We start from the raw sequence: 144,179 nt of genomic DNA on the forward strand, positions 1-144,179 counted from the left end.
TCTGGCTTACTCCAATGTCTATCTCTCATTTCTATTCCAGCTTGGGAAAGTAAGAAAGTAGCATTATTTATTCATTTTTTAAACTTTCAATAAACAGGTAGCTCCACTTTCACATCTGAAAAATGGAGTTAATAATATTATTAAGTGAGTTAATATGTAGAAGGTGTTCAGAACTTTGCCTGGCAAATAATAAGCAGTTAATAAATATTAGTTACTGTTATTTGTGTTAAATTACTGCATGCCAGAACTGGGCTAAATCCTTTACACTACATCTTCTTGTATAACATTCTGAAGAAATCTCTAAGGTAGACACTAGGATTACTCTTAGGTTACAGAGGAGGAAGCTGAAACTTGGGGAAGTTAAGTCATCTTGTTGAAGGCTGAAAGTCGCACACTTTGTAAGGTCTAACTTCAAAGTGCATAGCTGTCTTTTGCAAACACAAGCCATTGGTGATAAGAGGGAGAAGTAAGAGAGAGAAAACCGTTTGTGACAAATTTGTCACTATTACTGGAGAAGAAATTTAGAGTTGCAGTTCCTACTGATGATTAGCCGACTAACAGCATCAAGTCCTGAGAAAAGGACAGTTAGTTTCTCATGATCTTTAGAAGGACCCAGTTGAACAAGAGTTAAATCCAAATTGATGTTACATATTCATGGATCATCAAGCATGCCCAAGAGTATTCATGAACAATTTAAATATCACACCATTACAAGTGAAAAGACTAGGGTCTTTTCTAAATGTTTGGAGCTCCAATTCCAGTTCTTTTGGTGTTTTATCTCCTTCATGAGAAAATCTGAAGGAATCCTATCCCTCAGCATTCCAGTGCAGCTTAAGTTACACTGCTCCACTCTTAAAAATCATTTCAAAATCACTTAGCCTTTTCTCTTCTCTTCAGTACTCTGGGCTAACCAATACCTTTCTTTTCAGTATTAACAGTCTTGCAGTCAGGCTTACCGCACATGCTTCTCCTAATCATTCCTGAAAAGGATAAGAAAAGATCTTTTAGGAAAGAATATATGCTATTTGAAGCAGATCTTGGATCAGTGCTTGGTGGAGAAAACATTCAGAGAAAAACATACAGGTCCCTCAAGCAGATCTGGATCTTGCTAACATTCACGCAGGTGTTTGGAAAACCACGTATCTTTACAACCTGAATCTGAGCCAGGAGTTAAAGAAAGAGATATGTTTCTTACACTTTTGTGAGAAGATATATGTGATGGGAGACTTTCAAGAACTACAGTCATTTCTGGAGCCAAAATTTTATAACACTGAGAAGGGGGCTGTGCATTAAATTTCAAAGTGTTATTCAAATCAAGCCAAGCTGTCCAAATATCTGGAGTTAATGAATTAACAAATATTCAGAACATGTGAACAAAATCAGACACACTTTGAAGTTTTTTTAAAAATATGTATCATATTTGTGTGAAGTCTAGTTTTTATTATCTGGTTTATTATGTCTTTGGGCAAATACAAATAGATTCTCAGGGACCTCAGTTTCCCTATCTACAATTAGGACTAAATAAAGCACGTTGGCACATAAAGAGGCTTCTTAGATAATGCCTATATTTCACTCCGACTTTCTTGGATATAGCAGCTATAAAACCACGAATATCTGAGCCAGATTTTCCTTATGTCTGAACGACTCCCCCAAGGAATAAGTAAAGCACTTTTCAAAAGTACCATTAGCTCTTCTGAATTGCTGCTTTCTTGGATTGTATGGTACCCAGGTGGCTTTTAAGTGTTAACCCAACTTCCTGAAAACTGTCTCCCTGGTTTCCAAAGATTAACTAAGGCAATTGGAAGGTAAGATCTGCTCATTATTTTAACATTTTCTATATTTTCTTTATAGGGCATATTCAGCTAGCCCACCCCAGAGTTTCCATTTCATAAAAATGCTCTTTCCTAACAAAGAAGAATATTTATGAAGCTTTTTCTGACATCTCCAAAATCAAAGTAATAAAAAATTGTTTAAATTGCTAATCTGAAACTAATGTTAAACTATGACAAGCAATAAGGTATAATTGCATGAGAGACAAAAAATATTTCTACCGTATTATACACTTGTAACTACTAAGTTCTAAGCTTCAGAAAGAGAAAAAGAGATAGTGTGTTAAATTGTAGGATTCACGAATCATAAAAAGGATGGTATCTGCCCAAACTTCACATAAATAAAATCTATGTGAAAAGTGTCAAGGGGTTTTGATGGAGACACAAATTTTACTCACACATTTTACTCTTGAGGATTTATCATGTTTCCAGGATCACAGTTGAAATTATAGCTTTGAAATGTCCAGAAATGTACTCTTGGTTCGTAGGTAAATTATATATGAAAATGTGCTTTAAGTATTCAAACAAATTATAGTTGCTTTAAACGGTATTGAATCCAAGAGTCTTTGGGTCTCAAAATGGAGGAAAAAAACACTGCTGATTTAAACAATAACATTTCCTTTTTCTTAAAACATTTCCCTTTTCTTATCTGCATTGCAGAATATTTAGGAATTGCATATAAGCACAAAGAGAAAAAAATCATGTATAATTCTAGCATTTAGGAATCAAGATCATTGTACTGTTATTACATATTTTTTTCTCCATCATTTATAATGACCATGTGGTATAACATTTTATGGATATACCATAATTTATCCAACCAACTCCTTATTGTTAGAAATTTAGATTTTCTGTTTTTGTTGTTGTTGTTGTTGTTTGTTTGTTTGCCAAAATACACAAAATGACAATGGGTATCGCCGTAGGTAAATATCTGTACAGATCAATTGGGTCATCTTTAATTAACTTTGGGCAGAGACAGAACTTACAAGTGGAGAAAATGTAAAAGGTAGGGAAGCAAAGAAGCCTTGTTTTCTAAGAAGTCTGCTCTGGCGTCCAAGGTCATCTAGGCTGGAGTCAGTCTCCTGCTGCTCCTGGAGCTTTGAGAGGCAGCCTCCTCCTTCAAAGACTGCTCCGCACAGCTTCATGGTTAGAGATCTTTAAGATTCTAGGAACACCTCATCTTCCAGTTGCTAGGAGGAGGGATGGCTCCGCGAATAATAGTTGTGACCAAGTTGGAGAAGGTTACAAACAGAATTGTAGGCATGAGGGGGAGTCAATAAAGGGGGACGGGGTGGAAAAGTTCTCTCAACATATGTCCTATTGATGCATTGCTTCATTCACTGTCATGCTCCTGACAGGACTTCCCCGTATATGCTGTGAGCCCTCAGGTGGGTGCAGACTGACAAGAACAAGCTACTGCCTTGGTTTTGCCCTGGCAGGGACGGGCCTCACTCGCTGCTCTCATTGTCAGTGATGTCTTAGAACCCACTGTGTCCGGACTTGGTTCCTTGAGATGTGTCCGGAGTTTCCTCCTTCTAGTGGGTTCTTGGTCTCACTAACTTCAAGAGAAGCCGCGGACCTCGCCGTGTGTGTTAGAACTTTTAAAAGGTGGTGCGTCCCGAGTTGTTTGTTCCTCCTGGTGGGTTCGGGGTCTTGCTGACTTCAGGAATGAAGCCGCAGACCCTCTCGGTGAGTGTTACAGCTCTTAAAGTTGATGCAGACCCAAAGAGTGAGCAGCAACAAGATTTATTAGGAAGAGTGAAAGAACAAGCTTCCACATGCCTGAAGAGGACCTCAGAGAGCGTTGCCTCTGTGGGCTGGTGTGGCCAACTTTTATTCCCTTATTTGCCCCCGCCCGCGTCCTGCTGATTGGTCCATTTTACAGAGTGCTGATTGGTCCATTGTTTACAGAGTGCTGATTGATGCGTTTTACAGAGTGCTGATTGGTGCATTTACAATCCTCTAGCTAGACAGAAAAGTTCTCCAAGCCTCCACCCCACCCAGAAGCCCAGCTGGCTTAACCTCTCACGTGCAGCGTGATGTAGCCTGATGTATAAATAACTCCTCTGAGCTCCATCCTCATCTCCAGACTCATCAAAGCAGAGTCAGGCCTCAATACCCTTGGCACCCCTAGCTTGAATATCTTTCCTCACTTCCAGAGTCTCTCTCTATCTATAAAATACGGGACAACCTTTATTTCCTCAGTAGAACCTCCTCCACGATTGCAGGCAGAATTTATTTCTCCTTACTCTTTTTCCAGTAGCAATGACACTATCAGGCTGGTTGCCTACACGTTGCCTCACACAGCGGGCTGTGAATCTTTTGATGGTGAAGATGAAGGGCTCTGCACGAATATCTCTTGGTGCTAAGAACAGAGTCTGACATATGCAAAGCACAGTTTTTACTTCTTCTCTAATGAATGAGTTTAACTATTTGAGACCACTAACTCAGTGATTTACATGTCAGCGTTTCTAAACAGCACTCATTATACAACAGCCACTTTTATAATTCAATCATTCATGCAACTCATCTGACCTGGTTTTTAAAATGGAAAGAAAATTCACAAAACAATAAAAAAATTGCTTTTCATTATATGTTCTTCTTAAAAGGAAAATAAAAAGAAACAAAACCACAGAAAAGCTGTAGCATCATGCTCTACTGTTAAGAAGTATCTCTCTCTCATTTGCCTTGGTTCACTTCAATATTCACAGAATCTCAGAATTTATGTTAAACAAAGAACTGAGTCCCAACGTATGTTCTTATTGGAAGGCTTAGTGTAGTACGGCCTCAGTACCTTTAAAGCAACTAGGAAATATATATAAAGATGGAAGTTCTTATCATATAAGTATAAATCAGTAATAGAAACATACAATAAGTGCTTCAAAAGTAAATATAAACTAATACACAACTTTACATGGTCTTTAGTTTTCTCTCCCTTAGTTCCTAGAAAAGACCACCAAAATTGATGGTGTGCAAATGGCCAGAAAATTTTACGGTGTTGTGGTCATTTTAAAGAAATAATATCACAGTTTAAAAAGTATGCTTCCAAAACTTGAACTTTATTTTGATGATAAGAATTTGGTAAAAAGAGAGTTTATCTTGTATACCATCCTAAGAAATGAGGCTAATCTAATACTACATATAAGGTGTGCTTACCTGCAAAAGATGTCACAGTGCAGAATCAAAGAACAGTCAGGGAACCCCAATCACAAAGTAAGATGCACGCCTATTCATTTTGGGGTAGGCATCACTTCCTTTGAGTGTCAATAATCTGGGGATGAGAAGTCTGTGCATTGTGTATGAAGGGATAGCAAAGACCCTGAGCAGAAGGGAGGAAGGGAATAACATTGTGTCCGAAGGGGTTTCCAAAGGACTGTCACCTTGGAGAATTATGTAAAATGAGATTTTCCAAAGGAAAAGAAGCCTGAACTTTACCTACAATATTTCTGTGCTTGCATTCACATTGTATTAAAATGCAAAAGTTGTTAACATTTTGCAGTTTTCTTTCACTTGAAAATCATTTAAATGATAACCTAGATAATGTATTCTCTGGGAGCATGCTTGAGAAGCACTCAAGATGTGTTGCTTCTGGGGAGAATCTTAGGAAATTGTGGGTTAGCATACATATGCTTAAAAAAGCACAGTTCTTAAAAAGCATAGAGGCATCTCATATAAAATATAAGACCACCATCAGAGGAAATAAATTTAGAAACTGTTGACAGTTTGTGCCTCTGGGTAATGGGAGTAGAGGAAGATTTAAACTTCTTATTTTGGCTCTACTGTCTGGATCTTCAAAAAATTTTTATGATGTGCATGCCCTGCTTGGAATGAAGAAAAAAAACTTAAAATAAGTATAAAGGATATACCCTTTAAAAATAAACAGCTTAGAACTTAGGTCCTCAGGCTACGAGTCTGATTCTTTTAAAGAAGCAGATGCTACACACTGATTCTTTTAAAGAAGCAGGTATGCATCATCATGCCTGGCCAATTTTTAAATGTTGTGTAGAGACAGGGTCTTGCTTTGCTGCCCAGGCTGGTCTAGAACTCCTAGCTTCAAGCAATCCTCCCAGCTTGACTTCCCAAAGTGCTGGGATTACAGGCTTGAGCCACTATGCCCAGCTAAATTTAATTTTATTAAACAAACAAAAAAATTGAATGAGGAGACCTGTTCCTCCTTCTTGGAACTGTTTTCTCTTGAGTTCTCCATTACCTCCTGGTTTTCTTTGTACCTATCTCAGACTCCTTCACTGAGCTTATCTACTACTTAAAATGTGTTTCACTCTGGAGTTTCAGCCTAGGCCTTTTCTAATGTTTAACCCTTTCTCTTTGGGAAACCCCATTTGTTCCATATCTTTGCGTAACACCTGTAGGTATGATCCATATATCCAGTGGGGATATGAAGCTACTGTATCTTCAGTTTGCATATTTTATCTGACCTTCATATTTATGTTTCCAACTAGACCTGGTTATTGGAGAGATCTGTTTACCCCATGGCGATGGGGTGGCCAAAGCACTATTTTCATACCACACCTCACCAAGGTTTGCCTGCAGACATCAGTTTTCAATCACTGCCATCAAACACATTAGCAGATATGTATGAAGAAGCTACCTCTATTGGAGGAGTATGTGTATCAAAAATTATACTTACCACACTTTGTCTTAAGGAGAGTACCATGTAAGATGGTAATGTTTGTGATGTGATGGGTAATAGCTGGCAGGCTAAACTACATTCTTGGAGGATGGATTATTTAATTCTAGGCTTTTGATTTGCTGATTGGGGAGTGCAATTTTGGGTGAAGAGCCAGACTGTTCAGAATAATACAGGAAGGCTGAGAACCTTCCTTTGTTTCTCTAACTTTCCCCACACTGTACTTGCTGCCTCCTCTAAATAAACAAACAAACAAACAACAGCAACAACAAAAAACTTCAGTAAAGTTTCAGGATACAAAAGGTACAAAAATTAGTAGTATCTCTAGACACCAATAACATTCAAGCTAAGAGCCAAATAAAGAATGCAATTCCATTGAAAACAGCCAGAAGAAAAATAAAATACCTAGGAATACACACAACCGAGGAAGTGAAAGATCTCCACAAAGAGAACTATAAAACACTGCTAAAAGAAGTTGCAGATGATGAAAACACATTCCATGTTCATGAACTGTAAGACTTGATATTCTTAAAATGGCCATACTGTTCAAAGCAATCTACAGATTCAGTGCTTTTCCATCAAACTATCAATGCCATTTTTTCACAGAACTAGAGTAAACTATTCTAAAATCCATATGGAACCAAAAAAGAACCCAAATAGCCAAAGCAATCCTAACCAAAAGAACAAAACCAGAAGCATCACATTACCCGACTTCAAAGTATACTGTAAGGCTACAGTAACCAAAACAGCATGGTACTGGTACAAAAAACAGACACGTAGAGTAATGGAACAGAATAGAGGCCCCTAAAATGAAGCTGCACACCTACAACCACTTGATCTTTGACAAAACAAGCAATGAGGAAAAGACTTGCTATTCAGTAAATGGTGCTGGAATAATTGGCTAGCCACACACAGAAGAATGAAACTGGGCCCCTATCTTTCACCATCACCATATAAAAAAATTAACTTGGCCGGGCGCAGTGGCTCAAGCCTGTAATCCCAGCACTTTGGGAGGCCGAGACGGGCGGATCACGAGGTCAGGAGATCGAGACCATCCTGGCTAACACGGTGAAACCCCGTCTCTGCTAAAAAAATACAAAAGATTAGCCGGGCGAGATGGCGGGCGCCTGTAGTCCCAGCTACTCGGGAGGCTGAGGCGAGAGAATGGCATAAACCCAGGAGGCGGAGCTTGCATTGAGCTGAGATCCGGCCACTGCACTCCAGCCTGGGTGACAGAGCGAGACTCCGTCTCAACAAAAAAAAAAAAAAAAAAAAAAAAAAAAAATTAACTCAACATGGATTAAGATTTTAAATGTAAGACCTACAACTATAAAACTCCTAGAAGAAAACCTAGTAAATACCATTCTGGACATGAGCATTGGCAAGTAATTCTTGACTAAGTTTTCAACTGCAACAAAATCAAAAATGGACAAATGGAACCTAATTAAACTAAAGAACTTCTGCACAGCAAAAGAAACTATCAACAGACTAAACAGACAACCTACGGAATGGGAGAAAATATTCAGAAACTATGCATCCAACAAAGGTCCACTATCCAGAATCTACAAACAATTTAAGTCTTTTAACAAGCAAAAACCAAATAACCCAATTACAAAAAATGACAAAAGGACATGAACAGACATTTCTCAAAAGGAGACATACAAGTGACCAAAAAACACATGAAAAAATGCTCCACATCACTAAGCATCAGAAAAATGCAAATCAAAACCACAATGAGATACCATCTCACACCAGTCAGAATGTCTATTATTAAAACATTGAAAAAATACAGATGCTGACGAGGCTGTGGAGAAAAGGGAATGCTTACACACTGTTGTTAGAATGTAAATTTGTTCAGCCACTGTGTAAAGCAGTTTGGAGATTTCTCAAAGAACTTAGAACTACCATTTGACCTAACAATCCCATTACTGGGTATATATCCACAACACAACAAATTATTCTACTAAAAAGACACATGCACTTGCATGTGCATCATAGCCCTAATGCAATAGCAAAGACATAGACTCAACCTAGGTACCCATCAACAGTGGATTGGGTTAAAAAATATGGTACATATGCACCACGGATTACTACACAGCCATAAAAGGAAGGAAATCATGTCCTTTGCAGCAACATGGATGCTATTGGAGGCCATTATCCTATTATCCTAAGTGGATTAACACGGAAACAGAAAACAAAATACCTCATGTTCTCACTTACAAGTGGGAACATTCCGTGCTCATGGATATAAAGATGGCAACAGTAGACACTGGGAACTACAAAACAAACAAACAAACCAACAAAAACCAAGAAGCTGCCTTGGTAGACTGTCACACTAAATTGTTACTGTTGCCTCAATTTAACATCTGTTAACGATAACAAAATGGTTTACAAAACAAAAAATCAGACATCATTTGTAGCAATTTCTTTACTATTTAAACATCAGTGGAAGATAGGGAAAATAATACGGGCTTAAAACAGAATCTTCTCTCTTTTTCCCACAAATCACCATGTTTTCTGTGTTCTCAAACAAAACCATCTAATGCCATGAAGCTAAATATTTTCAACTGAAATATAAGAGTAAGTCTATAATATTGTCAAATAAGGGTAGTTTTTAAATAATGTACTAAAAGAATCACTGGTGTTTGAATTCTATTTCATGAAAATCTAATTTTCTTCTTAATTCTGCAGTCCTGGTGAAATTATATTGAGTCTTAACAAAGCATTTTGTTTATTGTTTTTTGTTCTCTTGTTACAATGCTATTTATTAATGGGGACCAATGAGACCTTTTAAATAAAATGTAGTTCAATAGAATTAGTTTGAAAATAAATACAGCACATGTAGTTAGCTTTGCTTTTGAAATTAACCTATCAGGTGCTGATCTCTGTAATTAAAGAATCCTAATTCATAATTCTCTGAATCACTGCATTTGGCAGGCAAATGCCAGTAATTTTCATTTCACAACACAGTGCCTCAGACAGTAATAAGCCAGAACAAAACACATGCAGGTTTAATCAGGTAACAAAGCATGTCAAATACTTATCCTGAAATAAGGGAGTCTGGCGCATGAAGTGTGAACCTCTGAAAAGTGCCTTAGGGGAAGTTATAGTCTCTGATCTGTACCTTTTCACAGCTTCTGCTTACACCTTTAAGAGAAAAAAAAGTCTCACCAGCACAAGCATCAGTATTCAAAGCAAATCACTCTCAACGGGACTTCTGGGAGCCAAAGGTACAAACACACACACGTGTGTGCACTTCTGTACCACAGTGCACAGGTGCTCACAGGCACAAACATGTGTATAAACACAAATAGAGACGCAGACTGAATAAAGAGTACTTGAAGAGTAGTCTTTGTTTATGCTCATGTAATTTTGGTTCAAATACCTGAAGAAAAAATATGCTGTGTTTTTATCTTTTAGGAAAAGGCTCTGTGTCTCTGTCAACCTCAGTCTATAGGGTTCCCAACCAGCTGTTGTAGTCAGAAAAAAGCCATCAAGGACTGGGCGTGGTGTCTCATGCCTGTAATTCCAGCACTTTGCGAGGCTGAGACAGGCAGATAACTTGAGACCAGGAGTTCAAGAACAGCCTGGCCAACGTGGTGAAACCCTGTCTCTACTAAAAATACAAAAATTAGCCAGGTGTGGTGGCACACGCCTATAATCCCAGCTACTTGGGAGGCTGAGGCACGAGAATCGCTTGACCCCAGGAGGCGCAGGTTGCAGTGAGCCAAGATAGCGCCACTGCACTCCAGCCTAGGTGACAAAGCAAGACTCTGTCTCAAACAAACAAAAAAAAGAAGTAAGCCATCAAGTATCAAGTTCTCCCTCTCATACGGAGAATCAAGTGGCTGGAAGATTTTCGATGGCTTTTTTTTTTTTTTTAATTATACTTTAAGTTCTAGGGTACATGTGCATGACTTTTATATCATGTATAACTCCCCAATGCAATCCCTCCCCCCTCCCCACTCCCCATGATAGGCCCCAGTGTGTGATGTTCCCCTTCCCGAGTCCAAGTGATCTCATTGTTCAGTTCCCACCTATGAGTGAGAACATGCGGTGTTTGGTTTCTCTTCTTGTGATAGTTTGCTAAGAATGATGGTTTCCAGCTGCATCCATGTCCCTACAAAGGACGCAAACTCATCCTTTTTGATGGCTGCATAGTATTCCATGGTGTATATGTGCCACATTTTCTTAATCCAGTCTGTCACAGATGGACATTTGGGTTGATTCCAAGTCTTTGCTATTGTGAATAGTGCCGCAATAAACATACGTGTGCATGTGTCTTTGTAGTAGAGTAATTTATAATCCTTTGGGTATATACCCAGTAGTGGGATGGCTGGGTCATATAGTACATCTAGTTCTAGATCCTTGAGGAATCGCCATACTGTTTTCCATAATGGTTGAACTAGTTTACAATCCCACCAACAGTGTAAAAGTGTTCCTATTTCTCCACATCCTCTCCAACACCTGTTGTTTCCTGACTTCTTAATGATTGCCATTCTAACTGGTGTGAGATGGTATCTCATTGTAGTTTTGATTTGCATTTCTCTGATGGCGAGTGATGATGAGCATTTTTTCATGTGTCTGTTGGCTGTATGGATGTCTTCTTTTGAGAAATGTCTGTTCATATCCTTTCCCCACTTTTTGATGGGGTTGTTTGTTTTTTTCTTGTATATTTGTTTGAGTTCTTTGTAGATTCTGGATATTAGCCCTTTGTCAGATGAGTAGGTTGCAAAAATTTTTTCCCATTCTGTAGGTTGCCTGTTCACTCTGATGGTAGTTTCTTTAGCTGTGCAAAAGCTCTTTAGTTTAATTAGATCCCATGTGTCAATTTTTGCTTTTGCTGCCGTTGCTTTTGGTGTTTTAGACATGAAGTCCTTGCCCATGCCTATGTCCTGAATGGTACTACCTAGATTTTCTTCTAGGGTTTTTATGGTATTAGGTCTAACATTTAAGTCTCTAATCCATCTTGAATTAATTTTCGTATAAGGGGTAAGGAAAGGATCCAGTTTCAGCTTTCTACTTATGGCTAGCCAATTTTCCCAGCACCATTTATTAATAGGGAATCCTTTCCCCATTTCTTGTTTCTCTCAGGTTTGTCAAAGATCAGATGGCTGTAGATGTGTGGTATTATTTCTGAGGACTCTGTTCTGTTCCATTGGTCTATATCTCTGTTGTGGTACCAGTACCATGCTGTTTTGGTTACTGTAGCCTTGTAGTATAGTTTGAAGTCAGGTAGCGTGACGCCTCCAGCTTTGTCCTTTTGACTTAGGATTGTCTTGGCAATGCGGGCTCTTTTTTGGTTCCATATGAACTTTAAAGCAGTTTTTTCCAATTCTGTGAAGAAAGTCATTGGTAGCTTGATGGGGATGGCATTGAATCTATAAATCACCTTGGGCAGTATGTCCATTTTCACGATATTGATTCTTCCTATCCATGAGCATGGTATGTTCTTCCATTTGTTTGTGTCCTCTTTGATTTCACTGAGCAGTGGTTTGTAGTTCTCCTTGAAGAGGTCCTTGACATCCCTTGTAAGCTGGATTCCTAGGTATTTTATTCTCTTTGAAGCAATTGTGAATGGAAGTTCATTCCTGATTTGGCTCTCTGCTTGTCTGTTACTGGTGTATAAGAATGCTTGTGATTTTTGCACATTAATTTTGTATCCTGAGACTTTGCTGAAGTTGCTTATCAGCTTAAGGAGATTTTGGGCTGAGACAATGGGGTTTTCTAAATATACAATCATGTCATCTGCAAACAGGGACAATTTGACTTCTTCTTTTCCTAACTGGATACCCTTGATTTCTTTCTCTTGCCTGATTGCCCTAGCCAGAACTTCCAACACTATGTTGAATAGGAGTGGTGAGAGAGGGCATCCCTGTCTTGTGCCAGTTTTCCAAGGGAATTTTTCCAGTTTTTGCCCATTCAGTATGATATTGGCTGTGGGTTTGTCATAAATAGCTCTTATTATTTTGAGGTACGTTCCATAATACCAAATTTATTGAGCGTTTTTAGCATAAAGGGCTGTTGAATTTTGTCAAAAGCCTTTTCTGCATCTATTGAGATAATTATGTGGTTCTTGTCTTTGGTTCTGTTTATATGCTGGATTACGTTTATTGATTTGCGAATGTTGAACCAGCCTTGCATCCCAGGGATGAAGCCCACTTGATCATGGTGGATAAGCTTTTTGATGTGCTGCTGAATCCGGTTTGCCAGTATTTTATTGAGGATTTTTGCATCGATGTTCATCAGGGATATTGGTCTAAAATTCTCTTTTTTTGTTGTGTCTCTGCCAGGCTTTGGTATCAGGATGATGTTGGCCTCATAAAAGAGTTAGGGAGGATTCCCTCTTTTTCTATTGATTGAAATAGTTTCAGAAGGAATGGTACCAGCTCCTCCTTGTACCTCTGGTAGAATTCAGCTGTGAATCCATCTGGTCCTGGACTTTTTTTGGTGGGTAGGCTATTAATTGTTGCCTCAATTTCAGAGCCTGCTATTGGTCTATTCAGGGATTCAACTTCTTCCTGGTTTAGTCTTGGAGAGTGTAAGTGTCCAGGAAATTATCCATTTCTTCTAGATTTTCTAGTTGATTTGCGTAGAGGCGTTTATAGTATTCTCTGATGGTTGTTTGTATTTCTGTGGGGTCGGTGGTGATATCCCCTTTATCATTTTTTATTGCGTCTATTTGATTCTTCTCTCTTTTCTTCTTTATTAGTCTAGCTAGCGGTCTGTCAATTTTGTTTATCTTTTCAAAAAACCAACTCCTGGATTCATTGATTTTTTGGAGGGTTTTTTGTGTCTCTATCTCCTTCAGTTCTGCTCTGATCTTAGTTATTTCTTGCCTTCTGCTAGCTTTTGAATGTGTTTGCTCTTGCCTCTCTAGTTCTTTTAATTGTGATGTTAGAGTGTCAATTTTAGATCTCTCCTGCTTTCTCTTGTGGGCATTTAGTGCTATAAATTTCCCTCTACACACTGCTTTAAATGTGTCCCAGAGATTCTGGTATGTTGTATCTTTGTTCTCATTGGTTTCAAAGAACATCTTTATTTCTGCTTTCATTTCGTTATGTACCCAGTAGTCATTCAGGAGCAGGTTGTTCAGTTTCCATGGAGTTGAGCGGTTTTGATTCAGTTTCTTAGTCCTGAGTTCTAGTTTGATTGCACTGTGGTCTGAGAGACAGTTTGTTATAATTTCAGTTCTTGTACATTTGCTGAGGAGTGCTTTACTTCCAATTATGTGGTCAATTTTGGAATAAGTGCGATGTGGTGCTGAGAAGAATGTATATTCTGTTGATTTGGGGTGGAGAGTTCTATAGATGTCTATTAGGTCCGCTTGGTGCAGAGATGAGTTCAATTCCTGGATATCCTTGTTAACTTTCTGTCTCGTTGATCTGTCTAATGTTGACAGTGGAGTGTTGAAGTCTCCCATTATTATTGTATGGGAGTCTAAGTCTCTTTGTAGGTCTCTAAGGACTTGCTTTATGAATCTGGGTGCTCCTGTATTGGGTGCATATATATTTAGGAGAGTTAGCTCTTCCTGTTGAATTGATCCCTTTACCATTATGTAATGGCCTTCTTTGTCTCTTTTGATCTTTGATGGTTTAAAGTCTGTTTTATCAGAGACTAGGATTGCAACCCCTGCTTTTTTTTGTTCTCCATTTGCTTGGTAGATCTTCCTCCATCCCTTTATTTTGAGCCTATGTATGTCTCTGCATGTGAGATGGGTCTCCTGAATACAGCAGACTGATGGGTCTTGACTCTTGATCCAGTTTGCCAGTCTGTGTCTTTTAATTGGAGCATTTAGTCCATTGACATTAAGGTTAATATTGTTATGTGTGAACTTGATCCTGTCATTATGATATTAACTGGTTATTTTGCTCGTTAGTTGATGCAGTTTCTTCCTAGCCTCGATGGTCTTTACATTTTGGCATGTTTTTGCAATGGCTGGTACCGGTTGTTCCTTTCCATGTTTAGGGCTTCCTTCAGGGTCTCTTGTAAGGCAGGCCTGGTGGTGACAAAATCTCTAAGCATTTGCTTATCTGTAAAGGATTTTATTTCTCCTTCACTGATGAAGCTTAGTTTGGCTGGATATGAAATTCTGGGTTGAAAATTCTTTTCTTTAAGAACGTTGAATATTGGCCCCCACTCTCTTCTGGCTTGTAGAGTTTCTGCCGAGACGTCTGCTGTTAGTCTGATGGGCTTCCCTTTGTGGGTAACCCGACCTTTCTCTCTGGCTGCCCTTAAGATTTTTTCTTCATTTCAACTTTGGTGAATCTGGCAATGATGTGACTTGGAGTTGCTCTTCTGGAGGAGTATCTTTGTGGCGTTCTCTGTATTTCCTGAATTTGAATGTTGGCCTGCCCTACTAGGTTGGGGAAGTTCTCCTGGATGATATCCTGAAGAGTGTTTTCCAACTTGGTTCCATTTTCCCCCTCACTTTCAGGCACCCCAATCAGACGTAGATTTGGTCTTTTTACATAATCCCATACTTCTTGCAGGCTTTGTTCATTTCTTTTTCTTCTTTTTTCTTTTGGTTTCTCTTCTCGCTTCATTTCATTCATTTGATCCTCAATCGCTGATACTCTTTCCTCCAGTTGATCGAGTCGGTTACCGAAGCTTGTGCATTTGTCACGTATTTCTCGTGTCATGGTTTTCATCTCTGTCATTTCGTTTATGATCTTCTCTGCATTAATTAGTCTAGCTGTCAATTCTTCCACTTTTTTTTCAAGATTTTTAGTTTCTTTGCGCTGGGTACGTAATTCCTCCTTTAGCTCTGAGAGGTTTGATGGACTGAAGCCTTCTTCTCTCATCTCGTCAAAGTCATTCTCTGACCAGCTTTGATCCGTTGCTGGCGATGGGCTGCGCTCCTTTGCAGGGGGAGATGCGCTCTTATTTTTTGAATTTCCAGCTTTTCTGCCCTGCTTCTTCCCCATCTTTGTGGTTTTATCTGTCTCTGGACTTTGATGATGGTGACGTACTGATGGGGTTTTGGTATAGGTGTCCTTCCTGTTTGATAGTTTTCCGTCTGACAGTCAGAAGGACTGTCTGTTGGTCTGTTAGAGATTGCTTGAGGTCCACTCCAGACCCTGTTTGCCTGGGTATCAGCAGCAGAGGTTGCCGAAGATAGAATATTGCTGAACAGCGAGTGTACCTGTCTGATTCTTTCTTTGGAAGTTTCCTCTCAGGGGTGACGCCACCCTGTGAGGTGTGGGGTATCAGACTGCCCCTAGTGGGGGATGTCTCCCAGCTAGGCTACTCAGGGGTCAGGGACCCACCTGAGCAGGCAGTCTGTCCGTTCTCAGATCTCAACCTCCGCGTTAGGAGATCCACGGCTCTCCCCAAAGCTGTCAGACAGAGTCGTTCGGGTCTGCAGCGGCCCGCTCTTTCCCCTAATGGACTGCAGCTGTGCGCTGTCCGCAGCGGTAGAGTCTACAGAGACAGGCAGGCTTCCTTGAGCTGCTGTGAGCTCCACCCAGTTCGAGCTTCCCAGCGGCTTTGTTTACCTACTTAAGCCTCAGCAATGGCGGGCGCCCCTCCCCCAGCCTCGCTGCTGCCTTGCGGATAGATCGCCGCAGACGGCTGTGTTAGCAGTGAGGGAGGCTCCGTGGGCGTGGGACCCTCCCGGCCAGGTGTGGGATATATTCTCCTGGTGTGCCTGTTTCCTTAAAGCGCAGTATTGGGGTGGGAGTTACCCGATTTTCCAGGTGTTGTGTGTCTCAGTTCCCCTGGCTAGGAAAAGGGATTTCCTTCCCCCTTGCGCTTCCAGGTGAGGCGATGCCTCGCCCTGCTTCAGCTCTCGCTGGTCAGGCTGCAGCAGCTGACCCGCACCGATTGTCCGGCACTCCCTAGAGAGATGACCCCAGTACCTCAGTTGAAAATGCAGAAATCACCGGTCTTCTGTGTCGCTCGCGCTGGGAGTTGGAGACTGGAGCTGTTCCTATTCGGCCATCTTGCCTCGATGGCTTTCTTATGGCAGTTCCTGGGATCCTGTGTAAGTAACTCAATGCCTAAGATCCATGACATAGGAGCAGGTAACAAAAAAATTTTGCAAAATATTAATCTACCATGCACAACCCGCATTTCAAAACTAATCGTCCACCAGTGAACATGCGTTGCCCACGATAGTAACTCCTTCAGGCCTAGATGACCAGGTTTGCCGGCCTCTTCTACAGTGTGAAGAAGCTATAGAGTCAAGAGAAGTGCTTGACTCAAGCCCTGCCCACCGCCCCAGGATTCCCCAGCCTGACAGCCGTGAGCCTATTTTTAAGGTCTTCTCTGGCTTTTTCCAAGGTCAGTCCTCCTGAGGGCAGCCTTTGTTGCTGAGGTTCACACTGCAGGCCTGAGAGGTGGCCCAGGGCTGTCTCTTGGGGTGACTATGGCATGCACCTGTGGGCTGGGGTACCCATAGGTATGTGCTCAATGCCTTTGATGGGTCAGGCAAGGCCTAAAGGGGAAGAAAATGGGAACTAGCCCTGAGCAGATGGGAATGGGCTTATTTGTTCACCTTCCCCAGGCCCCACATACAAGAAAAAAAGAACTTGGCCACGTTTCTGCAGAGAAAACTTACCTAGGCTACCATGAGGTTTCAGCGCCCCAGAAGGATGACTTGCTAAGCGTCCTTTCATTTTCCTGACTAGTTATGACCAAGAGCCTCTCCTCTGTCACTTTCAGTGGGTATTTGACATACAATGACAAAATAAAAATGCTTGGTAAAGAAATACAGTGAAGTTTTTTTTTTTTTTTCTTGGCCATATAGAGCCAGTCAAAATAAGTGTAACATTTTATAGTACAAGAAAGGAATCAAGCTGTGGACTAAAATTTTTTTTTTTAACTTTTTTTGTTTTTTTAATTATACTTTAAGTTCTAGGGTACATGTGCATAACGTGCAGATTTGTTACATATGTATACTTGTGCCATGTTGGTGTGCTGCACCCATCAATTCATCATTTATATCAGGTATAACTCCCAGTGCAATCCCTCCCCCCTCCCCCCTGCCCATGATAGGCCCCAATGTGTGATGTTCCCCTTCCCGAGTCCAAGTGATGTCATTGTTCAGTTCCCACCTATGAGTGAACACATGTGGTGTTTGGTTTTCTGTTCTTGTGATAGTTTGCTAAGAATGATGGTTTCCAGCTGCATCCATGTCCCTACAAAGGACGCAAACTCATCCTTTTTTTAATGGCTGCATAATATTCCATGGTGTATATGTGCCACATTTTCTTAATCCAGTCTGTCACAGATGGACATTTGGGTTGATTCCAAGTCTTTGCTATTGTGAATAGTGCCGCAATAAACATACGTGTGCATGTGTCTTTATAGCAGCATGATTTATAATCCTTTGGGTATATACCCAGTAGTGGGATGGCTGGGTCATATGGTACATTTAGTTCTACATCCTTGAGGAATTGCCATACTGTTTTCCATAATGGTTGAACTAGTTTACAATCCCACCAACAATGTAAAAGTGTTCCTATTTCTCCACATCCTCTCCAGCACCTGTTGTTTCCTGACTTTTTAATGATTGCCATTCTAACTGGTGTGAGATGGTATCTCATTGTGGTTTTGATTTGCATCTCTCTGATGGCCAGTGATGATGAGCATTTTTTCATGTGTCTGTTGGCTGTATGAATGTCTTCTTTTGAGAAATGTCTGTTCATATCCTTTGCCCACTTTTTGATGGGGTTGTTTTTTTCTTGTAAATTTGTTTGAGTTCTTTGTAGATTCTGGATATTAGCCCTTTGTCAGATGAGTAGATTGCAAAAATTTTCTCCTGTTCTGTAGGCTGCCTGTTCACTCTGATGGTAGTTTCTTTTGCTGTGCAGAAGCTCTTTAGTTTAATGAGATCCCATTTGTCAATTTTGGCTTTTGTTGCCAAAATTGCTTTTGGTGTTTTAGACATGAAGTCCTTGCCCATGCCTATGTCCTGAATGGTACTACCTAGGTTTCCTTCTACGGTTTTTATGGTATTAGGTCTAACATTTAAGTCTCTAATCCATCTTGAATTAATTTTGTATAAGGAGTAAGGAAAGGATCCAGTTTCAGCTTTCTACTTACGGCTAGCCAATTTTCCCAGCACCATTTATTAAATAGGGAATCCTTTCCCCATTTCTTGTTTCTCTCAGGTTTGTCAAAGATCAGATGGCTGTAGATGTGTGGTATTATTTCTGAGGACTCTGTTCTGTTCCATTGGTCTATATCTCTGTTTTGGTACCAGTACCATGCTGTTTTGGTTACTGTAGCCTTGTAGTATAGTTTGAAGTCAGGTAGTGTGATGCCTCCAGCTTTGTTCTTATGACTTAGGATTGTCTTGGCAATGCGGGCTCTTTTTTGGTTCCATATGAACTTTAAAGCAGTTTTTTCCAATTCTGTGAAGAAACTCATTGGTAGCTTGATGGGGATGGCATTGAATCTATAAATAACCTTGGGCAGTATGGCCATTTTCACGACATTGATTCTTCCTATCCATGAGCATGGTATGTTCTTCCATTTGTTTGTGTCCTCTTTGATTTCACTGAGCAGTGGTTTGTAGTTCTCCTTGAACAGGTCCTTGACAGCCCTTGTAAGTTGGATTCCTAGGTATTTTATTCTCTTTGAAGCAATTGTGAATGGAAGTTCATTCCTGATTTGGCTCTCTGTTTTTCTATTACTGGTGTATAAGAATGCTTGTGATTTTTGCACATTAATTTTGTATCCTGAGACTTTGCTGAAGTTGCTTATCAGCTTAAGGAGTTTTTGGGCTGAGACAATGGGGTTTTCTAAATATACAATCATGTCATCTGCAAACAGGGACAATTTGACTTCTTCTTTTCCTAACTGGATACCCTTGATTTCTTTCTCTTGCCTGATTGCCCTAGCCAGAACTTCCAACACTATGTTGAATAGGAGTGGTGAGAGAGGGCATCCCTGTCTTGTGCCAGTTTTCCAAGGGAATTTTTCCAGTTTTTGCCCATTCAGTATGATTTGCTGTGGTTTGTCATAAATAGCTCTTATTATTTTGAGGTACGTTCCATCAGTACCGAATTTATTGAGCTTTTTAGCATGAAGGGCTGTGAATTTTGTCAAAAGCCTTTTCTGCATCTATTGAGATAATCATGTGGTTCTTGTCTTTGGTTCTGTTTATATGCTTATTACGTTTATTGATTTGCGAATGTTGAACCAGCCTTGCATCCAGGGATGAAGTCCACTTGATCATGGTGGATAAGCTTTTTGATGCGCTGCTGAATCCGATTTGCCAGTATTTTATTGAGGATTTTTGCATCGATGTTCGTCAGGGATATTGGTCTAAAATTCTCTTTCTTTGTTGTGTCTCTGCCAGGCTTTGGTATCAGGATGATGTTGGCCTCATAAAATGCGTTAGGGAGATTCTCTTTTTCTATTGATTGGAATAGTTTCAGAAGGAATGGTACAGCTCCTCCTGTACATCTGGTAGAATTCAGCTGTGAATCCATCTGATCCTGGACTTTTTTTGGTTGGCAGGCTATTAATTATTGCCTCAATTTCAGAGCCTGCTATTGGTCTATTCAGGGATTCAACTTCTTCCTGGTTCAGTTTTGGAAGAGTGTAAGTGTCCAGGAAATTATCCATTTCTTCTAGATTTTGTAGTTGATTTGCGTAGAGGTGTTTATAGTATTCTCTGATGGTAGTTTGTATTCTGTGGGGTCTGTGGTGATATCCCCTTTATCATTTTTATTGCATCTATTTGATTCTTCTCTCTTTTCTTCTTTATTAGTCTTGCTAGCGGTCTGTCAATTTGTTGATTTTTCAAAAAACCAATTCCTGGATTCATTGATTTTTTGGAGGTTTTTTGTGTCTCTATCTCCTTCAGTTCTGCTCTGATCTTAGTTATTTCTTGACTTCTGCTAGCTTTTGAATGTGTTTGCTCTTGCTTCTCCAGTTCTTTTAATTGTGATGTTAGAGTGTCAACTTTAGATCTTTCCTGCCTTCTCTTGTGGGCATTTAGTGCTATAAATTTCCCTCTACACACTGCTTTAAATGTGTCCCAGAGATTCTGGTATGTTGTATCTTTGTTCTCATTGGTTTCAAAGAACATCTTTATTCTGCTTCATTTCGTTACGTACCTAGTAGTCATTCAGGAGCAGGTTGTTCAGTTTCCATGTAGTTGAGCGGTTTTGATTGAGTTTTCTTATCCTGAGTTCTAGTTTGATTGCACTGTGGTCTGAGAGACAGTTTGTTATAATTTCTGTTCTTTGACATTTGCTAAGGAGTGCTTGACTTCCAATTATGTGGTCAATTTTGGAATAAGTGCGATGTGGTGCTGAGAAGAATGTATTCTGTTGATTTGGGGTGGAGGTTCTATAGATGTCTATTAGGTCCGCTTGGTGCAGAGATGGGTTCAATTCCTGGATATCCTTGTGAACTTTCTGTGTCGTGATCTGTCTAATGTTGACAGTGAGTGTTGAAGTCTCCCATTACTATTGTATGGGATCTAAGTCTCTTTGTAAATCTCTAAGGACTTGCTTTATGAATCTGGGTGCTCCTGTATTGGGTGCATATATAGTTAGGATAGTTAGCTCTTCCTTGAATTGATCCCTTTACCATTATGTAATGGCCTCTTTGTCTCTTTTGATCTTTGATGGTTTAAAGTCTGTTTTATCAGAGACTAAGATGCAATCCTGCTTTTTTTTATTCTCCATTTGCTTGGTAGATCTCCTCATCCCTTTATTTGAGCTATGTATGTCTCTGCATAGGAGATGGGTCTCCTGATACAGCAGACTGATGGGTCTGACTCTTGATCCAGTTTGCCAGTCTGTGTCTTTTAATTGGAGCATTTAGTCCATTTACATTGAAGGTTAATATTGTTATGTGTGAACTTGATCCTGTCATTATGATTTAACTGGTTATTTTGCTCGTTAGTTGATGCAGTTTCTTCCTATCCTTGATGGTCTTTACATTTTGTCATGTTTTTGCAATGGCTGGTACCGGTTATTCCTTTCCATGTTTAGGGCTTCCTTCAGGTCTCTTGTAAGGCAGGCCTGGTGGTGACAAAATCTCTAAGCATTTGCTTATCTGTAAAGGATTTATTTCTCTTTCACTTATGAACTTAGTTTGGCTGGATATGAAATTCTGGTTTAAAATTCTTTTCTTTAAGAATATTGGCCCCCACTCTCTTCTGGCTTGTAGAGTTTCTGCCGAGAGGTCTGCTGTTATTCTGATGGGCTTCCCTTTGTGGGTAACCCGACCTTTCCTCTCTGGCTGCCCTTAAGATTTTTCCTTCATTTCAACTTTGGTGAATCTGGCAATTATGTGTCTTGGAGTTGCTCTTCTGGAGGAGTATCTTTGTGGCATTCTCTGTATTCCTGAATTGAATGTTGGCCTGCCCTACTAGATTGGGAAAGTTCTCCTGGATGATTCCTGAAGAGTGTCTTCCAAGTTGTTTCCATTTTCCCCCTCACTTTCAGGCACCCCAATCAGACGTAGATTGGTCTTTTTACATAATCCCATACTTCTTGCAGGCTTTGTTCATTTCTTTTTCTTCTTTTTTCTTTTGGTTTCTCTTCTCGCTTCATTTCATTCATTTGATCCTCAATTGCTGATACTCTTTCTTCCAGTTGATCGAGTCGGTTACTGAAGCTTGTGCATTTGTCACGTATTTCTCGTGTCATGGTTTTCATCTCTGTCATTTCATTTATGACCTTCTCTGCATTAATTATTCTAGCTATCAATTCTTCCACTCTTTTTTCAAGATTTTTAGTTTCTTTGCGCTGGGTACATAATTCCTCCTTTAGCTCTGAGAAGAGTTTGATGGACTGAAGCCTTCCTCTCTCATCTCGTCAAAGTCATCTCTGACCAGCTTTGATCCGTTGCTGGCGATGAGCTGTGCTCCTTTGCAGGGGGAGATGCGCTCTATTTTTTTAATTTCCAGCTTTTCCTGCCCTGCTTCTTCCCATCTTTGTGGTTTTATCTGTCTCTGGTCTTTGATGATGGTGACGTACTGATGGGGTTTTGGTATAGGTGTTCTTCCTTCCTGTTTGATAGTTTTCCTTCTAATAGTTAGGACCCTCAGCTATAGGTCTGTTGGAGATTGCTCGAGGTCCACTCCATCCCTATTTGCCTGGGTATCAGCAGCAGAGGTTGCAGAAGATAGAATATGCTGAACAGCGAGTGTACCTGTCTGATTCTTACTTTGGAAGCTTCCTCTCAGGGGTGTACTCACCCACCCTGTGAGGTGTGAGATGTCGACTGCCCCTAGTGGGGGATGTCTCCCAGTTAGGCTACTCAGGGGTCGGGACCCCACTTGAGCAGGCAGTCTGTCCATTCTCAGATCTCAACCTCCGTGTTGGGAGATCCACTGCTCTCTTCAAAGCTGTCAGACAGAGTCATTCGCATCTGCACAGGCCTCTGCTGCTTCTCCTTTTGTTGTTTAGCTGTGCCCTGTCCCCAGAGGTGGAGTCTACAGAGACAGGCAGGTTTCCTTGAGCTGCTGTGAGCTCCACCCAGTTCGAGCTTCCCAACGGCTTTGTTTACCTACTTAAGCCTCAGCAATGGCAGGCACCCCTCCCCCAGCCTCGCTGCCACTGCTTTGGTTAGATCGCAGACTGCTGTGCTAGCAATGAGGGAGGCTCTGTGGGCGTGGGACCCTCCCGGCCAGGTGTGGGTATAATCTCCTGGTGTGCCCGTTTGCTTAAAGCACAGTATTGGAGTGGGAATTACCTGATTTTCCAGGTGTTGTGTGTCTCAGTTCCCCTGGCTAGGTAAAGGGATTCCCTTCCCCCTTGCGCTTCCCAGGTGAGGCAATGCCTCGCCCTGCTTCAGCTCTCGTTGCTTGGGCTGCAGCAGCTGACCAGCACCAATTGTCCGGCACTCCCCAGTGAGATGACGCCAGTACCTCAGTTGAAAATGCAGAAATCACTGGTCTTCTGTGTCGCTCGCGCTGGGAGTTGGAGACTGGAGCTGTTCCTATTCGGCCATCTTACTCCGCCCCCTAAAATTTTTTAAATTAAATTAATGTATGATTTTTGAAAAGTGTGGAAAACCTATTAGGTTGTTGCAAAAGCTATTATGGTTTTCGCTACTGAAAGTAATGGCCAAAACTGCAATTTCTTTTGCACCAACCTAATACATGTTTGTAGCAATAATGAACAATACATTTCAGTTTAATAACAAGTGCAATTATAAGAATGACACTTTTTTTTTTTTTGAGATGGAGTCTAGCTCTGTCACCATGCTAGAGTGCAGTGGCGCGATCTCGGCTCACTGCAAACTCTGCCTCCTGGGTTCAAGTGATTATCCTGCCTCAGCCTCCTGAGTAGCTGGAATTACAGGCATGCACCGCCTCACCCAGCTAATTTTTGTATTTTTAGTAGAGACGTGGTTTCACCATGTTGGTCAGATGGTCTCAATCTCCTGACCTTGTGATCTGCCCACCCCCGCCTCCCAAAGTGCTGGGATTACAGGCATGAGCCACCATGCCTGGCCAGCAGTGACAATTTCTAAAGAAAAATAAATTTAAAATTTAAAGGTATTATTTCAAAGCAGTAAAATACTTTGGGTATGAACAAAAATTTGCATATAGCAAACAAAAATTTAACACTTTGCAATTTGTACTCTTGTTTTTTTTAAAACTGTAAACACAAATTAAAACACTGCATAGTTACAAGAAATGACAGAATTGAAGTAATTATGGTTCTGTTTCTTGTTCTTTTTTCTTTTTTTTTGAGATGGAGTCTCACTTTGTTGCCCAGGCTGGAGTGCGGTGGCACTATCTTGGCTCACTGCAACCTCTGCCTTCCAGGTTCAAGTGATTCTCCTGCCTCAGCCTCCCGAATAGCTGGGACCACAGGCGCCTGCCACCACACCCAGCTAATTTTTGTGTTTTAGTAGAGACAGGGTTTCACCATGTTGGCCAGGATGGTCTCAAACTCCTGACCTCAGGTGATCCGCCTGCCTCAGCTGCCCAAAGTGCTGGGATTACAGGCATGCGCTACCACACCTGGCCATTTCTTATTCTTTACATTCACTATTTGTTATGAACTAAATTATGTCCCCACAACCCCTAAATTCATATGTTGGAACCCTAACCCCCAATGCAACTGTATCTGGAGATGTGACTTTAAAGGAAGTAGTTAAGGTTAAATGAGGTTATTAGAGTAGGGCCTTAATCTGGACTGGTGTCCTCATAAGAAAAAGAGACACCAGAGCCCTATCTCTTCCTGTGTGTGCTCAGAAAATAAGGCCACGAGAAAACACAGAGAGAAGGCGGCTGTCCGCAAGCTCAAGAGAGGGGCCTTAGCAAAAACCAACCCTACTGACACCTTGATCTTGGCCTTCCTGCCTCCAGAAAAGTGAGAAAATAAATTTCTGTTGTTTGAGCCACCTCATCTCTGACATATTTTCTTATGACCTCCTGAGCAGACTAATACACTATCATTGTTATATCATTTTTTATTTTGAATCTAATATTTGTGCACATTAGTACATAGTGCTATAGGAGATAGAGACACACAGGGCTACCAAAGCTTAAACAATTGCAAACAGCTAGCCACAAACTCTGGAAAAAAGCATGCATACATGCATAGCCAAGTCTGCGGGATCAGAGCCACTGGGAAACTTCTCCGCATTCATTATAAGTAGAGTCACACTTTTTATATGTAAAATCAACTTTTATATGTAAATTCAGCCATTGTTCTAAGTGTTAGCACATTGGTGAAAAAAGTATTTCAGGAAGGAGTGTTTTATCACTGGCATTGTTTACGTTTTCCGGTACATAGTGACAGTGAAGAGCAGACAGACTGCTAGTCAACGTTATCGCTTTTCACTTCTCTGCACACCCACACTGTGCACCCCGATTGCCTGCATTCCACAGTGCTGCTTTTTTTTTTTTTTTTTTTTTTTTTGAGATGGAGTCTTGCTCTGTCACCCAGGCTGGTGTGCAGTGGTGTGATCTCAGCTCACTGCAGCCTCCACCTCCGGGGTTCAAGCCATTCTCCTTCTTCAGCCTCCCAAGTAGCTCGCCACCATGCCCAGCTAATTTTTGTATTTTTAGTAGAGATGGGGTTTTACCATGTTGGCCATAGAGTGTTAGTAGAATCCAGGCCACAGGGGAAGTCTGGTTGCTGAAATCAGGTTAGAATCCTGATCTCGAACTCCTGACCTCGGGTGATATGCCCGCCTTGGCCTCCCAAGTGCTGTACAGTGCTGCCTTTGATGTGACTCTGCCTCTCCTTTTAGCAGGGTTCTTCTAAGAAGCAGCCCATTTGCCTCATGAGACAATAGCCAAAGTCATCCCAAGGATCCCATCCTCACATAATAATTCAGGCACCATTATGCCTGAAAGAGGAGAACTGGCAACCTGCCACTGTCGAGATCGAAGTGTGAGCAAAACCTCCTAGAACTAAGATTTAAGAAGTGTTTCCTTCAGGTGACAGTGACCATAGTTCACATGGGAGGAGAAACCGGCAGTGTTAGAGAATACATTTTGTGTCTGTCTAGCTAAGAAGCGTTTCTTAGACTTCCACTTTGTCAGCAAATGATAAAGAGAAGTCTTTCAGAGTCTGTTTCCTGGTGGACCCTTGGATTCATGTTATTATAGCAGGATGTGCTGATAGCTGGGAGACCTGGATTCTACTATTGGCTCCATACTAATGTTCCTTGTGACTTAATGAGTCTCTGAGTTTTGGCATCTCCAAGGTTATTTACAGCTTAAAAGATGCATTTATATTATGATTAGTCACCGGTGAGCTATGAAGTAGAAAGAAAGGAATTTGGGTTTTAGGAGCCACAGGGGAAGTCTGGTTGCTGAAATGAAGGGATGATAAGAAGCTGTAGCTCCTCTTTCTGAAGGAGCCTCATGCAGACCCGTTGCTGGAAGCCTGAGCATTCATCTCTGCCTTAATAAGTGAGATTTCTAAGGGCTCCCTGGTTCCACATCACTTATTGGTTGAGTGCCAACTACCTCCTTGGTGTAGAACAGACTCTATTCCTCTGTCTCTCATGGGGTAGAAAATTCAAGACAGATTTGTGACCGAGGGGAGCAGAAGAGTCACCTAAACACATCATTAAAATGATGTTTAAAAAGGAAAAGATTTGTCAGTTTAAAAATATATATTTCAAAGAAAAAGTGGGATTTGAAAAAAAAAAGAATCAACTGGACTTCTAAGGGAAACAATGCCTGGCACATGGAGGAGCTCAGTAGATACTTGTTGATTGAAAGGTTCTCAGCACCTCAGAAGAAAGTAATAGCTCACTCTATTTTAATTGACTCTAATTGATAACTCTTTAATTGATTTATGACAAAATACTAAATATTTTACCATCGTACTGGCAAACTCTATGACTGAAAATAAACCAAAGAAAGAGAAAGAAATGGGGCTGGTTGGGTAATGGTGTCCATGGGTTGCGATGACAAAATTAGCATCAAGGAAGGAAGTCCAGGCATCCACATCTGTGGCCTAGAGCAGGCTGTCAAGATGTAAGATAGGACAAACAATTGCTTGGCAAAGGTTAGGCCACAAATCAGAGCACAGAGCAGTGTGACAGGCCTCCTAGAGTGGCTTGTCACAGTGACATGTGGCAGTGGAAAAGAAAAAAAAAAACTGGAAACAGAGCCAGCAGAAGTGCTGGCCACAGACCTTTGCAGACCATTTGGCTTTTTTCCCACCTCATCTTAAGCTCTTCTCCTTGCACAGGGAAGTACAGTCGGCCCTCCGTATCCACGGGTTCCACATTTACGAATTCAGCCAACTGAGGATTGAAAATACAGTATTTGGCTGGGCGCAGTGGCTCATGCCTGTAATCCCAGCACTTTGGGAGGCCGAGGCAGGCGGATCACAAGGTCAAGAGATCGAGACCATCCTGGCCAACGTGGTGAAACCCCGTCTCTACTAAAAATACAAAAATTAGCCGAGCATGGTGGTGCACACCTATAGTCCCAGCTACTCAGGAGGCTGAGGCAAGAGAAGTGCTTGAACCCGGGAAGGGGAGGTTGCAGTGAACTGAGATTGTGCCACTGCACTCCAGCCTGGTGATGGAGTGAGACTTCCTCTGAAAATACAGTATTTGTGAGATGTGGAATCCATGGATGTTGAGGGCTGACTTTTCATATCCATGGGTTTCACATGGCCAGATGCAGGACTTGAGCATCCATAGATTTCCATATGGGGAAGAGGGAGGGCCCTGGAACAAACCTCCTGCAGATGGCTGAAATGTCGTAGTAAATAAGGCTGACCACGTAGTAAATAAGGCTTCCTGGAATGGAAAGAACTAAAGATAGAAACCATCATCCAGCATTCTCACCAGTGATCTAACCAGATTATTGGCATAAAAAGTCCACGATCAGGACAGTGAGCATCTATGACTCAAACTTCTACAACTCTAAGAGTGGGAGTGTCCTCTGAGTACACTGCATCCTTCTCAGCACAGTGGTATCCACACTTAGAGTGTGCTGCCCTATGAACTGTTATTATATCCAGTCACCAGGTAATGGCTTGGCAGAGATGTTATGAATAGTTTAGACTGTAGATCATTGGGTAGAACAGAAATGCTTTATGGTCCCTTCCCCAGCCTTATTCTATGATTATGTGATTGCTTTATATTCCCACATAGCATTCCCCCTTCCCACTGCTTTAATTGATGCTGGGATCAAGTAGGTATAAATTGATAAAGTTCAAGTGAGACAAGGAGAAAAATCATGTACCCTCATCTCCAACCTATCCCCCTCTTCTTCTGGATGAAAATCCACGTTAATAATACAAGTTCAAAGTAGGCATCCAGTACAGTGTAGCTTACTTGTGCGTTACTTCCACTGAGCTATGCTCAAGTGAAGTGCAATCCAAAGACCAACAGACAACATTCCCTGAAACTCTTCCCTAGATACAGAACATCATCAAATTGCCATTTTTCATCCAGCAGTACAGGCCACCAGATTCTGTCCCAGTCCAGAGATGTTGGAACAGAAGACAAAAATGAGGGGATCTTATTTGCATAACTGTTTGGGGAACACAGTTTCTGCTTTACCTCCCATAAGGGGGAAGAAGCAAGAGTCCATTATGAAGATTCTTTCCAATATGAAGCTCCTCAAATGGTGTGTTGTTGTTTTTTTTCCTCTAAGCAAGATTTTGAGAAATAAAAGCAATCTTTGATAGGGTTCAGGAAACAACTTTTTTAAACTTTGAAGTGAAGACTAGGTGCTCATTTCCTCTGGCCCTGAACGTGGTCAACTGAGATGTTGACCTCAGGTTGCCAGAGGAGATACATGGGCTTGGAGAGAAATAACTACAGAAAGGAACTCACTTGGTGAAAACCATAACCACAACAAGATGGAAAAAAGCAAAGAATTGCACCAAAATGCAATGTCCCATTCAGGAGGAAAAGCTTCATGGTTTTTTTGCTTGTTTGTTTTTGTGTGGGGCAAGGGGGTGTTTTTTTGTTTGTTTGTTTTCTTTTTGAATCCACTGTTTTTGGACTTTCAAAAGTAGTAAAGGCAGCATGTTTTACAGTGTCATTTCATCCTGATAGAGACCTCTTCCAGAAAAGACTATCTGAGCTACTCTGGAAATGAATGGAATTCCTTCCATTATGTCTGAGTTTATAAAAATCTGAGGGAAAACTGAAGTTTACCAAGAATGCCTTCTTGTTTGCATGGTGTTCCTTCTGCATGATGCATTGTTACCAATAAGGATGCCATGCCTACCTTTCAGCCACCCATTGCTTATTGGAGAAAGAACTGACATCAGATGAGAAGGAAAGATCTACAAATTTAGTTGTTTTTTTTTCTGTTTCGTTTTTGCCATTTAGACTTCATTTTATCATACTTTTAGGGATTTTAAAATTGTATAACATGGTTTTGTATTGGTAAATTTGCTTTTTTTATGTAACAATTCTTTATTATAGATATGCACTGATTGCTAAGGACTAGTAATTCAAGCATCAAGGAGGAAGGTTTCATTTTTATTTCAAGGGCTTAACGGGCTGTTGAAGAGGATGTACAGTGATGACACTGTACATCACTGAGCCAGTGATGACAATACCAAGTAATGACTGCCTCAGTATAAGGCAGGTTCAACAGTGGGAGGCTGGAGTGAAGGGATGGCTGCATACTCCATGGGGAAGAGACATATCGGGGAGCTGCCATGAAAATGTTCTTTTCCTTTTTCTTTTCTCTTTTTTTTTTTTTTTGAGATGGAACCTCACTCTGTCACCCAGGCTGGAGTGCAGGGGTGCAATCTCAGCTCACTGCAACCTCTGCTTCTCAGGTTCAAATGATTCTCCTGCCTCAGCCTCCCGAGTAGCTGGGATTATAGGTGCCTGCCACCACACCGGCTAATTTTTGTAACTTTAATACAGGTGGGGTTTCACCATGTTGGCCAGGCTGGTCTCAGACTTCTGACCTCAGGTGATCCACCCAGCTCGGCCTCCCAAAGTGCTGGGATTACAGGTATGAGCCACCACGCCTGGCCAGAAAATGTTATTTTTCCATAAGAATCCCTGTGGTGAAAACTGTAAGAGAAATGATCCAAAGGCACATATTAAAATTACTTTTGAGAGCCCATTATTTAATAAACTTTCTGTGGGTAAGGCTATGGATAATTAAAAAGAAAATAACATATTCATTCATTTGTTGCCAGTGGGTTTAATTTATTTTCTTCCTTCTTAATAAAGTAGAAGGAAAAAAATCCGTGTTTATACAATGTCACTGCAGTTCAAAATAAGACTCATGAATTATCAGAATGAGTAGCCACTGAGCAAGCTGCTCCACGAGTGGCTTGCACAGCTCACTGGAGTTTATGTTACATTTGGCCATTTACACACTCACTTTCCAGAAAGCCCGCTTTACTTGTGAGCTAAGTCAGATCCCAAAAAATGGATCTTCTTAGGTTGAAAGTTGACTGATCCTCCAAGGTGGATGAAGTTTTAATAAACTATTTTTTAAACTGAAGAGAAGTCCTATTGGTGATACTCTGTTGATCATCACTCAGCTCCAAACGACTGGAAAGGTTATCTAGGGACTCAGGAAGCCCCAGCATAAACAAATACCATAAGTACAAGCTCTTAAAATCAAAATGCCTAGATGTTAAATGAATGTCCCTGTTATTGTTTCATATGGGACTCCGGTGACATTTCTAGAGAAGGAATGATTCTTGGCACTTTTCTTAGAAGAATGCCCTCTGCTGTTGCTGGCTAGATGAGGGAACACCTTCTATCCAGCTAACAAGGCAGGCATCAGCAGGAGAACACACTGGGGAGGCTGGGGATATGGAGAAGGGTCCTCTCTGCAGCTGCTGTGTGGGACAGGCATGTCCTGATGACAGGGCATCCTCAGCTAGAGCCATGGGGGAAACAAGCACGGCATGCCTCCTGGGTTTCCCCTTAAGTTCCAGTGAAGATAAATTAAAAATACTTTCATTTTCCTACTAACCACACTTCTTCTGTGGGGAAATATGAGTACTTCGTAGCACCTACAGGACAACAGCTCTTGTAGATATCAATTTGGAAGCTTCATCTCTTTGAGAAGTTGCAGGATAAAACAGCATTTTTTATCATCTCTTTGATAATAATTTGGCCATGCATAATATATACATAATATATATATAGGTATATATGTATTACATATGTATACAATTTATATATATGTATTTTATATGTGTGTGTATACACACACACACACACACACACACAAAGATAAAATGAGAAAGACCAGAGGCAGAGAGAGAGAGACACACACACACTCACAGAGAAACACACTCTTTGATGATGATGAGCCAGATACCACAAAGGAAAAGGTTTCTGCCTACAAGTCTAGGACGATTGATGAGTAAATTCTGTTCTTTGCTTCCCACCATAATCAGCCCTTGGTTGAGCAAATCTTGAGGGTTGAATAGGGTTTCACTTTCAACCTCACGCGGACAGAAATGGTCATGATTCACCTAAATTCCCTGTGAACAGAAACGGCCTGGCTTCTCACACCTCCAGTGAAGGCTGGACGGTGGTGGTAGGCTGCTGCTTATCTCAATTTCAAGTTCTTTTGCCTCATTTCATGCCATTGAGAGCATCATTTCGGTTGGCCATCTGCACCCTGAATGACATCCACATTTTACCCACTGACATGGAGCAGCCACAGCTGATTAATAGAGCCAGAATTCCTCATGTGGACCAATTTGCTATGCAGTCGTCAAGGAGTCAAAACCCAGCTTAGCTGTGTAGTGGTTTGAGAATGGTCGTTTTGCAATGCTATGACAAAAATTAAAACTCTGCTAACAGCCGAGCCCTGGATTCCTGTTGAGAATTCTTCTCAGTTGCCTGTTAGGGTAATTTGCCTAAATGGGCTCGACCTTAAGGAACAAGCTGGAAGCTAATGTTTTGTTCTGAAAGAATGTTAAATAATTTTAAAAATAAAAAGTCTTGTTAATCCTTTTTTAAAAATAATTTCAACTTTTATTTTAGATTCAGGGGGTACATGTGCAAGTATATTACGTGATGCTGAGGTTTGGGGTATGAATGATCCCGTCACCCAGGTACTAAGCATAGTACCCAACAGTTTCTCAGCCCTTGGTGACCTCCCTCCCTCATCTAGTAATAACCAGCATCTATTGTTCCCATCTTTATGCCCAAGAGTATGCAATGTTTAGCTCCCACTTACAAGTGAGAATATGTGATACTTGGTTTTCTGTTCCTGCACTAACTCAGTTAGGATAATGACCTCCAGCTGCAACAATGTTCCTGCAAAAGACCCTATCTGTCAATGACATTGCTAGCTTTTCTGAGATAGACAACTCAGAGGAGTATGTGATTTCAGGCTTGAGATCATTTGGTTCCAAGTATCAGAAACTCACCAAGGAGCGTTTGCTACAAAGTGGGATTTGTTAGCCGGGCGCGGTGGCTCAAGCCTGTAATCCCAGCACTTTGGGAGGCCGAGACGGGCGGATCACGAGGTCAGGAGATCGAGACCATCCTGGCTAACACGGTGAAACCCCGTCTCTACTAAAAACTACAAAAAACTAGCCGGGTGACGTGGCAGCGCCTGTAGTCCCAGCTACCCGGGAGGCTGAGGCAGGAGAATGGCGTGAACCCGGGAGATGGAGCTTGCAGTGAGCTGAGATCCGGCCACAGCACTCCAGCCTGGGTGACAGAGCGAGACTCCGTCTCAAAAAAAAAAAACAAAAAAAAAAACAAAGTGGGATTTGTTGAAAGGATATGAGGTTAGAGGAACAGAAGGTCTGCATGAAGACCTGGAGTACAGTCAGGAACCAAGGCAATGTCTCCCACCACCACTCCCTGGGGGTCAAGCAGCTGCTCATCCCCACTGCTCTCTGGATATCAGCATCATTTTTCTCTCTTTGCAGACTGTTTTTTCCTGATTTTCTGGAAGAGTGTCAGAAATGTGCTGCCTAACTCTTGTCTCTCCATCGTTGCCCAGTCTCAGGCTCCCAACCAACTGACCTGCCCCAAGAGAAACAGACACTAGCAGGTCCAGCTTAATTAGAGATTGGCTTCCTTGATCCACCTTTGATTCAGCTAACTATGACCAGGGGCTAGCATCATTTGAATGATCTGGCTCCCAGTGCCCAGTCCTATGCAGGGGGAGGTGGTTCTTTTGGAAAAGGGAGGTTTGAGCTAGATGGGCACCCTTGAAGCAGTCTCCAATAGTTGTCATTCCAGGAAGGGGCTTAAATTGATTCATAGACATTGTAGAATTTATTCTAAGGGTAGCGAAATGAGCAAAATTGTTTCACAGATAGGAAAACGAAGGCAAAGAGTTGTCAGTAAATTGCCAAAGTCAGTTTGAAACCTGAGTTGCTGACTCCTGACTCAGGCTTGACGATGTCAAGTATTTCTTTCTTGCACTGTGAAGGCTGCTGGCTGGCTGTGGATGTTTCATGGCTTTCAGAAAGGGGTAGTGGAGTTTGCCCAAATAATCTGCAATAAAGCAGAGAAAAAATCTAATAGATTTGTGGCTCATGCCATGTCATTTCACAAATCAACCATCTCTTCCCCAAAATACAGGCTGGCTCACCAGGGAGTGGCCTGGTCCCTTGAGAATGTGCTCTTTCCAGATGAAATGGTGGTGGTTCAGCTCAGTCTGTGTGAGCCTGGCATTTTTTCATCAATAAAGAAGACTAGCTAAAATTAATGTTGAAATAGTCTTCCATCATTCTGAAAGTATGCACTTTGCTCATCTGAAAAATATAATCAACCTGCCAGTTTCTAAGTTGAAATTTGTGTGTACTGCCTAGAATAACATTGACTCAGTATTCCTTTCAACATGAACCTTGGTAGTGTTTCCTCTTAGAGTTTTCCTCTTCTGTACACGTCTTGTGGTCTTCTACCTAGGTTCATGCATACACACACAATGCACATACATGCACAACACAGGCATGCAGAAGTGTACATGCTACTTATCTCCTGTGTATCACAAATTCCAAGGAATTAATGAAAATGGAGTATTTAGCACTGAAAAAGCTCTGGAGCTTAACTTCTCCTTGTCAGGGGCTAACAAGTCAAGGATGGGATAAGCCAGTCCCTTCCTACACTGGGTGCCTCACTTTTTATCTGCAGAATCCCAGGAATTTCTTGTTTAGAGATTACACTGAGGTTTCCACGTCGTTGTTTGCTGTACAGAATGTTTGACAGCATAGTTCATGTTAGATTTCAGCCTGATAATGCACAATGCAGTTTTCAAAGAAAAGAAAAATTAGTTCTAATGGAATTAGCACAATGATCCTCTAAGAATACAGCTTATGAACAACCCTTGGATGGGCTATAGCAAATTCCAAAGCCAGAACCCAGGTTCTGTTCTTCATTATTTTCTGATTCAAACACTTGTGGAATGATTAATCTTTATAAGAATCATTGTCTCCCGTGCACATGTGGAAATAAAAACCAGGACCACCAGATGCGGAGTCATTACCTTAGTTCCGAGCCTTCTTCAACCCACCTACCACTCACAGCTTTTGTTTACTCCTTTACCCCAGACTCCTCTGTTTGCCTCCACTTGACCCCATTCCCATCCTACCCCATGCGATGTGGAGGGCAAACATGCCTCTGGCAGGCCTACCTAGCACATGAATAATACATGAAATAGTCATAGCTGTAATCAAGATTTCTGAATCCTTTCTATGTAGCTGCTGTGTGCTAAGGCCACAACAGATATTATTAAATCTTGTCCTCATACAGGCCTGTGGCATAGGTTTAATTTCCAGGTTGGATCTAAGATCTACCTGATTACAAGCTCCATGCTCTTAAGCATTAAACTGAATTTTTCATTGACACCAATATTCTTAACAGTTACTTAGAGTATTTAATGTAATTTTTTTTTTTTTGAGACAGAGTCTCGCTCTGTCACCCAGGCTGGAGTGCAGTGGTACGATCTCGGCTCACTGCAACTTTCACCTCCCGGGTTCAAAGTGATTCTCCTGCCTCTGCCTTCAGAGTAGCTGGGATTACAGGCACCCAGCACCACACCTGGCTAATTTTTGTATTTTTAGTAGAGACAGGGTTTCACCATGTTGGCCAGACTGGTCTCGAACTCCTGGCCTCAGGTGATCCACTCACCTCGGCCTCCCAAAGTTCTGGGATTATAGACGTGAGCCACAGCACCCAGCCTTAATGTAATTCTTTAGTGTTTTACTCCAAGGGTGTTAAAGGAAGAAAGAACACTGATGATGACTCTATGAGGACAGATCCCAACCTTCAGCTCCAGCTTTGGCCTCCATCCTGGCCCTAGACCCACAGAGCAGCTGACACACCAGGGTTCATAGAAATGTGTGGCATGAATACTTGTAAGATCTGGCATTGGTAAAATTCTCCCTCCTGGTGGATTATATTTTGTTTTTATTTTCCATTCCCCACAAAAACAGATGTGCCTTCCTAAAGAGAGAAAGCGAATCCCAGAAAATGTGAATTGAAAAGAGAATGAATTTTAAGTAATGATTAATTTTCTTTAGATTTACATGAGAAAAATTAGAGATCAGTACCACAGAATCACAGAGTCTTTCAGTTGAAAATGATGTAAGCTTCATTTTATCCAGTTGTCTTTGTTTTATAGGCCAGGAAAACTAAGAGAGAAATAAAACATCTTAATTTGACAACTCTATTGTGGTCCATGAGGCCTAATATAATCAAAACACATTTGAAAATGTAGCATGCCTTGCTAATCAGCTTTTAAACAAAAACTATAGTTTTTGACAAAATTATAGTAAAATATACTTTTTATTCGTACCTGAAATATTAATAATACCATTATGTAATACTAAAGCATAGCAATTATAAAATGAAATTATTAAGTGACTATTCAATAAAAATGCATTCTATAGCAGATACCTTATTTGACCTTGGTTCCACAAATATTTATTGAGCACCTACTATGTGTCAGGCACAGAGCAAGGAGTTATGATTTCAGAAGTGAAGGCATAGTTCTTTCCTATTAAGAACCAAAAATCTAGTGGGTAATCACCAGCTTTAAAATGTAACTGTAGTGGAGATAGCCTCATTGAAAATTTTAGTAATTTTGCTAGTTTATCAAAAGCCCCAAACCACCTTATTTACCTGGAAGATCACATACACATACATACACGCACACACACACACAATGTAAATACCCTTCAGCCTATATTGTTTTAAATATCAAAGCTACTTTCATTTTATTTATTTTATTACTATTATATTTCTTTTGAGACAGAGTCTCACTCCATTACCCAGGCTGGAGCTCAGTGGTGCAATCTCGGCTCACTGCAACCTCCGCCTCTTGGGTTCAAGCAATTCTCATATCTCACCCTCCCGAGTAGCTGGGTTTACAGGTGTATGCCACCACACCTGGCTACTTTTTGTATTTTTAGTAGAGACAGGGTTTTGCCCTGTTGGCCAGGCTGGCCTCAAACTCCTGGCCTCAAGTGATCTGCCCACCTTGCTCTCCCAAAGTGCTGGGATTACAGGCCTAAGTCACCATGCAGGGCCTATTTTATTATTAGTTTTAGAGACAGGGTCTCGCTCTGTTGCCCAGGCTCATGTGTAGTGGTTATTCTCAGGCATGATCTTAGTGCCCTACAGCCTCAAATTCTTGGGTTTGAGTGATTCGTCTACCTCAGCCTCCCAAGTAGCTGGAACTACAGGTGTGTTCCACCATGCCTTGCTCCCCTTTCAGCTATATTGATGTAAGTGACAAAACTTAGAAGGCTTTGAGACTTTTCCCTCCTTGCAAGGTAAAAAGTTAGCCTGCCACAGTCTCATGGATGCTGTTAGAGGACACAAGACTCCTGAATCAGAGACAAAAGCCTTTATTACTCACAGTAGTAGCAGTAGTTAAAATGTCAGCATTTTCTTGTGTTGGTTCCTCAAGGCCTGAGCCTCACGTAGAGACACAAAGAGGGTGAGAGGATACTTGCACACACAGAGTCCTGTGGTACTGGAGGGGAACCCTGAGCTTAGGGAACCTAAATCTTTGTAATGGGCGTTAAGCATGCCTACCCTTTGTTCCAGAAGGAGGTATCTTTATTGTACTGGGCAATAAGCACACCTTTCCTTTACTCTGAAGGGGGACACTATTTCCAACTCCCAATGCTACGAACAAACCTGCCCTTTGTCTTGGAGGAGACGCTGTCTCTTTATCTTCTAAGGCTGTTAATATAAAAACATCATTGGAAAGATAATCCAGAAGAAAGCCAATCAGAGAGAGACTCTGCTCACAAGATGCACAGAAACTCAAACATGTAAAGTTGTTTCCCAACCGTTTTTGGTTACTTCATTACTAAAATTATAGACATTTTTATCACTAAAGTTCACAGGAACTGTTAGAGCTGCATGTAAAATAAAGACTCCTGATATTTGCTCAATCATGTAGATTCTTGTCCAAATGACCACCAAATCAGTAGGTTGCATTTATGGTGACATTTATCTTCCCAACTCATGGCTGGTTTACCCATAAAAGGGAATTATCACACTAAAAATTTGAATTTGGAAAATTCTTATCATCCCCATAAAGCAAGCACCATGTTGTCAGGTATCTTCCATGGCTAATTTAGCAAGAAGATGTTAGCTTTCACTATTCAATTGTGAATGACTCAGAGAAGAGTATTCATCCTTAGACAGAATTAGTAAATTTGTTGATCAAGTCTCAAGTTTTGGGTTATCTTAAATAAATGTTTCTAAAACTAGGATACTTGTTTATGCATCTCACTATATATCACTCTTTGAGTGATATATAGACTTTAAAAAATTATCTTGAAGGAAAAGAAGATAATTACCTACACTCTTCCCCAGTGTCCTCAGGGAATGTCATTGTCAATTCATAGATCTGTAATGGTGGTGGCCTCCAAGAATACTTAAATCCATCCTTTTGCTTAGCCAACAAATGGACCAGCCATAACTTACATAGAGCAGTTGTTCCCTAGGGCATGGGGAGCAGAGAAACACTTAGCTCTTCCATATCAAAAACTACTAATAATAAATATCTTCAGAAGCAGAGACGGATATAGGCCCTCTCATTAAACTTGGGCATTTGTTTCATAGGAGCGGCATTGTCTTACTAGCTATAGTGACACAGCCGATCTGCTATCAGTCATGATCTGCTTATTGTATCAGTACTGGGACTGTGCTAGTTTAGTATATAGCCACAACGTGCAGATAGAGATTTTGCCTCACTTTTCAAAGACATGATGAAGACCAAGGCTTCTTTAAATTATTACTATTTAAAATCATATAAATGACATAGGTTCAGAAAAGCACCTTTGGAAAACATTGGCAGGTCATTTTGAAACCTATAAAAGGAACAGGTTGATGTGGGAGACTTGACTTCTGTAATTCAGAAAAAGTTAGTAAATGCTTACTATATGTTGAAACTTTTATACAAACCCTTTCACTTCCTTATAGTAATCCTTTGAGGTATGAATTTTTATGTCATTTTATAGGCCAGGAAATTAAATCTTGGACAGCTTAAATAGCATGCCCAAGGCCACACAACTAGCAAGCCTCTTGCCTTCTTTGTCACAGCTGCTTCTTTTTCCGTCAATGAGGAACTGCACCTGCAAAGATGCACAATAGCTCATACTCTACAGAACCATAAACCATGAGTTCAACTCAACTGGCCTATATATACTTTTACAAAACTATATAAAATAGCCATAGCATATATGTTTATTTGCACATAGATGGTGAGATATCATTTTCAACAAGTGTTGCATATATGTGCAATTCCAAACATCTTTCAGATGTATTATTTGTAATGTATTATTACATGTAATATTTCATTTCATCCTGACAAAGTGAAGAGGTATTATTCTTCCATTTCAAATGAAAAATGCTAAGATGAGAGATATTCCGAGGCAATTCCTAGAATGATCAATGCTGTTTTTTGTGCGTTATCCGTTTCCTTTTCCTGTTAGATCATTTCAATCCGTAAAGAAATAGGCTGTGCTTTCCCCTCCAGCCACTACCCCATGTCTCTCCTTCTATTCACAACAAGATCTCTTGACGTAGACTATGCTTTCCAGCCCCACGTTCCCAACTTCTCTAGAACCCATTTCAAGCAGGCTTTTGGCTCTTTGCCACTTACACTCTCCACGTGGTTACCGATGACCTCCACACTGACTGACCCAAAGGTTGGTTCTCAGTTATCATATTACTTGACCTCCTGCAGAACTTAACTGTGTGGATCCTGTGAATAATTTTCTTTTCTTCATTTCCAGGATACAATACTTGAACAGTTTTCACACTGCTTTTCTAGCTCTTCCTTTTCAGTCTTTGCTATTTTTCTTCCATAGCTGTAAACCGTACATGTTTAAGTAGCCAGGGGCATAGCACTTTAATCTCTTCTCTATTCATACTCTAGCCTCTTGGCTACCATGGACCATCGATTTGCTGAAGACAGATCTGCCCTCTGAACCCCAGGGACGTGTATGCAGCTGTACCTTGGCATATGCATTTGGATAGGCATCTCAAACGTATCATGTCCCAAACTTCCTTTTTTCCTCACCCAAACTTGTTTCTCATGCCGTTATCCTCAAATCTAAAAATGGTAGCTTGCAGTTACTTTTGGCTCCTTTTCTGACCCTCTACATTGGATCCCCCAGAGAACCGTCAATGTACAGTGTATCTGGAAGCCGACTGCTTTCATCAGCTTTATCCATTGCTCCCACCACCATTTCTTGCCTGAGTTATTGCAAGAGCCTCCTGCCTGATGTTCCAGCTTCCATTCTCAGCACAGAAGCCAGACTCATTATTTTAGACAGGTCCTTTACTTCTGTGCTCAAAAAGCGCCAGTGGCCTTTGTTATGAGTTGAACTGAGTTGAATTTTCCTCCCAAAATTCATATGTTCTAACCTCTACTGCCTCAGAATGGGACTTTATTTGCAGATAGGGCCTTTGCCAGCTTAGAATGAGGCCACTAAGGTGGACCATAATCCAATAAGACAGATGTCCTTATAAAGAGAGGAAATTTGGAGACAGGTTCGGGTACAGTGAGAGCACCACACAAATATACAAGAACATGCAGAGGGCCATCTGCAGGCCAATGAGAGACGCCTGTAACAGATCCTTCCCTCACCTCCCTCAGAAGGAATAAAACTGCCAACACCTAGATTTCAGACTTCTAGCCCCTAGAATTGTGAGACAAGAAACTTCTGTTACTGATGCCTCTGTTTGTGATTCTTTGCTGGCAGCCCTAGCCAAAGGAGACGGTTTTGCTTCCTCTGTCCTCAGAGTAAAAATAAGGCTTCCCTAGTGACCTACAGGGTCCTTCACTAGGGGTTCCTTACATTTCTGAGCTCTTCTCTACAGCTTTTCCTGCAGCTCTTTCTGCTCCAGCCCTACTGGCTTCTCCATTCTTCCTTGAACAAAACTGTCTTGCTCCTGCATTACCCCTTTGTACTTATTCTCTCCTCCAGGGAGTATTTTCCTTCCAGATTGTTCCATAGCTTGCTCCCTCATTTTCATGCTCCCTCATTTCAAAATCATTTTCATGGACTTCATTCGGATGCCACACCTTGTTCTCCTTAGTACTTCACTGAATATTTAACTTACTTATTTTGCTTATTATCTATCCTTCCCACATGAAAATGCAAGCCACATTAGGTCAGGAATTTTTGTTTACTGCTGAGTTTAAAACAGCTCCTGGCATGTAGTAGGAGAAAAAAATATTAACTGAATGAAATAATGAATCATGAGGATAAGCTCGACTCTGCCATCAAATTGCACCATGTATAAGAGGCTCAGCATACTTTCTGAAGAGTAGTAGGATTCTGGCCATACAATCACAACAATGAAAAAGAGCTTCCACAGGGTAAATGCCACCAAAGGAAGGAACAAGTACAACTTCTGTCCTTGAGACAGTACACATTAATTGGAGACCAAACACATAATGCATGAAAAAAAATAGACCAGATCCACAGAGCAACATGTCAACTTTAACAATTAGATGATTTAGCAAGAGATGATTTCTAAAAGCTGTGAGTCATGGAGCTTTATCATAAAAGAGTCTGTTATATAAAAACAAATCAATAAGTAACAAAACACCAGATAGTCTCATATAAACCTTATATAAGGACATTTGCAGAATTATTTTTAGAAGGGCTCAAGAACATACACTGAAAGTGTTTATAATGTGAGTACATAAAGCATATTTCTTAGCAAATACTTTGCTCCCTGAATAAACGCATTCCACCAACTGGCAGCACCAGCAACTTAAAGAAAGAGAAAACTTGAAACTACTAGGAGCATTCTGAACAGGCACAAGGTAATCACCAAATTGAAATCTGGGTACCACCTGATGGAGGCCAATTAAGTCTTGTAGAAGTGGAAGGTGACAGAAGGAAATAAAGTTAAGTGGAAAGTAACCCCGAGATATTTGCTTTTGATCTTTCTCCTGCTCTGCCTCTTTCTTTCTCTTTTTTTTTTCTTTTTTACATTAAATCTCTCCCTCTAATTTCTCAGATGAGCAATTAAATCCCCACTTCAGGTATAAGTCCCCGAAGGCAGTTGTTAATAAAAAACAATCTGGAGGTAGCTTGTGTTATCAGTTTTGGTGCTGATTCACCAAGCGTTTTAAGTTATGTAGGAAATGCTCTAAGTTCTTTGGAAGAAAATCGCTACACAACGCAGAGGTTTATTATGATAGCATCAACTGCTGTTCTTTGCCTAAAAACAATCCCAGTTTCACTTCTGATGTCTAGAAGCTTCTCTGTTTTTTCTTTTTCTATTTTCCTTTTTTCCCTCCTCCTACTCATTAAAACTTCCAGCAAAACAGTAAACTAACTCATGGGGGTGGCATAAATTCAAGATTCAAAACAGAAACACATTTTTACATGAATCTACATGGTTGTGGACATTAAAGAGCCTCTTATTAGAGGTCCAACACATTTAGATAGTAACAGAATATGTGAATTTCTGGAAGAATATTTCAAAAATATATTTTCCATTGCATCAGAAAACACTATATTCATTAGAGTGGCTGCCTTACATTACAGTGAGCCAAGTTTCAGAAGCATAGCTGCAAGGTGCAGCAGCTCCTTGAGACCAAACCACACATGCATTGAAACATAGTGAACTTGATCCCACAGTTAAAATGTTCCGCTAAGCTCATTTCTCATCACTTTGTAGTTCAGAGGCAGACGACTTCATAGCGGAGAGTAAACCCAGCCATAATTTAATGTTGTGTTACACTAGATTGTACATGGAGTAAAATGTTTGAGTGCCTCCAATGTATAAATGCCTCCAATAAATAAATATATATCTATTGATTTAACCATAAATTACATAATGTATGGAATAGTATGTACATTAAAACATATACAATATAGAACAGTTTCAATGATGAATCAAAGATAAAATAAACAGGAATTTTAAATGTCTTGCTAATCACAATGGCTATATACTCTGATTAACTAACATCGCAAGGCTCAACATAAACTTTAGCCAAGGTTCATCTTTAATGATAATGAAGGTAAATGCCAATTTCAAAGTCTTCTTAATAATGCCAATGTCTTCTGCCAAATTCTTCTCAGGTAGGATGAGACTGTCAATGTCTTGAGCCCATATTGTGGCTGACACAGAGCCTTTACTAGGGAGAGAAGAAAGGCCAATCTACCACCTTCTTTCCTTGTGCTTACCTCACCTGCCAAGATGCATCGTAGGTTTCATCATGGGTTCTTTGTGGGATTACTTTTAAGTCAGTATTTTGTGATGGTTGGTTTGACTAAAACTAGATCATATAATCCACAAACTTTTTCAACAAGGGCACATGCAAATGCCATGCACTGTAATATTCTGGAAGCAATGGAGGCAGGAGGGCACCTGTGACTCTGAGTGGTGGAGCTCTTCTTTCATGTAACATCAGACATGAGGACTCATAAATGATAGTAAAGCTTATTATCTTTCTTATTTTTTAGATGAATATAGAAGATCTAATACATTGTTTCCCATGTGGGGCATCCACTTTGAAAACTACTGCTGTAGAAATTTTTTCAAATGTGGGCATCATCTTATTTTGAAACTATGATATTTTATGATGTTGGTAGTCCCAGTTTTAATTTTGAGATACCTGTATGGAAATATCATATTAGAATAAACCTGGAAAATCTTTCCCCCATTGAGGCGACAAGATAGCCAAATGTCAGATTTTATGATCATTGTGTTTTATTGTCGTTCCTGGCACCAGGTGATAATGATCCTTCATCAGTAACATTGTGTCTATAATCACTACTGTTTCTTTTTAAAAAGTTGAAAGTGTATGATACTTCTTTAGTAAATAACTAATGAAACTAGCAGAGTTAGTGAAGTAATATGCCAATTAAGCAACTAAAAGTGTGTTAAGGCATAAACTACCAAAGATGCAGCAATATGGATGAATTCCAAAAACACTACGTTGAATGAAAGAAATCAGCTATGAAAGAGTACACATTCTATGGTTCCATTTATATGAAGTACCAGAAAAGGCAGACTGATCCATGACGATAGAAATTAGAAGGGTGGTTTCCCCTTCAGCATGGGGAGGTCGGATTGACTGAGAAGGGTCACATAAAAACTTTCTGGAGCGATGGAAATAGTTCGTATCTTGGTAGGGATGTGGATTAAGTGGGTGTATGCATGTTTCAGAACTCATTGATTTGTACAGTTAAGATCTGTGCATTTCATTGTGTATAAATTATACCTCGATGAAAAAATTTAGGCATGTTATAAATCAATTTCTAATCATCACTTTATGTCAATTTTATGACATCTTATTTAACACCTGAGTAGCTAGTTTCATTTAGTCACAATAAAGGGAGAAGATATCAGTTGCTAAAACCTGTTCATGAGGTAGCAGAATGGAGTGATTCTAATAATAATATTACTTTATTGTTTATTGACTATGTGTCAAGCACTATGCTATTGGTATCTTTGAGAAAACACTCAGACATAGAGAAATTGAGTATTGTCCCAAATACTAATAAAAAATAAATGGCAGAATTCAGATCTCTGTGAGCATGGCGTCCCTTGCCTTCAACTACTGGGGCAAATGTGGTCTCTTTTAGAGAAGAATGTGAGAGTTTCCAGTCTTTTCAAGGATGCCATATGCAAACAAATACTTACTGAGTCTGTGCTCTGTGCCAGGCACTGCGCTGTGTTTCATGTTGCTATCTCTGTAGAATTACTACTATTTTCTTTTTTATGGATGAGGAATTTGAAGCTCCAAGAAGTTAAGCAACTCCCTCAGATCACAAAGTAAGTACAAGATCTCAGATTCCATTCCAGAGCCAGTGAAACCAAAGTCTGGTTTTTCTACTTTCAGTGATGCTTAACTAGGAGCTACCTCAGAATCAATGATAGGGAATTTTTAGAGTACACATTTCTTGACCCTACCTTGGGTGTTCTTGTCCTGTAGATATTAGGAAGCTCAAAGATTGGTCTTTTTTATAAAGACCCACTGGTGATATAAGGAGCTTCCTATCTGAGAACCAGTATATTAAGCTGTCATTGGTTTGTCAATAGTATTCCTGCCTCTTAAAATGTCTACTGATTTATTTTATTGTAAAAATTAAATAGAGAGGAGGCCTCCTGTAATGGCAGACAGACAGGAATAGACCTCAGCAGATCTCAGTTTAGCTTTCACATCTGCCATTAACTGACCGTAGGGTTATAGGCCAAGTCAGTGACATTCTCTGATCCACGGTATTCTCATACGTAATATTAAAGTGTTGAGCACACTTATCTTTAAGATCTCATCTCATTCTAACAATCAATAAATTAAAATCAGTTTATTAGTTAAATTCTGCAACCCTCTTTGAAGTACTTGGAGAGATTCTGGAGTTTCATACAATTGGGTAGGAATTTATTGAAATGTTGAAAATAAACATGAGACTGGGCATGGTGGCTCATGCCTGTAATCCCAGCACTTTGGGAGGCTGAGGCGAATGGATCACCTGAGGTCAGGAGCTCGAGACCAGCCTGGCCAACATGGAGAAACCCCATCTCCACTAAAAATACAAAAATTATCCAGGCATGGTGGTTCATGCCTGTAATCTCAGCTACTCAGGAGGCTGAGGCAGGAGAATTGCTTGAACCCAGGAGGTGGAGGTTGCAGTGAGTCAAGATAGCATACTGCACTCCAGCCTGGGCAATAGGGCAAAACTCCATCTCAAAAAAAAAAGGAAAGAAAGAAAAAGAAAAGAAACATGAAAAATAGCTTAAATGTAGTGATATTTTCCAGGGGAACCTAGAGATACACATTGGTTTCTACACAAACTGATTTGTCAGAGAAATCCAAGTCCTTGTAATTCAAGAAAATTAAATAAAAGTAACAATTCTATGTTTCATACCTGGGTAAAAGTTACAGCACTGTTCAGATACAATGTTATGCAAAAAGTGGTCTTTACCTCCAAGCAGGGTTCAGGAGATACCACGAAACGGTACATAATAAATTGCCCAGGGTCTGTATAGACTGTAGGTGCTTCTAGCTGTGTTCAGGAGGTGGGAGCAGGGCAAGTTACAGCCATTGGGCCATTTGTCATTTGACTTGACAATATGAAACCTGTGTCTCACAACAGGTCATTCATTGAGAAATTCCTCAGAAAATACAGGTTAAGACTTTAAACTTGCTGTATTAGGAGTAAGAAGTCAACCAAAGACCAAGGAAGTCTGAATTGAGAGGAAAAAGAGAAAAGCACTTGATCTGTAAAACTGGAAGAACAGACACAGATGGAAGGAACTGGAATCACGAAGAAAGGGAGCCAACAATGACAGGTAGATACGTGGAACTGGAAAAGCACAGAAAATAGAGCAGCAACTGCCCACTCAGGCCCCACCAAAAGAGGGGTGCGAGCTATGATAAACCAGTGACTCTGGTGTCCACATTGCTCTCGACCCCTGTTTCTGCACTGATGCTGTTCTCCAACTCTGATCCAGCCCGGCTCAGTCTTCCTCTCACCCTACTGCATGGGCTTACTCAGATCCCCTGCTGCGCGGGGCATGCCTGCTGCCTTCTCTCCCTTGACTTCGGCCTCCACTCCACTGCTCTGGTCTCAGAACCAAGCTAAAGCCAGGTACTTACAAGGGGGAGAAGCCTGGGTGAGGGACTTGCTTGAGTGAGGGAAGTCAGGGTCTGGGTTCCTGCAATCTCAGAGAACATAGTCTAGCTTTGACTCCTTTTTTTCTGCTTCTTTCTCAGTTTTGCTTTTATACTGCTTCCTCTCATATGTAGTTTTATATATATATATATGTATACACACACATTTGTATATATGTTTGCTCTATAAGTATATCTACTTATATATATGCATATATAAATTATGTATGCCGTGTAAGTATATATCAATGTATATATACTTACACGGCACACATAATGTGCCATATAAGTATAATATGCTGATAAGTATATATCTCTATATATACTTATACAGCATACATAATTATATATGCATATGTACATCTATAAGTATACTTGTATATAAACATATGTGTAATATGTAAATTGCACAACATGTAAATTTATATATGTATATATAAACACATATATACATAAATTTACATGTTATATATGCATATGTATTTATGTATATATACATAAATTTATATAGTCTTTATATATTGTCTTATTTTATAGTTTACATATAGTCTCATATTTATATAGTAATTTATATATAGTTTTATATATAGTAATTTATATTGTTCTAATACGTAGTGTTAATTATCTTGCTTAAAAAGTTTGAAAAAATACTTAAAGTAATAAAGTTCTTAAAGTTGATTAACCTTGACAAAAAGCTGAAAAAGTACATGTTTAGAAAGAGGATGAATTGAGGCATTCAGCTATCTTCCTATAGACTTTTACTCTATGTATTTTGTATTCTTCAAAGAAGAGGTTTGATTTTGTTTTGTTTTTAAATATAGAGCAGTTAATTTAGGAAGAACTCTTATGTCAAATCCTACCTCACGGCTGTCAGGTTTCCTTTGGGCCTAACCTGCAGATTTCTGCCAATAACTGATTATACTGATCTCTTATCTAATTAGTTGTATCCAGGATTATGTTTACATCACTCAAGCAGCAGCCTATGGAAAAACTGACCTCAACAATTCCTGTGGTCATCCTGTTTTAGAAAGAAGCACTGGACAGAGCAATCAATAAAGAGTTTATGGACTTTTCATTTGTGTCGTCAGAAACAACTAGATTTCTCATAGTCACATTTTATTAAAACAAGGAGAATAGCATGTTTCCCTTTAATTAAGTTTTTCCATTTTAGAACACTAAACGTAAGTTTTTAGTGACATAGATATCAAATGCAACTTAAAGTTTAAAACAATGTTTACGAAAATGTGTAAGTAAGCTCTCTAAAGCACTGATGTTTTACTGAAGTGTTACTTATATGTAATAAAATTCACCAAGTTGAAGAGTATAATTTGATGACTTCCACAAATGTATACAGCCATGTAACCACCGCTACAATCGTGACCTATAATATTTCCATCACCTTCAAACATGTCCTAGTGCCCCCTTGCAGTCAATCTTCACCCACACACTGTCCTTGGAAGCCACTGATCTGCTTTCTGACACAGTAGTTTTTCTTTTCTGAAATTTTATCTACACGGCACCATGCAGTATGCAGTCTCTCATGTTTGGCTTTTGTCACTTTTCATAATTCTTTTGAGATTCATTTGTGTTGAAGTAAAACATTCCTCAGCAAATGCAAAAGAACTGAAATAATAACAAATTGTCTCTCAGATCGCAGTGCAATCAAATTAGAATTCAAGATTAAGAAACTTACCCCAGACCTCACAACTACATGGGAATTGAACAACCTGCTCCGGAATGACTCCTGGGTAAATTATGAAATTAAGGCAGAAATCAAGAAGTTCTTTGAAATAATGAGAACAAAGAGACATCATACCAGAATTTGTAGGACACAGCTAAAGCAGTATCGAGAGGGAAATTTATAGCACTAAATGCCCACAACAAAAAGGTAGAAAGATCTCAAATTGACAACTTAACATCATAACTAAAAGAACTGGAGAACCAAGAGCAAACAAACTCCAAAGGTAGCAGAAGACAAGAAATAATCGAGATCAGAGTGGAACTGAAGGAGACAGAGACCCAAAAAATCCTTCAAAAAATCAATGAATTCAGGAGCTGGTTTTTCGAAAAAAAATTAATAAAATAGGTAGACCACTAGCTAGACTAATAAAGAAGAAAGGAGAAGAATCAAATAGACACAATAAAAAATTATAAAGGGGATATCACCACTGACCCCACAGAAATACAAACAACCATCAGAGAATACTATGAACATCTCTATGCACATAAACTAGAAATTGTAGAAGAAATGGATAAATTCCTGGATGCATACACCTTCCCAAGACTGAACCAGGAAGAAATTGAATCTCTAAATAGGCCAGTAACAAGTTATGAAATTGACAGAGTAATAAATAGCCTGCCCAGGAAAAAAAGCCCAGCAGAACCAGATGAATTTACAGTTGAATTCTACCAGAGGTACAGAGAGGAGCTGGTATCATTTCTACTCAAACTATTCCAAACAATTGAAAAGGAGGTTCTCTTCTCTAACTCATTTTATGAGACCAGCATCATCCTGATACCAAACCTGACAGAGATACAACAGAGATGCAAAATAGAAAACTTCAGGCCAATATCCCTGATGAATATCAATGCAAAACTCCTCAATAAAATACTGGCAAACCAAATGCAGTAGCACATCAAAAAGCTTATCCACCACAATCAAATTGGTCTCATCTCCAAGATGCAAGATTGGTTCAACATATGCAAATCAATAACTGTCATTCATCACATAAACAAAACTAAAGACAAAAACCACATGATTATCTCAATAGACACAGAAAAGGCCTTTGATAAAATTCGACATCCCTTCATCCCTAGTTTATTAAAAACTCTCAATAAACTAGGTATTAAAGGAATATGCCTCAAAATAATAAGATCCATATATAACAAACCCACAGCCAAAGTCGGACTGAATGGGCAAAACCTGAAAGATCTCCCTTGAAAACCAGCACAAGACAAGGATGCCCTCTCCCACCACTCCTATTTAACAAAGTATTGGAAGTTCTGGCCAGGATAATCGGGTCAGAGAAAGAAATAAAGCACATTCAGATAGGAAGAGAGGAAGTAAAATATCTTTCTTTGAAGATGACATGACCTTATATCTAGAAAACTCCATCATCTCAGCCCAAAAGCTTCTTAAGCTGATAAGCAACTTCAGCAGTCCTAAGATACAAAATCAATGTGCAAAAATCACAAGCATTCCTAAACACCAACAAGCATGCAGAAAACTAAATCATGAATGAACTCCATTCACAATTGCTACAAAGAGAATAAAATACCTAGGAATACAGCTAACAAGGGAAGTGAATGACCTCTTCAAGGAGAACTACAAACCACTCCTCAAGGAAATAAGAGAGGACACAAAGAAATGGAAAAACACTGCATGCTCATGGATAGGAAGAATCAATATCGTGAAAATGGCCATACTGCCCAAAGTAATTTGTAGATTCAATGCTATTCTCATTAAACTACCATTGACATTATTCACAGAATTAGAAAAAACTATTTTAAAATTCATGTGGAACCAAAAAAAGAGCCCATATAGCCAAGACAATCCTAAGCAAAAAGAACAAAGCTGGAGGCATCACACTACCTGACTTCAAACCATACTACAAGGCTACAATAATCAAAATAGCATGGTACTGGTATAAAAGCAGAAACATAGATCAATGGAACAGAATAGGGAACTCAGAAATAAGACCACACATCTACAATTATCTGATCTTCAACAAACCTGACAAAAACAAGAAATGGAGAAAGGATTCCCTATTTTATAAATGGTGCTGGGAAAACTGGCTAGCCATATGCAGAAAATTGAAAGTGAACTCCTTCCTTACACCTTATACGAAAATTAACCAAGATGGATTAAAGACTTAAATGTAAAACCCCCAACTATAAAAACCCTAGAAGAAAATCTAGGCAATACCAGTCAGGACATAGGCATGGGCAAAGATTTCATGACAAAAACACCAAATGTATTTACGTCTATATATATTTTGTTAAATCTGAGGCAGTAAATTGTCAAGAGACTGTGGCCATTGATTGCTATAGGTTAGTAATACAGGAGCATTGGATTTAGAACAGAAAATAAATTTTGATACTTGCTATCATGTATGGTTGACCCTTGAAAAATGTAGAGGTTATGGTAACTGACCCCTCACCTCCATACAGTCAAAAATTTACACATAACTTTTGACTCCTCCAAAAGTTAACTGCTAATAGCCTACTATTGTCTAGAAGCCTTACAGACAAAATGAACAGTGGTGTGTTACAGGGAATTGGCTTATACAGCTGTGGGGTCTGGTTGAGCCATCTCTTCAAGGCTTTGTCTCTGTGTCTGATGTGGAACTTGAGATACACATGGCAGACAGTCACAACAAGAAGATCATCAGTGGGCAAAAAAACTGCAAATGCAAGCTGGGACCCACAAGAACAGACAGACAGCCTAGGCTGTTGTTTTGCCTCTGACTTTGGAGTGTATCCTGCAGACGTTGGCCCTTGTGTGTTCAGCACAGACCTGAACACATATGTACCTGACCTGGGGGTAAGAGAAACTGCAGGAAGATCCAGGGGAAAGGGGAGCAGGTGCAGGTCCAGCTGCTGCCTCACATCAATGAGGTAACTCAGCAGATCCCAACAATCCTCATGACCTTCAATGTGGCCACTGCCTGCCTTTCCTCTCCTCATCTTGCAAGAATCCTCCTTGTGACTCTCTAACCAGAAATTTGCAAGAAAGGCAATTTTGGAAAATATAGCTCAGCCTATTCAAACTGTCACATTCTAAGTCCCCACAGCAGCTTTTAACATTTCGTTTTCTTTTGATGTTGAACAGTTTTGCAAATACTGATCCACCAGTGAAACGAAAGATTCCTGCTTTGAGCTAACTCTAGGCAAAAATTGCTCAACAAGTGTGACTTATTTGAGCTATTTCTAGTCTAGAGTTTTAGATGACCTTATCATCTTGCTGGTGCCCAAGCTGTGATTTGGTGGTTAATTCTCACGGAAAGTGCTGACACTGTTCATAAACATCTTTAAGTCGAAGCTTTCTCTGCTGGGGGCACTCACTTCTTAACCATCATCTCCCTTTGGAGACCTCAGGCATCAGTCACAGAGGACCTTAGAGGCCTCTGAGGACCACATCCAGCAACAGTGGTTCCCAAAGAGTGGTACGGGTATGTGAGGGTATGTGAGGTTATGTGAGGGTATGTGAGGGTATGTGAAATGAGTTTAGGCAATATATGAGCATGCTTATTTTAAACATGTCCTTTTAATGTGTATTTTAAAACATATTAAGAGTTATAACAAAATGAGTAACAATTTAAGTTTTTTTAAAAAAATACATTTATATTTTTAAATGAATCTTTTAAAAATTATTAAATAAATAATGAGTTTGTGTTAGAAACTATTAACTAAATACCACTGCAACTAATTCACCCACACTTCAAAAATTGAGAACTGGGAATTCAAACTGTAGAATATTGAGAAATAACTCCCATTTGTGGGAGTTTAAAGTCCTGATGTTTAAGGCAGTCCAGTGAGAATCCTGAATTCTACAAACCAGTTAGTAGAATTCTCCCCTCTGAAGCTGAAACTCCGACCCAATCTCCCCAGCTCCCTCCTGAATGGAGTTCAATCAAGTTCACGTGCTCCCATGCTGTAACCTGAAGGCATTGACACTGTCAGGTGCTTTGGTTTGTACCTAACTAAACAGAAGGTTGCCCAGACACCAGCTCAGGGACAACTTATTCGCCAGAACAGCCACACCTGGATATTTCAGAAGCCCTTGGGATCACTGACTATATGGTGTCTTCCAAAAATATAGTGAGGAAAAGCAGAATATGCCCACTTGTTTGTACTCCACCCTCCTCCCAACTTCTTGTACGTGCAAAACTCTAAATGAATTCTCCTTCTCTAGAATTCCTAGCCAGCTTTTGAAAATTGAAATGTTTTTGTTCCAGGGCTGTGGGTGCCAGAGTCTGAAATGCCAAAAAGGAGTTCTGCCAAAAAGGGTGTGTGCACCTTGAGATTGGCCTTTCTGCTGAGTACCTGAAGGCCAACCTTGGCCAACTCTGGCTTGTTTGTTTTAGGTTTACTGGAGTCTTTTTAGAAAAGAGGCTAAATCCTATGATTCAGTCATTCTGGGTCACTCTTCATAGATTTCTACCCCTTTGTCTCTATAGTTGTGTCTTATGGGGAGTTTTGGGGGTGCAGGATATCGGGGTACACCAGGGGTTTTCTGCAGCTAGCTGCCCCAGCCTGGTCATGCCTCAGAAGCAGCCGGATCAGCCATCCCTTCCAACCTAGAGAAGAGCTTTGCTGATGATCAGCTGTGTCTCAACGTGGTTCTTGTTAATGTTGATGCTGACACAGCTGTGCCCAGTTTGGCCTCCGAACTCCAAGTAATGGCGGGAGAAGATGGTGGATGCATACAAGCCAGGTCTGGTCTTATTTTGAAAACTTATCAGTTGTTGATAAAAAGATTATGGTAGAAAGTAGAGGAGAAGCAACTAGTCAAAATGATCTAGGCTGGGCTTCTTGAATGTGTTCTGCTGTCTCTGTGTCTGTGTGTGTGTGGGGGGGTGTGCTTGTGTGTGTGTCTGTGTGTGGGGGTGTATGTGTGTGTGTGTGTAGGATAGTGTAAGTAGGGAGGAGAGTGACGGGTCTTGGAGGTGGTATCCTGCACACAGAACCTGGAAAAGGAAGGGCCAAAGAAGAGAAAATCAGTCTCCCAAAATTAATTGTGGACCCCAAACTTGTGACCATTCAGATCTTAGCTAAGATTTAGAGATTTCAAAGGTCTGACATTTCCTAGCACCAAAAACTTGCTGCTACAAGCATGCAACTTGCTATTACCCAGTCCCATTTTAGGCCAGCTCCAGGCTCATCCAGGAACTCACTGTCATAGTTCCCAGTGTCTTTACCCTGTTCTGCTCTCCAGTTAGCCCCTAACCCAACAAGGGAAGAAACCAGACAGTGAACTGTGCCTAAATACACCTGATCCAGCTTCATCCTCCTGCCCAGTATGCAAATTCTTCTTGCCGATGGGCAATTGGGCAACCACAAATCATGAGCGTTATTAAATGGGGTGTTGGGAGACATTTGGTGCCAGATTTCTGCATTTCAGCTTTTTACTTTTAAAGAGGACTTACCTTTCTGTTCACATTTTGTTGGAATGATTGTGCTAGTCAAAACCCAGAGGTAAACATAATCCCTAGCATATAAAACTTAGAATAGGCTTAGACATAAATTCCAGGACATCTAATTCAATGCTTTACTATATCCATATTTAGGTCATTTGAAATAACGTAGATATGCTTCGAAGGGAGTTTCTGCCCATTTGAAATAAATTCCTGATTTTTATCACAAGTCTCACCACAAATAGTCAAACCATCCTGTAAGGATTAACACTAAGAAAGATCTGCAAGGCCTAGTACCAAAGCAGCATCATTAACCCTATACAATTCTCTGCAGTGAACTCATACAACAAGTTTTGTTTACACTGTTTATTGCTAAACAGCTACTTTTGTTTAAAGCTAGCACCAAGTATCTGTGTGTATTTTGTAATTGAAAGCATTTAGGCTTTACGTAATTACGCCAATGATATTTAGAACCAAGGGAGCTCAGTACATTTAATTCCTGTGGACCATTTAAAAGTAATCATGAGGTCAAATACGATTTTTGGATTGCAGACCATTTCAAAAATAATGCTATAAAGAGACTTGCTTGAGGCACATAAACAATCCTGGCTTTATAAACTCCACAGTCTACACACCCCAAGCGTTACTTATTTGGGGGAAAAATATCCATATTTGTATGAGAGTCTGTTTTAGAATCAGTTTGCAAAAATTGTCTGATTGTATATTTTCATTTGTATTTGAATCATTATTATTATTATAGTGACATAAGTTGGTAAAAATAACAAAAAATTAGAAATTAGTTTTGATCAATCATCTTTAATGAAAAATATATCATGCTTTCCTGTTTAAGATTACACAGCCACTTTACAATGTGATTTTCCACCAAATGTTTTGGTGATTGTTTTTACCAACTTTCCAAATCAGTTTTATTATGAAAGCTGTTACATCTGTAGCTGTCGTTCATTTTGGAAGGTGTCGATTCTGATTCATGTGTACCACATTCTTCAAAATGTTATGTGGCAACAGATTTTTAATATATTTTTGAAATTTTCTCATTAGAAAAAGAATGATCTCTTGCCACCCCTCACAGCTCTTTTTCCTGTGTGCCAAAGGGCGACTACTTTCCTATTGGCTTTTCCTAATAAATTATTTGCTAGTCAAATTCCAACCGAGCCCATATAAAGTGTCTTACTTTGAATTTTTCCATTGTTCAGCCAGTATCCTGTCTATACAAAATAAAGGCAGAGTAGCGAGGAATTGAGGAGCAGGGGAATGTTTCAATCTAAGCTTTTCATTCAGTATTATAATTACCCTTTTACATGTATCCCCCACCAGAAGGAGACTCTTGCAAGTTGGGGGTCATATCTCATTCATCTTTTTATTCCCACCTACAAGTACAGAGCTTGATCCAATTCACACAACTCAAACTTACATCAGGGTAATGTTTTTGAAAAAAAATTATTTTCCCTTTTGCATGTCTAAGACTTTCTCTCAAGTCAGCCCAGGATACTATCTGCAGGACAGTTGAGATGGGAATGCAAAGAAACTGTCAATGTTCATTTTTTATTTTCAATTACCAAAGTAAGATTTTTGCATCAAGTCTTGGAAGCTAGGCTTTGTCAAGAGTGAAAGGATTTTCTAGAAGTTTCTCTGTTCCTTGGGAAGGGATCCTGATGTTAGCTAATGGTTGCCAGTCTACAAGATTGCCATCGGGTTCTCTATCGTGGCCTCAGAGGGTTCTGATATGATTTGGATCTGTGTCTCCTCCCAAATCTTGTCAAATTGTAATCCCCGATGTTGGAGGTGGGGCCTGGTGAGAGGTCATTGGCTCACAGGGGTGATTTCTCATGAATGGTTTAGCACCATCCTCTTGATGTTGTCCTCCCAATAATGAGTGAGTTTTCAGGAGATCTGGTCATTTAAAAGTGTGTAGCACCTCCCCGCTCTCTCACTCTTGCTCCTACTCTGGCAATATGACATGTCTGCTCCCCTTTACCTTCTGCCATGACTGTAAGTTTCCTGAGGCCTCTGCAGAAGTCAAGGAGATGCCAGCATCATGCTTCCTCTACAGCCTATAAAACTGTCAGCCAATTAAAGTTATTTTCTTTATAAATTATCCAGTCTCAGGTATTTCTTTATAGCAATGTGAGAATGGCCTAATGCATAGCCTTCCAGCTGCAGGGAAAACCCCTTGAACCAGGGTTCAGTTGCAACCACATCTCATGGGAATAGTCAGCACCCATGTCAAAGCTGACATGGGCTTAGACAAAAGGAGAGTCACGTTTGGGGTGTCATGTATGAAGAGAAATATCTACATCCATGAATCTTTACAGGTATTAATAACTGTATAAATTTAGATATCTAAAAAATTGTATTTCATTCGCTTGTCTTTATTGGTTACTGATTTAAATATGAATATCGTTACTGTGAACATTCAAAGTAACGAAAGCTATGAATGAAGAACATTGGTCCTCATCTTTTCATTGATGACATAAGACACAATATGGATAAGGACATGGACATATCTGTAGCTAGAGATACAGGTATAGATCAGACAAAATATTGGGGTCTGCTGGATGGAACCAGGAAGAACAATAGATGGTCAATTCATAGCCTCCTTAACATTCTCAATATGTGTTTCATGACAATGGCAAAATACCTGCCATGATGGTTCATTTTATGTGTCAGCTTAATGGAATTAAAGAATACCCAGATAGCTGGTAAAACATTATTTTTAGGTGTTTCTTTGAGGTTGTTTCCAGATGAGATTAGCATTTGAATCTGTAGACTGAGTAAAGAAGATCTGCGTTCGCTGATGGACATGAGCAGGACTTACTGCTCTCCCTTCCTCAGTTGAGATATCCATCTTCTCTTGCCCTCAGACATCACAGCTCCTGTTCTCCAGCCTTCACACTCCAGGACTTAACACTGGCAACCCCCAAACCCCACTCCTCCAGCAAGACTCCCCTGGTTCTCAGGCCTTCCAACTCAGACTGGATTACACCACCTGCAGCTTCCCTGATTCTTCAGTTTACAGATGGCACGTTGTGGGACTTTCCGGCTTCCATTATCACGTGAGTCAATTTTCATAGTAAATCGTCTCTAACATGTCTAATCTCTCTCTCTCTCTCTCTCCCCCCCCCCCCCCCCCCCCCCCCCCCCCCCCCCCGCTCACTCTTGCTCTTGCTTTCACTCTCTCTCTCTCTCATTGGTTCTGTTTCTCTGGAGAATCCTGACTAATATACCTGCCTTTCAATGGTTTGATTTTTTTGTAGGTCAGAAATATGTGAGCAGGAGAGGGCTTGTTAGGTTTAGAACTGGGAAAAGTAGCTTCCAGAGGCCCAGATTACCAACTGCCAGAAAACAGAAAATGGATAAGTGTTCATGTTTTAAAAAGTCACTTTATATGGTGTTTTTCTTATGTTGGAACATTGGCATATCAATAACCTATATTACTTTAAAATGCCTCACTCTGTTCTATCAACTTAAAAGTTGTCAGTTAGTGTTTCATTTTGGTTGATAAGCATTATCTTTAGAAGGTAAATTAGGTAAATCTTAATGTAGATAAACTTAAAAGTTATACTCATCTTACTGAGTTTTAATTGTTCTACAACTCAGCAGTGATTTGGCCTTAGGGGGGGTTCCTCTGAGGTAGACCTTGGTTCCTCTGAGGTAGACATTTGAAAACACCTCTAGAGATTCTGTAGGTTTTCAGGCACATTTAACTCTAAGAACCATCTTATTTTGATAATTCATTCACTTACAGATATTAACAAGTTCTGTAGCGTCTAAATCAAAACATCACTCTCACATGAGTAAATGGGCGGGAGGGGTGAGGGGATTGGATAGTCTTCTGAAGACAGGAGATGATCCTAGAGATCTGGGGGAACAGGCAGAACAACTGGGAGAGGAGTACAGAAAGGAGAAAGGGAAAGACCCTAAGATGAACCTTCCTTTTCTGGATGCTTGTGATTTCAGCCAGGTGCAGTGGTGCACACCTGCAATCCAGCAACACGGGAGGCTAAGGTGAGAGGATCGTAAGTTTGATCTCCATCTGGGCAAAACAGAGTGAGACCTCATCTCAAAAAAAAAAAAAAAAAAGACTAGCTTACAATTTTGTCATTGTTGTTGTTGCTTATAAAATAACAACTTAAGTAAGCATACTTACCTAAAATACCAAGGCCTGCCACGAACTGACCCCATTTGACCAGATTATAAGATCTGTTCCCTGGCTCATGGTGTCCACATTGTTCTTTCTTTCTTCACACACCCCAAGCCTGGACCAATCAAAAGCGTTTGTTTTTGCTATGCTCTTTGCTTGTAAGTCTCTGCAATACTCTGGTTTTTCCTTCCTGCAGTTAGAATCTCAGTCCAAGTGTCTCATCCTCCAAGAGGCCCTCCCAGGCCACTCAATCTAGCTCCTTTCAATTAAAGGAGACTTATTTTTATCCAGATTGCTCTGACTCTCTTGATTTTATTTTCTTCACAGTGCTTAGGGTTCTCTGACGTGATCTTTTTTTCTTTTGTCTGTCTCCCCCCACTAGAGAGCATCGTTTTTGTCCAACTCATTCACCACTCTTTCTCCAGCACCAAGGGCATCTTCACTGAATGAGTGAATTCATGAATGAATATTTGGATAGTGCTTTATATTTTGCAAAGTGATTGATAGAATACTACTTGTATTTATGTTACTATTTAATCCTGCAACAAAGCTGTGAGGTAATGCTGCTGTTTTCTTCATTTATAAAGGAGAAAGCTGAGGCTCACAAAAGTAGATTTCTTCTCTAACATTCTGAATAATAAACAGAAAATTATGACTTCGACTCAGAATTTTTGCGTGTGATGTAGATGTGCTCAATTGTTTTTTTTTCTTAAAAATAACATTTATTATGTGTATTATATGCCAAGAATTATGTTTGGAAGCCACTGAGAAGATTTCAAGAGGAGGAGTGATGTGATAATTTTGACTTTGGAGTATGAGATGTGAGTTTGTTTTCATCCCAACACTGCTTTTAAATGTGTCATACCAGATCTTTCTTCCTCAACATTTGAAAACATCTCTAGAAGATTCTGTAGGATTCCAGGCACATTTGACTCTAAGACCAGTCTTACTTTGACAATTGACTCACTTACAGATATTAACAAATCCAGTAGCATCTAAATCAAAACACAACTCACATTTAACCTGCACCTTCTGCCCCTCATCTCCATCCTGACCTGGGGGCTGGAGCCTGCAGTTTGAATCTACTCTATCATCTCTGTTTCTTGCTGTAAGATTTGAAAGAGGGAAGAACTGAAGGAAAATGGGGAAATGTTATTTTGTGTGTGTATTTTCAGATATTTTTTGGAAGGTTCTGCAAGACCTCGGTACTGCGCACTTCTTTGACATAGGTGATGTATTCTAGAGATTGTTTCTTTTGACAGCTTCCTAGCTCTTGACTCCAAAATAGACCCCTGAGTCCCTTGGATAGCAGGAGTCCCACTTCCCTCTGGGGCACGTATTTCTTCTCTTCCCCTATCTGAGCAGTATTCAGACTATGGAAGGTGAGAAGCAGGCTCCTATCTGCCTCTGTCTTCACATATGTTGACAAACTCCAGAAGATGGAAATCAAATTCTCCCAGGGGCTCTCTGTCATGTTTTGTTTTGGGTGACTGGGATGGGCCTCCTAGTTACTGTCATTCAATAAACATCAATCTGGGAGTGAAAGCTCAGGGTCCTTCTGTACTGGCAATTCTTCCACTCTTCTGGAAGAATTCTCTTATATCGCACCTCCCTGGGGTACATGGATAGTGCCCCACTTCTCCCTATGAAAGAGAGCGGGGTAAAGCCACAGCACTCCTCCCCTCCACCAAAGGGCTCAATGCCTCCTCCTCCTTACTGTCGGGCCTAATGAGCTCCAGGCTTCTGTTTGTACTTGCTGGACTCAGTGGTGGGAGTGAGAGATGATGCACCCATTCGGTCTCTTCTCAGCCAGCCCTGGAGGGAGGTGGGTGGTAGTTCTCTCTATGGCTCTTCAGAGTGGCTTATGGTTCTCAGCAATGGGACTCTGGGCAGAGGTGCAAGACAAGTGCAAACCCCCATGACAGAGAATGTTCCATCTTGTGGAAACACTAACGTGATAACACTGAGGAGCTGACTGGAAGGTGAGACTGGAGAGAGGGATTCCAGATAGCAGCCAGGTGAGGAAGACAGGGCATCTGAGCTGAAGTCTTGGTGATGGGAATGGAGAGGAGGAGACAGACTTGGAAGATGTATTCAGGTTTCTGGCCTGGGTGAGTGATAGTGCTGTTCACAAAGACATGACTTGGAAACAGGGCAGGCTTTAAGGAACACGGGTGAGTTGTCCCGCCCCCATGGAGTCTGATGTCTCTGGAGGAAGAGGGAGTAGAAGCGTGATAGTTAGAAGTGTAGGCTGAGGCTCAAGAGTGAGGCTGACTTGAAACTCTCGATGGGAGAGTCCTTGGAATTTGGGTAGCTACTGATGCCACAGAAGCATCTGGGGATTCCTGGGGACTGTGTATAACAGGAGAAGGGAAGGGGCTCCACTGGTGCCGCCTAGAAGCCCCAGCATTTAACGTTGGGTTGATTTGCATGGGAGAGTGAGGCAGGGCCAGGAAAGTAAGAAAGAAAATTCCCTGAAGGATACTGAAAAGAGAATTCCCCTCCCTGAGGCCTTTTACTATAGAGGTCACCAGTCGATCTAAATTATGCCACTTCTGTGTCTTTCCCGTGTCCTGCAGATTCTTATCTTCATCTTCCCTCTTCCTTGATGAGCTATTTCATAGGCCCTCAAAAGGAAGGGGTTATTCTGTTTGTTCTGGGGCTTTAACAGCTTCCCCCAGGCACAGGTTCCCTAACAAAGACTCCTGGGATGAAAGCTAACTAACTGGAGGAATGTTCTTTCCATTTCTCAGGTGTGCTGGCTTCCCCTGCAGATGAGCAGGGAGCCACTATCCTGCTATGGGCCTCTGCTCCTTCTGCACTCACAGTCTGCAGCTGCCACTTTCTAGTGGGAGCTTTTGCATTCTTTCTCAGCATCCTCAACCCTCAGAGGTCCCAAAAGGCTGTGCCTCTGGTGCCCCTCAGACTTGACAAGCAAGTGGAATTTGGTGGGCCTGGTCAAGTCCTCCCATTGCTGGGAAATAGCTCTGTGTTCCTGGCATCAGAGGAAGACAATTCCCTAATGCCACAGGTGGTACTTTGTCGTGGGGTGCCCAGTTCTCCTCTTTAGAAGTGATTATGACAAGGGCCCTCGTAAATCCTCAAGAGAAGAGAATTTTATTCTTATCAACGGATTTTTATTTGGTGGGATGGAGAAATGGAGAGAAGAATCATAAGAATGGCAAATAGGCCGGGCGCGGTGGCTCAAGCCTGTAATCCCAGCACTTTGGGAGGCCAAGATGGGCGGATCACGAGGTCAGGAGATGGAGGCCATCCTGGCTAACCCAGTGAAACCCCGTCTCTATTAAAAAATACAAAAAACTAGCCGGGCGTGGTGGCGGGCGCCTGTAGTCCCAGCTACTCGGGAGGCTGAGGCAGGAGAATGGCGTGAACCCGAGAGGCGGAGCTTGCAGTGAGCTGAGATCCGGCCACTGCACTCCAGCCTGGGCGACAGAGCGAGACTCCGTCTCAAACAAACAAACAAACAAACAAACAAACAAAAAAAAAGAATGACAAAGAGAAAATCTTAAGTTTCTCAAGACAACCCCATACCATTTGGGAGGTATCAGATAAAATCTGGTTCGCTTATAAAGTCATCGGGGGATGGGGGGTAAAAGGCCATGTTCAGCAGTTGTATACCTTGCTTGCTTGAAACAATGCTCATTAGTATTTCCGCTTTTCCTGCGCACTCACCATCCTCAGCTCCCAGAGTGTATGTCAAAACTCACGTCTGCTTTTGTTTCCCAGTTCTTTTGAACCAGCACGCCAATTTGCAACTGTCGCTTTCATGCCAAGATAACCATGCTATTGTGTGGGCAAACTTTGGCTTCTATGCCCTGGAGAGCTTTGCCAAAGTCACGGAGGAAGCTGATGGGGAAGCCCAGAGTAGAGCACACAGCTTCAGCCCCTCCGGCCCTCAGCAAGTTGCAGGCTTGGGACTCTCTTCTATCTCTGCAAGTGCTCCTGGCTCTGATGGAAAGTAATTTTCCCCTTTCAAATGAAAGACACAGGTGGTCCCTTAAAAATCTCTTGCAAATATGAGTCTACATCAGCACGTACATCGATGTAGAGGCATTGTGTGCAAATTCCTAGTAGCTTCCTTAAGACAGGAGTCTGCGCTGCTATCAGAAATAGCAGTATCATTTAGGTATTGAAAGAAAATAATTTATGATGATAAAGATGATTATGTCTGTGGGCTGATTAGAATTTTTTAGGGCAGGAAAGTATTTTCTGTATGTACATTGAGGGTACTGAAAAAGTCAGTTTGCAGCACAGGCAATATGATCACAACTACAGAGTAGGTGAGAGGAGAAACGTGCCAACTGTGGTATGGCACTTGTGAACTTGCCTTAGATGGGACAATAGTAAGTATTTGTCAAGCACTTCTTTTGTGCTGCACACTCTGATTCTCATTTAATTCTTTTTATTTTTTTTTGAGACGGAGTCTCATTCTATTGCCCAGGCTCGAGTGCCGTGGTATGATCTTGGGTCACTACAACCTCCACCTCCCCAGTTCAAGCGATTCTTCTGCCTCAGCCTCCTGAGTAGCTGGGATTACAGGCACCTGCCACCACACCCAGCTAATTTTTGTAGTTTTAGTAGAGATGGGGTTACACCATATTGGCCAGGCTGGTTTTGAACTCCTGACCTCGTGATCCGCCCACCTCAGCCTCCCAAAGAGTTGGGATTCAAGGCATGAACCACCGCTCCTGGCTCTCATTTAATTCTTACAACAATTGTAAGACAGAACTATTATTTACCACATTTTAAAGACGATGAAACTGAGACGGAGGTAGGTTTAATAACTTGCAGAAAGTCACCCAACTCATAAGAGAGTAGGGGGAATAGAGGAAGATACTATTAACTAAATCGACTGTACTTGCTTTTTAGAGATTTTCTCCTCCTACTGGGAGTGATAGAGGAAGATGTGCAATGCAAATTTTCTTACTTGACCCCTTTTACTTGGAAGCCTACCAGAGACAAAACACAATTTGTAGTCATAAAAATGAGCTGCTGCTTCTTTCTTTTTTCTTTTCTTTTTCTTTCTTTCTTTTTTTTTTTTTTCTGAGGCAGGGTCTCGCTTTGTTGCCCAGGCTGGAGTGCAGTGGCACAATCTTGGCTCACTGCAACCTCTGCCTCCTGGGCTCAAGTGATTCTCATGCCTCAGCCTCCTGAGTATCTGGGATTACAGTCACATGCCATGACATGCGACAGAAGTGTCATGTAAAGTGTCATGGAAGTGTCACGCTCGGCTAATTTTTTGTATTTTTTGTAAAGAAAACGTTTTGCCATGTTGGTCAGGGTGGGTCCCGAATTCCTGGACTCAAGTGATCTGCCAGCCTTGGCCTCACAAAGTGCTGGAATTACAGACATGAGCCACCATGCCTGGCCAAGACTGTCTTCTTGGAGCTAGAAAGCACTTAGTCCTAGACCTAGAAAAGTTCTAATAAGTATTGCATATTTTAGAACAAATATTACATATTTATGACATTACCACAATATTTCAGTATTTATTATGAAAAAAATTGTTTCTCTAATGTTTACTTTTTAATTTTAATAAGTAGGCTAGAATAAAAATATCTAAGATGATGTGAGACAGTCTGGTGTCTCAGGTAATTTTTTTGAACACAGAATTGCTAGGGCACACACTAGAAAATGTTAAGCTCTGATTGCTTTCTTGCAACTTACCTGCTTCTCCTGTAAGTGTAGCTAAAAACAAAATAAAACAGAAGGAGTCTGAGCAGAACAATAACATCTGTCAACCACTGGGCTAATTTCCTTCTCCACACATTCTTCTTCACAGAATTTGTTTCAATCTGTCCCATCTGTAGTCTGAGGCCCTATCACTGTATTGGCAGAACTTCGTCTGTGCAAGGATTTTGGAAAGTCCTTGGGGGTGCAGACTTCAGGACCTCGGTTTCTCCAGCTTGTTCCTGGACTGCCAGGCTGCTGTCGCTGTGGTTGGTAGTTGTCTTGAGGTCACAAATCCACTGGGCACAGTGGTCATGGACGACACAGTCCCTACAGCTCCCCTCTTCCCTTTCAATACTTAATGCCAAGCTGTGGACAGGCCATTTCTCGGAATTCCTTATTCACAAAGGAGGTTCGACTGTAACTTTTAACAAGATTAAACTGAAGATATAGCTATAATGGAAGGAAGTGTCATGTGAATAGTATTTTCTTTTTTTTTTTTTTTTTTTTTTTTTTTTGAGGCAGAGTCTCGCTCTGTCGCCCGGACTGGAGTGCAGTGGCCAGATCTCAGCTCACTGCAAGCTCCGCCTCCCGGGTTTATGCCATTCTCCTGCCTCAGCCTCCCGAGTAGCTGGGACTACAGGCGCCGGCCACCTCACCCGGCTAGTTTTTTTGTATTTTTAGTAGAGACGGGGTTTCACCGTGTTAGCCGGGATGGTCTCGACCTCCTGACCTCGTGATCCGCCCATCTCGGCCTCCCAAAGTGCTGGGATTACAGGCTTGAGTAATGTAAATAGCAATATGAAGACTAGAATATAGATATTTCCTGCATGAGGATCCATTGGAATCCTCAAAGTTAGTTACTGGGCCACCCCTGTTTGGCCCCAGCTCAGTTCCACATGACAGAGGCAATATCCTTTTCCTCTACAGGAAGTATTATATACCAGAGTTGTAGCTGAAATTAGCACAGAGAGAGGAGAACACCATGTTCCTTGGTGCATTCTCTTTCTTTTTTTCTTTTTCTTTTTCTTTCTCTCTCTCTCTTTTTTTTTTTTTTGAGATGGAGTTTCCCTCTTGTTGCTCAGGCTGGAGTGCAATGGCATGATCTTGGCTCACTGCAACATCTGCCTCCCCAGTTCAAGCGACTCTCCTGCCTCAGCCTCCCAAGTAGCTGAGATTACAGGCGCCTGCCACTACGACCAGCTAATTTTTTGTATTTTTAGTAGAGACGGGGTTTCACTATGTTGGCCAGGCTGGTCTCGAACTCCTGACCTCAGGTGATTCACCGGCCTCAGCCTCCCAAAGTGCTGGGATTACAGGGGTGAACCACCACGCCCGGCCCTCCTTGATGCATTCTAAGGCTAGCTTCCTCATTTGCCTAGGATATCTTCTCCAGGATGATTGACTCTGTAAATATTCATTCCTTCAGGAAACATCCCACCGTTTTCACAGGTGAGACGGAGATGTAAGTCTCCAAGAAAATACCACAATAGCTCCATTTTGTTAAATGTATCAAAGCCTAGATTCAATTTTAAGCAACACTCTGTGTGGGAGAGCAACACTACAATCCACGATGAACCACACAGAACTCTGCCTGACTGCTTTCCAACCTCTCTATTATCACCGCCTGAATGCAAACAGGTGCTCAAGAAAGAAGTTGCAAAACTAGGAATGCCAACAATAGAAGAGTACATGGTTACTACAAGAAACTAGTTAGTTTGTACAATTTAGTTCAAACTTGGAAACTTTTCTGTCCTTGCAAGAGACATAAGATGCAACACGCATCTGCTGACTTCTAATTCATCACGTCCAGACCTTCCCCTGAGATTTCCGTTTGCTTCGCTGAGGAGCCTACTCAAGAGTCTTTTTTTTTTTTTTTTTTTTTTTTAGAACAAAAGGACAATGGGCATCAAAGGTAGTTTTAAGGTGCCACCTCCTAGAAAGCCTAAAACTGCTTAAAACTTCTATAACGAGTTCAAAGGCACTTAGAGTTTCTACTCCATTAGGTCAAGCCTGCAACATAAGGAAATATCTCCTTGTTTGTTCAGAACTTCACTTGAAAAACAGAAGCAATGCCAGATGCATCTAGGAAGCAGTGTGTCTATCATCCATGGGAGTGCTGGAGGTGTCACCTGCTATCCTGGCCGTAGGCAGGTGTGCTACATGGATCACACCAAATAGACTGGACAGGCAGACAGCCTACTGAGGAGAGATGGCAAGAGGGTTCCTTCTAGTCCAGCTGAGTATTCTATAGTTAGAGTTCTACCCAGCTCTGACATAAGCAACCAAAGAGGCTCAGTGAAGCACCTACATTTATGTTTAATTTCTTCCAATGTTCCCGTAATTCAAAGTGAACAGTGTCTGCGGCCTTTTGTTTGTTTTACTGAAAATAGAAGTAATAATATTACTGACTCCAGACGTTTGTTGTAAGAAATAAATGGCATGATATACAGGAAAACACTTTTCATTACAAAATACTATTATAGATGTTAATTATAATTATTATCTTCCATAAGAAATGATGGGTTCATTCTAGTTCACTCTTTAAAGTATCAAACTGCTGAGTCTATGAAAGCATTATGAAATTCTATTCTCTATCATGATTTCTTACAGTTACTTATATTTCCTCTGTGTTCTTTCCCCAGAGTTTCGTAGGCACTTCAGATGGGAACCTGCTGACCTAACATTACTGCTGTTGGCAAGGGTTGCGTTATTTTTCTAAGAACAAAAGTTTATGATACCTTATGATCATCTCTAAAACGTCTTGATTCTATAATGATTGTGTTATTTTTGAAACATTCCCTGAGACTGTACTATATCCAGGACTCACATCTACAGTTGTTTTGAAAGTGTATAGTTGATCAAAAATGTTTTGGGGAACAATCGAGCAGTAAGTATAATTTTTCAATCGGCATGGTGTCTGAGTGAGTGCCCTGGCCCCAGATCTGATACTTAAACCAAAGCCTCGCCTGTGGGAACTTAGTCTGCTCAATTGTTTCATTGTTATTGAACACAATGAACATGATGACCCTGAAAATTCAAACACTCTTCCCAGAGCTATCTCTTTAGACCACCGCCTTATTTTTCTAACTGAAGCGTCTAAGATTTCTTTTTTGCTCTTTATGAAGCATGAGAATTCCAAACGGTCAACCACGGAGGCTTTCTTCAAATCTACTTCACATTCAATGAATCTTTGTTCAACACTATGTTAGGTCCTATGAAGGGGGTGTGAGACATGATTGCTGTTCTTAGAGTTTTATCTAATTGCTGAGATGGATGCCGCAGACACATTAGAGGGAAACACAGGTGCTTCCTAGGTCTGGTTAGCTACAAATTTAAGCTGTCTACCTTCAGCTGGACACAGAGTATGGCTCCTATGCTTTACTGCACTAGCAGATAGATCACAAAATGTCAGTGGGTTAGCAGAAGAAAAGTCCGTATCTCCAGGGTTGCTGTTTCAGGAAGGGAGAGATGAAGATGACCCCACAGCTCTCAATGATGTGTTACCCCTCATCATGGAGGTAACACAAGGCATTTATACCCACATTTCACTGGTCAGAATTTGCTGTGTGGTCTCACCTCGTTGCTCGTTGGCTGGAAAATGTAGGGAAGAACCTGGAGCATGAAGTCATCATAGCTTATGGATTCCTTCACTTCCAATTAAATCCCATTCCTAATACTTGACACGTGATCTTGCTTCCAGTTCACTGAGAAAAATCAAGCTACTATGATAAGCATTTCCTCCTTCCTTATCCCTGTGTTTTCTTTATAGCGCAATGTAGATGTCCTGAAGAAGTGGTTCTCCTCATTTCTAAGGTTTACTCTGACACTATACACTTCATTTTGGCATTTTGCTACCTTCAAGGCAAAACTTGATTCTATTATCTATTCTCTCTCCAATATCTTCAAATACTCACACTGAATATCTCAAACTCAGGGGTTCAAGAACTATAATTACCTTTAGTTTTAAAAAATCATCTTTTAATTTCTGAGTCCCCATCCTGTTAAGCTCATAGAAAGCTTCACCTTCTTTGCTTTCTTTCTCATCAAGTTAGGCTGAAGTTGCCTATGATATTTGGCCCATGATGGTGAATTTGTTTTTTGAAGAAATAGCTTTCTTCTGCAATGACCCCTGCCCATGTGTATGTCTGAAGGAAGAGGGGTGGACACAGGCAAGGGGACGTGGCCAGCTCTTCCCGTCTGGTCATCATTTTAGTCTGAGTCAGATGCCACCTCCATCACAAAATTTTCTTTTGGCCCTCCTAGCTGAAATTCTCCACCCATACTCTGATTTCCAACAGCATTTTATTTGTGTCTCTACCACAGCATTTATGACTTTCTGCTCTGAACTGGGGTGATCATGTTTACATTTAAGCCTCTCCTTTACAGCAACAACTATATCTGACTCTGTATGCTCACCTCCTAAAATAGTGTGTTGCAAGTATGTGCTCCATAAATATTTACAGAGACAATGCATAAACTGTCTCTGATATCTGGGAGTTGTTTACAGTATTCTAGGGGGAAAAATGAGTGGGTGGAGGGAACAGTTGAAACAAGCTTTGTGAGCCTTGATGACCAATGACACTGGGTGATGAGCATGTAAGGGCTTATTATACTGTTCTCTCCACTTTTGTGTGTGAAGTTTGAAATTTTTCATAAAAATGGTTGAAACAAGCGAATAATTGAATGTCTCATTTAAAAAAAAGAAATCATGGCTCATGCCTGTAATCCCAGCACTTTGGAAGGCCTAGGTGGCCTTCCACCTGAGTTCAGGAGTTTGAATCCAGCCTGGTCAACACGATGAAACCCCATCTCTACTAAAAATACAAAAAATTAGCTGGGTGTGGTGCCAGGTACCTGTAGTCCCAGCAACTCAGGAGACTGAGGCACGATAATCACTTGAACCCCAGAAGAAGAGGTTACAGTGAGTGGAGATTGCACCACTGCACTCCAGCCTGGGAAACAGAGTGAGACTCTGTCTCAAAAAAATAAATAAAAAATTAATAAAACGGTTACGTTTAGAGATAGACTTCCCATTTCAAACATCTGAGTAGAATAGTTCACTCCATTAAGTTAATATTAAGATACCGGAAGAAGAGAATTCAAGAATATTTTTTCACTCCCAGCCCTAGCTCTTTATTTTTTATTATTTTTCTTTTCTTTCTTTTTTTTTTTTTTATTATACTTTAAGTCGTAGGGTACATGTGCATAACGTGCAGGTTTGTTACATATGTATACCTGTGTCATGTTGGTGTGCTGCACCCATCAATTCGTCAGCACCCATCTATTCATCATTTATATCATGTAAAACTCCCAATGCAATCCCTCCCCCCTCCCCCCTCCCCATGATAGGCCCCAGTGTGTGATGTTCCCCTTCCTGAGTCCAAGTGATCTCATTGTTCAGTTCCCACCTATGAGTGAGAACATGCAGTGTTTGGTTTTCTCTTCTTGTGATAGTTTGCTAAGAATGATGGTTTCCGGCTGCATCCATGTCCCTACAAAGGATGCAAACTCATCCTTTTTATGGCTGCATAGTATTCCATGGTGTATATGTGCCACATTTTCTTAATCCAGTCTGTCACAGATGGACATTTGGGTTGATTCCAAGTCTTTGCTATTGTGAATAGTGCCGCAATAAACATACGTGTGCATGTGTCTTTGTAGTAGAACAATTTATAATCCTTTGGGTATATACCCAGTAGTGGGATGGCTGGGTCATATGGTACATCTAGTTCTAGTACCTTGAGGAATTGCCGTACTGTTTTCCATAATGGTTGAACTAGTTTACAATCCCACCAACAGTGTAAAAGTGTTCCTATTTCTCCACATCCTCTCCAACACCTGTTGTTTCCTGACTTCTTAATGATTGCCATTCTAACTGGTGTGAGATGGTATCTCATTGTGGTTTTGATTTGCATTTCTCTGATGGCCAGTGATGATGAGCATTTTTTCATGTGTCTGTTGGCTGTATGTATGTCTTCTTTTGAGAAATGTCTGTTCATATCCTTTGCCCACTTTCTGATGGGGTTGTTTGTTGTTTTCTTTTATATTTGTTTGAGTTCTTTGTAGATTCTGGATATTAGCCCTTTGTCACATGAGTAGGTTGCAAAAATTTTCTCCCATTCTGTAGGCTGCCTGTTCACTCTGGTGGTAGTTTCTTTTGCTGTGCAGAAGCTCTTTAGTTTAATTAGATCCCATTTGTCAATTTTGGCTGTTGCTGCCGTTGCTTTTGGTGTTTTAGACATGAAGTCCTTGCCCATGCCTATGTCCTGAATGGTACTACCTAGATTTTCTTCTAGGGTTTTTATGGTATTAGATCTAACATTTAAGTCTCTAATCCATCTTGAATTAATCTTCGTATAAGGAGTAAGGAAAGGATCCAGTTTCAGCTTTCTACTTATGGCTAGCCAATTTTCCCAGCACCATTTATTAAATAGGGAATCCTTTCCCCATTTCTTGTTTCTCTCGGGTTTGTCAAAGATCAGATGGCTGTAGATGTGTGGTATTATTTCTGAGGACTCTGTTCTGTTCCATTGGTCTATATCTCTGTTTTGGTACCAGTACCATGCTGTTTTGGTTACTGTAGCCTTGTAGTATAGTTTGAAGTCAGGTAGCGTGACGCCTCCAGCTTTGTCCTTTTGACTTAGGATTGTCTTGGCAATGCGGGCTCTTTTTTGGTTCCATATGAACTTTAAAGCCGTTTTTTCCAATTCTGTGAAGAAACTCATTGGTAGCTTGATGGGGATGGCATTGAATCTATAAATAACCTTGGGCAGTATGGCCATTTTCACGACATTGATTCTTCCTATCCATGAGCATGGTATGTTCTTCCATTTGTTTGTGTCCTCTTTGATTTCACTGAGCAGTGGTTTGTAGTTCTCCTTGAAGAGGTCCTTGACATCCCTTGTAAGTTGGATTCCTAGGTATTTTATTCTCTTTGAAGCAATTGTGAATGGAAGTTCATTCCTGATTTGGCTCTCTGCTTGTCTGTTACTGGTGTATAAAAATGCTTGTGATTTTTGCACATTAATTTTGTATCCTGAGACTTTGCTGAAGTTGCTTATCAGCTTAAGGAGATTCTGGGCTGAGACAATGGGGTTTTCTAAATATACAATCATGTCATCTGCAAACAGGGACAATTTGACTTCTTCTTTTCCTAACTGAATACCCTTGATTTCTTTCTCTTGCCTGATTGCCCTAGCCAGAACTTCCAACACTATGTTGAATAGGAGTGGTGAGAGAGGGCATCCCTGTCTTGTGCCAGTTTTCCAAGGGAATTTTTCCAGTTTTTGCCCATTCAGTATGATATTAGCTGTGGGTTTGTCATAAATAGCTCTTATTATTTTGAGGTACGTTCCATCAATACCGAATTTATTGAGCGTTTTTAGCATGAAGGGCTGTTGATTTTGTCAAAAGCCTTTTCTGCATCTATTGAGATAATCATGTGGTTCTTGTCTTTGGTTCTGTTATATGCTGGATTACGTTGATTGATTTGCGAATGTTGAACCAGCCTTGCATCCCAGGGATGAAGCCCACTTGATCATGGTGGATAAGCTTTTTGATGTGCTGCTGAATCCAGTTTGCCAGTATGTTATTGAGGATTTTTGCATCGATGTTCATCAGGGATATTGGTCTAAAATTCTCTTTTTTTTGTTGTGTCTCTGCCAGGCTTTGGTATCAGGATGATGTTGGCCTCATAAAATGAGTTAGGGAGGATTCCCTCTTTTTCTATTAATTGGCATAGTTTCAGAAGGAATGGTACCAGCTCCTCCTTATACCTCTGGTAGAATTCAGCTGTGAATCCATCTGATCCTGGACTTTTTTTGGTGGGTAGGCTATTGATTGTTGCCTCAATTTCAGAGCCTGCTATTGGTCTATTCAGGGATTCAACTTCTTCTGGTTTAGTCTTGGGAGAGTGTAAGTGTCCAGGAAATTATCCATTTCTTCTAGATTTTCTAGTTGATTTGCGTAGAGGCGTTTATAGTATTCTCTGATGGTAGTTTGTATTTCTGTGGGGTCGGTGGTGATATCCCCTTTATCATTTTTTATTGCGTCTATTTGATTCCTCTCTCTTTTCTTCTTTATTAGTCTTGCTAGCGATCTGTCAATTGTGTTGATCTTTTCAAAAAACCAACTCCTGGATTCATTGATTTTTTTGGAGGGTTTTTTGTGTCTCTATCTCCTTCATTTCTGCTCTGATCTTAGTCATTTCTTGCCTTCTGCTAGCTTTTGAATGTGTTTGCTCTTGCCTCTCTAGTTCTTTTAATTGTGATGTTAGAGTGTCGATTTTAGATCTTTCCTGCTTTCTCTTGTGGGCATTTAGTGCTATAAATTTCCCTCTACACACTGCTTTAAATGTGTCCCAGAGATTCTGGTATGTTGTATCTTTGTTCTCATTGGTTTCAAAGAACATCTTTATTTCTGCTTTCATTTCGTTATGTACCCAGTAGTCATTCAGGAGCAGGTTGTTCAGTTTCCATGTAGTTGAGCGGTTTTGATTGAGTTTCTTAGTCCTGAGTTCGAGTTTGATTGCACTGTGGTCTGAGAGACAGTTTGTTATAATTTCTGTTCTTTGACATTTGCTGAGGAGTGCTTGACTTCCATTATGTGGTCAATTTTGGAATAAGTGCGATGTGGTGCTGAGAAAAATGTATCTTCTGTTGATTTGGGGTGGAGAGTTCTATAGATGTCTATTAGGTCCGCTTGGTGCAGAGATGAGTTCAATTCCTGGATATCCTTGTTCACTTTCTGTCTCGTTGATCTGTCTAATGTTGACAGTGGAGTGTTGAAGTCTCCCATTATTATTGTATGGGAGTCTAAGTCTCTTTGTACGTCTCTAAGGACTTGCTCCATGAATCTGGGTGCTCCTGTATTGGGTGCATATATATTTAGGAGAGTTAGCTCTTCCTGTTGAATTGATCCCTTTACCATTATGTAATGGCCTTCTTTGTCTCTTTTGATCTTTGATGGTTTAAAGTCTATTTTATCAGAGACTAGGATTGCAACCCCTGCTTTTTTTTGTTCTCCATTTGCTGGGCAGATCTTCCTCCATCCCTTTATTTTGAGCCTATGTATGTCTCTGCATGTGAGATGGGTCTCCTGAATACAGCAGACTGATGGATCTTGACTCTTTATCCAGTTTGCCAGTCTGTGTCTTTAAATTGGAGCATTTAGTCCATTAACATTTAAGGTTAATATGGTTATGTGTGAACTTGATCCTGCCATTATGATATTAACTGGTTATTTTGCTCGTTAGTTGATGCAGTTTCTTCCTAGCCTCGATGGTCTTTACATTTTGTCATGTTTTTGCAATGGCTGGTACCGGTTGTTCCCTTCCATGTTTAGGGCTTCCTTCAGGGTCTCTTGTAAGGCAGGCCTGGTGGTGACAAAATCTCTAAGCATTTGCTTATCTGTAAAGGATTTTATTTCTCCTTCACTGATGAAACTTAGTTTGGCTGGATATGAAATTCTGGGTTTAAAATTCTTTTCTTTAAGAACATTGAATATTGGCCCCCACTCTCTTCTGGCTTGTAGAGTTTCTGCCGAGAGATCTGCTGTTAGTCTGATGGGCTTCCCTTTGTGGGTAACCCGACCTTTCTCTCTGGCTGCCCTTAAGATTTTTTCCTTCATTTCAACTTTGGTGAAAATGGCAATTATGTGTCTTGGAGTTGCTCTTCTGGAGGAGTATCTTTGTGGCGTTCTCTGTATTTCCTGAATTTGAATGTTGGCCTGCCCTACTAGGTTGGGGAAGTTCTCCTGGATGATATCCTGAAGAGTGTCTTCCAAGTTGGTTCCATTTTCCCCCTCACTTTCAGGCACCCCAATCAGACGTAGATTTGGTCTTTTTACATAATCCCATACTTCTTGCAGGCTTTGTTCGTTTCTTTTTCTTCTTTTTTCTTTTGGTTTCTCTTCTCGCTTCATTTCATTCATTTGATCCTCTATCGCTGATACTCTTTCTTCCAGTTGATCGAGTCGGTTACTGAAGCTTGTGCATTTGTCATGTATTTCTCGTGTCATGGTTTTCATCTCTGTCATTTCATTTATGACCTTCTCTGCATTAATTTTTCTAGCTGTCAATTCTTCCACTCTTTTTTCAAGATTTTTAGTTTCTTTGCGCTGGGTACGTAATTCCTCCTTTAGCTCTGAGAAGTTTGATGGACTGAAGCCTTCTTCTCTCATCTCGTCAAAGTCATTCTCTGAGCAGCTTTGATCCGTTGCTGGCGATGGGCTGCGCTCCTTTGCAGGGGGAGATGCGCTCTTATTTTTTGAATTTCCAGCTTTTCTACCCTGCTTTTTCCCCATCTTTGTGGTTTTATCTGTCTCCGGTCTTTGATGATGGTGACGTACTGATGGGGTTTTGGTATAGGTGTCCTTCCTGTTTGATAGTTTTCCTTCTGACAGTCAGGACCCTCAGCTATAGGTCTGTTGGAGATTGCTTGAGGTCCACTCCAGACCCTGTTTGCCTGGGTATCAGCAGCAGAGGTTGCCGAAGATAGAATATTGCTGAACAGCGAGTGTACCTGTCTGATTCTTCCTTTGGAAGCTTCCTCTCAGGGGTGTACTCCACCCTGTGAGGTGTGGGGTGTCAGACTGCCCCTAGTGGGGGATGTCTCCCAGTTAGGCTACTCAGGGGTCAAAGACCCACTTGAGCAGGCAGTCTGTCCGTTCTCAGATCTCAACCTCCATGTTGGGAGATCCACTGCTCTCTTCAAAGCTGTCAGACAGAGATGTTTGCATCTGCAGAGGTTCTGCTGCCTTTTTGTTGTTGTTTTTTTTTTTAGCTGTGCCCTGTCCCCAGAGGTGGAGTCTACAGAGACAGGCAGGTTTCCTTGAGCTGCTGTGAGCTCCACCCAGTTCGAGCTTCCCAGCAGCTTTGTTTACCTACTTAAGCCTCAGCAATGGTGGGCACCCCTCCCCCAGCCTCGCTGCTGCCTTGCGGTTAGATCGCTGCAGACTGCTGTGTTAGCAATGAGGGAGGCTCCGTGGGCATGGGACCCTCCCGGCCAGGTGTGGGATATATTCTCCTGGTGTGCCAGTTTGCTTAAAGCGCAATATTGGGGTGGGAGTTACCCGATTTTCCAGGTGTTGTGTGTCTCAGTTCCCCTGGCTAGGAAAAGGGATTCCCTTCCCCCTTGCGCTTCCCAGGTGCGGCCATGCCTCGCCCTGCTTCAGCTCTCGCTGGTCGGGCTGCAGCAGCTGACCAGCACCGATTGTCCGGCACTCCCTAGTGAGATGACCCCAGTACCTCAGTTGAAAATGCAGAAATCACAGGTCTTCTGTGTCGCTCGTGCTGGGAGTTGGAGACTGGGGCTGTTCCTATTCGGCCATCTTGCTCCCAGAGCCCCTAGCTCTTTAAAACCTGTGAATTACATGCATTTACTTTCACTGAAAGCTTCTCAGGGCTATTCTTAAGTGAGCGAGGACTTGTTGATGTTGCTGGGCTCTATGACATTGCTCTCCCGAGTTGAAATGCTCCATTTCCACTGTGCTACTTCTAGATAAAGATGATTTCCTGACATGCCCTGTAAATCTGTGTGCAATATTACTGTTTCTATTCACTTTTATAATAGTCATAAGTATAACCTTTTATTGTCCCACCTCCCTTTGCTTTTCAACACCTTCTTTGCATGCGAAATCACTTTTTAAAATTTTTTATTTTAGAATAGTTTCAGATTTACAGAAAAGCTGTGAAAATAATTCTCATATACCCACCTCCAGTTTCCCCTATTATTAACATCTTATATTGCTGTGGTACATTTGTCATCACTGATGAGCCAAAATGATAGCCTTTTAACTCAAGTCTATACATTTTATTTTATTTTTGAGATAGAGTCTCCCTTTGTCACCCAGGCTAGAGTGCAGTGGTGCGATCTTGGCTTACTGCAAGCTCCATCTCTCGGGTTCAAGTGATCCTCTTGCCTCAGCCTCCCAAAGAGCTGGGATTACAGGCACACGCCACCACACCTGGCTAATTTTTTTGTATTTTTAGTAGAGATAGGATTTTTCCACGGTGGCCAGGCTGGTCTTGAACTCCTGACTTCAAGTGATTCATGTGCCTTGACATCCAAAAGTACTGATCTTATAGGCATGAGCCACCATGCCTAGCCTCAAATCTGTACTTTATTCATGTTTTCTCAATTTTTACCTAATGCCCTTTTGCTGTTCCAGGATGCTATCCAGCATCCCACATTTAGTCTTGCTGTATGAAGTCATTTTTTTTCCTATTCTTCCCTTTCCCCTTCTCTTCCCAGCCTCCAGTATTCTCTGTTCCACTTTTTACTTCTACAAGATCAACCTTTTTTAAAAATCTTTCACATATGAGTGGGAACATTCAGTATTTAACTTTCTGTTCCTGGCTTATTTCATTTAACACAAAGTCCTCTGGTTCCATCCATGTTGCCACAAATGACAGGATTTCATTCTTTTTGTGACTGAATAATATTTCATTGTGTATACAGACCACATTTTCTTTACCCCTTCATCTGGTGCTGGACACCTATGTTGATTTCATTTCTTGGTGATTATGAATAGGGCTGCAATAAACATGGAGGTGCAGACGCCTCTTCGATATAATCATTTCCTTTCCTTTGGATAGATTCCCAGTAGTGGGATTGTTGGATTGAATAGTAATTCTGTTTGTAGTTTTTTGAGGACCCTTCATACCGCTTGCCATAGTGGCTGTACTAGTTTACATTCCTACCAACAGTGTTTAAGAGTTCCTTTTTCTCTGCATGAAATCATGTTTAAAAGAACATTTAATTTTTTTCTAACCCATGACATCAACTCAAGGATGTCCTAGAATATCCATCTTTCCTGAGAAATGTATGTTCCCTTTGCTTCCTTTTAAATAGTTTATTGATTTAAAATTTGACTTTGTTCTGATCGTCCCTTTATGAATAGGTAATGGCACTTTGACATTTCAGGATAGGGAAAAAAGAGTCCCCCTTTCTTCCACCCTGCAAACATCTTCTCACCTCAGAAAGGCAATTTGAGTTGTTCCAGGCTTTAGGCTTTGAGCTCAGGCCTTTTTAAAGCCTAAAACAGAGGAAACATGCCCTGAGTGAGATTAAATCCTCTACATGAATTTCCTGCTTTCCACTGTCATCAGTGCAAATTAGCTCAGGATCCCCTGAGCAGATGCTTCTGGTGGAGAGGGGAGAAATGAGAGCTTTTGAAATCTGAGGGATGGAAGCCTGATCCTGACAGTAATAAAATATGCCCCAGGTGCAGAGTAAGTGGCACAAAAAACGACCAAGAAGCCCCCAGATTGAAGCCGCCTGCCTTTGTCGTTGGATATATGACCATCTGCATTCCCACTAATATCCCTGTCTGACTCACAGCTAGAAGCAAGATCGCCATGATCAGTGTAGAAGCAGTGACTGCGAATTTACTGATGGAGATGGCTGAATAAAGGTGGGCAAAAGTTTAAAAATTGTTACATTAATTAGTTTGTGCTCAGGACAAAGCTCCAGCTCTTGTACAGTTTCAGATGGCCTCAGAGTGAGTTTCAATACAGTAACCAAAAAGGAAAGGTAGGTGTGCAGGAAACAGCCATTGCCAACTGCCTATTGTTCAGAGGGGCCTGCTTGGCTTCTTCCCAGGTCAGACATTGCTATCAAGATCTGAGGCCCAGCCAGCTACAAATGTGACCGACCACACCTTCTCCACTCTGCTTTCACCACCCCACCTCCACCCTTTGCACCTGCGCTCCTGCCGCCCACCAACCACCTCACAGCTGTGACGATCCTGGGAAAAGCCCTGGGTTTGCTGTCAGAAGACCTCGGCTGTAAGGAGTTTGCAGCCAAACACTACTCCTGCCTGTAATGAAAACCCTATGAAGGGCATCAGAGAGCTGCCGAAACTACCAGGACTGGGGGCTTCATCACTCCTGAGAGAAGAGGAGCAGTGGATAGTGAGCTGAGTCTTCAGCCACTTTCTTCCTGGGAAGAGTGGCTGGTTCTGGGTTTAGGGAAAGAAGCTGAAAATCTGTGCTTTGTCTGGGCAGAGAGGTACTGCTGGGGAGAAGAGAAACCAGCAGAGATTGTGGTTGGGGCCAAAAGCATAAAATTAGTGACTTACTGGACTAAGCTCCTGGTGAGAAGAGCGGGTCAGAGAACTAGGCCTAGCACAGTAATGGGTTTTCCTTCAAGATATCTACTTGAAGTTTAAGAAATAAGCAAGATGTTTCTGAAAAGCGTATTTGAGTTTTTGGTAATCTTGCCATTCTTAGAAGACTAGGATTGGAGCTCAGGATCAGCCATAAGGAAGGGTTGTGAAGGGAGGACATTGGGATCCCACGGTAGGCATTGGAGGAAGTGTCGCCAAAGAAAATATAGGACAAGACCCAGTTAAATCTGAATCTTAAATAGACAATAAACAATTTCTAAGTATGACTGATGCAATATTTTGGACATAAAATGTAAAATTATCCACCGTTTATCTGAGATTCAGATTTAACTGGGCATTCTGGGCTTTTATTTATTAAATCTGGCCACTCTACTTGGTGGACTTGTGGTGGGCAAGATAGTGGCCCTCAAAGATGTCTGCACACTCTCATCTCCAGAACCCGTGCATGTGTCACCCCACCTGGCAATGGGGACTTAAAAGATGTGATTACATTAAGGATATTTAAATGGAGAGATTACCCTGTATTATCTGGGTGGGCCCAATCTAATCACTAGGGTCCTTATACAAGAGAGGTGGGAGTATCAAAAGTAGAAAAAGATGATGTTACTGCAGAAGTGGAGAAAGAGAGGGCTTGAGGATACTATCACTTCCTATAGGTTGGAAGAAGGGGCCATGAGCCAAGGAATGTAGACAGCCTCTAGAAGCTAGAAAAGACAAGGATGACAAGGCCCAGTTAAATTTGCATCTGAGATAGACAATAAATTTTTTTCTTGTAAGTATAATTCATGCAATATTTAGGACATAAAATTTAAAAGGGATTTATTGTTCACCTGAAATTCAAACATAACTAGGCATTCTATGCTGGCATTTCACTGAAACAAACACCAAATACCTATTCTTCCCTAGGGTCCCCTGAAAAGATGACCCTGCTGTAGCTTTCTCAGCCCAGTGAAACCCATATCAGACTTCTGATGGACTTATAGTAAATTTGTGTTTTAGCTACTAAGTTTACAATAATTTGTTACTGGAACACCAGAAAACTAATATAGGGCTATTCCTTAGGAAGAAGGTAACCCAGGGATAAATAGAGTCTCCTTGAAACTGCAACTCAGCCTCTAATGATCTCAGTGCATCCTTGGAATAAGACATTCTTTGTGTCCTTGGAATAAGACATTCTATCTGCCACGCAGAGGGAAGGATGAAATCTCTCTGGAGGAAGATTAGCATCATCTGGAAGTTCTAAAAAGTGTTGTTAGCCACATCCCACATTAAATAAAATTATTAGATGGAACCATATGATAAAAACCTGAGGAAAAACTAACAACGGAAAGTCTCACGTTGATCCAGATATTGAAATTAGTAGACAAAGACCTTTCATCTATGATTAGTATGATTAAGACTTAAATAAGGCGAAAATAGATTTCAAAAATAAACAATTTCACAGAGAATTGAAGTCTTTCAAAAAGAATAAATATTCTTGAACTGAAAAGCTAAAAAAAGTACAATAACTAGAATTATGCACTCGATGAATGAGTGTAATAGCAATTTATACACAGTAGGAGGGAGGAGAAGGTACTCAAGGACAGGTCGATTGAAAAAAATCCCAAACTGAAGCGTGGAAAAAGAAAAATAGTGGAAAATAAAAAGGAGTTTTAAAAGAATGTGGGACATTACAAAAGAGCCTGACCTTCACATAATCAGAATCCCAGAAGGGAAAGAGGAGAATGGGGAACAGTCATATTTTAAGAGACAACAGTCAAGAGTTTTCTGAAATGGTGGGAAACATCAAGCCAGAGATTTGAGAAGCTCAGTAATACCAAAGCAGAATAACAAGACCTATGAGATGAAAATTTCAATGCTATTGAAGATACACAAGGAGAATTGGACAAATAAAAAGACAGAACGTCTACTTGGATAGGAAAATTCAGCCTCATAAAGATGTTAATTCTTTCTGGGTTAATTTACAAACTTAATGTAACCCCAATTTTTAAAATGGTAAGTTATTAATTTCTGAAACTAGACAAATTAATTATAAATTTTATTTGACAGGACAAACAAGCAATAATAATAACAGAAAACAATAAAAAAAGAGGAAGATCTAACTCTCCTAAATGCTAAAACATCTAAGACTGATATTAAAAGAACATGGTATTAGCACATGGATCAACAAACAGAACAAAAGAGAAAATTCAGAAATAAATTCAGTTGCATATAGAAATTTACTGTATGATAGAGGTGAGATCTCGAAGCTATGAGGAATAATGAACATTATTTCAGGGAGTACTAAGATAACTGGATAGCTCTATGAAAAAGAATAAAATTGTATCCATTTCTCATACCACATGCCAGGATTAACTGAAAATCAATCAAGGATTTAAATGTAATCATAAATTATACAAGTTCTAGAAGAGAACATATTACTCTGTTACCTAGAATGAGAAAAGCTTTACAAATTCAATATCTAGAGGCAACAAAGGAAAAATATAGATAATTGGTTTTTTCACTATTTTGTATGGTGAAAACACCAAAATAGCAAAGTCAAAAACCCAATCATAATAGAATGAAATATTAGTATCACAAAGTGATACCACAAAGTATTCCCCAAATTCAATGAACTTCTAAAAATAAATACAATTACCACCAATTCTATAGTTTATTGGAAAAAATATAAACAAGTCAAAAAAGGTGCTTGATTTCATTCATAATAAGAGATGCAAGTTAAAGATAAAATGACATACAATCCTCATCTTGGATTGGCAAAAATTTGAGAGTGTGACAGTGTAGTCTCTTAGCAAGGCTTAGGGAAAGTAGGCACGCTTGTGTGTTGAAGGTTGGAATGCAAAATGGAAAAATCTGATGGAAGATAATTCAACCTCTAAAACCTGACTCCTGGGATATATTGGCATAAAGCAAATGCCAAAGGCTATTCATTGCCATGTTATTATAATAAGAAATGACTGAAAACAACCTAAATGTCCATCAATATGGGACTATTCAAATAACCTAGGTTAAATCTACAAAATGGAATATGTTAAAGCTATAAACAATGAGGAATAACTCTAAATACTGCTATGGAGTCACCTCCAGGATATATTAATAAGTGGAAAAAGACAAGGTGCAAATAGTATACATAGTGTGCTACCTTTTATTTAAAAAGTACAAAGTAAAAATTTTCATTTTTTTAATGAGATGACAAACCAAAAATTATTTTAAAAAGATCACCTGTGGTGGACAACAGAAACAAAGTAGGGGGAAAAGGATAGAACCAATACTTTCCTGAATAGAACTCATTTTATAGATTTGTCCTTGGAATGATATGTACACATTTAAATTAATTATAAAGCAAAATTAAAATAAAAAAATCAGTACCTTAAAAAAGCTACATAATAAGTTGTTGACTTAATCTCGGAAAAGAAGATTTCAAGTGATAAAACACATTCTCATTTGACAGTACATCTACAGTTGGATTACATCCTATGGTCAAAAGGAATTACAAGGAAATTTTAAACTATTCTTAGCAGTCATTTCAAAAGTAATGGCATTGCATTTGTCATTGCAAAACTATTATATTTAGGAAACAAAGTTTTCAGCATAAGAGAAATAAGATTAAATATAAAATAAAAAAGATAACACCACTAAATCATAAATTTGAATTGGATGTATTTAAATAAACTCATTTAAATACATTCTCTACTTATGTGTATCGGGAATGCGAGGAATGATGACCAGTCCAGTAATACTGACAACTTCTAATAACCAGGGTGTGATCTCCAAATGTCATTTGCCAGTAAAACAAGACAGGATGATTTGGGAAATAATTGATTTCAGATTAGACTCAGAAAAGGTCCAATATGAGTCTAGACTCTAGAATATTTTGTTTTTATGGAAAGCAAGGAAGTTATTCAAGGTTACTGGGGTTATGTTAAGAGAATTTAGAAACCAACTTGTAGGCCGTTACACTTGCCAAAGATGAAATAATTTGAATGTCAAAAACAAGAGTAACTAAAATGAATTAAAACACATTAAATATATTAAAATTCATTCATAGTTACACTAAAAGCAAACAGTACAACGCTGGTGGCCACCTTTGAAGAATGCTAGGGAACCAACTCATTCTGAAAACTGGTAAAGTGAAAAATGCAAACATGTAGAGTTTTTCCTGCCCATGTTTTACCTAAGAGTGACCAAATGCTTGTTGAGTGAAAGTTTTTAATTACAAAAGAATTCTAGCCAGTAAATAGAAAAGAGATGATAGAATTAGAATATCGATATTTTGCAAACCCTAAGGAAAAACTCATAACCAAAACCATTCCATGAATTTTATGATGAATGAATCAGTCTGACCATGCTCAAATCCACTGAGCAATCTTAATACCACAAAGAAAACCACACAACATATGCCTCCTGAAGATGCAAAGGGAAATACACAACATTGTCTATAAGGTATTCTTAATAGAACCTTGAACTTGAATAAGACTCTGGATCCAACTTCCACTTTACAAGAAATATACGAGACAGAAGAAAGCATTAAAGACATGGGGATGGAAGCAGCAAAATCCAGAACACAGGAAGAATATAGGAAGCTCTACAGAACAAGCAACCCAATTTCTTTAACAAATATATTGCAATAGGAGAAGGAGAGAGAAGTTAAGAATGAGCATCTATAGATGTAATATGAAAGACATATCAACTGAATTAACGCAGCAAGAAATCTTGGGAGAACAAACACATTGACATAGGGTCTCCGAGGTATTTATGATTGAGGATGGCCTGTGTCATCAGCAAGCAAATGTTGTGTGAGGTCACTGGTATGGAGGGGGAGGTCTCAAAGAGAAAAGTACACAAAGAGAGAACGTGAGTGGAGGCCCTGGTGACCAACCTTCCCTCCTTTCACTCACATTCAAGGTCCACATGGCTTGCAAAATGTGCACGCGCATTTAGGGCATCTACGGGGCATAGGGCTCAGTGCATATTGTCCCTGTCTAAGATCGTCTCTCACCCTAACAGTAGCCTGAGGGTAAGCTCCCACTACTGCAGAATTTAAACTCTATGTTTTTATTCAATACAAATGTCATTGTCCACCCATATAACTCATGTACTGCAATGAGGGCTTGCATGTACATGACCTCACTTAATATTCACATTGTGCTAATTTAGGAATTATTTCTAGTTTGCAAATAAGATAACAGACTCCAAGATATTAAAGACATGAGTAAGTTTACATAGATAACAAAAGGCAGAGCCTGGATCCCAGTTTCTTACGACAAATTCTAAGTTTTTTCCCCCTTAAAGTCCCTTAAGTGGGGAGAAATTAGGTTCTATTGGGCTTCTCTGACTTATCCTTTCCTAATGAATGATGACAAATGTCACGCCCTCCTTCTCACCCTGAAGTCATCTCCATCATCAAGGCAGTCCTGTAACACTCCATATGAAAAGTAGATCTCTTGGGGAAATTTTCTTTCTCCTTCTCAGATCATTTTTTATTTTGGAGTTGAAGGCAAAAGAGAACTTTTTTCCTCACCAGTCATTTTGAGGCATTCAGACTAAAATGACACCCTTGTCAAAGTATTCTTAATGCTGTGCTCAGAGCTACACAAATGCAGACAGATGATGGAGGGGAGAGGAGGGGTGAAGAGGAGGTGTCCCTGAATTGATTAGAGATTGCTCAAAATGGATCATGCTCAACTGAATGATTTCCATTCTCCCCATTGTTTTCCATTCTGATGGAGTAGGATCTGACTGGTAGGCGGAAACTATTTGGTGTCTTTTTTTTATGTAGTTGCCAATTCTCCCCACTTGTGTCTTGTCACTTGCAGGCTTATGCCTCCTTTGAGGCAGATTACATGTGGCTGTGTGGGAGTGGGGTTGCTCAGAGGAGCGGTCTCCCCGACATGAAGTACTGCCTGTGCAGGTAAGAACTAAGTCTTCAGAAAAGGAGGAGTCTCCCCAGAAGCTACTTTTTGCTCACGCTAAATAACAAGGAAAGAGGAGACTGAGAAAGGGTTGTAATAAGGAGGCACTAAATGAAGATGTCCTGCGCCCTGGAGCGCCCAGCTGCATTTTTATGAAACTGGAATCTTATAAACACATTTTGCCGGAGAGTAGATCATGAGTACATTTGCTTATTCTCTTTTCCTGCTCAGCTACTAAATGCATTAGAATGGGGGGCTAATCTCCCTGATTTAATCTATAGAAGCCTCCATCTTACATATTCTTCACAGGGAAGAAATCAAAGATTGAGGTCTCCTTCTTTTGGTAGTTCAGTTTTTTTTTTCGTTTTTTTTTTTTTTCTTTATTTTTATTCAAGTTCTAGGGTACATGTGCATAACGTGCAGGTTTGTTACATATGTATACTTGTGCCATGTTGGTGTGCTGCACCCATCAGCTCGTCAGCATCCATCTATTCATCATTTATATCATGTATAACTCCAAATGCAATCCCTGCCCCCTCCCCCCTCCCCATGATAGGCCCCAGTGTGTGATGTTCCCCTTCCCGAGTCCAAGTGATCTCATTGTTCAGTTCCCACCTATGAGTGAGAACATGCGGTGTTTGGTTTTCTTTTCTTGTGATAGTTTGCTAAGAATGATGGCTTCCAGCTGCATCCATGTCCCTACAAAGGACGCAAACTCATCCTTTTTGATGGCTGCATAGTATTCCATGGTGTATATGTGCCACATTTTCTTAATCCAGTCTGTCACAGATGGACATTTGGTTGATTCCAAGTCTTTGCTATTGTGAATAGTGCCGCAATAAACATACGTGTGCATGTGTCTTTGTAGTAGAATAATTTATCATCCTTTGGGTATATACCCAGTAGTGGGATGGCTGGGTCATATGGTACATCTAGTTCTAGATCCTTGAGGAATTGCCATACTGTTTTCCATAATGGTTGAACTAGTTTACAATCCCACCAACAGTGTAAAAGTGTTCCTATTTCTCTACATCCTCTCCAACACCTGTTTTTTCCTGATTTTTTAATGATTGCCGTTCTAACTGGTGTGAGATGGTATCTCATTGTGGTTTTGATTTGCATTTCTCTGATGGCCAGTGATGATGAGCCTTTTTCATGTGTCTGTTGGCTGTATGAATGTCTCTCTTGAGAAATGTCTGTTCATATACTTTGCCCACTTTTTGATGGGGTTGTTTGTTGTTTTCTTGTAAATTGTTTGAGTTCTTTGTAGATTCTGGATATTAGCCCTTTGTCAGATGAGTAGATTGCAAAAATTTTCTCCCATTCGGTAGGTTGCCTGTTCACTCTGATGGTAGTTTCTCTTGCTGTGCAGAAGCTCTTTAGTTTAATTAGATCCCATGTGTCAATTTTGGCTTTTGCTGCCGTTGCTTTTGGTGTTTTAGACATGAAGTCCTTGCCCATGCCTATGTCCTGAATGGTACTACCTAGATTTTCTTCTAGGGTTTTTATGGTATTAGATCTAACATTTAAGTCTCTAATCCATCTTGAATTAATCTTCGTATAAGGAGTAAGGAAAGGATCCAGTTTCAGCTTTCTACTTATGGCTAGCCAATTTTCCCAGCACCATTTATTAAATAGGGAATCCTTTCCCCATTTCTTGTTTCTCTCGGGTTTGTCAAAGATCAGATGGCTGTAGATGTGTGGTATTATTTCTGAGGACTCTGTTCTGTTCCATTGGTCTATATCTCTGTTTTGGTACCAGTACCATGCTGTTTTGGTTACTGTAGCCTTGTAGTATAGTTTGAAGTCAGGTAGCGTGACGCCTCCAGCTTTGTCCTTTTGACTTAGGATTGTCTTGGCAATGTGGGTCTTTTTTGGTTCCATATGAACTTTAAAGCAGTTTTTTCCAATTCTGTGAAGAAACTCATTGGTAGCTTGATGGGGATGGCATTGAATCTATAAATAACCTTGGGCAGTATGGCCATTTTCACGACATTGATTCTTCCTATCCATGAGCATGGTATGTTCTTCCATTTGTTTGTATCCTCTTTGATTTCACTGAGCAGTAGTTTGTAGTTCTCCTTGAAGAGGTCCTTGACATCCCTTGTAAGTTGGATTCCTAGGTATTTTATTCTCTTTGAAGCAATTGTGAATGGAAGTTCATTCATGATTTGGCTCTCTACTTGTCTGTTACTGGTGTATAAGAATGCTTGTGATTTTTGCACATTAATTTTGTATCCTGAGACTTTGCTGAAGTTGCTTATCAGCTTAAGGAGATTCTGGGCTGAGACAATGGGGTTTTCTAAATATACAATCATGTCATCTGCAAACAGGGACAATTTGACTTCTTCTTTTCCTAACTGAATACCCTTGATTTCTTTCTCTTGCCTGATTGCCCTAGCCAGAACTTCCAACACTATGTTGAATAGGAGTGGTGAGAGGGGCATCCCTGTCTTGTGCCAGTTTTCCAAGGGAATTTTTCCAGTTTTTGCCCATTCAGTATGATATTGGCTGTGGTTTGTCATAAATAGCTCTTATTATTTTGAGGTACGTTCCATCAATACCGAATTTATTGAGCGTTTTTAGCATGAAGGGCTGTTGGATTTTGTCAAAAGCCTTTTCTGCATCTATTGAGATAATCATGTGGTTCTTGTCTTTGGTTCTGTTTATATGCTGGATTACGTTTATTGATTTGCGAATGTTGAACCAGCCTTGCATCCCAGGGATGAAGCCCACTTGATCATGGTGGATAAGCTTTTTGATGTGCTGCTGAATCCAGTTTGCCAGTATGTTATTGAGGATTTTTGCATCGATGTTCATCAGGGATATTGGTCTAAAATTCTCTTTTTTTGTTGTGTCTCTGCCAGGCTTTGGTATCAGGATGATGTTGGCCTCATAAAATGCGTTAGGGAGGATTCCCTCTTTTTCTATTGATTGGAATAGTTTCAGAAGGAATGGTACCAGCTCCTCCTTGTACCTCTGGTAGAATTCAGCTGTGAATCCATCTGGTCCTGGACTTTTATTGGTGGGTAGGCTATTGATTGTTGCCTCAATTTCAGAGCCTGCTATTGGTCTATTCAGGGATTCAACTTCTTCCTGGTTAGTATTGGAGAGTGTAAGTGTCTAGGAAATTATCCATTTCTTCTAGATTTTCTAGTTGATTTGCGTAGAGGTTTTATAGTATTCTCTGATGGTAGTTGTATTTCTGTGGGGTCATTGGTGATATCCCTTTTATCATTTTTTATTGCATCTATTTGATTCCTCTCTCTTTTCTTCTTTATTAGTCTTGCTAGCGGTCTGTCAATTTTGTTGATCTTTTCAAAAAACCAACTCCTGGATTCATTGATTTTTTGGAGGGTTTTTTGTGTCTCTATCTCCTTCAGTTCTGCTCTGATCTCAGTTATTTCTTGCCTTCTGCTAGCTTTTGAATGTGTTTGCTCTTGCCTCTCTAGTTCTTTTAATTGTGATGTTAGACTGTCAATTTTAGATCTTTCCTGCTTTCTCTTGTGGGCATTTAGTGCTATAAATTTCCCTCTACACACTGCTTTAAATGTGTCCAGAGATTCTGGTATGTTGTATCTTTGTTCTCATTGGTTTCAAAGAACATCTTTATTTCTGCTTTCATTTCGTTATGTACCCAGTAGTCATTCAGGAGCAGGTTGTTCAGTTTCCATGTAGTTGAGCGGTTTTGATTGAGTTTCTTAGTCCTGAGTTCGAGTTTGATTGCACTGTGGTCTGAGAGACAGTTTGTTATAATTTCTGTTCTTTGACATTTGCTGAGGAGTGCTTGACTTCCAATTATGTGGTCAATTTTGGAATAAGTGCGATGTGGTGCTGAGAAGAATGTATATTCTGTTGATTTGGGGTGGAGAGTTCTATAGATGTCTATTAGGTCCGCTTGGTGCAGAGATGAGTTCAATTCCTGGATATCCTTGTGAACTTTCTGTCTCGTTGATCTGTCTAATGTTGACAGTGGAGTGTTGAAGTCTCCCATTATTATTGTATGGGAGTCTAAGTCTCTTTGTAAGTCTCTAAGGACTTGCTTTATGAATCTGGGTGCTCCTGTATTGGGTGCATATATATTTAGGAGAGTTAGCTCTTCCTGTTGAATTGATCCCTTTACCATTATGTAATGGCCTTCTTTGTCTCTTTTGATCTTTGATGGTTTAAAGTCTGTTTTATCAGAGACTAGGATTACAACCCCTGCTTTTTTTTGTTCTTCGTTTGCTTGGTAGATCTTCCTCCATCCCTTTATTTTGAGCCTATGTATGTCTCTGCATGTGAGATGGGTCTCCTGAATACAGCAGACTGATGGGTCTTGACTCTTTATCCAGTTTGCCCATCTGTGTCTTTAAATTGGAGCATTTAGTCCATTAACATTTAAGGTTAATATGGTTATGTGTGAACTTGATCCTGCCATTATGATATTAACTGGTTTTTTTGCTCGTTAGTTGATGCAGTTTCTTCCTAGCCTCACTGGTCTTTACATTTTGTCATGTTTTTGCAATGGCTGGTACCGGTTATCCCTTTCCATGTTTAGGGCTTCCTTCAGGGTCTCTTGTAAGGCAGGCCTGGTGGTGACAAAATCTCTAAGCATTTGCTTATCTGTAAAGGATTTTATTTCTCCTTCACTGATGAAACTTAGTTTGGCTGGATATGAAATTCTGGGTTGAAAAGTCTTTTCTTTAAGAACGTTGAATATTGGCCCCCACTCTCTTCTGGCTTGTAGAGTTTCTGCCGAGAGATCTGCTGTTAGTCTGATGGGCTTCCCTTTGTGGGTAACCCGACCTTTCTCTCTGGCTGCCCTTAAGATTTTTTCCTTCATTTCAACTTTGGTGAATCTGGCAATTATGTGTCTTGGAGTTGCTCTTCTGGAGGAGTATCTTTGTGGCATTCTCTGTATTTCCTGAATTTGAATGTTGGCCTGCCCTACTAGGTTGGGGAAGTTCTCCTGGATGATATCCTGAAGAGTGTTTTCCAAGTTGGTTCCATTTTCCCCCTCACTTTCAGGCACCCCAATCAGACGTATATTTGGTCTTTTTACATAATCCCGTACTTCTTGCAGGCTTTGTTCATTTCTTTTTCTTCTTTTTTCTTTTGGTTTCTCTTCTCGCTTCATTTCATTCATTTGATCCTCAATCGCTGATACTCTTTCTTCCAGTTGATCGAGTCGGTTACTGAAGCTTGTGCATTTGTCACGTATTTCTCGTGTCATGGTTTTCATCTCTGTCATTTCGTTTATGACCTTCTCTGCATTAATTATTCTAGCTGTCAATTCTTCCACTCTTTTTTCAAGATTTTTAGTTTCTTTGCGCTGGGTATGTAATTCCTCCTTTAGCTCTGAGAAGTTTGATGGACTGAAGCCTTCTTCTCTCATCTTGTCAAAGTCATTCTCTGAGCAGCTTTGATCCGTTGCTGGCGATGGGCTGCGCTCCTTTGCAGGGGGAGATGCGCTCTTATTTTTTGAATTTCCAGCTTTTCTACCCTGCTTTTTCCCCATCTTTGTGATTTTATCTGTCTCCAGTCTTTGATGATGGTGACGTACTGATGGGGTTTTGGTATAGGTGTCCTTCCTGTTTGATAGTTTTCCTTCTGACAGTCAGGACCCTCAGCTGTAGGTCTGTTGGAGATTGCTTGAGGTCCACTCCAGACCCTGTTTGCCTGGGTATCAGCAGCAGAGGTTGCCGAAGATAGAATATTGCTGAACAGCGAGTGTACCTGTCTGATTCTTCCTTTGGAAGCTTCCTCTCAGGGGTGTACTCCACCCTGTGAGGTGTGGGGTGTCAGACTGCCCCTAGTGGGGGATGTCTCCCAGTTAGGCTACTCAGAGGTCAAAGACCCACTTGAGCAGGCAGTCTGTCCGTTCTCAGATCTCAACCTCCGTGTTGGGAGATCCACTGCTCTCTTCAAAGCTGTCAGACAGAGTCGTTCGCGTCTGCACAGGCCTCTGCTGCTTCCCCTGTTGTTTTTTAGCTGTGCTCTGTCCCCAGAGGTGTAGTCTACAGAGACAGGCAGGTTTCCTTGAGCTGCTGTGAGCTCCACCCAGTTCGAGCTTCCCAACGGCTTTGTTTACCTACTTAAGCCTCAGCAATGGCGGGCGCCCCTCCCCCAGCCTCGCTGCTGCCTTGCGGTTAGATCGCCGCAGACTGCTGTGTTAGCAATGAGGGAGGCTTCGTGGGCATGGGACCCTCCCAGCCAGGTGTGGGATATATTCTCCTGGTGTGCCAGTTTGCTTAAAGCACAGTATTGGGGTGGGAGTTACCCGATTTTCCAGGTGTTGTGTGTCTCAGTTCCCCTGGCTAGGAAAAGGGATTCCCTTCCCCCTTGCGCTTCCCAGGTGAGGCAATGCCTCGCCCTGCTTCAGCTCTCGCTGGTCGGGCTGCAGCAGCTGAGCAGCACCAATTGTCCGGCACTCCCTAGTGAGATGACCCCAGTACCTCAGTTGAAAATGCAGAAATCACCGGTCTTCTGTGTCGCTCGTGCTGGGAGTTGGAGACTGGAGCTGTTCCTATTCGGCCATCTTGCTCCGCCCCCAGTTCAGTTTTTTTCTACCATATTGTCCCTTGAGGTTACAGCGTAGATCATGAAGAGACTCTTTTGTTTCTATCACTTATGACCACATCAGTTCATATATTTACAAATAAGATGCGCTTTGGTATGACATAAAAAATCAAAACCGGGGGAGCTAAATAATTAATGTATGAGCTCATTCATAATGATAATGGTGACAATGCCTGCACAACATCATTCTTGTTAGTTAATTCAAAATAATAGCACAAAACTCAAGAGACCTTGTGCTTTCAGTCCTTTACATCTTATTGGTTATTGCTTTCTTTGTCTGCATCATGAAAACCATGAATACATGAGCCTGAATACAAAGAAATTATGTGGTTTCAAAAGAGAGCCCTTGCATAGCTAGAATACCAACCACCCTATTAGGAATTAGCTAAAGATGCTTTGGAGGACTTCTTCAAATTATATCATAAATACACTGGTAAGGACATATTTAATAACATGAAGGCAGTATTTGCCCATTGATTACCTGAATGAGAGTCCTCTTATCTCATATCATTGATTAGTTATCTAAAGTCAGCATATAATCACCTGTTCCTATCCATTCAGAGGTATAGTGAACATGATTGACTATGCATGGCACTTAAGGTTATAACAGTGTCAAGTTCAGTCTCACTGTTTGGGCCAGTTGAGATTGGCAGCATCCTCTTGTAGTATTTGCTTCAAAGAGGTTAGTGCCTATTTAGGGAACTACCATAAGCTATCTCAAGAGTCAAAAACGAGTTTATATAATTTGTTCAAAAGTATGTCATGGATATTATTCAGATTTAGAAATTGAATCAGGGACAAACAAGCTTACCTAGCATCTTTTGGCACAAAAGATATCCAGTCTTAGAATTTGGCCTTAGGATCACTAAGACTTTTTATTGGACAGAATACTTAACTCTTTTGAATACTTACCTCATTGAAGGTGTCCACTGGAACACTTTATGTGGACTTGCTAATTTAGAAGACATGAGTTGACACTGTGATGACCTTGGGAAGAGAGACGAGAAGGAAGAAGAGGAGATAAGTGGAAAAGGCTTTTGTTCTCTATTAGGATGGAAATTGATAAGCCAGCTTTAAACACTCCATAACGGATCTGTCATCCAATATCAATAAAAGTATCACCTGTCTTTGTGAGGAGACTGAAATCAGGAAACTCACACTAGAGTAAGCCACAGCACAAGGGTAGAACACTTTCCTCACATCACATTTCTTAACACGGATCCGATATATCACAGGTGCTTGATGACTCCCTGCTGTGTGTATTCATGCATTCATTCACAAATGAACTAACCATAGGATTTCAAATCAAATGCCATAATCTTTAAAAATCCTAGAAAAGATAACACAGCACACACTCATATAACTAACACCTTGAATTTAAAATACACCAGCATTTTATAATATTTTCTTCCAATATTTTTTAACGAAATAAAACATTACCAAAAACGTTAACATTCTTTTTTTTTTTAGTAGTATTTCCATTTTATTTTATTTTTTTTATTTTTTTTTTTTATTTTTTTATTATACTTTAAGTTCTAGGGTACATGTGCATGACGTTTATATCATGTATAACTCCCCAATGCAATCCCTCCCTCCTCCCCCCTCCCCATGATAGGCCCCAGTGTGTGATGTTCCCCTTCCCGAGTCCAAGTGATCTCATTGTTCAGTTCCCACCTATGAGTGAGAACATGCGGTGTTTGGTTTTCTGTTCTTGTGATAGTTTGCTAAGAATGATGGCTTCCAGCTGCATCCATGTCCCTACAAAGGACGCAAACTCATCCTTTTTGATGGCTGCATAGTATTCCATGGTGTATATGTGCCACATTTTCTTAATCCAGTCTGTCACAGATGGACATTTGGGTTGATTCCAAGTCTTTGCTATTGTGAATAGTGCCGCAATAAACATACGTGTGCATGTGTCTTTGTAGTAGAGTAATTTATAATCCTTTGGGTATATACCCAGTAGTGGGATGGCTGGGTCATATGGTACATCTAGTTCTAGATCCTTGAGGAATCGCCATACTGTTTTCCATAATGGTTGAACTAGTTTACAATCCCACCAACAGTGTAAAAGTGTTCCTATTTCTCCACATCCTCTCCAACACCTGTTGTTTCCTGACTTCTTAATGATTGCCATTCTAACTGGTGTGAGATGGTATCTCATTGTGGTTTTGATTTGCATTTCTCTGATGGCGAGTGATGATGAGCATTTTTTCATGTGTCTGTTGGCTGTATGGATGTCTTCTTTTGAGAAATGTCTGTTCATATCCTTTGCCCACTTTTTGATGGGGTTGTTTGTTTTTTTCTTGTATATTTGTTTGAGTTCTTTGTAGATTCTGGATATTAGCCCTTTGTCAGATGAGTAGGTTGCAAAAATTTTCTCCCATTCTGTAGGTTGCCTGTTCACTCTGATGGCAGTTTCTTTAGCTGTGCAAAAGCTCTTTAGTTTAATTAGATCCCATGTGTCAATTTTTGCTTTTGCTGCCGTTGCTTTTGGTGTTTTAGACATGAAGTCCTTGCCCATGCCTATGTCCTGAATGGTACTACCTAGATTTTCTTCTAGGGTTTTTATGGTATTAGGTCTAACATTTAAGTCTCTAATCCATCTTGAATTAATTTTCGTATAAGGGGTAAGGAAAGGATCCAGTTTCAGCTTTCTACTTATGGCTAGCCAATTTTCCCAGCACCAACGTTAACATTCTTTACCCCTATCAATCTCAACCTTCTTCCCCCTTTCATAGAAGCACTACTAGGTATTATTTTTCTAAGAACCAATATTGGTGTGCATTTAGAGAAACTCAAAGAGAAAGCATTCAAAGGGCCTTCTGTTGACTATAAGTGTAATATTCAAAAACTTTCTAAGTTGTAGGAGCAACCTGATAGTAATCAAGGAGATTATGTATAAGCTCAAAATATGAGGATAGTGTATAATCACCTTGAAACTTAAAAAAACATGTGTGTGTATGCGTGCTGTGCTCTGTGTGTGTGTGTTTTACTATAGATGCTCCTGAAGGCTCCTTTCCCAGGTGCAGAGCTTTAAGCAAAGATAGAAACTATATACTCAGACCCATGAACATGATTTTTCTATTTTATCTCTAAATGAATCATTTCAAGTGGAGGAATAGAAGGTAGGAAAAGTGATAAGGGCGTAGAAGAGTCTAAGCTTTTTACACAGCATTTAGGCAATGCATTTTATAAAGCATTTATAGTACTTTTTGTAAAGCATTTAGGAAAGCAATTCTTCTTATCCTTCAGGTCTTATTTGAAATGTCATTTTCTGAGGAAGTACTCCCTGATCCTTTAAACCAAGTAACTCACCTGTCAGTCATACTCACTGTAAACTTCACTTTTATGTATTTTATTACAATTGTAATAAAATTACTTTGTGAAATTACTTGTTTAAAGTTGCCTCCTCCAAATGATGGGGACTAAGTAGACTGATGGGGACAGAGTGGATGGTAACAAGGACTGGAGAGGGGTCCCCCGAGTGATAGAGATGGAGTGGACCGCGATAAGGACCAGAGAAGTGCCCCGAGTGATGGGGACAGAGTGACTGGTGACAAGGACCAGAGGGGGTTCCCATGTGACGGGGGCAGAGTGGATAATGATGTAGATCAGGAGCGGGGGGTGTCAGTGAGAGTGAGAAGTCTGGGGTGATCCCAGGATGCCTGATTCTCTGGGTAAAAGTGTGGGCCCATGCTGAGGTACGTGAGGCCGGGGCAGTTGGGGGGCTGCTGTGTGTCTGTGAGGTGCCTGCCATTTGAGGCTCTGTGAATCAGTATCCAGGTGGGGCTGTGTGTGGATGCTCAGATGGCCGTGTTGGCCACGCAGGATGGTTTGTCATGGTGTGGGAGGCAGTTCAAACTCTGCCTGACGAGGCCAGCAGGGCATGGGGAGAGAGGAGGTGCCAGAAGAGAAAGAGAAAGCTCAGCTTGTGCTGGGTGGTTTAGAGCAGCACAGTCGGCACATGGCGGCTTGGAGGCCAAAGCCAGCCTGGCTCGGTGTGATTGGTTGTGATTTTTACATTTTCAAAGGATTAAATGTTTTAAAATATTTCATATTGTGATACTATTCACATAACATAAAATTCATCATCATCAAAAAACAAAACAAAACAAAACAAACAAACAAAAAATAAAGTTGCCTTCTGCTCTACTTCAACTTTCATGACAACAGGAGTCATATCTGATGTGGTCACTACTACAGCAGGAGCACTTGGCACAACTATTTTTTTGACAGAAATAAACATAAGAATGAATGAACAAATGAAAAAAAGAAAAAGAGGAAATAAGGAAGGAAGAAAGGAAGCAAGGAAGGAAGGAATAGAGGGAGAGAGGAAAGGAGAAAATTATCGAACATTTACATTTGCATTGGATTAGTGCTTATGTCTGGATATTTAATGCAAATACTTAGTTGTTGAATACTAGATTCTTTTTATTTCATCTAAGTCCAACTATCAGGCAGGATACCATTGTTCGTAGACAAATCTGTGAGTTCAGACCTCTATCTCTGAAGACTCATCTCAACTTGCCAACTTTATGCTTCTTGTATTTCAGATTGGTACCTTCTGCTATCCCTGTGAGTCCCATAGTCTCAAAGCCTAAGAAAAAAAAAATCTTCTGTTAAGTCTTATACCCATTTTAAGGGTAGAAGCGTAGGAGAAAAACTGAGAGCCTCAATAAATGGAAAATCCAAGGCTAACCAAGCAAAAAGATCTCAAAGACCCAGATGGTTAGAGTATAATTCACTGCTAACAGCAGCTCTTTATCATTTGTCCTTAATTTTATCACCCTTTTTGAAGAATCTGATGACATACTTCAAAGAATATGGAGGTAACTTGGTTAATGAAAATACCATTCACAGTAAAAAATATCTATTTCTGCATTGCTTCAAAAACAGACACTAACACGTCCTAGGACAGAGGGAGTTTTTATTAATCCCTTCTTGAGTTGCTGCTGATGAGCTTTGAAGTGGGAAGGACTTCAGGGCCCTGGCTTTACTCCCACTCAGTTGCTGCTGTTGTGTGGAAAACTGGAACCCCACACAGAAACAACTGAAAATCCACGTGTTTGTATTTCTCTTGGAGTTGTTAATTCTTGTGTTAAAATAACAAAGGAAATAGTTCTCTCAATAATCCTTCATTTGACAACATTTTTTCTGAACTGTGCCAGGCTCTGGAGATAAAGTGATTAGAAAAATGTACATGATCCCTGTCCTTGTGAATCCTCTACTCTATTTTTTTTTTTTTTTTTTTTTTTTTTGAGACAGGGTCTTGCTCTCATAGCCTGTGCTGGAGTGCAGTGGTACAATCTTGGCTCACTGCAGGCTTGACTTCCTGAGGCTCAGGTGATCCTCCCACCTCAGCCTCTTGAGTAGCTGGAACTACAGGCACATGCCATCACAGCTGACTAATGTTTGTATTTTTTGTAAAGACGGGGTTTCACCACATTTCCCAGGCTGGTCTCAAACTCCTGGGGTCAAGCGATGCACCCGCCTCAGCCTCCCAAAGTGGTGCGAGCCACTGTGCACAGCTGCATCCTCTACTTTAAAGAGGCAAATTGAATGAATCAAACAATTATAGAGAGGATTCAATTAAGGTGGATGAGAGAATCAGAGAAGTCCCCCTGGGAGAAATGATAGTAGAGCTGAGGGACAACGGAAATGTAGGACTGGCTGGGTGATTGGGTTATGGCTGCGGGAGGATCAACCACTCTGGGCCAGTATGTGTGAAGGCTGTGAGGGAGGAAAGACCTTGACATCTTGAAAGAGGACCAGAGTTCTAGAAGGTTCTGTGCAAAAGAAACAGTGGCAGGAGATCATACTGGGCTGATAAGCAGTGGCTGAGTAATGCTGAATTTTGTAGGCATTGACAAAAATTTCTTATTTTCTCCTAAATGGAATGAGAAGTCTTTAAAGGCTTTTGAGCAGGTGTGAGAAGATATAATTTATGTTTCACTATCACTCTGGCTGTTCTGTATAAAATGTAAGAAAGAAAGCAAAGAGTAGAGGTAAGGGTATCTGCCTAGGCTGTAGCACTAGTCAGACAAGATGCAATGACGGCTTGGGAAAGATGTCACTGAGAACAGAGAGGAAGTGTAGAATTTAAGGGATATTCAAAAAAAGAGAAAGTGACAAATCTGCTTGATAGGATTGTATGTAGAGATGATGGAGAGGAGGAGCCTAGATGCTTTTCGGGTTTCTGTTTGAAGAACTGTGGTGATATTTATGAGTTTAAGGAGAAAAGAGCTGGCTTGTGGGTGGGGAAGGCTATGATATCTCTGAGACACATTTTTGGGATAAGGAACATGATAGACTTGCCAGTTCCAGAAAGAACACATTCCTGTACTGTGGCCGGTGACCTCACTGGTTGGGCCTGTGGGCAACTGGACTAGAAGTTCCCCCAGGTGCCATCTGTCTCTTCAAATAAAACATCTAGTAACCTTTATTAATCTCAAGGAAACTGTGGGTTGGGTAGGTAATTTAAGGGGAGAGAAACGATTACGTTCTGTAGACTGGCTCTTTTCATGTGCCTGAGAAGTGGTTTCCAGCATGAAATATTTGGGTAAGGAAACCAGAAAATGAAGCTCAAACATTTTTCATCTCATCTGGAGGTGGGTTTCTGCACAGAGAGCCCATGATTTCCATTAGTCTGGATTGTTATTTTGAGTGTATGTTTTCTTCCAATGACCACTTTACTACAGAAATACCAAAAATGTTTATATCACATGTTTTTAAAAAGTCTTTGTTACTCGGTTTCCTTGTTAGCACAAAAAAGGAAGGATTGACTATATCTGAAAATATTTACCTTTTGTCTTCTGCACAGAGTGGCTTCTATGATATGTAGTTAAGTCAAGAGATTTTACACTCTGCTATTACATATGGCACAAATACAACAACCTTGAGAAGGCAAATCAAACATGCTCTTTCTCTCTTGCTATCTTCGTCCACCCTGAAGTGGTATCTGAAAACTTCGGGAACATAAGCCCTATACCCAAGTTTTCTCATGAGCCAGAAACCTCCAAGCAACACATTGTTTTGTCTGTTGAAATCCCTGCACTTAGAACATCCTTTAAATGAAAATAAATTGCCATCATTACTTGGGTTTTGAAACCTGTTCAACATCATTTCTATACTGTCAAAAAAAAAAAAAAAAAAAAAAAAAAACACATGGCATAGACCCATGAATTTAATAATCACTTAGAACTTAATGCCACTGATAGGGGCTTATCTCTTCAGGCTTGTCTACAGAGCCTACTAAATAATAATTCTAATTAGAACCGTAATTATGTTTCTGCTTAGAGTATTTTTAGATAGCCTTAACATTTGATCTGTTTAGTCTAGTTTTACAGGTGGCAATAGATTAAAAACAGGTTTTAAAATAAGATATGACTATTACATTTCCAATAATAGGTGATTGTGGTCCCAGAGCCACTTTGTATTTAGTGACGCATGGAAAAACCCTTTGATGATGGTAATTGTGCCCACACGCCCTATCCCTACACAGGGAAAAATAGGCCGCCCTTTGTAGTCAGTGCCTTGTTTCTCCCATGCAAACTTTAGCCCTTTCAATTCAGGATCTTGAGTTTCTTTCATTCTTTCCCTCTAAAATAACTTTCCTTTTCAATTCTGCCCAGATCCTCTGGTTACATGCTCCCGGGGACATTTGTCCTGGTATTACCCCCATAGCCCTGCTACCCTTTCACAAAAGCAACACATGCTTTCAATGTGGCTTCTCGAAACTTGAGTGTGCAACTCACCCACGGTGCTCACAAAAAATGCACATTCCCAGGCTGCACCAGATTGCTTCCACCTCTTTGTGTCTTTCAGTAGTCTGGGAACCTACATTTTATTTTATTATTATTTTTTAAACTTGTATTTGAAGTCCAGGGCTACATGTGCAGGTTTGTTATGTAGGTACACTTGTTTCATGGGTGTTTCCCGGGTGTTTGTCGTTCAGGTTATTTCACTGTGAATAGTGCTGCAATGAACATATGCGTGCATATGTCTTTCTAATAGAATGATTTATATTCTTTGGTTATATACCCAGTAATGGGATTGCTGGGTCAAATGGTATTTCTGCCTCTAGCTTTTTGAGGAATTGCCACACTGTCTTCCACAATGAGAAGCTGTATTTGAAACAAAACATTCGAGGTGGTTTTAGACAGATTTTGAAAAACAATGCTTTATGAGACTCATTTTCTATTTTCAAATCCACAGTTTCAAATGTTTCCGTCATGCTTATGGCTGTTTTCCATGAATGGTGTATATCCTGTAATTCTAAAACACTGGACAGATAGACAAATATGAAGTGATACTTTTATTATTTCTAATTTTTTTTAGAATAAACATGGTTCCACCTCCACCTCATATCAATTTGATTCTTTGCTCACTTTACAAAGTGGAAGAAAGGAAAGAAGGGAACATCAAGACTTAAGCAAGAGTAGAGAGAGACTTTCCAGGAGTTTTCATTTTGGGTGGGCTTGAGGGAGATTGTAGTTCTACCATACCTACTTGAGAAGCATGCTTCACCTCACAGTGCCCCGCCACCATCGCTGAGGCCCTGATGATTCTGATGCAGGTGAGCCACTAGCCACACCCGACAAACAAGGCACATAAGACCTCTCTGTTTGCCTGATACCTTTTAAGGTTCAGGTTCTTTTTATGCAAGACTTCACATAATACTCAGACTTCAGCTTGAACATAGCATGCACTTATGCCTTCTAAGGGGTCAATTCCATTGTCAAAATCAGGCAACTCTCAAAGCAAGTCAGCGTTTACATCTTTATTGCAGGGACAAAACCAAGACAGCCCTACAGCTGCCCAGGGTCTTTGCAACATTTCTGGGAATGTTGATCTCAAGTGACACTGGTTTGCAAAGTCAAAAGCTTTGGCAGCTTAAAATATTAATTCAGGCCATGGTAATAGGATGTTTCAGTTTAGCACTAAATGGTGATTAAACTCATTACCTAAGCTTAAGCGCATTCTACAGGATGTTCCCTTAGTAATAAATGGTACCTCTTGGGTTCCTGCATCATTCGGAAAGAATGAGTCAGCCATTCACTAACATTTATTCACAAGAGTATATGGAGTATCTACTGTGTACTAGGCAACAAAGAAACGGGGTAATAAGAAACAAGCTTGGCTCTCAAGAAACAAACTCTCTAGTTGGGGAAACATCCTACTTGAGTGTGTTGTGTGCTATAATAGAAGGGAACATGTTTTACCTAGAGGTACAGGGAAGGGCAGACAGAGAGGAGAAAGGAATCAAAGGGCTTCCCAGTGGAATTGGCATGTGAGTTGAGTTTTGAAGGACAAATAGAAGTTAGTCAAGAGGATTATGTTCAGATAAGGTAGGAGCTAACATTTCAGTCAAGCGCTTTGTGTCACGTGTGTTACATGCTCCCAGGGCTACTTGTCCTGGCATTATAGCTATAATAGCAGAGCATGTGTTGTCAAGAGGTGCAGGGAAGGGCAGACATATGGAGGTTAAGAGAATATGGCTTAATTGAAAATGCAAATAATTTTTCAACACTCGATAAGAAAAATCGCATCAAGGTAGCATCTCTAGATTATACAAAGAATCCAGTCTTTTTCTTACAAGCTGTGGAGAGCCTTTTCAGGCCATTAGATAAGAGATAAATATGGTAGAATTTTAGTTCATTCATTTATTCATTTGCTTCAAAAATATTTATTGCAAACCAACTTTGCACTAGGCATTTTGCCATGATGGACATTGAGAATATAATGCTGAAAAAGACACAAATGATCCCTGCCTTCAGGGAGCTTAAATTCAGATGGAAAAGACACATAATAAACAAGTGAACAGCAGAAACAACAAAAGAAAAGAAGAACTATAGATAGTGGTAGGTGCCAAGAAGAATATAAAATGTGTATGTGAGAATACGGGGAGTGATTCCTTTTGTTAAAATAGTTAGAAAATATCTTAGGACCTGATATTTAACATGAAGTATGACAAAGAGCAAATAATAATTGGGGTTGATTTATTCATTCATTTACTCATTTGCTTTAACTACTATTTATTACATACCAACTCAAGAGTGATTTGGGAAAACTGGGTGAAGAGTGTTCTAGGCAGATGAAACAGAAAGCAAGAAGAAACGAGTTTGGCTTAAGAACTGACAAAAGATAAGAGTGGCAGGTGTGTCTTGGACAGACAGGGTACAAAGAAGAGATGAGTGGGTAAAGGTGGGCAGTGAAAAACTGTCGGGTTTTTAAGTAGAGAGTGGCATGCCTTGATTTACTCCTGTAAATATATTCTGACAGTTGCGTGGAGAGGAATGGGTTGGAAGGAACAAGAATGAGGCAGGCAGGTAAGTTGGAAGACAGTTGGGTGGTGTAGATAAGAGAGCAACATGACTTAGGCAAGGTCATGGCTGTGGAGATAGGGAGAAGCTTTAGAGTTTACTCTGAATGTGGTGCAAAGGAGAGAGCCTTGCAAATATCATACCATTGCTTATGACCCACCTGGGGAATCACTGCCAGAGCCAAGACTGGAAACCAGGTCTTTCTATCTTCTGGCAGTGGTTTTTCTACTACATGATGCAAACTCTGAAGAGTTAGAAGATCTACAAAGTTTGGGCAAATACTTTCTTTGCTCTGAGTCAAATTCCTTTGATTTAAAATACAGCTAAGCTTTGCACGGTGGCAGTAATGTGGGCAATGAGGTTTATCCGAGGTGTGATTATTGTTAATTGTCGTACTGCCAAGAAGTATGACACATCAGTGACATGGATATTCCAAGTAAAAAGAAACGAGAAAAAAGTAAGCAAGTGATTAGATACAGTTCCATATTTTCTTTATCGTTCATTTATTGATCCATAAATGGGTTTTCTTTGGAACATTTTTACCAGATGCTTTTGTTACATCAGAATGTGCAGTAAGTTTTCAATAAGCCCAATGACTTCCTTTTTCATGCCCAAGAAATATTAGCTAAGTACTGAACAGAGGACAAAAGATCGAGTTGGTGCTCCTGAAGCTCTCTGCTTTGGTCTTCATAGGTTGGAAAGCAGGGGGGCAGATGCAGCTGGAAGTGCCCTGTGCTACTTCAAACGATGCCACCAGGATTGAAGGCAGGCAGAGTTTTTCATTCATCCTATTGACCAGACACCCAGAACAACCACATGGGGGAAAGTTCATTCCCTCTAAAACAGTCCACATGCTCTTACTTCCTCCAGACATAGCTGTAGTCATGGTTCTTCTCTCCCTATACCCTTTTCTCTTCCAAGACAATTCTTCTCTTTCACTCTTTCTTCTTCTTTTCATAGTCTTTCTCTCTCTCAAACATACACATACACGCACACACACATACTTGCAATAGTCCTTAACAATACAAAAAGGAGGAGAAAGACAAGATAAAATGTTTCAGAGAGAAAAATGGCAGAAGACAATTGCTGTTACAATCACCACACATAAGTGCCATTCATTATGTATTGTTCCTTCAAATTAGTAGCTTCATCTAACTGAGTTAGGCTGCTTTCTTGAAAGCTTCTCTATCAATGTCAAAATCGAAGATAGAGGGTGGAGAGAAGATTGCGTTTGGAAGATGGCATTTTAAATGTGGGTTTCTCCAAAGGAAGTGCCACTCTTCTTCCAGCTATCTTTGTAAGCCTTTGTTCTCAGTGTGTCACAAACTCCACGAGAGTTGCTGGTTTTAACAGAAGTCCCAAGGAGAATTCTTCTTGGGAGTTAGACATGCAGAGTTGGTGGTTTGGGACTTATTTTGTGATGTGAAGGAAGCCAGAGCTCTGGATTTGGAGCTCAAAATTTGCCACTCGATTGCTTAGTAACTTGGGGATATTTCAGACTAGTGATGGCCCTAGACCCCCTTCTTTCTGGGCACATGAAGTCACTCCACCTCTCTGGGCCTCAACTTTATCTTCTGCAATAAGAAAAGCTAAAAGGCATCAACTGACCATGCGTTGAACCGAGTGCCTTCGTCATTTAGAATCCATGAGGTATTATGATTCCAATTTTATGATGAGAAAAGCAAGCCTCCACATGTCAGTCTAACATTAAGGCCTGGGCTCTTTGCACTGCATGTGTCATCTTCCAAGATTTCCACAAACATTTCACATAAAATTCACTTCTTGAAAATCTGTTTGTTTACACTAAAAAAAAAAAAGAGAGAGAGAAAGAGAAGTATAATCAAAGGTATTTTATTACACAGACAGCCACATTGGAGATCTTATATTCATTTCTTTCTGTTTTGGGGTTAATCGACTTTTTGAGGAAAACGTACTAATAATTCCCCTGACTGCCTGCTTTGTTGAATTCAAAACAATCCAAAAACTGCAAGGGAGATGTTCAAAATCTACATCCTTTTGGAGCTACTTGCCTGGTGTATTCATTATCAATTGCTGCATAAAAAGTACTCCAAAACTCAGTGGCTTAAAATAACATCTATTATCTAACAGTTTCTGTAGGTCAGAACTTAGGTGCAGCTTAACAGGGTTTGCAACTCTCACATTGCAATGAAGGTTTTGAGTGGGGCTATAGTCATCTAAAGGTTCCACTGGGGAAGGATCAGCTTCTGAGCTCACTCACGTCCTCGTTGGCAGAATTCAGCTTCTCAAGGGCTGTTGACTGGAGACCACTCTCAGTTCCTTGACATGGATCTCTCCATAGGGTAACTCACAGCCAGGCAGTGTGCTTCATCAGAGACAGCAAGCAAGAAGGGCCAGAGAAAATGAGTTCTAGCAAGATGGAAGTCACAGTCTTTTTGTGACCTAATCATATACATAGGGAAAAGGCAGCTAATTGTCTTTCCTGTATCCTATTCATTAGAAGCAAGTCACTGGGTCCAGCCTGTATTCAGAGGAGGAAATTACATGAAGATATAAATACCAGGAAGCAAGGATCATTAGAGACTGCTACAGTTTGAATGTTTGTCCCCTCCAAAACTCATGTTGAAATTTAATTGCAATTGAAACAGTATTAAAAGGTGGGGCCTTTGAGACGCGATTAGGCTGTGAGGGCTCTGTTCTCACGGGTGGGATTACTGCCATTATAAAAGGATAAGTTCAGCTCTTTTTTCTCTCTTTCTTGCCCTTCTGCCTTCCTTCTGCCTTTTGCCATGGGATGATGCAGCAGAAAGGTCCTAGCCAAATACTGGCTCCTCAATTTTGAACTTCCCAGCCTCCAGAACTGTGAGCCAATAAATTTCTGTCCATTATAAATGATTTAGTCTATAGTATTCTGCTATACAAGTGCAAAGTGGATGGAGGCAGGGACCATCTTGGAAGTCTCTCTATCCTATCTGCTGGACCAGTGTATTCGAAATATTGTAAAACTGAAACAAGTGGAGAAGTGACTCAATACTGAGGATAAGAGAACTACTGTCATTCCTAACCCCAAATTTCTAATTAGCTCTTGTGTTTGGAAAGCTAGTCTCATTATTTTCATTGATTGAACTCAGAATAAATTTCAATTTATACCAGCAAATTCATATTAATAAAATGTCATTTTATATCCGGGTACATATGGTACTTCCTTAGAAGAGTTCGTTGGGTAGGAGGAATGGGATAGAATATTTCTGTTTAAAACAAGTATGAAATTGTCTGGACTACCCTATGTACCATGGAAAATCAGATAATTGGAATTTTAAATTATATTAAAGCTTCTGGCTGGGCACAGTGGCTCAAGCCTATAATCCCAACACTTTGGGAGGCCAAGGCGGGTGGATCACCTGAGGTCAGGGGTTCAAGACCAGCCTGGCCAACATGGCAAAACCCTATATCTATACTAAAAAATACAAAAATTAGCTGGGGGTGGTGGCGTGTGCCTGTAATCCCAGCACTCAGGAGGCTGAGGCGGGAGAATTGCTTGAACCTGGGAGTTGGAGGTTGCAGTGAGCTGAGATCGAGCCACTGCACTCCAGCTTAGGTGACAGAGTGAGATTCTTTCTCAAAAATAAAAATAAATATAAATAAATGTTAAAGTTTCCTTCCAGCTCTACAACTCACTTTTCTCATCTGAAAAACAGTCAAACTAATTCTGACTACCTCACAGAAGAGCTGGAAGTATTAAATGATTGATAATAAATGTGAATATATTTTTTAAATTATAAAATGCTGTTCATTAAAGAAGTTTCCAGTGTTGACCCAGTATTGAATTTGATCAGACTGCCAGGTCCCTTGAGTTGTCCACATGTGGGACAAGGGAGGACAGGTGAAAATAGCTTTCTGAATAAAGAAGTGGGAGCATTCAGAGGGCTGCAGTGATTGCTTGGTGCTTCTTGGTGGGCACAGCTGCAGACTGAAGCAAGCACCCGTTTCCCTGGGCCTCTCTGTAAATGAGTGGGACTCAATGAGCACACCTCAGAACTGGAGTGACAGAAAACGACTCGGGAGCAGGGAAAGAGATGTTTCCTCCAGGTTACATGGCTAAAAACTATTTGACTGTAAGTAATTACATTCTAAACAAAATGGCAGTGATGAAAATCAACAGCTTAACTTTGGATAAGTATTTGGTTTGAAAGATTGTTCCTTTTTTTACAAAATAAATATGTCTCAAATACAACTTTTTTTCCTACATGGAAAAATTGGGTTCATCATCAGTTTTGAAACTATGCAAATGTTAATTATTTTTGCTTTTAAAAAAATATTGGTGAATAAATACATTTCTCTTTTTTCCCTAGTTTTCTTTCTTCCAATACATTTTCTGCCAATGAAATAATTGTACTCTGTGGAGTTTGTAATAGTCAAACTGTGCCAGCAATTTGAAAGTTGCTTCCAACTCCTCAGTGTTACAAATAATGCAGGGCAGGCTGAAGTAACTGTGAAATTAAAAATCATAAAAGTAGAAAAAATCTGAAGAGACATAGATGTCAATTGGGGATATTCCATTTGGACCATGTCATCATGTCAACCAAATTATTGTCCTGAGTTACTCAGTTTCCTCCAAAACACGCTTCAAGTTTCAGCATCTTGGGGAAGCTGCAGGATGCAGGGCTCTGGGCAGGGTCCACATTTTCACCACAGACCAAAGCTCTGGGAACAGTGGCAAAGCATCCCCCTTGCATGACGACCTGGACAGCAGACACCAACAAGGAGGGCATGGAGGAGAGCTTGAAAAGATGATTAATAAATACATGTAAGATGTCACCAGCCAGACCATCAGTCATTTAACAGGCTTTAGGGGAAATTGAATGTGTTGCAGTAAGCAGTTAAGTCCAAAAAGACAATGAAATTTAAAATGTCACTGTTGATGGTCTTTCTCCTGAGGTCTAGGGAGATTCAAATTATATAGCTGTAAGAAGTCATTGTACACTTTGGCATCCCTTTACCACTCATTTAAGGTAGTGATTGTCATGATAGGGTGCATACTATTCACAATAGCAAACACGTGGAATCAGCCTAGATGCCCGTCAATGATAGACTGGATAAAGAATATGTGATACATATACACCATGGAATACTATGCAGCCATAAAAAGCAATGAGATCATGTCCTTTGCAGGGACATGGATGAAGCTGGAAACCATTATCCTCAGCAAACTAATGCAGGGACAGAAAACCAAACACCACATGTGCTCACTTATAAGTGGGAGCTGAACAATGAGAACACATAAACACATGGTGGGGAACAACACACACTGAGTCCTGTCAGGGGTATGAGGAGAGGGAGAGCATCAGGAAGAATAGCTAATGGATGCTGGGCTTAATATCTAGGTGATGGGTTGACCTGTGCAGCAAACCACCGTGCCACACATTTACCTGTGTAACAAACCTGCACATCCTGCACATGGACCTCAGAACTTAAAAGTTGAAGGAAAAAAAATAGGGTGCAAGCAGTGGTACAAAAGATGATCCAATTAACCTAAAACTGCTCTAAAAATAGCATATTTTTAAAAGAGATAATCCACTGAGGTATGGAAAAACATGACAACTTTCATTTTTACCTATTTTTATATGCAAAAAGATCAACGAAATGAAATACGCCAATATGTGATACGAGAATTAGCACCAACTCCCACACTTGCTCCATACAGTCAGTGGTCCTAAGTCATCAATACCATAGGAGGAGTGAGTTATTTGCCTGAATTATCTGAATTGTGATGTGTTGCTGTTGATACATGCCATAGTTAAGTGGATTCTATTATTTAATTCTACCTAATCTAATGATCTCCAAATATACAAGTGGTTTAAAAAAGTTTCTACAAATTAAATAGAGATTACATTCAATGTAATACTAGAATGAAAGAGCAAGTGATTCAGTAAGAAAATTTTAGAGCTTTTGCATCTCCTAATATGAACTTTTAATGAGCCATAAATATAAACTTTCCCTTCACTATAATGGTAACCTTACAACAATATATTCAAAGCCACCTGCTATTTGAAAGGAAATGCTGGCTATAGAGAGAACACTGTGGAAGCAAATGTCTGGAAATGTTTCCATCATTTTATTATTTTAGTGCCAGAAGCAATGTATTTTACCTTAAAAACTTGTAACTTAAGAAACTCAGAAACATTTTTCTATCATGTTTAAAATTACTCTTTTTAAAAAAAAAAAAGATTTTCAGCACTTTGGGAGGCCGAGACGGGCGGATCACGAGGTCAGGAGATCGAGACCATCCTGGCGAACACGGTGAAACCCCGTCTCTACTAAAAAAAAAAAACAAAAAACTAGCCGGGCGAGGTGGCGGGCGCCTGTAGTCCCAGCTACTCGGGAGGCTGAGGCAGGAGAATGGCGTGAACCCGGGAGGCGGAGCTTGCAGTGAGCTGAGATCCGGCCACTGCACTCCAGCGCCGGCGACAGAGCAAGACTCCGTCTCAAAAAAAAAAAAGATTTTTTGCTGTTTTTAAACTTATTTGTTAAAAATGTTAAAATGTAACTACTTCTGATGAATTGAAAGAACATCTGATTGACATCAGGGAAGACAGAAAATTACTAGCCACGTTTCAGCTGAAACTTTTATACAATTCATGGAAGGGAGGGATAAAAACATGTCAGGAATTAGCAGGAGCGGTAGCTGATCAACAAAATACTATTGATTCATTGATTGCTCTGGTCTGCAATAATTTTCTTTTTCTCCATCTCCATTTATCTTATGGAGCTCACTTCCCTTCTCTGACACATTCTTCAGATAGCTGAAATATTATCCTTTCAGCCAAGGTTAAAGGCCGCGCTTCAATTCCATTCAGTCTACTATTTTTGATGCTATCCCCTTCCCAGACAGAGTGAGCTCTGAGTGAATGAATCCACTGTTTGTTAAATAAATAAATAAATAAAATGTCGAATGCTCTCTGAAAGCTTCGTGAAAGAATTAACCTAAAATATAAAAGATAACCACCATATAAACCCTTAGGTAAACATGAATTTTCATTAAACTAGGCTTAGAAGTAATTATCTTCAGATTTCACATTCTGGTATTATCATCAAAGTACTTATATGTGTCCAGCAACACTCATTCACAATGTAAAATCCTGGGATTATATTTTTATTTCAAAAATTAATTTTAGTAAATTAAGATCTTGTAAATTCACCTGAGGTTCTGACTCATAAAAGCATTGCTGAGTTGCCCTCTCTACTGGGAAATGCAAGACATGAGAAACTCAAACAAATGTGTGAAATAAAAACCCAGTTTCAGTTAGTAATGGATTAAGCAAAACAGAATCTATTTAAGTAACTAACTTTGGTAATAGATTTAAAACGAAAACAAAAACCACGTATCTATTGAATTTTCCTCTCATGTTATGGGCATCAGTGTTTATTTGTTTGCTAGCTACAACATGCTTGCGGCCAAAATGAGTGGAATGGAGCTCATGTACAACGCAAGAAAACAAAATGTGTATTTTAATACTACCACAATTGCACTTTTTGCCTTTGCTACTTTTCTTGACTTTTATTTTCATTCTGTGCACAGCAGCTTCTTAATTAACATTTTAGATGAGAACGTCAAAAACAGGGAGATGACAGACTGCTACTATTCTTGGTCTTGCTGACACTTTTCCCATGGCAGAATGACAGTCACAGCTGCAAGTCATTGCAAGGAATCTGCCTGAAATTAGCTGTAAGGTTGGGTCAAAAAAGCTTCAATTTTCTGAAGCAGCTTTATTGTCCCGAGTAGTTCCCAAGCAAAACAGAAATCCACTCTAAGGAGTGGATTTGGATGTGAGTCTCTTTTGAGAGCCACAGCCCATATGCAATGGGAAGACCACGAATCAAACCATGCATTTCTCAAGAACTTTATTGAGCTTATATATTCATGGCATTGCAAAAAATACAAAGACGAGTAAAAAACAGTCTCTGCCTACAAGTAACGGTTTGCAATCTTACTGGGTTAAACGAGGCAGTCCACAACTCATGACTTTTATGAAGGCTCAGCATTCTCTATGCTGTTCACACCCAGCTGCACAAAACAACTTTGCTCGAGTGATGTTTTATAAGAAAAAAATTGATTATTACGCAGTCACGTATGCTGAGCACTTCAATGATAAAATCGGCCAACTCAGTGAATAAGCAACTCAGTGAACAGATGTGGGGGTGAGGTGGAGTCCAAGACTCCTTCCTTAACAGGAGGTTCAGAAGATGCCAGAATTAAGCAGTTGGTTTTTGTCCTGTCCTCTTCGCTTCACTTTGCCTGTGTAGACAGTGATATCTGGTCATGCAGTAGTTTGACTCTGAGTTAAGATCCTGAGTGCACTCCGGGGTCAAGGGATGTTGCTGACTGCTTCCTGTCGACTTAGAAGTGCAGGGCTGATGGCTACCCAAAAAGGGGTGCTGGATAAAGGGGTAGACCGACCTGGGTAATCTTAGCATTCACCCTTCAGATAGGATTCTGTTCTGCGGAGTGGAAAACTCACTGGCTTATGATTTTATTCCGCTTTGCGTACCTTCACTGGATGCTCCAGTGGGAGAGGCTTTTGCCAGAAATCTTCCTCTAACTACTCATCTACTCTGTTAGCAACAGCACCTATTGTTTTCCCAAAATAAAATGATTATCAGGTAACTAATTTTTTTGTCATAGGTTGAGATTTGCCGAGTTTTGGTTTTGGTTTCCTTTTCCCTCTACCCTTGAGATTTGCCTAATTACCAAGATAAAATTCAAGGTAATGCTTAGTGGAATTGCAACAGCTTGGCCTCTAGCATTTCCTGACATTAAAATTTCCAGACTTTTTGAAATTACCTATCCCTTTTAAAGATCTTTAAAGTACTTTGAAGTGACAATGGATTATCCGTCTGTCTCTGAAGCCTTCTTTGAGAGTGCTTAGAAAGAAAGTTCTGTTGTCTGTTAGATATTACGGATTATCAAATCAGTTAATTGGTGTTTTTGAGCAACCAATGGGTATACTCTTGCATATCATATTCAGAGGAAATTCATCAAAATGTACAGAAGTATTAGATACAAGGAATCCATTTATCAACACCAGCATGGGTTTAACGACGCATGAACAAGAGCCTTTATTTCATAGAGACCATTCAACCCGTCCAGCAAGTCTACTCTGTACACATTCTTGTGTGCTGTAAGTGAGGGGATGGAGGAGATGCTCCCCTTCAATGCAAACTGCCTTTTCGTCCTGTTCCCACACCTGCCCTCCTGCATTATCTCCTGCCCTCCTTGACTATATCCCTCTCCTATCAAAGTTTCTTCCTCTTCCACAAAGCAAAAAGTGCTAAAATGAAGACTCCAACCTAAATAGAGACTCTCGAGCTTGCTGCTTGCTCCAGAACTACTTCCGACTAGTTGTAAAGCTCAACCACTTCTCCCCATCATTTCTGCCACCACAATCTTCAGACCATCATCATCTTTTCTGTGGACTGGGGCTGACTACTGGTTTGATAATGTTGACCTGTACTCCATCCCACGCTGGAGGGGGCTTTCAAACACACAAATGTGAGCATGCCACTTCAGTGTTTAAAACCCATTAAGAGCTTCCCATTGTTTTAGGTTAGGAAAAGTCTCAGCTTCTTAACCTGACTTACCAGACCCTCTGCGGTCGGCCCCTTGCACACATCTACAGTCTCATCTCTCACTTTTCCATCTTCCATTCCTCCTTCGAGCTGAGCTGAATGTTTGCCCTGCTCTCTGTTATGCCTGGGCATGTGTGATCCTCTCCCTAGAATATTCTTTGCCCTTTCAACTCCCAAGTACCCACCCAACTTAATTAGTATTATGAAACCTGTGTATTTCAGCTTAGACACCACATCCTCAGGTCTCAACTTCTCAGCAATTTAGGGCCCCTTACTCTCTGTTCTCCTATCACTCTTCCCCTCTCAAAACAGTCAGCATGCTCACAATTATATACTTAGAAACTTCCCTTCTAGACCAGGGGTCAGCACAATATGACCCTCAGGCCAAATCTGGGCCTGGTTTTGTAAATAAAGTTTCACTGGAACACAGTCATGCCCACTCATTTATGTTCCGTCTCTGGCTTCTTTTACACTACGATGGCAGAGTTGACTACTTGGACCCACTCAAATATTTATTACCTGTCCCTTTACAGAAAAGTGTTTGCTTGCACCTGCTCTAGACAATATGTTCCATGACTGTAGAGACTGTGTCTGTCTTAAGTATTGATGTATCCTTAGTACCTGACACAGTGCCTAGAGGTCAGTAGGTGGTCAATAAATATGTGTCAAATGAAGAAAAAAGTGAGTGAATGAAGTGAGTGTGTGGAGGATTTGATGAAAACCATGGAGACTCTTGTATTACCCCACCTTTGGAAGGACACAAATTAAACAAAGTAGGGAAGCAAAGGGGATGTGCAGACCCTGACTCTTGCTTGGTTTTGAACTGTGTCTGTTTGGCTGGGGTCTGGGGGAGATTCAGGCTTCATATCTCCCCAAACCTGCTCCTGACCCTACCTTCCACCTGTCCCTTCCTGCAGTCTACTGCCTAGTTCAGCTTCTTCAATCACCCTGTCAGAGCCTTCCTCTATCCGGGTCTCTGCTGGCTGTAGGTATTTAATAAGTAAGTATTGCATTAATTGTAAAGTCTACAGTTGTCCTCCAGTGGCCTCCATGTTTAGTCTCAGATCCTCCCCATGATTCCTCTTGCCCTCCAGGCCTCATCCAGCCATATGTCTTGGTGTGACTCTCTTCCCACATTCCAGGAGGTTTACTTCCCTCACCCCCTTTCCAAGGGCAGGCCCTGCTTAAGGTCACCCTGATGCTTCTGTTGTGTCTTCATCAGACTCAGCAGAACCTTCAAGCTATTCAAGTAGCCCCAAGGAGGCAAATCAATTAAAGTAGACTGAGTCACCAAGCAAACCATCCAGGAAATCCCCTTGGGGTCTCCTGTGATAGACCTGGCTTCTGCTTGAAACCTGGTTCCATTCTCTGCCTTCTGACCCTGCTCTCACACTGGATGTCAGAAGTCTGACACCCTTGGAGTATTTGTCTGTGTCTTCTGGAGTGAGCCCTTGTTAGCTGTGGTATCCTGTCACTGCAGACAGAATCTGATGTCCAGCATCACATTTTACTGTCTTCTGTGACAGCTCCTTCAGTGAACGACAACCCTGATCACAACTTATCTAGCTTCCCATCTTCTTAAATTTTCAATCTGGAATGACCTCCTCTAGGTAGGGCATCCCCATCTAGGCCAAACTACCTGAGGCAGTATTTGATGTTACTTATTGGGAATCTAAGAGGATCTGAGAGTAGAAAATGAGGCTACAAACTAGGTATGGTACAAATCCATTCATACCCATTAGCCTCAAATCACAGACACAGTTTTGAGCTTGTGATTTACTCTAGAGATGCCCCACAGCTGTTGAAGACACACAGGACACAAGATCAGGGAACCAGGAAATCCTTTACTAGAGTGACAGGTTTTTTGTTTTGTTTTGTTTTGTTTTTTCCGAAAGACTGAAATCCAATCTGTATCTCAATGGTTACTTCAATCACAGTTTACTTTCATGTTGAAGCTGTGACCCATGTAATACAGGCAAGGACAGTTATTGAAATATCTTGCTTAAGAAATGAAAAGAGTAGGCCGGGCCCGGTGGTTCACGTCTGTAATCCCAGCCCTTTGAGAGGTTGAGGTGGGCAGATTACTTGAGGTCAGGAGTTCAAGACCAGCCTGGCCAAGGTAGGGAAACCCCATCTCTACTAAAAATACAAAAATCAGCGGGGCAAGGGGGTGGGTGCCTGTAATGCCAGCTACTGGGGAGGCTGAGGCATGAGAATCACTTGAACCTGGAAGGTGGAGGTTGTGGTGAGCCGAGATCACACCACTGCATTCCAGCCTGGCGAGAGAGCGACACTCTGTCTCAAACAAACAAACAAACAAAGGGATAAAAGAGTGCAAACAGAACCATTATTTAATGGAAGTATTCTGGAATGACAGTGGTGACTTTACAAGAGTTTTTATGTGGATGGTATGCGACAAAAGTGAGCGAGGAATACATATTATTTAATCCTGTTTTTTTCGTGTTGGGGAATGAATCTTCTGAGAGAAGCTAACTGGAGGAGTGTGGATTTGAAGCAGCCTGGGAGAAAGAAGCAAATGAATTTCCTGGGACCTGTGCAGGCTGCAGCTAAAGTGAATTCCAGGTATTCAAAAATACTGAGTGCTTACTAGGTACATGACATTGAAATGGCATCAGAAAACAAGGTAGATATGGTATCTAGCTTCACTGAGCTTTCAGTCTAGGTTATAAAAATTTGACCTGATTCAGAACCCAACAAGGGAGAAATCTTATCTCTACCAGGAGGCTTCAGTAATGAGATTGGTCTTGCCACAAACCACCATGCAAGAAAGAAGCAATTGCCATCAATAGATGAGCGCACGAGAGGCCCCGATGAGGCAGCTGCCTGTCTTGACAACTGGGAGGCACTCCTGGGAAGATGAAGGTTTGTGAGATGTTATCAGGATTCCTCTTCCTCCTACATTAGAAGGGCTGGGGTTGGAAAGGATATTTTGTAAGTCAGCTGGAGAGCAGGGCACAATGCTTAATTTGCCTCTCCCAAGCTCCTGTGGCTGAAGAAAATGCCTGTTTCATTAGCACAGTGCCTGGCATTCAGAAGACGCACTTCTGCTTCATTCTTTTCAACTCTATTAAGGATTATTTTTATTAATGCTTATGGTAATTTAGGCATGACATGGATGACAAGGTATAACAGTATGAAACTCTTCTACAGGATGCTGAAAATACTAAGACATGGTAAAATCCAAACGTGTCCTCCTTTGATAGATTAGGTAAGGAAAATTTAGGAGGAGGATGGACACACCCACATTTAGTACGTGGTTTGACAGCTTTTCCCAAGCTGACCCTGACTTCGAGGAAACAGAAGAAAAGCAACAGGATTCCAAATCTGAGCAGCCCTAATCTGAGAAGAGGAATTCTGGCCCCTGTGTGTGAGGTCACCTTAACGATGACACTGGAAAGTCCAGATACCTGATTTGGGATGGTGGGTTGAGGAGCAGATCTCGGTATCTCAGATTTTAAGTAATAAAATCTGCAATGAGAGAAAGAAAAGGAAAAGAAAGAATTAACTTTAGTGACCCCTCATCCTATGACATTTGTGTCAATGTGGCTGAGGAAGGTGATGATCACAAAATCCCTCCAAAAGGAATCCAAGAGGAATCCTCTTGGGTACTCCAAGGGCAAAGTCTATGTTCCTGCATTTTAGCTCAGCTCCTGAGCCAGCCTGTTGGTGGCATCTATACTTTCTCCAACTTTGATGGGTTCTGTGTACTAACAGTATAGCTTTAAAAATGTATAATAAACTTCAGTGCTTTTTAAAAATAAAACTTGATAATTATTGTATCTCCAACCATGCAGTCATCAAAATACCAGTATTTATCAAGGAAACACAATTTTCTTTTTTTTATTTATTTTTATTTTTTATTTTTTATTATACTTTAAGTTCTAGGGTACATGTGCATAACGTGCAGGTTTGTTACATATGTATACTTGCGCCATGTTGGTGTGCTGCACCCATCAACTCGTCAGCACCCATCAAGTCATTTATATCATGTCTAACTCCCCAATGCAATCCCTCGCCCCTCCCCCCTCCCCATGATAGGCCCCAGTGTGTGATGTTCCCCTTCCGGAGTCCAAGTTTCCTCATTGTTCAGTTCCCACCTATGAGTGAGAACATGCGGTGTTTGGTTTTCTCTTCTTGTATTAGTTTGCTAAGAATGATGGGGAAACACAATTTTCATTGGGCATCTCCAGGATTCTCGAGTCTCTGTGCCTGAGCCGTTCACAGCTCCGTTGTCTGCAGGATTCATCCCGTTCTTCTCATACACACCGTTCCTCCTTTTGTTTCAAGGGCCTTGCTGGGTTTGCACTGGGGTATCTGGCAGATCCCTGTGCCTCCCTTCTTTCTACTCTCTGCAGCTGCTCTCTTCCTTTTGCTTCTGTGGGGTCTGATGGCAATGTGGTAGCTTCCTAGTGCTCTGTTGGCTAAGAGTGTGGCTGTCAGAGATCTTTCTCCTGTCTTCTCTTTTTCATGTTGGATGTCTACACAATGAGAGTGAAACAGGATTGTATTATGGGCAAGGGAGCTGAAGAGGGTTGCCACACCCTTCTTGTACCATCTTCCCTTTCAGTACTCAAAGCTGGGGAACAGACTGAAGAGCTGGGTTGAAAATTGCCCACCGGCTGCTGTGAGCGCTGTGCCCCCTGTCTGGGCCCTGCCTCTTCTTCAGAGCATGGCTGTGCTATGGGTTCTGCTGCCTTAGGTAATGACTTCACTCAGTCTTCCCCTCTTGTTCCTAAGACAACCCATAACTGCAGGCTGGCTTGAGATGCTTCGATGCATAGATTACTAAGGTGACCTACCTAGTAGGGGAGACATTATATCCTGGGTGTTTCAGGTCAACCCATGACCAGGGAAACTTCCCAGGCCTCCTGCCTCTGTGGTACACTCAGAAGGAACCCCTCACGGATCACTATCTCCACAGAACATACACTGGGCTCTGAGGCTGGGCATCTCCTTCTGAATTCCAGCCTGCAGGGCACTCAGTCTTTCTCTCTCCATCTCCAGGGTTTATTTTTCATCCTACCATCCTCAGGAACCCAGTTGTGGCTTTTCTGTGGTGTCCCAGTCCCTACCCCCAACACTCCCAGTGGTTCTCAGTCCTGTCTCTGATGTTATCATCTGCAGGAAATCAAAACACCATGTGTGTGAACATAAAATTCTGTCATTTATTTGTGCTACAGACTTCAGGAAGGGAAAAAAATTACAGCTCTCTTTTCATTAAAAAAAAAAAAATGGCACAATGTTTAAGCATTCGTGACCTTAAATCAGCCTGTTATTAACAGCCAGGAAATGCCTGACCCACAGGTCCTCACTGCTATTATAAACTGTGAAAATTATAAAAATGGAAATAAAAAATAATTACCTCTTCATGTATTAAAAAGTTAAGTTGAATGGCCTGTTGCCATGGAGATGATTTCCTGTTTACGGAGCTGGTCTTCCCCAGCAGTTAAGGACCAGTCACCCAGCCAATGGGAAAACAGCATTTTTCTTTCCATATTCCATTAGCATTTATCATAGTGACTCAATACAGTCTATAATTTACCAGTCAGTAAAATTTAGTAAGTTGTATTTTCAGATATATTAGTGGGTTTTAATTTTTATTCATTGTATGAAATTACCGCCATGGCTAAAACACTACTTTATAGTTTGAGAGGGGAAGAAACCCTGTATTTAAAAATATCCTAGTTGCCCCTTTTAAAACCCTGCTACTGTCTTTCTACCGCATCAGAAGGACTTTCACAGTAAAACAGTTTCTCATCTCTTTATTGCTTTGAAGGAAGGCTATATTTGTTACCAATAGTAATATTACAGATAATACCCACATTAACAATAGCAAGAACCCAAGCTGCCATTCCTGTTAATTATCTATCAGTTCTTTGGGCTTTTTACCTGAAAGATCCCAGGATTCTAAAATAAACTACTTTGTGCATGATAGTAAATAAAATTATTTGAAAACCAAGGAGTTATTTTCCTGAATGTAAAAATAAAACTGAATACAAAGATATCTAATGCCTCTTAGGAGATGGGACTACAGATTTCAGTAACTAAGTCTTTTGAAGGAGAAAGATGTGTTGACTTGTTAAAAGTTCCAAGCACCATGGAAATACAAAGTGTGGAGATAAAAAGGAAAGGGAATTGTATACTTTCTCTTGAACATTTAGCTGAGAGGAAGGCAGCCTGAAGTGATCTGAGCAAAAGCTTCAAAGTGCTCATTATAGACTTGGCCCCAAACAACAGCTCTGGGAACAGGGACCTTCACGGAGCTCTTTGTCTTCCTTCTTCATTGGCCTGCCTTCACCTCTGAGGAAGCCTAAAGCTTCCCTGTTCTTCCCACTCTGCTTTCCCACCATTCTCCTTCCTGCCTAGCTCTCTCTGACCTCTCCTTCCTGCCCCCTCCCCTCCCCATCCACCCCCTGCCCTCCCTCCTCCCCCACAGCTGATCCTGTGTAACCTCTGTAGCTGTTGGACACATACAGCCCTGGAGGCACAAAATATGGGCAACAAAATTATTCAGACACAGCTGAGGGCTGGGCACCTAGTATGACTGAACTTTATCTCAAATAATTAAAGCGTTTGTTGCCTTTTTAAAGAGTTGTAATTAACAATAGACATGGATTCAACATGAAAAATTGGAACTGTGGAGCGTAATTTTAAAGTACCATTGATTTGTGTCCAGTCTGGGTACATGACAGAGGTCCTAGAGTTATTTGTGCACTTGTCTAGTTCTTCCTCCTGAGATAACCATGTCTTGAAAGTATCAATCCTATTTTATTGACCCTTTTATCTCTCACAATATCTACCATAGGGAGGACCAGAAATTAATTTTTTTATACTTTTGTTTTAGGTTCAGAGGTACACGTGCAGGTTTGTTATAAGGTAAATTGTGTGTCACAGGGGTCTTGTGTGCAGGCTATTTCATCATCCAGGTAATAAGCATAGTACTCAATAGGTAGTTTTTTCCATCCTCTCCCTCCCCCCACACTCCATCCTCCAGTACACATGAATCCATATATACTTAATGTTTAGCTCCCGCTTATAAGTAAGAACATGTGGTATGTTTTTCTGTTCCTGCTTTAGTTCACTTAGAATAAAGACTTTCAGCTCCATTTACGTTGCTGCAAACAACATGATTTTATTCTTTTTTGTGGCTGTGTAGTATTCTATGGTGTATATGTGCCATATTTTCTGTATCCAGTTTACCACTGATGGACACTTAGGTTGATTCCATGTCTTTGCTATCGTGAATAGTGCTGCAATGAACATATGCATGCATGTCTTTTATGGTAGAATAATTTCTATTCCTTTGGGTGCATGCCCAATAATGGGATTGCTGGATTGAATGGTAGTTCTTCAGTTCTTTGAGAAATCACCACACTGCTTTCCACAATGGCTGGACTAACTTACATTCCCACTAGCAGTGTATAAGCGTTACTATTTCTCTGAAACCTTGTCAGCATCTGTCATTTTTTGACTTTTTAATAATAGCCATCCTGACTGGTGTGACATGGTGTCTCATTGTGGTTTTGATTCGCATTTTTCTAATGATTTGTGATGCTGAGCATTTTTCATATGCTTGTTGACCACTTGTATGTCTTCTTTTGAAAAGTGTCTGCTCATGTCCTTTGCCCACTTTTTAATGGGGTTGTTTGTGTTTGGTTGTTAATTTGTTTAATTCCTTATAGATTCTGGATATTAGACCTATGTAAGATGCATAGTTTGCAAATATTTTCTCCCATTCTATGGGTTATCTGTTTCCTCTGTTGATAGTTTCTTTTGCTGTGTGGAAGCTCCTTAGTTTGATTAGGTCCCATTTGTCAATGTTTGTTTTTGTTGCACTTGCTTTTGGCATCTTTATCATGAAATCTTTGCCAGAGCCTATGTCTGGAATGGTATTTTCCAGGTTATCTTTCAGGATTTTATAGTTTTAAGTTTTAAATGTAAGTCTTTAATCCATCTTCAGTTGCTTTTTGTATATGGTGTAAGGAAGAGGTCCAGTTTCAATCTTCTGCAAATGGTTAGCAGCACCCTTTATTGAATAGGGAGTCCTTTTCACATTGCTTGTTTTTGTTGACTTTGTTAAAGATCAGATGGCTGTAGGTGTGTGGCTTTATTTCTGGACTCGATTCTGTTCCATTGGTCTATATAACTGTCTTTGTACCAGTATCATATTGTTTCAGTTACTGCAGCCTTAGTATAAAGTTAGGTAACATGATGGTCCCCAGCTTTGTTCTTTTTGCTTATAATTGCCTTGGGTATTCCGGCTCTTTTTTGTTTTCATATGAAAATAGTTTTTCCCTATGAAATAGCTTTCCATATGAAAAACTATTTTCAATGGAACCAAACTTATTAAAATAGTTTTTCTAATTCTGTGAATAATGTCATTGGTAGCTTGATAGGAATAGCATTGAATCTGTAAGTTGATTCAGGTAGTATGGCCATTTTAACAGTATTGATTGTTCCTGTGTATGAACATGGAATGTTTCTCCATTTGTGTCATCTCCGATTTCTTTGAACAATGTTTTGTAATTTTTGTTGTAGAGATTTTTCACCTCCCTAGTTAGCTGTCTCCTAGGCATTTTATTATTTCTGTGGCTATTGTGAATGGAATTGTGCTCTTGATTTGACTCTCAGTTTGAACATTGTTGGTGTGGAGAAACACTACTGATTTTTATGCACTGGTTTTGTACCCTGAAACTTTATTGAAGTTACTTATCAGATATAGGAGCTTTTGGGTAGAGACTATGAGGTTTTTCTAGGTATAGAATCATATTGTCTGCAAACAGAGATAATTGGACTTTCTTCCTGTTCAGATGTCTTTTATTTCTTTCTCTTGCCTGATTCCTCTGGCTAGGACTTCCAGTACTATGTTGAATAGGGAGGGTGAGAGAAAGCATCCATGTCTTGATTTGGTTCTCAAGGAGAATGCTGCCAACTTTTGCCCATTCAGTATAATATTGGCTGTGGGTTTGTCATAGATGGTTCTTATAATTTTGAGATATATTCCTTCAATGCCTAGTTTGTTAAGGATTTTTTTTTAACATGAAGAGATGTTGAATTTTATTGGAAGTCTTTTCTGCATCTATTGAGATGATCACGTGGTTTTTGTCTTTAGTTCTGTTCATGTGATGAATCACATTTATTGATTTGCATATGTTGAACCAACTTTGCATCCCAGGGATAAAGCCTAATTCATTGTGATGAATTAACATTTTGATACGTTGCTAGGTTCAGTCTGCTAGTATTTTGTTGAGGATTTTTGCATCTTTGTTCATCAAGGATATTGGCCTGAAGTTTTCTGTCTTAAACTCTTTTTTATTGTTGGGTCTCTGCCGGGTTTGGGTTTCAGGGTGATGCTGGCCTTAAAGAATGAATTAGAGTGGAGCCCCTCCTCCTGAATTTTTGGGAATAGTTTCAGTAGGAATGGTATCAGCTCTTCTTAATAAGAAATAACCCAAATCAGGTAGATTAGGGTAGATGTCTGGTAGAATTCAGCTGTTGATCTGTTTGGTCCTGGGATTTTATTTGTTGGTAGGCTTTTTTTACTGATTCAATTTCAGAACTCATTATTGGTTTCTTCAGAGATTTGATTTCTTCCTGGTCAATCTTGGGAGGCTGTGTTTCCAGGAATTTATCCGTTTCTTCTAGATTTTCTAGGTTGTGTGGCTAGAGGTGTCAGAGTGGTCTCTGAGGGTTTTTTTTTTTTAATTTCTGTGAGGTCAGTGGTAATGTCCCCTTTGTTATTTCTGATTGTGCTTATTTGGATCTTCTCTCTTTTTTTCTTTATTAGTATAGCTAGTCATCTATCAACCTTATATATTCTTTCAAAAAAAAAAAAAAAAAACCAAACTAACTCCTGAATTCATTGATCTTTTGTATAGTTTTTTCACATCTCAGTTTCCTTCAGTTTAGCTCTCATTTGGGTTATTTCTTGTCTTTTGCTAGCTTTGAGATTGGTTTGCTCTGTTTTTTCTAGTTCCTCTTGGTGTGATGTTGGGTTGTTAATTTGAGATCTTTCTAACTTTTTTTGAAGTGAATGTTTACTGGTGTAAACTTCTCTCTTAACACTGCTTCAGCTGTGTCCCAGAGATCCTAGTAAGTTGTATCTTTGTTCTTGTTAACTTAAAAGAATTTCTTGATTTTGTCTTAATTTCATTGTTTACCCAAAAGTCATTCAGTAGCAGGTTGTTTAATTTTCATATAATTGTATGGTTTTGAGAAATTTTCTTAGTATTGATTTCTATTCTTATTGTGCTGTGGTTCAAGGGTATGTTTGGTATGATTCTGGTTCTTTGAATTTGCTGAGGATTGTTTAAAGGCGGATTGTGTGGTCGATTTTAGAGTATGCGTTATGGGCAGATAAGAAGAACGTATATTCTATTGTTTTTAGGTGGAGAGTTCTATAGATGTCTGTTAGGCCCATTTGGTCAAATGTCAAGTTCAGGTCCCAGCTATCTTTGTTAGTTTTCTGCCTCAGTGATCTGTCTAATATTCTCAGTGGAGTGCTGAAGTCTCCCACTATTATTGTGTGGTTATCTAAGTCTCTTCACAGGTCTCTAAGAACTTGCTTTATGAATCTGGGTGATCCTGTGTTGGGTGTATACATATTTAGTATATTTCATCTTGTTGAATCGAACCCTTAGCCATTATGCAGTGCCCTTCTTTGTCCTTTTTTATTTTTTATTTCTTTTATCCTTGTGGGTTTAAAGTCTGTTTTAGCTGAAATTAAGATAGCAACTCCTGCTTTTTTTCCTGTTTTCTTTTCTTGGTAGATTTTCCTCCCTCCCTTTACTTTGAGCCTATGGGTGTCATTGCATGTGAGGTGGGTCTATAGAAGATAGCATACACTTGAGACTTGCTTTTTTATCCATATTACCTCTCCATGCCTTTTAATTGGAAGCATTTAGCTTGTTTACACTCAAAGTTAATATTGATATGTGCAGGATTGGTCCTGTCATCATGTCATTAGCTGGTTATTCTGCAGATTTGATTGTGTGGTGGATTTATAGTGTTAATGTTCTATGTACTTAAGTGCGTCTTTGTGGTGGCCAGTAATGGTCTTTCCATATTTAACACTCCCTTAAGGAACTCCCGTGAAGCAAATCTGGTGTTAACCAATGCCTTTAGCATTTGCTTGTCTGAAAGGGATCTAATTTCTTCTCTGCTAATGAAGCTTAGTTTGGCTGGATATGAAATTCTTGATTGCAATTTCTTTTCTTTAAAAATCCTGATGGTAGGCCCCCAAACTCTTCTGGTTTGTAGGGTTTCTGCTGAAAGGTCCATTGCTAGCTTGATGGGATTCCTTTTGTAGGTAGCCTGCCCCTTCTCTCTACCTGCCTCTAGCATTTTTTCTTTCATTTTGACCTTGGAGAATCTGATGACTGTGCGTCTTAAGGATGATCTTCCTTTATATCTCATAGGGGGACTTCTACATTTCCTGAATTTGAAAATTGGCCTTTCTAGACAGCTTGAAGATATTTTCATAGATGGTATCTGCACAGAAATTTTTCAAGTTGTCGGCCGGGCGCGGTGGCTCAAGCCTGTAATCCCAGCACTTTGGGAGGCCGAGACGGGCGGATCACGAGGTCAGGAGATCGAGACCATCCTGGCTAACACGGCGAAACCCCGTCTCTACTAAAAAATACAAAAAACTCCCGGGCGAGGTGGCGGGCGCCTGTAGTCCCAGCTACTTGGGAGGCTGAGGCAGGAGAATGGCGGGAACCCGGGAGGCGGAGCTTGCAGTGAGCTGAGATCCGGCCACTGCACTCCAGCCTGGGCGACAGAGCGAGACTCCGCCTCAAAAAAAAAAAAAAAAAAAAAAAAAAAAATTTTTCAAGTTGTTTGCTTTGTTTCCCTCTCTTTTAGGGATGCCAGTGAGTCACAGATACGGCCTCTTTACATAATCCCGTATTTTTTGGAGGTTTCGTTTATTCTTCTTTATTGTTTTTTCTTTATTTTTGTCTGAGATTCTTGAGCTTTGAGATTCTTTCCTCAGCTTGGTTGATTCTTCTATTAATACTTGCAATTGTATTATAAAAATATTGAAGTGAGTTTTTTTTCTGATCGATCAGATCAGTTTGGTTCTTTCTTAAAATGGCCATTTTGTCTTTTATTTCCTGTATCGTTTTATTGTATTCCTTAAATTCCTTGGATTGGGTTTTGACTTTCTCCTGAATGTCGATGATCTTTGTTCCCGTCCATATTTTGAATTCTACTTCTGTCATTTCCGCCATTTCAGGTTAGTTAAGAACCATTGCTGGGGAAGTGATGTGGTTGTTTAAAGGAAAGAAGAGACTCTAGCTTTTTGAGTTGCCAGAGTTATTGCACTGGTTCTTTTTCATTTGTGTGGGCTGATGTTCCTTCCGTCTTTGATGTAGCTGTCCTTCAGATGAGTCTTCTTTTTCTTTTATCTTCCTAGATGCCCTTGGAGGTTTGATGGTGGTATCAGTCAAGGGGTTCATTTCTGGAAAATTGTAGGGGGCCAAGGCTCAGCTCAGCACTCCACTTCTGCGTACTCTGACTCCGAAGGGCTGGTACTGGGAACCTGGTTTTGGTCTCTGACTTCTCAAGGTTAGGAACCTACTGCACTGGACGGGCTGAAATATTCCCAGTTCACTGGCCACAACACTCTCATGGGTGGTGCTGGCCAAAGCACTTGGTTGGGGCAGTAGCAGTGGGATCTGTGCTTGCTTGTGTGTGCCAGCAGCTGTAGCAGTGCTGCAGGATATATGCATGTTGGCTGGGGCAGGGTCCTGGCAGAAACAGGGCTGCTGCATTCCTACATGTGCTCAGGTTGGCAGCAGGACACAAGTAGGGAAAAGGTTGCCAATGTCCCTGCTTGAACTTTGGCCGGCGGTAGCGGGGATGGGGCCCTGGTGGGTAGAGAGGTGGGTGGGGTTGCCAGCATAGAAACTAGATATTATTGAATAAAGGGCTATGTAGGATTTAAATAAGATGAAAAAGTATATTTGTTGTGCTCACCTTCACTGCATTTTATTTTCTTTGTATTAAGCCTCATTACTACTTTTGAACAAACTTGTGTGTGCTTTTGTGAGATGTACTCAGGTTGGAAGGTGGGTACAAAAGGGGGATGTGATATCATTTCAACAGGTTTTTGTTTGAAAAACCCTAAGTGAGAGGCACAATTAGTTTTTCTCTGGTTTCAAAAAAAAGGGACAATGTAAAGTTCAGGCAGAAAGAAATGCTATTGAATAGTTGCTCTTGCATTTATGGTGCAGTTGATTTTTGTCAGATCTATTAGAACTTGTACATTCATAAGGGATGTCCTTTTTATCACTGGGGACTCTGTTTGCATTTGAAGTATAGTTTTTCAAAAAGTCATTCCTTGAAACTACAGCTGACAGATGCACACATTTCTCTTGTATGTTTTCTAAAATGAAGCCTAATTCATTGTCAAATGTCAATCCCACCTGCCTGAATGTGAAATAAATATTTACATTTTTGTCATATTGATTGTGGAATAAAGGATTCTTCAGCTTTGGTTGGCAGGTGGAGAAAGCTTGGTTTCTTCACTTTGGAAAGGTTAGAGGGACGAGGGAAAGTGAAGAAGAGCCCTGTAGGATGGCTGTGGCAGTGCCTTGGAAATCAACAGTGGACACTCCACTGTGGACATCAGGGGCTGATATGGAGAAGAGGGGTGGTGAGGTGGCACAAGGAGGCCAAAGCCTTATTCTGAAAGCAGTGCCTTGAATACTGGTACCATCAGCTCCTACCACCTTGACAGTCTAAGGAATACCTACATTAATGCCCCAGAAATTAGAATTATAACTTACTTTATTACTTTGCACAATTGCCTACATTTTATTTGTTTTGATTTTTGGCCTTAGCCAAAACCATTGGGAAGACTTTGTTTTAACAGTTTGCATTATTCATCTATTTTCAGCAAATTACATTAAAAATATTGAAAAGTAGTGAATTTCTGCCTTCTGAAAAAGAAGGAAGATTTCCACTGTGTTGTTCTGAAAAAGGAGGTGATGCACAACATGCTTATCTGTCTGACACATGCCAAGCAGTGATAGCTGATGTTAACAGAAAGGTCAGATGTGTTTGCCTCGAAAGAGACAGGTCCCACAAGCAGCAGTATTTTGTGAAAGCTCATTTTCCCAGTCTCTAAATGCTAAAAGGTCGAACACGTATATTCTAGGAAAAAAAAAAAAGATAAATGCATGTGTAAGAATTTTTATGTGTGTGTGTTTTTATCTGTATCCAGGTTTGACGTTAGTTATTTGTTCTGATTTGCACAGAAACTCTGGGGCAACTGTAGGATGCATTTAATGTGCTCAGCGTTGAGTTTATTCTGGCATGCAGAATTTTTTTACTGGTGCAATTTTGGGCAGGTTCATCAGGCATGAGGTTTACGTATGCGAAAAGGGAACTGTGGCAATGTGAAAACAGAAATGAGTATGGCCACATGAGCATCTAGGGGACATGGCTGTCTTTCGGCAGTACTTAGAGAAATGAAGGCTGCAACTGAAAGAGCCTTGACAATTTCATTAGGGGGAAGTTGTCCTTGCCATTATCATCATCATCACCATTATCAAACTGTTAGTGAGCTCCTACAATGGAATCCTACCCCAGGCCAGGGACCTATGTGAAAGGTCTCTGTGAATTGGCTCAAGCTTCTTCTCAGGAATTCTCAGTGTATCTGTCCCTTCCACTTCCTCCCTCACCCTCCACCAAGTTCCTTTCTCGCCCTAGCAAATGGCATAGCACAGTACTGTCTTACAGACGTATACTATGAGTTACAAAATATGCAATTTTAAATTTCTTTTAAAGAAATAAAATGAAACAGGTGATATTAATTCTAATGTATTTTACTTAAGCCAATATATTCAAAATGTCATGATTTCAAAATGTAATCAATATTTAAAATATTGAGATATTTTACCTTCTTCTCTTTCATTCTAAGCCTTGATGATATGTGATCCAGTGTGTACTTTGCACTTAAAGTAGAGCCCAGTTTGGACTGGTCACGTTTCAAATGTTCAATAACAGCACGTGGCTCGTGGCTACATATAGAACAGCACAGATAGAACTGCTCCAAGCGCCATCCTCTGAATGACTCATACATTGTCTATAGAAGCTCCACCAGCATTTACATTCCCAAGGTTACTCCTCTGAGGTCTTAGGAGACCCATCAGTTCCCCATCAACTCCATGGCTCTGAGCTGCTGGACGGCTGAGCACCACCTTTCTCAGCTCCGCCTCTAGAGGGCAGCCCGGAAAGGCGTCTCTGTGAGCCCTCTACTGACTGCTGTCAGAATGGACAGGACTTTGCAAGTAACTCTTAAGGAACTTTAAAAACCAATCCCATTAAAGTACCATTACAGGAGCCCAGCTCTAAGGGATTATTTTAGCCATTGCCTATAGAGGACACCGGCCCATAAACTTGCCCTGCAGGCAGCCGTGATCCGTGGAGATCCCTTCAGAGGTATTGCAATAGAGAGTTCATCACCCCTTTATGCCATCCCCAGAATTCAGCTGTCTAGGAAGCTGCTAAGCAGTGTGCTTCTCTTCATTTGCCCTCATGGCCCTCAGGACACAGCCTGCTCAGAACCCATTTCACCCCTTTCTGCTGCCTCTGAGAGTCCCAACTTTGATCCAGCACCCATCTCTCCTCACAGAGCTCGTGGGCCTCAGAGGAACTGCCCAACCCCAGGACTGGGACAGAGTGGTCTTGGGACATCCAATCCTCCTCGACACTGATTGGTCAAGATGGCAGGACTGGCCCAATCAATGCATGGGCCTAGAGAATCTGGGTTAATTAGATGCTAGAGAAAGTTTGACGAGAGCTTCTGGGCAAGACATTTCCCTTCTCTTAAGAGTAAGCATGGGAAGCCACAGCTATTTTCTCTTCCTGTGACATTGCGTGTGTGTGGATGTGAAGTCAGAAACTACTGTAGCCACCCCACCACGGGGGAAGCTGCATGGGATGAAGCTGACACGCAAATAGGAGAGCAGCCAGGGCCACTGTAGAAATAGAGTTGGAACCACAGGATTAAATTGACTCTGAAGTACACCTTTTGGTATTTTCAGTTACATATTCAGTAAATTTCCTATTGGTTAAGCAGCCTGTGCAGTGGTCTGTGACTTGTAGTAAGACTCTCCCTAGTGGAAAGAAACATCAACACAAACTGAATTCCAGAAACTTCCGTGCATAATCTACAGCTCCTGATAGCAGGGGAGCAAGTGAAACTTCTTGGAATTATTTGTGTGCAAATGTGTGTATTTATTTAGAGCAGGGGCTAATATCTGATACTCCTAAAGTTAGGATTGATGCGTTGGTTATATACCAAACCGGGCAGCCTAAGGCAAGTAAAACAACGCATGTGTTCACTTGCTCTAGGATGGAGACACAGATTCCGTTTGATATTTAATAAGAAACATTCTGAAAATGGAGAAATTCTAGCACCCTACAGACTGAGTTTTCCATTAGAAATGGAGGAAATAGTAACATTGAAATACATCTTTGGGAACCTTTCTGTCAAAAGAACTTTCTCTGGCCCCCTTGAAGCAGGGGATGTGACCAATTTTTGGTCACATGTGACCATTTGTTCTGCTGCTGATACCAAAGATGACAGGACAAAGTCACAATCTACCTCGCAGTCGGGAGTAGGCCTCCCAACTCCAGGGACACAGGCTCCATCCTTTCTTCCCTGCCAGCTGCTTCAAAACTTCGTTTGTGCAAGGGGTGGAGCTGGGGCCCAGCACAGACTCACTCCTGTGACTTGCCAAGCAGTCTGGCCCTGACCTTGTGAGAATGGTCTCTCCCCAGGATTCGTTTGGCTTAAGAAAACTGGGCCCACTGCAGCTCCCTTTATTTCTTGAGGGCTTCCTTTTTGCCTGCCCTGAGAGGATTGTTTTCTTTATTTCCTATGATCTGCAAGGCCCTAGCTTTAACTTCACTTTCTCACTGATTAGAGACCTCTCCTCTTACATTTTGTAGGAGCCTTTAAACCATCCATTGCTAATTAATGCCAGTCTGCACAACCTCTCACCTCTCCATCTGTGATCTTTTTTAATACCACTTTTAATTCAGAGGAAGACTCTCATCTTTGCCAATATTGCCTCTTTCTAAATATCGATTTAACTGAATCTCGAGCTGTGGCATCTTCCTTTCCCAGCAGTTTGTCTAGGAAAGGCAGTATACCATAGAGGTTATGAGTCTGGTACTCTTGGCCACAACCCTTGCCTTTGAATACGGGCTGTGCCACTTACTAGGAGGGGGATATTGGGGATGTAAACCTAGTTGGTTTCTTTATCTAACCTATAGAGATAATATTTCTGACACCATGAGAATCAAAGTAATTGACACATGTAAAGTATTTAAAATAGTAAGTGCATGAAATATTAAAACATAATCTGTCACATAATAGGCACTCAATAAATGTGGTTCCTATGAAGCCTATCTCGTAAAGAACGTAATATGTTGCTTCTCATATCATAAAATCTCAGTAACTATTAGCTGTTATTTTACTGTTATTACCATGCCATTCCTCTTGACTACTTCTATCAAAGGTTAATGGGGGAGTTGGAAAGAGAATAGAACAGATCAGTAACCACACAGATCGAGGTTCAAACATTATCTCTGTGACTTACGAGTGTGTGACCTTTGTGGAGTCATTTATATACTCTCACTCACAATTCTCTCACACAGAGAGTGGGATTAAGAACATCTAACTGGAAGATTTTGGTGAAATACTCGTGGTAAAACACATGGCACTTGGTAGGTATTCAAAATGATTACCATCATTATGACCTTCCTGGCGAGCACTTCTGATAAAACAACTCAGTGGAGGAATATGCTATGTTATTGACTAATATATAGTTTGAATTGTCAACTGATTTTATTTATCTGAGGCAATGCTATCAACACATCGATGGAGACAACTGCATAAATATCCATTTTTGTAGAATTTCTCTTGTAATAAAGGTATATCTTTTTATTTTTACTTTGTATCCAAAATTTCAACATTGGAAACCCCTGTTTATAGAAAGAAAAAGACACACATAAGTAGATGTAAGTATTTCTAACAATCAGCTGAAGATGTACAATGCCAAATACAAATGGTAATGACAGGCTGAACACGGGGTCTGTCAGCCACAAAGCGACTCAATTTACTGATTAGTCCTATATTTCCACTTGGAGCTATTGTTTGGTTATATAGGTATTACGGACAAGTCTCCATCACCATCACCACTACACACACACAAGCATACACAATGTGTTGAGTGTAGTCTGATTCTTCAGTTTGTGCAAAGTATCTCCATTTGGCAGATGTGTCTTGAGCACCAGCTGTGCTCACTAGATGCAGAATTGGCATCTCTTCCAGATCACCTCAATGAAAGGATGGGGTGATTTATTGCACTTGCCCCCTCTTTTTTTTTTTTTTTTTTGAGATGGAGTCTTGTTCTGGTGCCAGGCTGGAGTGCAGTGGCACGATCTTAGCTCACTACAACCTCTGCCTCCGGGTTCAAGAGATTCTCCTGCCTCAGCCTCCTGAGTAGCTGGGACTACAAGTGCGCACCACCACGCCCAGCTAATTTTTGTATTTTTAATAGAGACGGGGTTTCATCATGTTGGCCAGGATGGTCTCAATTTCTTGACTTCGTGATCTGCCCACCTCAGCCTCCCAAACTTTTGGGATTACAGGCGTGAGCCACCATACCCGGCCCACTTGCCCCCTCTTTGAACAACAAACATGTAGTCACTGCAGAGAAATGGGGTGAGCTTAGAGACCTAGTGGACATAAAAGAATTCAAATAACTTTATCTTGCACCTCAAAGTACTTTTTATTTTCAGAGTTTGTCTATCTAGTCTTTGCAAAGTTATGCAAATTATAAAGCAATTCATTATTGTTAAGAAAAGAGTTTTTTCCCAAAGAGCTGCAAATACTCACCAGTGACACAAAGTAAACAAAGACCCAAGGATGGAACCAAAAGATAGTTCTTTTCTTTAGGGGAGGAATATCCAAGTTGCATTGGACAGAACAAATAATACCCTAGTGTGTTAAACCATTTGAGGGGGAGCTTGGTAAGTTTTTTCCTCAAAGTTTTTTGAAGAGGTCCTCTTAACTTAAAAGTCCTTTATCACGTAAAGCAAGAATGAATGAGACATATTCTGCTTTCCTGGAACATTCTGTAAAGTGAGGGAGAAGCTGACCAGTGGTATTTGTGGGCTAGACAAATGTTCCAATTGTTATTTTCCAATGTTTGAATTGTTCTAAACCCAAACCATGTTTTATTCTAAGCTCTTTCCCCCTGGATTTTGCAGTCATGTGTATTTGAAGGGAAATTGAATCCATGTGTGTTTAATCTATTTATACTTAAATCATTAATGTACTGTTTTGTAAGATTATTTATGTGACCAAGAAACCCTCTGACCATCTTTAGAACTCTGCTTGTCACACCACAGAAGTCCTCATTTTATAAAAAGGTCACATTTGCCCATAGGCCCTATAATCTGACCTTATTATAAATTCATAAACCAGGTCCCTGGGACCATTCTTATTTAATGGGTTGATACCACGTGATTTCCCAATTTCAAAAAAGGAAATAAGCTTATAAATGTGCTACCCTAAAAAAGAAGAAAGAAAGAACAAAGACTCTAAAAACCACTTTTTTTTTCCTACTATTTGGATGAGATAACAGTAGATTAAGAATAAAAATATGCCTTACAGATACAAATTGGAAGGATAATTGAAAGCATAAGATAGATCCAAAATAGTGCTTGAGATTATCAGTAATCTGGAAGGATGGGAAGAAAAAAAAACTCTTACCTGTTGGGCCCCATAACAGACTATACACCTAAAAGACTTGTTCTTAAAGGTGTGTTCAATAATAGTTTTAAAAACCACAACTGAAGAGGGAGAGAAACCTAGGCAGGTTATGATGCCACACTGGATGGTGTTTTATGCAGGGCTGATGCAGGAACAAATAATAATCATTGAGTTAAGGTATCCTGCAAAGACTTGCTAGAACTTCCCCTTGGAATCTCTACTAAACCCAAACAATAGGAATCCATGGTCTTGCCCATGGCAAGGCAAAAGAAGGTTTCAGGAGTAAGCTGATATTTTGAATATCCCAGTTTGATAGATTCTTCAAGCAAAACTAAGTCCAGTTACTACTCTAACCTACCACAATACAAAAAAATAAAGTCAACTCTAATGGTTGCACACTTTATGCCTAGATAATTTTGTAAAAGCTATTGTAAAACACACGAAGTTTAATTTTTTAAAAAAGTATAAAGGGAATTTTGTCTTCTAATGAGTGCTGGCAACCCAGCAGGATGTCCTGAGGTCTCTCTGTGAATGCATGCTGTGGATCTGAGAAGTCATACGCATAGAGCTGAACTGGGGAAAGCTTGGCCAAGGACCAAATACTGAACAGAACCTAGACCGATCTCTGGTTTTTACACAGATGCCTTTGTCTGATTATCAGAAAGACATTTAGTGCTAAACACATGTGAGTGAGAGATAAAAGGTTAATTAATACAGACACACACACTCACACACACACATACACACACAATTGTATTGTCGTTTCCTGACCACACCAGAAACTGCATTTCAACTCACTGCAATTCTGCATACTGGCACAACATACCAGTGTATGCTGAAGTAGCACCTTATCTCTCCTGAACACAGTCAAGAAGCAGAGGGGTAGGCTCTAACATTTAATGGGTAACATCCACAAGCCAGGCTTGGTCTAGCCACTTTATATGCAACTAGCTTTCAAAGTAATCCTGTGTGGGAGGGAAAACTAACACACATTGAATGTCTTCTCCATCAAGAACTTTATATACATTAATTAAGTCCTTGTTTTGAAACTTGCCTTTTTCACATTCTGAAGTATTGCAAAGATTTTCCAATCAAGATGTGAAATGTTCTACAATTTTTCAATGGTTGCATGGTATTGACTGAATGAACGTACTATAACTTATTTAAAAGTCCCGTATTACTGAACATTTATGAAATTTCTATTGTATTTCTATTACAGATAATGCAACAATAAACTTCCTTTTAAATAAGTTTAATTCACTTCTGTAACAATTTTATTAAACATTATTAGTAGAAACAAGTTTCTGGTACATTTTCTGAAATTTCGATTCATATATCATATTCTTTCCTGGTATATAGAATTTATTTATTTCCTCTGCCCTGAGTATGTACATTGTCCTATAAGACTATGATCTCCTTTGGGTTTGTGATTATACCCACTTCCTTATTACTACACGTGACTGCCTATTAGTACCCCATTTTTATTCATTATGACATAAATTTTGTTAATTTGTGGTCTTTGTCTTTTTTTGTTATAATTGCCAGAGTTTTGTCTAATTCATTAGTTCTTTTTATTTGTTGGGGTTTTAATCACAAAGATTCAACTCTTAGATTTATCAATTGTAATATTTTACATTTCTGGCATTTGCTTGTTTGTACTTTTATCTCTAAAATTCTTTTTTACTGTAATTAAAAAAAATCTGAATAAGTAAAATCTTTACATTTTTTAAAAAAAATTCTCATTTAATGATGGAAACATTTGAGGTTATGATTGTGTCCTGTGTCCTGGAGGGCTGTTTTGATCTCATCCTATAGGTTTTGATATGTAATGTTTTTATTTTCAAACAGCCTATAACCGTAGTTTGATTACCTATTTGAGTTTATAAGTGAGAAGAGTAATTTTAATGTCCAAGTAGTCAGAGGGTTTTGTTTTGTTTTCAACATAAATTACTAATTTCTTGTATGGCTTTATGATGGTCTGAGAACTGGGCCTATCTAGTGATGTCATCCAAAACGCAGGCCGCTTTTCTTTCTGTTTCTCCATCCTTAGCATATCTTTCACTTTCACACATTCATGGCATGGCCAAAAGATGGCTGCTGCAGCCTACATCAGTGTTTAAGGCAGAGATAGGAAAAAGGTTCTGTGCCGGCCAGGGTGTCCCCTTTCATCAGGAAAGCAAATGCTCGCCCAGAAACCTCTCTGGCATACTTCAACTCAGGTATTATTATCGAAAACCAGATCCATAGTCATCTCAAACTCCAAGTGAGGCTTGGAGATAGAGACAAGGATTATAATGATTGGCTTAGACTAATTATGATCGATTTATTTTCTAGGGCTGGGCGCATGAATACCCTGAATAAAATCAAGACTTTATTAATAGGAAAGAAGAGGTGAACAAATTTTGTTGGGAAACAATTGACAATAACAAAGTAAGAATAATCCAGCATTTTAGGGCAGTATCATTATTGTTTAACATTATTTAGCTTCTTTCTAAATAATAGCTTGACATTTGCATATGTTTTATATTTGCCAACGATTATTTAGACTTAAATCTGTGCAAAGTTTAATGTTTATCCTCAGATCTTTTAGATCACAATTTTCTTGTTCTTGAATTATTTGCAATGATTCATCAATTCATCTCTCCTGAGTTCAATCACATTATCAATTACTTTTTTATTTTTATTTTTATACTTTAAGTTCTAGGGTACATGTGCATAACATGCAGGTTTGTTACATATGTATACTTATGCCATGTTGGTGTGCTGCACCCATCAACTCGTCAGCACCCATCAATTCATCATTTATATCATGTATAACTCCCCAATGCAATCCCTCCCTCCTCCCCCCTCCCCATGATAGGCCCCAGTGTGTGATGTTCCCCTTCCCCAGTCCGAGTGATCTCATTGTTCAGTTCCCACCTATGAGTGAGTACATGCGGTGTTTGGTTTTCTCTTCTTGTGATAGTTTGCTAAGAATGATGGTTTCCAGCTGCATCCATGTCCGTACAAAGGACGCAAACTCATCCTTTTTGATGGCTGCATAGTATTCCATGGTGTATATGTGCCACATTTTCTTAATCCAGTCTGTCACAGATGGACATTTGGGTTGATTCCAAGTCTTTGCTATTGTGAATAGTGCCGCAATAAACATACGTGTGCATGTGTCTTTGTAGTAGAATAATTTATAATCCTTTGGGTATATACCCAGTAGTGGGATGGCTGGGTCATATGGTACATTTAGTTCTAGATCCTTAAGGAATTGCCATACTGTTTTCCATAATGGTTGAACTAGTTTACAATCCCACCAACAGTGTAAAAGTGTTCCTATTTCTCCACATCCTCTCCAACACCTGTTGTTTCCTGACTTCTTAATGATTGCCATTCTAACTGGTGTGAGATGGTATCTCATTGTGGTTTTGATTTGCATTTCTCTGATGGCAAGTAATGATGAGCATTTTTTCATGTGTCTGTTGGCTGTATGAATGTCTTCTTTTGAGAAATGTCTGTTCATATCCTTTGCCCACTTTTTGATGGGGTTGTTTGTTTTTTTCTTGTATATTTGTTTGAGTTCTTTGTAGATTCTGGATATTAGCCCTTTGTCAGATGAGTATGTTGCAAAAATTTTCTCCCATTCTGTAGGTTGCCTGTTCACTCTGATGGTAGTGAACCATCAGAGCAGAACAGCTTCTTTTGCTGTGCAGAAGCTCTTTAGTTTAATGAGATCCCATTTGTCAATTTTGGCTTTTGCTGCCGTTGCTTTTGGTGTTTTAGACATGAAGTCCTTGCCCATGCCTATGTCCTGAATGGTACTACCTAGATTTTCTTCTAGGGTTTTTATGGTATTAGGTCTAACATTTAAGTCTCTAATCCATCTTGAATTAATCTTCGTATAAGGAGTAAGGAAAGGATCCAGTTTCAGCTTTCTACTTATGGCTAGCCAATTTTCCCAGCACCATTTATTAAATAGGGAATCCTTTCCCCATTTCTTGTTTCTCTCAGGTTTGTCAAAGATCAGTTGGCTGTAGATGTGTGGTATTATTTCTGAGGACTCTGTTCTGTTCCGTTGGTCTAGATCTCTGTTTTGGTACCAGTACCATGCTGTTTTGGTTACTGTAGCCTTGTAGTATAGTTTGAAGTCAGGTAGCGTGACGCCTCCAGCTTTGTCCTTTTGACTTAGGATTGTCTTGGCAATGCGGGCTCTTTTTTGGTTCCATATGAACTTTAAAGCAGTTTTTTCCAATTCTGTGAAGAAATTCATTGGTAGCTTGATGGGGATGGCATTGAATCTATAAATAACCTTGGGCAGTATGGCCATTTTCACGATATTGATTCTTCCTATCCATGAGCATGGTATGTTCTTCCATTTGTTTGTGTCCTCTTTGATTTCACTGAGCAGTGGTTTGTAGTTCTCCTTGAAGAGGTCCTTGACATCCCTTGTAAGTTGGATTCCTAGGTATTTTATTCCTTTGAAGCAATTGTGAATGGAAGTTCATTCCTGATTTGGCTCTCTGCTTGTCTGTTACTGGTGTATAGAATGCTTGGGATTTTTGCACATTAATTTTGTATCCTGAGACTTTGCTGAAGTTGCTTATCAGCTTAAGGAGATTTTGGGCTGAGATGATGGGGTTTTCTAAATATACAATCATGTCATCTGCAAACAGGGACAATTTGACTTCTTCTTTTCCTAACTGGATACCCTTGATTTCTTTCTCTTGCCTGATTGCCCTAGCCAGAACTTCCAACACTATGTTGAATAGGAGTGGTGAGAGAGGGCATCCCTGTCTTGTGCCAGTTTTCCAAGGGAATTTTTCCAGTTTTTGCCCATTCAGTATGATATTAGCTGTGGGTTTGTCATAAATAGCTCTTATTATTTTGAGGTACGTTCCATCAATACCGAATTTATTGAGCGTTTTTAGCATGAAGGGCTGTTGAATTTTGTCAAAAGCCTTTTCTGCATCTATTGAGATAATCATGTGGTTCTTGTCTTTGGTTCTGTTATATGCTGGATTACGTTGACTGATTTGCGAATGTTGAACCAGCCTTGCATCCCAGGGATGAAGCCCACTTGATCATGGTGGATAAGCTTTTGATGTGCTGCTGCTGAATCCGGTTTGCCAGTATTTTATTGAGAATTTTTGCATCGATGTTCATCAGGGATATTGGTCTAAAATTCTCTTTTTTTGTTGTGTCTGCCAGGCTTTGGTATCAGGATGATGCTGGCCTCATAAAATGCGTTAGGGAGGATTCCCTCTTTTTCTATTGATTGAAATAGTTTCAGAAGGAATGGTACCAGCTCCTCTTATACCTCTGGTAGAATTCAGCTGTGAATCCATCTGGTCCTGGACTTTTTTTGGTGGGTAGGCTATTAATTGTTGCCTCAATTTCAGAGCCTGCTATTGGTCTATTCAGGGATTCAGCTTCTTCCTGGTTTAATCTTGGGAGAGTGTTTAAGTGTCCAGGAAATTATCCATTTCTTCTAGATTTTCTAGTTGATTTGCGTAGAGGCGTTTATAGTATTCTCTGATGGTGTTTGTATTTCTGTGGGGTCAGTGGTGATATCCCCTTTATCATTTTTTATTGTGTCTATTTGATTCCTCTCTCTTTTCTTCTTTATTAGTCTTGCTAGCGATCTGTCAATTGTGTTGATCTTTTCAAAAAACCAACTCCTGGATTCATTGATTTTTTGGAGAGTTTTTTGTGTCTCTATCTCCTTCAGTTCTGCTCTGATCTTAGTTATTTCTTGCCTTCTGCTAGCTTTTGAATGTGTTTGCTCTTGCCTCTCTAGTTCTTTTCATTGTGATGTTAGAGTGTCGATTTTAGATCTTTCCTGCTTTCTCTTGTGGGCATTTAGTGCTATAAATTTCCCTCTACACGCTGCTTTAAATGTGTCCCAGAGATTCTGGTATGTTGTATCTTTGTTTTCAATGGTTTCAAAGAACATCTTTATTTCTGCTTTCATTTCGTTATGTACCCAGTAGTCATTCAGGAGCAGGTTGTTCAGTTTCCATGTAGTTGAGCGGTTTGATTGAGTTTCTTAGTCCTGAGTTCGAGTTTGATTGCACTGTGGTCTGAGAGACAGTTTGTTATAATTTCTGTTCTTTGACATTTGCTGAGGAGTGCTTGACTTCCAATTATGTGGTCAATTTTGGAATAAGTGCGATGTGGTGCTGAGAAGAATGTATCTTCTGTTGATTTGGGGTGGAGAGTTCTATAGATGTCTATTAGGTCCGCTTGGTGCAGAGATGAGTTCAATTCCTGGATATCCTTGTGAACTTTCTGTCTCGTTGATCTGTCTAATGTGACAGTGGAGTGTTGAAGTCTCCCATTATTATTGTATGGGAGTCTAAGTCTCTTTGTAGGTCTCTAAGGACTTGCTTTATGAATCTGGGTGCTCCTGTATTGGGTGCATATATATTTAGGAGAGTTAGCTCTTCCTGTTGAATTGATCCCTTTACCATTATGTAATGGCCTTCTTTGTCTCTTTTGATCTTTGATGGTTTAAAATCTGTTTTATCAGAGACTAGGATTGCAACCCCTGCTTTTTTTTGTTCTCCATTTGCTTGGTAGATCTTCCTCCATCCCTTTATTTTGAGCCTATGTATGTCTCTGCATGTGAGATGGGTCTCCTGAATACAGCAGACTGATGGGTCTTAACTCTTGATCCAGTTTGCCAGTCTGTGTCTTTTAATTGGAGCATTTAGTCCATTGACATTTAAGGTTAATATTGTTATGTGTGAACTTGATCCTGCCATTATGATATTAACTGGTTAGTTTGCTCGTTAGTTGATGCAGTTTCTTCCTAGCCTCGATGGTCTTTACATTTTGGCATGTTTTTGCAATGGCTGGTACCGGTTGTTCCTTTCCATGTTTAGGGCTTCCTTCAGGGTCTCTTGTAAGGCAGGCCTGGTGGTGACAAAATCTCTAAGCATTTGCTTGTCTGTAAAGGATTTTATTTCTCCTTCACTGATGAAACTTAGTTTGGCTGGATATGAAATTCTGGGTTTAAAATTCTTTTCTTTAAGAACGTTGAATATCAATTACTTTTTTTCAGGAAGAACACATGATTCTTGCATATACAAGATTCTTGCAACTTAGCTGTGTATAAAATTATGATACGTCAAGTTTTATGCTGTTAAACTTTGAAGACATTATGTTTTTTATCTTTTTGTCATAAAAAAGAAATTTGATGTGCTTAATTATTAATTATTAGTAGATAAATTGTGCAAGTGTGACTGGTGGGATTTTTTTTTTTCTACCTGGGATGATGCTTTATTTTTGTAATGTAATCTGAAAATGTTTCCAGGATAAGTCTATTGTGAATTACTTTACGTTAATTATACCCAGTAACAGATTAAGTCCACCCAATTTGAAGACCCAGGTCTTACTTCAAATTTGAAAAAAAAATTCTATTATACTTTTGATCATTACAATTGTTTCTTGTTTCCCTCACAAATATAAAGAAATGTTAGAATGCTACTATATGCCTTTTACTTTCATTTACTTTTATTTATTTTATTTTTTGAGACGGAGTTTTGCTCTTGTTGCTCAGGCTGGAGTGCAGTGGTGTGATCTCGGCTCATTGAAACCTCTGCCTCCTGGGTTCAAGCAATTCTCCTGCTTCAGCCTCCCAAGTAGCTGGGATTACAGGCATGCACCACCACACCCAGCTAATTTTTGTATTTTTAGTAGAGACGGGGTTTTGCCATGTTGGCCAGACTGGTCTCAAACTCCTGACCTCAGGTGATTCACCCTGCTCCACCTCCCAAAGTGCTGGAATTACAGGTGTGAGCCACAACACCTGGCCTCATTTACTTTATTTTTATGTTATTTCTTATCTTTTAATTTCCTAGAAACTTTAGGAGAATTTCTCACGTTTATTCTCTATGTTATTGATTATATTTTCTATGTTACTGATTTTTTTTTTTTTTTACTATTTCCAATGAAGATTTAATTCCATCATTGCATTTCAGTTTGGTATGTGTCAGGCACTGTTGTAGTTACTTTAATTATCACAATAATTCGTAGAAGTAGGTGCTATTTTAATATCAATTTAACGGATGAGAAAACCAGGGTTTGGCAAGGTTATGTGACTTGTCCAAGGTGCAAATAAGACACAGAGCCAGATTTTGAAGAATTGGATCCACAGTCCTCATTATAAACTACACTTTCCATTTCTCTCTCAATCTCTGTCTCCTCTCTCATGTATACACCACTCCTCCATATCTAGCAGCACAACCAGACCTAAGTTTTGGACTGGTGCTTGGGGTTCCTTTGCATAACAAGATTGAGTACATTATAGATCCAGTCCTGGAGCTTGCAGGCAGTTGACTCAGGTTCTGGGTGTGTGTGATTTTTGTTTGCTCCTTCTTTGCACCCCATGTAAATAGATTTATTGAAGCCAAAGCTTCAGCAGTAGTTGTAACTTTTTCCATTTCCATACAGAGTTTAGTGGTGGGGTGGCCTACCTCAACTTCATTTTTAGGTAAAGGGCCCAGCTCTGGGCTGCTGACATCTGTGGCATACTCTATATTTCCCATATGCTAAAGGAACCAGTCTTCCAGATACCCGGATGTATCCTAGTATCAGCACCTAGGTGACCTGTGGCATCAGCCTCTACCTACTTTCTAATTTCTGCTCCACTTCTGGTCCATAAATATGTGCATCTTTTTATGTGGCAACAACTGTGTTTTTAAAAAAACATTGTTTTCTCTTTCCTACTTTTTTTTTTTTTGTACTTTAAGTTCTAGGGTACATGTGCACAACATTCAGGTTTGATACATAGGTATACATGTGCCATGTTGGTTTGCTGCACCCATCAACTCATCATTTACATTAGGTATTTCTCCTAATGCTATCCCTCCCCCAGGCCCCCGCTCCCTGATAGGCCCCAGTGTGTGATGTTCCCTGCCCTGTGTCCAAGTGATCTCATTGTTCACTTCCCACCTATGGGTGAGAACATGTGGTGTTTGGTTTTCTGTTCCTGTGTCAGTTTGTTGAGGGTGATGGTTTCCAGCTTCATCCATGTGCCTGCAAAGGACATGAACTCATCCTTTTTTATGGCTGCATAGTATTCCATGGTGTATGTGTGCCACATTTTCTTAATCCAGTCTATCATTGATGGACATTTGGATTGGTTCCAAGTCTTTGCTATTGTGAATAGTGCCTCAATAAACATACGTGTGCACGTGTCTTTATAGTAGCATGATTTATAATCCTCTGGGTATATACCCAGTAATGGGATTGTTGGGTCAAATGGTAATTCTAGTTCTAGATCCTTGAGTAATCACCACACTGTCTTCCACAATGGTTGAACTAATTTACACTCCTACCAACAGCGTAAAAGTGTTCCTATTTCTTCACATCCTCTCCAGCATCTGTTGTTTCCTGACTTTTTAAAGATTGCCATTCTAACTAGTGTGAGATGGTATCTCGTTGCAGTTTTGATTTGCATTTCTCTGATGACCAGTGATGATGAGCATTTTTTCATGCATCTGTTGTCTGCATCAATGTCTTCTTTTGAGAAGTGTCTGTTCATATCCTTTGTCCACTTGCCCACGTTTTGATAGGGTTGTTTTTTTCTTGCAAATTTGTTATTATAACAATGTATGTGAAACTTGAAATCATTATACCAACTTTACCAAAGTCTTGTAAATCATCTTGAGATGTTTCAAGATGTTTCCATTTTATTATTCTGTGATATTTGTTATACTCCATGTGTTGTTGCTATTTTTCCTATTTGCTTATTTTAAAAATAATTTCAACTTTCATTTTAGATTCAGGGAGTACATGTGCAGGCATGTTACATGGGTATATTGTATGATGCTGAAGTTTGGGGTATTGATCTCACTCATCAATTACCCCAGGTTTGGGGATTGATCTCATTACCCAAGTAGTGAGCATAGTACCCTACTGGTAGTTTTTCAACTCTTTCCGCATTCCCTCCTTCCCACCTTTTGGAGTCCCCAGCGTCTATTGTTGCCATCTGGAAAATCAACATGAAGAAACTATTTACTTAACTTGGAACAAAAAGAGATTGATCAAGACTTCCTGTTTGCTAGCAGACAAAATCTGTGACTTGCCTTTGGACTTGTCTCCTGTTCATTTAGATGTGGTTACAAAATCCCTTTTGATTGACAATTGAGGGCAAATTGAGGTGCATAATTTTCAGCCTAATTCCCAGTGGGTGGCCCATATGCATGTACTTAGACATTCTCTTACACTCAGTGCTGGTTCTTTGTCCTGGGAAAAATTAATCATGACATGTCCTTCCTGTATCCACTCTCACTCCAACTCTTTATTGCTGGGATTTAAGTTCCCAGAATGCAACATGCCACTGCCAGGCCTCCCTTCCTTCTTCTCTTCTCACTTCCTTCCAAACATGCTTCCTACCATGTGTTTTCTTAGGGGTCCAAATATCCAAATAAATGAGGAAGGAAAATTACAGGTGGGGGAATGGGTTATATGGAGGCATGTCTTGTGAACCACAAAGATGTCCTGTGAACCACAAAGAACGCAGAGTAGCCACATTAGTTTTTGCTTGGAATAGACCTGGTATCTCTGAACTAGCATACAGCATTGAGAAGGATACCACAAATCTCTCTACCTCATCTGAAACAATCTGTTAAATTCTATTTCAGTGAGAAAAGGACATGCAGGTCAACAATTATGATTTTATTTCCACCCCATATACTCTATAATTGATGGAATTTCTTCCAAGCTTCTGGCAATATGTTGGCTGTCAGTTTTCATTTTGTTCAAATGTGCATTTTTTTTGCTGTCTTTATGGTTATTTGAATAGGAAGATAATAGATGGTTGCATCAGAATCTGTTTGCCAAATGACTTTCAACCAGAAATCTACTGCTGAATTTATCTTGAAATACAATTTTGTCTGCACCCATTACCAATTAGTAAGATCCCATTTCACCACGTTGACAAGAAAAATTTTGATTATTGCTGTTACAGTAGACATTCTAAAACTATCCAATTATGCAAAGGCCACCTGTTGAAACTCTTTATTTGCTTGGCGTTATGAAACTCTGCTTAGTTCTTTTTGGAAATCAGTCTGGTCCAAGTTAAACTATGAGACTCAGAAACATCTTGGCAATCAGAAGTCTTAGTTCATATCCCTTGTTCAGAACTGCTATTTATGGCTTCTTTATGTACATTTAGAAAAAAGTTATCTTTTCATCAAGAAACTTTACTTCTCTCTGTTAAACAATTGCTATATTACCCTGATTTTTGTTGAACAAGCCACTTTACCATCATTTTCCAGAGTCTGTCAAAATATAGAAATGTATAATACTTATGATGGACATGGTTTCTCTTAGAGTTGTGCACTACACACCTACACAACTGTAAATGACAGCCCTGCTCTTGTCTTCTTGAGAAAACTACTTTTGGAGAGCATAAGAAGACTTATGGTCAAAGAAAGTATATTAAACACATTCACTCTCCTGAAACCTGATTAAAATGAAAGTAAAACTTTCAAGGCATTTGTCTATAACAACAAAGAGCAGGAGAGGAAGATATGGCAATATAATAGTGGAACCTGGAAAGCAAAAGGATAAATGGTCAATGACATAGCATAAATCAAAAATCCCAACACTACACTGCCGGTGGAAAATGCTGAGGATAACATGATTTGCACTGTGGAACTCCCCTAAACTTTAGAGACTGGCAACGTTAGGTAAGTATAAATTTGGAAATGACAGGGGAGCTGAAAACAGGATGGTTATTTGAGAGTCTGTGGAAGAAACATTTAGGCTCTCAGATTCCACACTGAGTTTCCACTCAGTGAAGCGTGACCTCAACATCTCCCCACCTCAGTGGAAGGATGGAGGCTTATGCTTACGACTGGGTGGAAAAGCAGGGGGTCTCTGAGATAGGGGAAACCAGGCACAGTTAAGGAAGGTAATGTCAATTGAAAACAGATGGTTGAAGTCAAAGTCTATCTAGCTATTGAATGTTGGGACTATAAATCACTATTATCACTCAGATCCCAGAACACAGACAGCCAGGCCAATATCCTATAGGGGACAAGAAGTTCTTCATTTGAAATCTGAGCATCCCAAGAAAAAAAATCCATAGATATTGCCATTGTGAGTTCCCAGATCACCCTCTTGTGTGTCTCAAAGGTGAAAAGTTCCAGCCCTGTACAGAACTGCCTTCCAACTTTTGAGGGCCTCTTTCTTAAATACAAGCAGACAGCCAAGGATCATCTGGTCTCTGATGAAACATGAAAAATAGAGACCAACGCTCAGAAACAGCAAAATTCAATGTGGAGAAACAGAAGCTATGCAGTGAATTGAAGAAGAAAACGATCAATATCTTCTGAGAGATTAGAGAGATATTTGCTCTTTAAAACACACTAAAAGGATACTTTTCTTTAAAAATAAACATTCTAGGAAAAAATTCCTATAGATTAAAAATATTATAGGAGAAATTAAAAACTTGATAGAGACATTGTACTGCAAAGCTGAGAAAATCTGAAAAAGAGATGGATAAAAGAAAACCGAACTAGAAAAGAAATTTAGAGTCTATGATGACCAATATTTAAAAGGTAGAAGTTCTAGAACAGAGAATAGAGAAACTAAGGAAAAGCACGGGGGTGAAGAGTAATAAGGACACAGAAGATGAAATAAAACCCAAGGCAATTATTAATTCCAAGGAAAATAAAACATTGCACCAAAAAAGTTGTATTTTTACATGACTCAGTTTTAAACGGCATTAACATGGCAATGGTTATGTAATCACAGATTGTATGGGACATGCATAGGGGTTGGTAGCTAGCTAGGGGAGAAGGTTGTAAATCCTTACTTAATGGGGGGTCAAAAAATGCCTAAATAGAAAATCAAAAAGTATGTTATCTGGAGAAATGGAGATAAATACTATAAAAAGTGAAAATGGTAACCTCACAGAAATGAGAACAGTGGAGGGTGTAGAGGATGCAGTTGTTTTTTGTTTGTTTTGTTTTGTCAACAAGCCTTGATAAACTATTTGATGATTCAAATTATATAAAAGCATCACCTTAATTTTTAACAAAAACCTTTTAAAATCTGTGTAAATAGATTCATGAAAGGAAAATCATGGCTAGAAATCTAAGAGGGAGATAAATTAGAAGACATGAAGGAAAGAAAGATGATTGCATAAAGGAAAACATAAACAAACAACTCTTATCCTACACCCTAAAATTATGCTAAATTTGGAGAAGCAGTGTAAATGGAGCACATTGAAAACTGAAATGCAGGAAGATGCTGCCAAATGCCATCTGGATGTCTAGTCCTGTTAAGGGTGAAGCCTCCAATAATGCATGATGTGAACTATTTTTAATGAGCTGGGGAAGGAGGAAGGGCAGACATCATTTAGAGATAGGCTGCACTGGAAGATTAAAGAAAATTCTTACGCCCCCAACTGCACCTGCCTAAGTTAATGCTGGCTCTTCCACTTTCTTTTTTCCACCATCCCCACCACCAGTGTGATTCTACTGGCTCTCTTCCCATTCTGGAGCTGATGGTACCCGCTATCACCTATCATCTGATAATGAATTATATAACTATTCTGACAGAGTGTGGGAGAATCACACAGTGCTTTATACTTCAAGGAACAAGCAGTATAGCACAGCAGGGAGGCCTCCCCAAGACCAGGGGAGCCAGCAGGCATACTCCCAGGACCTGAGAACAAGCTGCCCAGGTGCCTTAACAGGCAGAGCTGCTGCATGTCATGCATGCCTCTCAGGGTCAGAGAACTAGCCTACCCAGCACCTACTGCTGGCAGTGCCACTCTCACAACTAGCAGAACTGCCATGCCTGGCATGCACCCTTCCAAGGGCTGAAAACTGGCCTACCTGGTGGCCTCTATCCCCACCAAAGCTGCACCACTGCCTCCACAAACACCCAAGACCACTAAGGGACTCACAGACATTGCTGAGATTAATTATAGCTGAAGAAACCACATAAAGATTATACAACTGCACCCATCCAGAACCAAAGCCAAAGCATCCTACCTCACTGATTTCATAGGACACATCAAGAGGAAGAAGTCTTTTCTGACAAATATTACTCCATAAAATTGGAAGGGGTGACTATTCTACCAGATGTGCAGATGTCAGTGTAGGGACACACAAAAACCAATGTAGGGACACACAAAAACACACAAAAACCATGAAATGTAAGGAGACACGAAACCTCCAAAATCAACACAATAATTTTCCAAAGATCCCAAAGAAAAGGAAATCTATGAAATACTTGAAAAGGAATTCAAAATAATGATCTTAAGAAACCTCAGCAAGATTCAAGAGAATACAGATAGACGATTTAATGAAATTATATAAATCATTCATGACACATGATAGTAAAACTGTCAAAAGTCAGACAGAGATAATTCTCAAAACAGCAAAAGAGAAGCATCAAGTTACATATAAAAGAGAATCTCTAATAGACTAACAGCAGATTTCTGAGTAGAAACCTTACAGACAAGAAGAGAATGTGATAATATACTCAAACTGCTGAAAGAGAAAACTGCCAGTCAAGAATTCTCTACCCAGCAAAGTCATCTTTCAGAAATGAAGTAGAAATAGTCTTTCCCAAACAAGCAGAAACTAAGGAATTTTATCACCACTAGGTCAGCATTAGAAGAAATGCTTAAGGGAGCCCTATATCTGGAAGCAAAAGGATAGTAACTACCATCATGAAAACATGTGAAAGAGTAAAACTTCCTGGTAGAGCATATATACAAATGAGAAAGAGAAAGGAATCAAACATTATCACTTCAGAAAACCACCAAACTGCAAACATAAACAATAAGAGAGGAAGAAAGAAACAAAGGATATACAAATATATAAGAGAAAACAATTAACAAAATGATGGAATTGAGTCTTGACCTATCA

Source organism: Trachypithecus francoisi, unplaced genomic scaffold (genome assembly GCF_009764315.1).
Source record: "Trachypithecus francoisi isolate TF-2019V2 unplaced genomic scaffold, Tfra_2.0 Contig01461, whole genome shotgun sequence".
Lineage (NCBI taxonomy): Eukaryota > Metazoa > Chordata > Mammalia > Primates > Cercopithecidae > Trachypithecus > Trachypithecus francoisi.